This window comes from Erinaceus europaeus, chromosome 10, assembly GCF_950295315.1.
Source record: "Erinaceus europaeus chromosome 10, mEriEur2.1, whole genome shotgun sequence".
Lineage (NCBI taxonomy): Eukaryota > Metazoa > Chordata > Mammalia > Eulipotyphla > Erinaceidae > Erinaceus > Erinaceus europaeus.
Window position 1 is genome coordinate 121,938,093 of NC_080171.1, and position 144,179 is coordinate 122,082,271.

The window sequence follows — 144,179 nt, forward strand, 5'->3', positions numbered from 1 at the left end:
ACTTACTTTTTAATCCCTCAAATCTTAATTATAACCTAAATGGGTAGAGTAATTCCAGTTTGGAGGGATATATATCTATCGGAGCACAGTTTAGCTCTGTGGGGGATTTGAACCTGGGGTCTTGGAGCCTCAGTGAGAAGAGTCTCTGCATAACCGTTATATCCCCCACCCTCCACTGACATCTTTTATTTTTTCAGTATTTATTCCCTTTTGTTGCCCTTTTTATTGTTGTAGTTATTGATCTCGTCGTTGGATAGGACAGAGAGAAATGGAGAGAGGAGGGGAAGACAGGGAGGGGGAGAGAAAGACAGACACCTGCAGACCTGCTTCACCGCCTGTGAAGCGACTCCCCTGCAGGTGGGGAGCCGGGGGCTCGAACCGAGATCCTTTGGGCCATGTGCGCTTAACCAGCTGTGCTACGGCCAGTCTCCCCTTCCATTGACATCTTAACTTCAGTATCATTCAGACTGTTACCTGAGGTCCCCACCAGTTAGCTCCGTTGAATTTGCAATATTTTCCAGGTAGGGCAGGAATCAGCAGTTTTCTGTCACCTCTTTCTGTGTGATGCTGTCTGAGGGTCTGGCTTGGGGCTTTGTCTTGTGAGCCAACCTGTCTCTGCAGTTGCAAGTACTTGATAGACTGGGATGGACCTGAACAGTGGGTTGAGGTCGTGTGTCCGTCCAGCGCGTCTGTGTGCCATGACCCAGCAGACCCTGGCATGAGCAGCGGCCTCTGGCTGTGCGGGACTGGGTCTTTCTCTCATACAACTGGGTCTTTCTCTCTCATACAACAAATAAACTATAAACTGTCGTAACACTAAGCAATATAAATCAAACTATGCTTGATGTATTGCAACCAAACCCTGGTTTTCACCTCATGTAAGGTCATTATCAGACGTTAATGATGCATGGGAAAGAAATGTAAATGTTCCCTTTTTATTTTTTTTTTAAATTTATTTCCTCCAGGGTTATCACTGGAGCTCAGTGCCTGCACTATGAATCTACAGCTCCTAGAGGCCATTTCCCCCATTTTTATTGCCCTTGTTGTTGTTATTGCTGTTGTTGGATAGGACAGAGAAATAGAGGGGAAGACAGAGAGGGGGAAAGATAGACACCTGCAGACCTGCTTCATGGCTTGTGAAGTGACTCCTCTGCAGGTGGGGAGCCGGGGGCTCCAACAGGGAGCCTTATGCCAGTATTTTGTGCTACGTGCGCTTAACCTGCTGCGCCTCCACCCGGCCCCCCTTTTGTTCTGTTTATTTCAGTAGATACCACAGCACCAAAGCTATCCTTATACCTAGGCACTCCTTTTGTTGTCACTTCTAGTTCTTTTCTTAGAACTTAATTTCTGGCACAATAAGGTGACTCCATCAAGAATCAGCCTGGGGCAGGGTAGATAACATAATGATTATGGAAACAGACTCTCATGCCTGAGGCTCCAAAAACCCAGGTTCAGCCATCTGCCCATTCCTCTCCCCCCAACCCCATAGTAAACCAGAGGTGAGCAGTGCTCTGGTTAAAAAAAAAAAGTCACCTTGTATTTGCTTTCTTCTCCACACCTAGAGTCAGTCCTTCTCCAAAACAAAGATTCTGATGGCTTTTACTGAGAATGCTTTCAGATATCAAGACTTACACAGTGGGAGTCTGTTAGCATTTTCTCCTAACCAACACGTCTCCCCTCTGGCTTATTGTAGTGCTGGGGATTGAAGCTTGAAGACAATAAATACTAGGTTAGGTTCTCTGTAGGGACTGGGGGCAGGGAATTCTGGTGGCGGTATGGTGTGGAACTAGATCCTGTAATTTTATTCTCTAGCTCTTCTCTATCTTTATTTACTGGATAGAGACAGCCAGAAACCGAGAGGTGAGGGGGAGATAGACAGTGAGAAAGAGAGACACCTGCAGCCCTGCTTCACCACTTGCGAAGCTTTCCCCCTGCAGGTGGGGACCGGGGGCTTGAACCTGGGTCCTTGCATATTGCAACCTGTGCGCTCAACCAGGTGCGCCTCCACCCGGCCCTTACCCTGTAGTTGTATCATCTTGTAAACCAGTAGTAAACTCAAGATAAATAAATAAATGAAAATTTGCTGAGTCACTGCATCTGGAGAAAGGAAACTCAGTTTCTTAGGGCTGTACACCCATTGTGCAGTGACAGTGTAGTTGGCTCACAGTGCCTTACATTTGAATACTGTGGCAGCACACATGGCCGGCTACTATCAATGTGCTAGTTATAAATTATTTCAACACTATGGTAAATCCCCAAATACCTGGTCACTAAGTAAAGAGTGACATGATTTATTTACAGTGGTCTGGGAGGTGACACAGTGGATAAAGCATTGGCTTGTCAACCATGAGGTCCTGAGTTCAATCCCCGGCAGCACATGTACCAGAGTGATGTCTGGTTCTTTCTCCCTCTACACCTGTCTTTCTCAGGAATAAATAAGTAAATAAATCTTTTTTTTTTTAATTTTATTTGTTGATTCATGAGAAATGATTTTTTTTGAGGGAAAATTAAATCCTAGACTCATAAGTAATGTACTAGCAAAAAAAAAATTTTTTTCCTTGGTGGCACTTGGGTTGCTGTGACAGGGGAGGGGAGAGACTGTTACGCCCAGAAGTTCGGGTCCCCATCACACCCAAGGAAGCCCAGAGTCACATGCAAGTACAAGAGCCTCTTAGCAAGCTTAAGCTGGGGTCTCACGAGCCTCCACGCAGAGGAAGTCTTGGGACCCCGAACGTTTTTCATCTCAGCTTTTTATAGTTAGCACAGGGTGGGGACAGGTGGGACGTTTATGCGGAACAAGGAACAGCTGGTTCTGGGTCGAAGGCTTTTCTCCTTTGCAACACCTGGGGACTTTGCTTCTTGTCTGACTGGTTGGATCCAGGGTGGGACTTTTTCCAGTAACCTGGGATGAGGCTGAGGTCAGACCTAACATGGCGGGAGCATCCAAAATGGAGTCACTCTGGGTTTTTCTCTGCCCTTCTCAAAGATATGCTGGCACCAAACTGCTTTCTCAGCGGAAGTGCCTTCTAGGTGGTGTTGTAACTGGAGCCCAGGTTGCAAACCTGACAATTCAGGCTCCCTCCCCAGTGAACTCCCCGCCCCCCAAGTCTTCCCACTGTTTTTAGTCGTCATTATCTTGCTACTGATTGGTATGGCCAGGAATGTGCGCTTAAGGTTTGGTTTCTTTTTAATATTTATTTTCCCTTTTGTTGCCCTTTTTTTTTATTGTTGTAGTTATTATTGTTGTTGTTACTGATGTCATTGTTGTTGGACAGGACAGAGAGAAATGGAGAGAGAAGGGGAAGACAGAGAGGGGGAGAGAAAGACAGACACCTGCAAACCTGCTTCACCGCCTGTGAAGCGACTCCCCTGCAGGTGGGGAGCCGGGGGGCTCGAACCGGGATCTTCATGGTGGTCCTTGCGCTTTGCGCCACGTGCGCTTAACCCGCTGCGCTACCTACCGCCTGACCCCCACGCTTAAGTTCTTAAGCCACTTCACATTATTAAGTTATTTATTTTAAAAAGAATTTTCTTGCCATGCAGGCTTAAAAAATTTATCTTTACTTATTGGATAGAGACAGCCAGAAATCAAGAAGGAAGGGGATGATAGAGAGGACGAGAAACAGAGAGACGCCTGCAGCCCTGCGTCACCACTTGTGAAGCTTTCCCCCTGCAGGTGGGGACCGGGGGCTTGAACCTGGGCCTTAGTGTCCTGTAACAATGCTCTTAGCCAGCTGTACCACCATCCGCCCCCCATGTGGATTTTATTATTATTATTTTTACCAATCCCAACTCTATTTTTAGGTTTCTAATAGTTGAATTGATTGCTATTAAAATGAAGTGGTATTTAGTGCTTAACTGTATGTAGTTTGCAGATTTTGGCAGAGAAATGTATATATTTAAATTAAAAAAATTATCTTTATTTATTGGATAGAGACATCCAGAAATCAGGAGAGAAGAGGGAGAGATAGAGGAGAGAGACACTGCAGCACTGCTTCACCACTCGTGAAGATTTCCCCCTCTGGGTGGGGCCTGGGGTCTTGAACCCGGACCCTTTTGCATTGTAATTTGTGCACCCAACCAGGTGCACCACCACCCAGCCCCACAAAGAGATATTTAACTCAACATTTGACTTGAGAAGCAGGGTCCCAGTAGGTAGTCTCCCCATAGTATTGTCTGGAAGGCATTATGTAAACTACCATCTTACTGACTGACTGGTCTGTCTGTTTGCTTTTAGATGGAGACAGGAAGGCAGAAAGGGAGAGAGCACAGCACTGAGCTTCCTCGGATGCAGTGGTGCTGGGCCCAACTCAGGCAGAGCAGCCCACTATGCAAGGAAGCTGTTCCTGACCCATAAACTAGTATTTTCAAATCTGTATTAGTTTACTAGATCATCTGTTTAAAAACTACATTAAAAGTGGACATTACTTTGTGGGAAGGCCATCATTTAACCAGTACAGACCATCATTCAAAGTACAGACCCTTTTCCATTACAATCAACTATTTTTTAAATGTTTTATTTTTTAAAAAAATATTTATTTACTCCCTTTTGTTGCCCTTGTTGTTTTATTGTTGGAGTTATTACTGATGTTGTGATTGATGTCGTTGTTGTTGGATAGGACAGAGAGAAATGGATAGGAGAGAGGAGGGGAAGACAGAGAGGGGGAGAGAAAGACAGACACCTGCAGACCTGCTTCACCGCCTGTGAAGCGACCCCCCCTGCAGGTGGGGATCCGGGAGCTCAAACCAGGATTTTTAAACGGGTCCTTGCGCTTTGCACCACCTGCGCTTAACCCGCTGCGCTACCGCCTGACTCCCTTTTTTTTTTTTTTTTTAAAGATTTTATTTATTTATTAATGAGAAAGATAGGAGGAGAAAGAAAGAACCAGACATCACTCTGGCATATGTGCTGCCGGGGTGGTGGTGGTGGTGGTGGTGGTGGTGGTGGGAGGGGATCGAACTCAGGACCTCATGCTTGAGAGTCCAAAGCTTTACCACTGCACCATCTCCCGGACCACTCTGTTTTATTAGTGAGAAAGAGAGGAGAGAGAAACAGACATCACTCTGGTACCTGTGCTGCTGAGGGCTGAACTCAGGACCTCATGCTTGAGAGTCCCGTGCTCTATCCCCTTTGCAACTTCCCACACCACTCAACTATTTGCTCTTCTTTTTAGAACTTTAATCAGTGACGAGCAATGAAATTCTGACAAGCTTTTACAAGTCATTTACATCCTCATATTCATGAATCACAACAGCATCAATAACTTATAAAAGATACATTATTGATTTTAAATATTCCATTAGTCATGCTTCATATATTTTTTGAACTTTTTTTTTTTGCTTGTCTCATTGTTGAGTTTGCTTTAACTTCAAAGGTTCGTGAATGCGTTCATCACAAATTGCAACAGACTTTTTGGTTTCATTCTTCTTTCTTTCACCACCATGTGCAGTGGAAGATAATATGCTCAGGATCTGAAACCAGCCGTTCCCCATAGAATGTCCAGTGCTCATTTCTCTGTGAGACTGCTGTGCTTTCAGAATAGAGAAGTGTACACAGGAAAAAACTGCCTCCCGGTGGAGAAATGTTAGAACCCCACCCCTGGGCAGCTTCCTTTCCGGCTGAGCTCCGTCAGCGTCCACCAGGATGTGGTGGACTCTGGGCTTCCTGGCAGTCTGCACGGAGGGCAGATGGCAGGGGGGTGGGTTGGTTGGTCAATGCCATTTTTTTAATTAATTTTTTAAAATTTCCCTTTTGTTGCCCTTGTTGTTTTCCATGTCGTTGTTGTTGGATAGGACACAGAGAAATGGAGAGAGGAGGGGAAGACAGAGAGGGGGAGAGAAAGACAGACACCTGCAGACCTGCTTCACCGCTTATGAAGCGACTCTTTCTGCAGGCGGGGAGCCAGGGGCTCGAACCTGGGTCAATGCCATTTCTACTAATTGTTGGGCTCAGTGCGAAAGCATTGGCGTTGGCATGGAGAGGCAGCAATGCCAGGTAGGGCTTGCTGCCCAGCAGAGAGGAGCCGGAAGGCTCAGGGGATCAAAGCCCAGCGGGATCCATTCTAGGGATCAGAGCCCAGTGGGATCCAGTCTGGGGATCACAGCCCAGCGGGATACAATCTGAGGGTCAGAGCCCAGGGGGATCCAGTCTGGGGATCAGAGCCCAGGGGAATCCAGTCTGGGGATCAGTACCCAGGGGGATGCAGTCTGGGGATCAAAGCTGAGTGGAGTCCACCCTGTGGGAAGTGCCGTATCTCCAAGCTCTCTCCTGATGAGGGATCCCAGTCAGATCCTCTGGTCTTTAGGCAGGTTAGGATTCTCCTTCTCCATACAGGGCACCAGCTTGCTTCTCAGAGGCTCCAGCAAAGCAGGTGATAAAAAGGCCTCCTTTCGGGCTGGGTGGTGATGCACCTGCTACAATGCACAAGGACCCAGGTTCGAGCATCCAGTCCCCACCTGCAGGGTGGAAAGCTTCACAAGGAGTGAAGCAGTGCTGCAGCTGTCTCTCTCCCTTTGTACTTCCTCTTTCCTTCTTGATTTCTGGCTACCTCTATCCAGGTTTTCAAAAAAATCAGTAACAAATAAAGTAAAAAGGCCATGTTTTGCCGGGGGCCAGCCCCAGCAGGTCATTAGGGTAGCCTGGAGGAGGAGGGGCGTCCGCGGAGGATGAATGAGAGACGAGTGAGTTTGAGGCTGAGTCAAGCTCCAGCAGACGCCTCTGTCAGACTTAAGCAGAACTTGATTTTTATAGTCTACGCCTTAGATCATTAAAACAAAAATCACCAAGGCTTTGATTATTAATACAAAAATCACCAAGTAAGAACAGCACAGGTAGGGAACACCTGCTTTGTGAACAGTCACATTCCAGGGGCACCTTCCTCTCTAGAGATCACATCCAGTTTCTGTGTCTTTTGTTATTCCTGCACCTGTGTGCTGGGCAGAGGTCCTGCGGATTAAGATGAATATTCTACCTGTATGTTTATGCCATCCTCTTGCCCCTGTGCATCAGAAGCCAATGCTTCCTACAAAGTTCAAGCTTGTGGTCCGGGAGGTGGTGCAGTGGATAAAGCATTGGACTCTCAACCATGAGGTCCTGAGTTCGGTCCCTGGCAGCACATATACCAGAATGATGTCTGGTTCTTTCTCTTCTTTCTCATGAATAAATAAATTCTTTAAAAAAAAGGAAGTTCAAGCTTGTTATGTTTCTAGGGGTCTTACACAAACTGAGCAGCCCATTTTTCATAAAATCTGTTCCAGTGTCTGATCAAGGAGATTTTTAAAAAAATATTTATTCCCTTTTGTTACCCTTACTTTATTGTTGTAGTTTTTTTTTTTAATTGTCTGCTGAGGCTTTTTTTTTTTAATGGGGAATTAATGTTGTACATTCGACAGTAAATACAACAGTTTGTACATGCATAACATTTCCCAGTTTCCCGTATAACAACGCAACCCCCACTAGGTTCTCTGCCATCCTTCTTGGATCTGTATTCTCCCCACCCACCCACCCCAGAGTCTTTTACTTTGGTGCAATATGCCATGTTGTAGTTCTTATTGTTGTAGTTCTTATTGTTGTTGTTGTTGGACAGGACAGAGAGAAATGGAGAGAGGAGGGAAGACAGAGAGGGGGAGAGAAAGACAGACACCTGCAGACCTGCTTCACCGCCTGTGAAGCGACTCCCCTGCAGGTGGGGAGCCGGGGGACACCGGGATCAAGGAGTTTGTTTTGTTCCTTACTGAGAAGGCACTGAGGTGGTGCTGAGCTGGCCAGCCCTTCTAGCAGGAACCTATGTTCCTCGTGTGCTGTTCCTGCATGAGGAAGTGGGAGCACAGTGGTGGGTGGCAGAGTAAAGGTCCTTGTCTCTAGGCGGGTACCAGAACTTTCCATTCACAGATTATGCTATGGAGGGAGTCGGGCGGTAGGGCAGCAGGTTAAGTGCACGGGCACAAAGCACAGGGACCCGCGGAAGGATCCCGGTTCAAGCCCCCAGCTCCCCACCTGCAGGGGAGTCGCTTCCCAGGCGGTGAAGCAGGTCTGCAGGTGTCTGTCTTTCTCTCCCCCTCTCTGTCTTCCCCTCGTCTCTCCATTTCTCTCTGTCCTAGCCAATAACCACGACATCAATAACGACAATAATAACTACAACAATTAAAAAACAAACAAACAAACAAAAAACAAGAGCAACACAGATCATGCTATGGAAGGTGGCCTCTCCAACTGCGGGAAGCACCACCAATCTTTCTCTGTGTTTTCGGGGAAAATACTAAAGGGAGTGTTGTAGATAAAGGGGAAAACATTTTTTTTCCTATGGGGGGGGGGTTACTGAAAGATTCTGCATGACTGATGCTGCTTGTTCCATGATGACCGATCTCAAGGCGTGCAGGGCAGGTGCTGTCATTACTCGAGCGACCTGGCCACAGGTGAACATTAGAATCCCGAGCCCTGTAGGTGGCACATGGCGGGCGGGACGGTTCCAGCTTGGCCCGGGGAGTCACGGCAGCGGCCAGCTTCAGGGAGCTGTACCGGGTAAGTCGCTGGGAGCCGCCGGGCAGGTCGACTTTGCTCTTTTCCAGTATTATTATTATTATTGTTAGTATTCCCAGTATTATTATTATTGTTATTATTCCCATTATTGTTATTATTATTGTCATTATTGTTACTTTTATTATTGTCATTATTCCCAGTATTATTATTATTGTTATTATTCCCAGTATTATTATTATTCCCAGTATTACTATTATTGTTATTATTCCCAGTATTATTATTATTATTCCCAATATTATTATTATTGTTATTATTCCCAATATTATTATTATTATTCCCAGTATTATTGTTATTATTCCCAGTATTATTATTGTTATTATTCCCAGTATTATTATTATTGTTTTTATTCCCAGTATTATTATTATTCCCAGTATTATTATTATTATTCCCAGTATTATTATTATTATTGCTATTATTACTTTGCTTGCTCACCAGAGCCCTGCTCAGCTGTCGCTGATGGGGCGCTGGGGCTTGAACCTGGGGCCTCCCCGCCCCTCCCCGTGCGAGAGTGCGCTCGTCGAACCACTACGCCGCCTCCCGCGCCCGCCCGTTCTGCGCCGGAAGTTCCCCGCGACGGCCGCCTCACTGCCTGTCGCCCTCCGCCGGGCTGCGACCGCGTCACCGGAAGCGCGAATTGATTGACACGGGGCCGGGGAGGGGCCTGGTGGCAGCGGCGGGGCCGCTGAACCAGCCCTGCGAGTGCGTCCCCGGCCGCCGGGACGGACTGCGAGAGAAGACGGCGGCGCAGAAGAGGAGCGAAGGAATTTAGGAGCGGCGACGAAAGGTCATAGATTAAAGGAGCGGACGGAGCCGGAAGCTGATCCGAGGGCGAAGGAATACAGAGCCCGGCGAGGGCGCCTGACGTCATAGCCGGGCGCCTGACGCCATAGCCGGGCGCCTGACGTCATAGCCGGGCGCCGGCAGCACCGGGTCAGGCGGCCGCAGGTGCCGGGAAGGCCAGGAGGTCGCTTGCGTCGGTCGTTCCTCCTGTCGCTGGACTTCGTGGCTCGAACCCGCGTTCCTGCGCCATGGAGCGGGCGCTAATAATGACGATAGAAGCCCGGGCGCCTCCGCTGGGGTTTTCAGCCTGGCGGCGAAGGGCTGGCCCCGTGCTCCAGGCTCACTCACGCTGGTGCTGATGGCGGCGTTGTTGTTGTTGTTGTTGTTGTTGTTGTATTATCATCCCCCCAGGAGCACACGACTGTGCAGCGGGAGCAGGAGCGGCGGTCGAGTGTGCGGGGCAGAGAGCGTCACGGCTCTGAAGTCTCAGGTTCAACCCCCCGCACCCCCAGCGGCCCGTTTTATTAGCTTTCTGGTGAAACACGAGAAAAAAAAAAAAAAAAAAAAGGGGGGCTGCGGACACGGCGCTCGTGGTTTTGGAAAAGACTTTCCAGCGGGGCGGCGGGCGGGGGCGCAGCGGGCTCGGCGCACGTGGCGCAAAGCGCAGGGACCGGCGTGAGGATCCCGGTTCGAGCCCCCGGCTCCCCACCTGCAGGGGAGTCGCTTCCCAGGCGGGGAAGCAGGTCTGCAGGTGTCTGTCTGTCTCTCCCCCTCTCTCTCTGCCTTCCCCTCCTCTCTCCATGTCTCTCTGTCCTATCCAACAACAACATCAATAACAACAACAATAATAACTACAACAATAAAGCAACAAGGGCAACAAAAGGAAATAAATAAGTATTTAAAGTAAAAAGAATTTTTAAAAATAAAGTGGACAATAAACATAAAAAGGTGAATATAAATAGTCATCAGGGAAATATGCAGTGTGATCAGTCTGCTTTGCTTAAAGACTATTGATTGAACTGTTCATCATGATCTTAAAAAAAAAAAAAAATCGTCTTCTAGACTAATGTTTGTCCATAAATGGACTCCCATGTATGTGGGATACAAGCGGACACATACAATGAATCATCATAGTCTTCTGCTAGTCATCATAGCCACATACATATTTTTCTAAAGCATACATACTCTCAGATAAAGAGAATAGTAAGTTATACTTCTTCCTAACATATGACAAGTAATCTTGGTACAATTGAAAACACACTAACCTTTTCTCCAGAGGAGGATTCGAAGTCCCTGAGAGATACTTTTTTCTTCTTGATACTTAATAACTTTTAAAACTACCGTCAGGGAGTCGGGCTGTAGCGCAGCAGCTTAAGCGCACGTGGTGCAAAGCACAAGGACCGGCATAAGGATCCCAGTTCGAGCCCCCGGCTCCCCACCTGCAGGGGAGTCGCTTCACAGGCGGTGAAGCAGGTCTGCAGGTGTCTGTCTTTCTCTCCTCCTCTCTGTCTTCCCCTCCTCTCTCCATTTCTCTCTGTCCTATCCAACAACGACGACATCAATAATAATAACAACCACACCGAGGCTACAGTAACAAGGGCAACAAAAGGGGGGAAAATGGCCTCTAGGAGCAGTGGATTCATGGTGCAGGCCCTGAGCCCAGCAATAACCCTGGAGGCAAAAGAAAAAAGAAAACTTTGAAGCCTCAGCCTTTAAGGGCCCAGGCTCAGTCCTCAGCACCACCATAAGCCTTGCGATGGTCTCTGTGTGTCCCCCCCCCCCCCTTTCTGTCTCTCCCATGAAAGGAAGAAAGGAATCAAATATTATAAAATTAACTAGAAAAATAAATCATAATAAAAAAACAAGCCACCAAAGGGGTGGTGGGTGGGAGAGTGCCCGCCTCCTGAGGGCCCCGGGTCTTGGAAGATGCGTGAAAACTCCGGGTTCGTGGAAAGGCCGCGCCTGGATCCGGGCGGAGGGAGGACGGAGACCTGGAGGCGGCGCCCTCGCTCTGCTGCACCGAGCCTCCGACCCGACCACCCGCGACCCCTAGACAGGAGCTGGCCAAGCAGGCGTCCCCTGTGCCTCTGCCTCTGCAACATGTCCCCCTTGACTTGACTTTTTTCCTTTGCTACCAGGGCCATCGTTAGGGCAAGTACATTCTTATCCTATCCTATATCCTGTCCTATATCCTGTATCCTATCCTATATCCTGTATCCTATCCTATATCCTGTATCCTATCCTATATCCTGTATCCTATCCTATATCCTATCCTCTATCCTATATCCTGTATCCTATCCTATATCCTGTATCCTATACTATCGTGTATCCTATCCTATATCCTATCCTATATCCTGTATCCTATCCTATCCTGTATCCTATCCTATATCCTACCCTATCCTATCCATTTTTTTATTTTTTAAATTTTTATTTATAAAAAGGAAACACTGACAAAACCATAGGATAGGAGGGGTACAACTCCATACAATTCCCACCACCAGAACTCCATATCCCCTCCCCTCCCCTGATAGCTTTTTCACTCTCTATCCCTCTGGGAGTATGGACCCAGGGTCATTGTGGGATGCAGAAGGTGGAAGGTCTGGCTTCTGTAATTGCTTCCCTGCTGAACATGGGTGTTGACAGGTGGATCCATACTCCCAGCCTGTCTCTTTCCCTAGTGGGGCAGGGCTCTGGGGAAGTCTGATGACTATCTTTGGGAGTGGAAGGATGAGATACAGAACTTTGGTGATGGTGTGGTGTGGAACTATACATTGTCATCTTACACTCTTGTAGCATACTATTAATAACAACACACACACACACACACACACACACATATATGAAGAGAGGGGCCAGGTGGTGGCACACCTGGTTGAGTTCCTTGTGTTACAGTGCACAAATGCACAAGGACCTGGGTTCAAACCCCTGACCTCCACCTGCAGGGGGGAAACTTTATAAGCAGTGAAACAGGGCTGTAGGTGTTTCATGGTCTCCCCCTCTATTTCACCTTCCCCTCTCAATTTATTTTTTTGAATATTTATTAGTTTTCCCATTTTTGTTGCCCTTATTATATTGTTGTTGTTACTGATGTTGTCATTGTTGGATAGGAGAGAGAGAAATGGAGAGAGGAGGGGAAGACAGAGAGGGGGAGAGAAAGACAGACACCTGCAGACCTGCTTCACCGCCTGTGAAGCGACTCCCCTGCAGGTGGGGAGCCAGGGCTCAAACCGGGATCCTTACGCCGGTCCCTGCGCTTTGCGCCACCTGCTCTTAATAGTTGCGCTATTGCCCAACTCCCTAAAGTTTGTTCATTTTGTTGATTTCCCCCCCCCAAGAACATTTGCCTTTGCAGATTCTCCCCATTGTTATCTAATCTCTATTTTGTTTCTGCTCTTTATTTCTGTCTAGCTCTGTGATTTTTTTTTTTTTTTGGCCTGTTTGAGTTTCTTAGTGTTATAGACTGAGTTATATCTGTTACTTCCAAAATGTGAATGTAAGGCCTTTAGGGAGCTAATTAAAATTAAGAGAGTTTATAAAGGTGGTTTTGCTTCTCTGGTGAATGCTAATACACTTTTATTATATTCATTTCTAAATATTGTCTATAATAAAGTATATATTCATGGCTGCATTCCTATGGGAAATGATCTTTCAAATATCCCCCTACTCTTGCGAATTCTTAGAACAAATAGGAACTAGGACTGATTTTTCTTTTCTTTCTTTCTTTCTTTCTTTTTTTTTTTTTTTTTTACCAGAGCACTGCTCAGCTCTGGCTTATGATTTTGTGGGGGATTGAACCTGGGACTTTGGAGCCTCAGGCATGAGAGTCTCTTTGCATAACCATTATGCTATCTACTCCTACCCCTGATTTTTCTTTGTTGTGGTTCTATCATATTCTCAAAATATTTTTAAGGACTTGGGATAAATACATTGAAGTGGTCCGGGAGGAAGTGCAGTGGATAAGGCATTGGACTCTCAAGCACGAGGTCCTAAGTTCTGTCCCCAGCACCACATGTACCAGAGTAATATCTGGCTATTCCTCTTTCTCCTCCTGTCTTTCTCATAAGTAGATAAAAAAATAAACCTTAAAAAGGAAATCCATTTAATTACAGCACATTTTACTGGAGGACAAGGTTTTAGTAGAGGATGTTAAGTGTATTTAGCTTGTGGGAAAGTGAATGAGTCTTGCAGTTGTGGTTACTGACATGCTTGAACTCTGTGAAGTAGGCTGATGGACTGACGGACTGGAGGTTCAGACAGGAATTGCTGAAGTCCTGAGTTTGATGAAGGCTGAAAAATCTGACTTTTTTTTTTTTTTTATCTGCAACCTGGATGCCTAGTTCTTTCTTTGGGAAAATTCACTGTTTGTTCATAAAGACTTCAACTGACTAAGGCTTAGTCACATCTGGAGAATGATTTGTTCTAGTTAAAGTCAGTTGATTATAAATGTTAATCACATTTAAAAAATGCCTTCATATCAACATGTGAAGTATTTAACCATGTAATCATAAGTCTTGCCAAGTTGATGCACAAAATCCACTTTGTGGAGATAAATGATCTTCTAGCAGAAAACTCAAAGATATTCTTCAAGAATCGATTTGGCTGGGGTGGGTGGGTAGGGAGAATACAGGTCCATGAAGGATGATAAATGACATAGTGGGGGTTGTATTGTTAAATGGGAAACTGGGGAATGTTATGCATGTACAAACTATTGTATTTACTGTTGAATGTAAAACATTAATTCCCCAATAAAGAAATAAATTTAAAAAAAAAGAATCGATTTGGGAATGGGGGTAGATACCATAATGGTTATGCAGAGACTTTCACACATGAGGCTCCAAAGTCTCAGGTTCAATCCCCCACACAACCATAAGCCAGAGCTGAGCAATACTCTGGTAAAAAAATAGAATAGAGGGCCGCAGATCACATCAAATCGATGGGGTTTACAGTCAACAATATTTATACCCCTTCCCCGTATCGGAGAGCTACTCTCTTCCCTGATCCAGCTTTCTGGTCATTCTACCAGCCATGACATCACCTCTCCAGATAATAACTAGAATCCACCTGCATATCAGATTTCAGGCTCAGGCAAACAAACAAACAAACACTAGTATAGCCACAGGCCCTTTGGAATATAACTAAAATATGCCTACTAGCTATCTACAAAATGGAGGACCCCCCCAACTCTTAATCTGCACTGCTCCACCCTTTTGGTTCATGATTCATCACCAGTTTGTTTGGCTTTGTATGTTACTTCTCTTTTCAGCCACCAGATTCCAGATGCTACCATGATGCCGACCAGACTTCCCTGGACAGATGACCCCACCAATGTGTCCTGGAGCTCCGCTTCCCCAGAGCCCTTCCCCACTAGGGAAAGAGAGAGACAGGCTGGGAGTATGGATCAACCAGTCAACGCCCATGTTCAGCAGGGAAGCAGTTACAGAAGTCAGACCTTCCACCTTCTGCATCCCACAATGACCCTGGGTCCATATTCCCAGAGGGATAAAGAATAGGAAAGCTATCAGGGGAGGGGATGGGATACGGAGATTTGGTGGTGGGAACTGTGTGGAGTTGTACCCCTCTTATCCTATGGTTTTGTCAATGTTTCCTTTTTATAAATAATAAATAAAAATAGAATAGAATAGAATAAGAAAGGGCCTGTGTTCACTGCAATGTTCAGTGTTTGTCCTTCTTGGGGCTGGGTGGTGACACACCTGGTTGAAAGCACATGTTACAGTGTGCAAGGACAAGGGTTCAGCCCCTGGTCTCCACCTGCAGGGGGAAAATTTTGCAAGTGGTGAAGCAGGGATGCAGGTGACTCTCTCTTTCCCCCCTTTATCTCCCTCTCTACCTCCCCCTAACCTCTCAATTTCTGGTTGTCTCTATGCAATAAATATATTTTTTAAAAAAGTGGACATTAATGGAAACTCATTTGAATATTGTTTTGGACTGACTTCTTCTAGAAAACAAGTCAAAGGATGTAGTGTCTACTCAGCACATGGCTTTCTGTCATCCAGGATGTCTCCTTCATCACTTGCTGACTCTCTAGGGAAACTTTACTATGACTCAAATTGCAAGTCAGGAAGAAAGATGTCAAAAGATGGCACATTAAATCAACCATAAGACGTAGAAGCTATAGGAACTTGGCGAACGTATAACCCCGGGACTGAAATAACATTTTGACAATATTGTATTTGCTTATTATTTTAGTGAAATAGAGATACAGAGAGAAAGATACACAGAGAGACCACAGCACTGCTCAGCTCTGGTTTATGGTGGTGCTGGGGACTGAACCCAGAGCTTCAGGCATGGAAATCATTTATATAACTATTAGGCTGTTTCCCCAGTCCTGAAATGACATTTTTAAATGAGCATGCTTTTTTTGCAGGTATCCTTGGAGAATGGTTCTAGATCCTGGAATGGGCTTTATGTTGATGTGGACCCTCTATGAAGGTAAGGGTACTTTTTGATCATCTGCCAGCGTGTACTCAACAACCCTGTAGATTTGTGAGGGGCATCATATGAGTAATGCATGTGAAAGTGTCTTTGAAGGAATTAAAAAATAGGACAGTTGTGATGCAGGTAAGATACTATCTTTACCAAGGAGTCTATAAAATATTGTGTCAGGGTGGGACTGGGTGGTAGCACAGCGGGTTAAGTGCACATGGCACAAAGCGCAAGGACTGGCTCAAGGAACCTGGTTCCAGCCCTCGGCTCTCTACCTGCAAGGGGGTCACTTCACAGGCGGTGAAGCAGGTCTGCAGGTGTCTGTCTTTCTCTCCCCTTCTCTGTCTTCCCCTTCTCACTTCATCTCTCTCTGTCCTATCCAACAACAGCAACAGCACTAACAACAAAAAATAATAGCAACAACGATAAACTACAAGGACAACAAAAGGGAAAAATTGGCCTCCAGGAGCAGTGGATTTGTAGCCCCAGCAATAACCCTGGAGAAAAAAAATTGTGTCAGGGAATTTCATAAGAACTTATTTTAGAGCTTGTACAACATTTTAAGAATTTCAGCAATTTAGGCAGAAGGAATAGTTTTTTTTTAAAAAAAATTTATTATCTTTATTTATTGGATAGAGACAGCCAGGAATTGATAAGATGGAAGAGAGAGAGAGAGAGAGATAAAGAGACAGAGATACATCCGCAGCCCTGTTTCACCACTTGTGAAGATTTCCTTCTGTAAGTGGGGACTGGGAGCTTGAACCTGGGTCCTTTAGCATTGTAACATGTGCACTCAACCAGGTGCGCCACCACCTGACCTTAGGATATTTTTATTTACTTTTAATTTTTAAAATACTTTATTTTTATTTACTTTTTATATGTTTTTATTTTTTATATTTTATTTGTTTTCCCTTTTGTTGTCCTTGTTTTTTTATTGTTGTAGTTATTATTGCTGTTTGCTGGGAAATTGTGCAGATGTAGTTACATCTGGCATGTTGTACCCTCAGGGCACTGTTGATTCCCCGAGATAGTTGGAGTGCTGTGGTTACTCCTCCCCCTTCCCATTCTCACGAGAGCTACTCCCATAAAAGCCCTCCTTCTTCCGCACCTTGCTCTCTTGCCCGCCCTTCACTTTGGTGATTAGACGCAGGGAAGGTTGCTGTGCGAGGTGGCCATTTTTGCTACCTCCACGTGGCCCAAGCTGCTTCTCTCTCACCCAACTCTGAGGTGCCAGCGCAAATAAAGGATTCAGTTCCCTTTCTGCTCCAAACCTCCTTTTTCTGCTTCCTGCAGCAGCAAGTGACACATGTTGTTGTTATGGAGAGAGGAGGGGAAGACAGAGAGGGAGAGAGAAAGACAGACACCTGCAGACCTGCTTCACTACCTGTGAAGTGACCCCCCTGCAGGTGGGGAGCCGGGGGCTGGAACCGGGATCCTCACACCGGTCCTTGGGCTTTGTGCCATGTGCACTTAACCTGCTGCGTTACCACCCATCCCCCAAAATATTTTATTTATTAATGATAGGGATAGGAAGAGAGAGAGAGAGAGAATGAACCAGACATCACTCTAGTACATGTGCTGCCAGGGATCAAACTCAGGACCTCATGCTTAAGAGTCCAATACTTTATCCACTATACTACTCTCAGACCACAATAGTTGTTGGTATGCATGAGACCCCTTCTGTTTCATTTGGTTTAAATCCCCCCTGCTTAACACTATTCTATTTACATAACCACTGCATTCTATTTACATAACCGCTGTTAATAAGCACCACCCTCCCTCCAGGGCATTGGTGGTTCAGTGATAGAATTCTCACCTGCTCCACCCCCTCTCCTTGTCACACCCTGATCCTCTCCTTGTCACACTCTGATTTTCACCAGTCACTTTTCTCTCCACCCTCTCTATGTCACATCCTGTTTCCACCCTACTTGGCAAGTACATATAAAGACAGCATTGTGAGTTTTAGGGTACCTTGAGTTTAGCTTAGCTCGGTTTAGATTGTGCTGCGTCCTGCATGAATAAAGAGATACTGCCTACAGCTCAACCATGAGTCCCTGGTCGTCTGTTACCCGCCCGTGAAGCCAGCCCGGCGAAAACAACATAACCCGTTGAAAACAACAAATAGTTTTATTTATTTATTTTTTATTTGTAAAATGGAAATATTGACAAGACCGTAGGATAAGAGGGGTACAAGTCTACACAATTCCCACCACCAGAACTCAGCATCCCATCCCCTCCCTTGATAGCTTCCCTATTTTTTTAATTTTAACCAGAGCTGCTCAGCTCTGGCTTATGGTGCAGGGGATCGAACCTGGGACTTCAGAGCCTCAGGTATGGGAGTCTCTTTGCATAACCATTATGCTATCTACCTCTGCCTGCTTCCCTATTCTTTATCTCTCTGGGAGCATGGACCCAGGATCATTATGGGATCATTATGGGTGGAAGGTCTGGCTTCTGTAATTGCTTCCCCGCTGAACATGGGCGTTGGCAGGTTGATCCATACCCCCAGCCTGTCTCTCTCTCTTTCCCTTGTGGGGCAGGGCTCTGGGGAGGTGAGGTTCCAGGACATATAGGTGGGGTTGTATGCCCAGGGAGGTCAGGTTGGCATCATATTAGCATCTGGAGCCTGGTGGCTGAACACGAGTTAAGATAGAAAGCCCAACACAAGCTCAGACCTTACATGGGCTCCTGTGTTGACTATGGGCCCCAGATCAAATCGGTGGGGTTTACCGTTAACAGTATTTATACACTTTTTCCATATTTGGGAGCCATTCTCTCCCCTGATCCAGTTTTCTAGCCCTTTTTCCAACTCTGACACCATCTCCCCAAACGATACCTTGGGTCCACCAGCATGTTAGATGTCAGGCTCAGGTAAAAACTAGTAAAGTCATGGGCCCCTTGGAATCTACCTAAAATAGACCTACTAGCTTTATCCAAAACGGAGACCCCAAATCTCCTCTGCTGTATTCTTGCCTTTAGGTTCCTGATTAGTCAGCAGTTTGTTCTGCTTTACATCTTAATGCTTTCTCAGCCACCGGGTTCCAGATAGTTTCATTTTTTAAGGATATATATATATATATATATTATTTGTTACATATGAGAGAGAGCTTCACATGAAGCTGAGGAAACCAGAGCATCTCCGGCACCCGTAGTGTTGGGAGTCCTACAGGGACAGTCGGGCCGGCAGGGCTCGCCAGCGAGTGCCGTATCAATCAAGCCATCTGCCCGACTCAGGTCTGATCACGTCTTAGAGACATTTCAGCGTGGAAAGCAAAACAGTTCAACCTTTGTTGTTGCAGTTGTTGTTGCCTGGGGTTTACCGCTCTAGGTTGGCATTTTCAGATAGAGAGAGGGAGACAAAGTAGATGCACAGAGCTGGGGAGAGAGATACCACAGTGCTGACATCCCTCAGCCCCAGGGCAGTGTTCCTGGGGCTTCGAAAGTAGGTCGCGCACATGGCAAAACAGGCTTCTTCCTAGGTGATCTGTCTCCCTGACCCCTGAGTCTGATGCATCTGTGTGCTCAAGTAGAGCAGGAGCAGTAAGATGACTTACAGACTATCTAGGCTAAGCAATCCTTTAAAAGATGGGATTTTTGAATGACTTGTTTCATTTGATTGTGAAAAATACTAACCATGAAACCACTAGGCAGTGTTTTCTTCTGGTCTCCCTCTTTTTCTCTAAAATTCTATTCCATCCTCTGTTCCCTTCCATATACCTCTCTATGTATTCTTCTTCTTCTTCTTCTTCTTTTTTTTTTCCCCTTCAGGGTTATTGCTGGGGCTTGGTGCCTGTGCTACGAATCCACTGCTCCTAGAGGCTATTTTTTCCATCGTTGTTGGAAAGGACAGAGAGAAACTAAGAGAGGAAGGGAATATAGAGAGGGGTAGAGAAAGACACCTGCAGACCTGCTTCACTGCTTGTGAAGCGACCCCCTCTCTCCCCTGAATCAGGATCCTCGCGTGGGTCCTTGTGCTTCATACTATGTGCGCTTAACCCGCTACGCTACTGATCGGTCTCCCTGTTTTATTTTTAAAATGTTTGAAGATTTTTATTTTTGAGGAGGGGGAGGGGGGCGGTGAGAGAGAGGAGAGTGAGACCAGAGTTTGCTCAGCTTTGGAACATGGTGGTGTGGAGGGTCCTCTGTGCTATTTCAGTAAGGACCAAGTATTTAGTCACTTGTATTCCAAAGACAACTAAATATTTGTCTGATCAGATTAAGTGGTATAGTTGTCCAAAAAAATTAATTGATAAGTAATTGAAAGTATAGGTCTGGGTGGAACTATCTAGGGAAAAAAAAATCCATCGAATGAAAAACAGAACAGGATATAGTAAGAGTCCTTAAGTTCCCTCAGTTAAAAAGAATTCTTTATTGTGGGATTAATGGATTACAGTCAACAGTAAAATACAAGTTTGTACAAGCATAACATTAAGTTCTCTAACTTTTTAAAAAGATTTACTTATTTATCTGAGATAGATATATATGTAGAGAGACAGGAGACAGGAAACCAGAGCATCATTCTTGCACATGTGATGCAGGGGACTGAACTCAGGATCTTATGCTTGAGGATCCAGCACCTTATCCATTGTGCTGAGCTCCAGACATCACTCTGATACATGTGCTGTCAGGGACTGAACTTGGGTCCTCATGCTCGAGAGTCCAGTGCTTTATCCACTGCACCACCTCTGGGGCCCTCATGCTTGAGAGTCCCCAGCAGCACATGTATCAGAGTGATGTCTGGTTCTTTCTCTCCTAGCTTTCTCATGAATAAATGAAATATTTAACAAATAAACAAAAAACTCTGTTAGGTATCTTGGAAGTAAATAAACAACTTAATCATGGACCCTTTGTTAAAGTAATTGGGGTAAAAGCAATATTGATGAAATAGTGGGACGAGAAATGAGGACATGACAGCAAATTATGTTTTGGTTGTAAATATAAGAGAAATTGGGCAAATTCTGGATTACCCATTTAGCAGACTATGTGCCAAGACAAAAAGTTGTTAGCAAAGCAAGAGAGAGCATCAAAACAGTTTTGGAAAGAATTTAGTACTTGACAATGTTACAACAAGAAAATAAGTCACCATCAAAAATTCTTGATTTGGTATTTATTTATTTATTTATTTATTTATTTATTTACAGACCACTGCTTAGCTCTGGTTTATGGTGGTATTAGGGATTGAACCTGGGACTTTTGGTGTCTCAGGCATGAGAGTCTGTTTGGATAGCCGTTATGTACTCTCCCCAGCCCCAGCCAATCATATATATGGTTTTAATTAGTAATTTAATATTGATTTACAAAATTATGAGGCAGCCAGGTACGATTCCATACCATTCCTACTACCAGAGTTCGGAAACTGCAGTGGTTCTCCCAAGGTCACAGACATGGGTTGAATATTATTTCTATAACTGTCATCTATATTTATATGTATTGGCCCATTTCTTCCATGGCCCTGCCCTCTCGCCCCTCCAAGTCAAACCTACACCCACTGCCACTTCCCAATGTCCTGCTCTTTTTCAGCCATTTTTTCCTCCTCCAGGGTTATTGCTGGGGCTCGGTGCCTGCACTACGAATCCACTGCTCCTGGAGGCCATTTTTTCCATTTTTGTTGCCCTTGTTGTTGTTATTATTATTGCTATTGTTGTTGGATAGGACAGAGAGAAATCGAGAGGAGGGGAAGATAGAAAAGGGGAGAGAAAGACACCTTTCCATTTCTGTCTCTATCCAATAATAAGTAATAAATAGAATATGTCTATGTAAAAGTGTGTTGACTTTGTTATGAAAAAAATGAATTCCTCTGATTAAAATACATACAAACAAGACCTGGATTATATACCTGGGAGTATATTGTTCTGACTAGGTAACAGTGTTGTGTTGGGTAGAGGAAGTAAAAGGTGACACAGGACAAAAGAGAGTAGAGAAGAACTGTGGGTTTTTCTGTCTTTGCCATGATGCATTTTTAAAATGCTCATTTGTTTAGCAAGGAGAGAGAGATCAGAATGGCTCTCTGGTACATGTGGTGTCAGAGATGATTCTGAGGTACCAGCCTACAAGTATTGCACTCTGTTGGCTGAGCTATCTTCCAGTGGCTGTTGGCATTAGTTTATATTGGGTTTTATTATACCCACAGGAGACTTATCCAAAAAAAATTCTAGAACCATTTTCAGGCATTCCTTCCAGACTCTTGGAAACAGAGCTGGCAGTCAGCTGAGGTGAAGAACAAACACCTCATCACAGACCCCTGCGAGCGTCAACCCGGCTTTGACCTAGCACGTTATGATCGGGCCCTCCTCAATCGCTATGGAACAGGCCATGGCCGGTTTGCCGCTATGTTCCACCGCTGGGGAGCCAGAGACGACCCGAACTGCCCCTGCGGCTCCAGACAGACTATGACCCACAGAGTCAACGACTGCCACCTCTCCAGATTCAAAGGAGGTCTCGAAACTTGACATCAGGCTCAACCTGACGCTGCTGACTGGCTACGGAAGAAGGGCAAACGCTAGAAGAAGGGGGTGTTCCTTCTTCTTTCTATTACCATTTTGGTCTCCTGTCTAGCTTAGAGTCTATGAGAATCCATCTGGTTGCTTTCCTTATTTAACATTTGGAAAGGTATGCTCTAGGTCTGGTCAAGCGGTGAGTAGGTTCTTCCCCTTTAAACACAGGAACGTCTGATGCTTCACTACTGGACATTTGTTCTAAGGAGCAGCCCTCACAGCACCAGCTGGTTGGTTAGAAATGCAAAGTCCCAGGCCCTATCTTGATCTACTGAATCATAATTCGAATTGCAACGAGACCATGGTGAGATTCTTATGCATATGACTATTTGAGAGTTACTGATCTAATATATGTAGATTGCAGTCTTTTTGTATTATTTTATTTATTATTCGTTAGACAGAGAAATCCAGGGGGAGGGGTCGATAGTGGGGAAGACAGACAGACAGACACTTGCAGCAGCACTGCTTTATCTCTTGCAGTGCTTTCCCCCTGCAGGTGGGGGCTGGGGGTTTGAACCCAGGTCCTTGTGCATTGTAACGTGTGCACTTGACCAGGTGCGCCACTACTCGGCTCTCACTCTCCCCTTTTAAAATTTTTATGTAAGAAAGGAGGAAGCCGCAGGAGTACATACAACAACTGGAGCCATTCACTGAACTGGGAACTCTTAGTAGACAGCATTTTGATGTGCTTGAGTCCTACTTCTGAAATCAGGAATCATTTCTAAAATGTCCCTTAGTTATGTAACTAGCTTCCTCAAACCTTTCTTTCTTTCTTTTAAATATTTATTTATTCCCTTTTTGTTGCCCTTGTTGTTTTATTGTTGTAGTTATTAGTGTTGTCTGTCTTCATTGTTGGACAGGACAGAGAGAAATGGAGAGAGGAGGGGAAGACAGAGAGGGGGAGAGAAAGACAGACACCTGCAGACCTGCTTCACCACCTGTGAAGCGACTTCCCTGCAGGTGGGGAGCCGGGGGCTCGAACCGGGATCCTCCCGCCAGTCCTTGTGCTTCACGCCACGTGCACGTAGATTGCATTCTTACATGGTTTCATGTATTCCCAGAGTGTCAGGGATGTTCTGGAATGAGCTTTATTGGGACTGTGAGCTCTCTTGTTTAATCTATTACGGTATTTAATCCTCACAGCAAATCTTTGAGATACCTTGGTCCTTACATGGTGGGTGAAGTAATTCCATAACTCACCCAGAATCACACAACTACTGAATGGTGAAGGCATTCAACCTGGGTCTGACCAGTTTCAAAGTGTTTTTCTAGATTCATTACCACGCTGCTCTCCCCACAACATTCTTTGTAATCGCTTATGCACTAGGGGAATTAAAGCTCACTAAAAATAGTCCTTGTAAAAAGGAAGCCTTTTGAGCTTGTTAAAAGCAAATGGTCTGTGGGTCATTTGCATGTTATTTCCAACAGCGTTTCACACTCCTGGTGATGGAGCAGAGAGGAGTCTCACTGCTGGGACTTGTACTCTCGCTGGGGAAGTGAGAGCCTCACACCCCACCTGGCACACATTCCACTCTGCCCATCAGCTGACTTCCACGTTGTTGTTGTCCAGCAGGCCCATCTGCTCCTGCCTCTGGTGAGCCAGGTGCTAAGAGAAGGACTGACTGTGTTTTGTGAGGCTGCCCTGATGCTTTGTTCAAGAGCTCTGAAGCTCTCTGCATTTTCAGTCTATCAGATGGCACCGAACAAAGTCGGCGCCAACAAGACTTTTTGAATCATTTATATCTGCCAAAAAAGCAGGGAACTTATGGCCACCAGTCAGTTTACCAGGAGATACTGTGTTTTTAGGAGAACTAACATTTCTAGGCAGAGGTGCAAGTGAAAACCACTGGAAATGGACCTTTGTTCTTGGAAAACTTCATTCTGCAGGGAGGGTGGGAGAGGATAAAAGTCAAAGCTCTTGACATTTGCCTTGAGAAAGAGGACCTGTGTTGCTTAAGATCTAGGTTTCTAATCTAAGTCGGCCTGTTTCCGTCTGGTGTGGGCTGTCCTCACTGTCCCATTTCACAAACCTTCCTAAGGAACTAGATGACAACAAATGAGCCGTGTGCAGTGAGGAGGGGCAGGTGTCTACTCAGGACCGAACAGGCTTTCCTGAGGAGTGGGAGCTGGGGTGGGGTCACAGTGGTCGTTTGTATAGAGGAAACAGTAAAGTGATGAGTGTTTTCATATTTGTGGAGGACTGCCTGACTGAGATCTCTGTCCTCTGTGCTTGTCTTTCTCTAAATGATGCCCTTGATGGCCCTCAAACCTAGCTTTCCCAGTCAGTGAGGGCTGCTTGCTAAGCTCTCCTCACTTACCTGGCCTCACTCTTCTTTCTTTTTTTTAAAGGGAGGGGCTTCATTGCTCATCTGAGAATCACCAATTTATTTTAGTACTATTCTTATTTTAAATGATAACTTCTTAATTTTTTAAAAATTTATTTATTGGATAGAGACAGTCAAGAAATGGAGAGGGAAGGGGGAGGTAGATAGGAAGAGAGACAGAGAGACACCTGCAGCCCTGCTTTGTCACCCCTTGGGTAGGGACCGGGGGCTCTAACTGGATCCTTGTGCTTTGTTAACATGTGTGCTCAACCAGGTGTGCCACGCCCTGGCTTTATTTATTTATCTATTTATTTATCTTTTCCTACCACAGCACTGCAGCTCTGGTTTATTGGGGGAGGGGGGCTGCTGAACCTGGGACTTAAGAGCCTCAGGTACAAAAGGTTTTTTTGCATAACCATTAAGCTATCTACCCCTGCCCCACAATCACTTTCTTCTTCCCACCCACTTTCTTCCTAAGGTTAGCAGAAGTCTAGGAGTGGTGACAAAAAAAAAAAAAAAGACATACATTCCATTCCAAAGCCCCGTTAGCTTGAAGACCTCACCCTTTGGTTCAGAGCCAGGAGCCAGTCCAACTTGGCAACAAGAGTCAAGCTCTTTGAGGCGGGGAGCGGCAAACCTATCCTAAATGTCAGCTCAATATCCACCGGGGGAGTGACAGCAGGTAATTAGAAGCAATTAGCTGTCCCCCTGCCGGGCAGCCCAGCAATTACCTTTCCCTTTCTTCCCCTTCTGTCTTTCCTCCTCCCGTGGAAGTGGTCAAAGTCTTGTCTTCCCGGGCTCCACGCACGCTCCCTGGCGGGGGAAGGAGGGATGAGCTGAGCCGGGGCTCGGCCTCCTCCGCCCGGTGCAGGGGAGCTTTGCGCCCGGCAGCCCCTGGAGCGCGGGACCCGGGGCCACGGAGCTGTCCGGGGTGCTGAAGACGCGCGGCCCCTGCGCCCCGAGCTCCGGCGGCACCGCACCCCTCCACGCCCGGCGTTCCTCCCACCCGCCATCCTTCTGCCTCCTCTTACCCGGGAGCTTCGCGACTGGAGGAGACCATGGTGTTCGCCCCAGGTACACCTGCACTTTGCTTTTTTTTTTTTTTTCAAACCAGGTGTTGTGGCAGGGAGCGGGGAAGAGAAGGGAGAGGATGCAGAGAGATGGTGTTTATCTCAGGGGAACTTGTGCACCTTACAAAGTTACTGCCGGTGAGCTCTGGATGGGGAGGCAGTGCCTGTGCGCGAACCTGCACCCCGTGCCCACCCTTGCCCAGCTCCCCTCTAGCAACCTGCAGTCCTGGTCCGTCTGCCCGGCTACATCTGTCTCCCGCTAGAACCCCTGCTTCTCGGGACTGGCTCCTCCACCAGCAGCTCCGGTGCCAGCAGGGCGGGAGGGCGAAGAGGTTTTGCAGAGCCCCGGGCTTCGGGCTTCGGGCTTCGGGTGACTTTGGTGGGAGCCCTCTTCACCGACGCTTTGCTGCCTGGAGAAGTGGCCAAGGGTTCTAGGTCCCCCTGAATGTCCTAAGGAGAAAAGTGGTCGGAGACCAGGGGAGTGTACGAAGGGCAGAAAGAAGCACTCATCCCTTAAGGAATTAGCTCGGAAACTCTGGCTACTTTGGGCTGCAGTTGACAGCCGGCTACTGCGGCTGCGGGGTGCTGGCTGTTGTCTTTTTGGGGAGCCGGCCGGCGGTGAAGGACTTTGCTTCCTGTGCTGCTGACAGTGCTTACAAGTTGGCGAAGAGTCAGGTTTGTCTGCAGCCGATTCACCAGCTTGTGCGTGCTTTAGTGAAAATCTCCACCTCCAGCCCCTCCAAGGAGCTGATGTGTGCTTCGGGTGAGGCCAAGTGTGCTCTAGATAGCAGCGGGGAGAGTCTGGCCCGTCTTTGGTAGGGAAGGGGGTGGGGCGGACAGACATACAAAATCTCTGTTTTTCTTCTTCCTTCCAGTCTCGGCTGTGTCAGAGAGAGAGCGAAAGTATAGAGGGCCTAGAGCACACTAACGTGCTGTGTTACCATCTTTAACTCTAATGGTTTATTGGCATTTCCCGTGGCCATGAACCTCAGTGGGGGGGGGGAGGCACAGTCCCCCCTACCCCCCCACCCTTCCTGTCTGCACAGCACCGACAGACTTATTTTCTGCAGATAGAAGGTGAATGACAGAGAGGTTGGGGGGAGGGGCACAGCCCTATCGAATATTAAAAATGGAAGTATTGAATATGGGTTTCAAAAAAATTCAGCTACCAAAACAGAAGACCCCGCCCCCAAGGATGTAAGCTGGAAGGCAGGAGTGGACTTGTTTTGGGTTTTAAAAATCAATCCTGGGGAGTTGGGCCGTGGCACAGCGGGTTAAGTGCATGTGGCACAAAGCGCAAGGACCAGTGTCAGGATCCTTCTCAGTAAGGAACAAAACAAACTCCTTGATCCCAGTGTCCCCCGGCTCCCCACCTGCAGGGGGGTCGCTTCACAGGCGGTGAAGCAGGTCTGCAGGTGTCTGTCTTTCTCTCCCCCTCTCTGTCTTCCCTCCTCTCTCCATTTCTCTCTGTCCTATCCAACAACAACGACATCAGTAACAACAACAATAATAACTACAATGACAATAAAAAGACAACAAAGGCAACAAAAGGAAAAATGAATAAATAAAATTACAAAAAAAAAAAATCAATCCTGACAGGTAGTCTGTCAGAGGAATGCCTTAGAGGAGAGTCCAGGGGGCCTGGTTTTGGCGTTCCTGGTTGAGCGCACACGTTACAATGCTCAGTGACCTGTGTTCAAGCCCCCAGTCCCCACCTGCAGGGGGAAAGCTTTGCCTGTGGTGAAGCAGTGTTGCAGGCGTCTGTCTCTCTCCTCTGTCACCCTCATTCCCTCTTGATTTCTGCCTGTCTCTATCCAAGAAAGAAAGACAATTAAAAAGAAAAAAAAAATAAGAGAAAGTTCAGGAGTCCTTCTGCTTATCCTAGATAACTCAGAGGCAGAAATTGTTTTGTACAGGAGGTGTGAAGTTGGAAACAGCATCTCTTTATTCATTTACAAGCCGCTGAACACTTGCTAAAGCACTTTTATTCGATCTTTAAATTACAGTGGGAAGTAAGCACTGTCATTCCTGTGTTACCACTCCCCATGGAGGCTCGGAGGCTGATTCCAGATAGTCTTGTCAGTCTTTGCTGGAGTTTTCTGACTAGATTGTCTTCTTCCTGTACCCCAAGAACCTGCCTTTTTGACAAAATACTGTGAGAGTCTCAGGGGGGCGTAGTTGCCTTTTGGTTCAAGACTAGATGTAACTCAAGGGCTGTGTCTGTCCACTGCTAAGGTGGAGAATGAACAGACTTATGAGCAGAGAGTAGCAGACTGTTCACCAGACATAGGGTTGTTGAGTTATGTCAACTCGAGTTTCAAAAGCATGGTTGTGGAAGGACTGTGTCAAGGGCGGCTGTGAATTTCTGGTATGTACTGACTTTGTTTAAATGGGCCACTACTTGGATAGTAATGTGCTTTAACATTTTCTTACATGTTTTTGTTTGTTTGGTTTTTGCATGTTTTATTTATTTATTAACTTATTGGGCAGAGACAGGGAGACATAGAAGGGAATGGATAGAGAGAGAAAGAGAGGTAGAGACAGAGACACCTGCAGCACCGTTTCATTGTTTGGGTAGCCTACCCCTTCAAGTGGGGACCTGGGGCTTGAACCTGGGTCCTTGCCATGGAACTGTGTACGTTCTACCAGGTGCACCACTGCCAGACCCCCAAATTCTGCTTTTATTATGATTTTTTTCCCTGTAGGGAATATTCAAGCTATTCGTGACAGTTAGAAATGCCATAAATTGACCTGTATTGGATACACACCTATAGCAAAACACTTTTTGGATTATTTCTTCAATTTTGAGGTTGTTTTAAAAATCATAAGCATTTTGGATCAGCCCCAAAGTCATTTTGGGTGCTAAAATATGTGAGTTTGCTTTCTCTGCTGACCATGTGTTTTCTGACTCACGGAATGATTTTCTGAAAGAAAACCAGAATAATGAATTGTTTTTGAGAATTGCTGGATTTCAGGATTACAGTCTAATTTATAGGACCATTGCTCTTCTAAATCCTTTTAATCTGGAGATCCAGACATCATCTACAGTTTAAAGGAAATACTCTCCTGCCCATTTTTTACATGCTGACTGAGCTCTCAGGGTGCACAGAATCAGAGGAACGTGATGTAGTCGTCCCTGTATTAATAAATACGTCAGATAACCCAAGGGAAATACAGCACTGAATAAACATGAACTACTCACATAATTGTGTCAATGGGTATTGTGTTCTTAAAAATTCATAGTTTGGAATTTCGTGCAATGAAATGAGAAGCCTGAAGTTCTGAAAGCCCCAGACTTTCCTCTGTGGATCGACCTGCTTTTGTATTATCGTTACTTATTGATTGGATAGAGACAGTCAGAAATTGAGAGGGAAGGCGTGATAGAGAGGGAGAGAGACAGAGAGACACCTGCAGCCCTGCTTCACCACTTGCAAAGCTTTCCCCCTGCAGGTGGGGACCAGGGTCTCAAGCCTGGGTCCTTGCACACTGTAACGTGCGCTCCACCAGGTGCACCACCACCTGGCCCTGTGATTGGCTTGTCTTGCCTTTGAATGTTTCTGCTACTTCTTCCTTTACCTTAGAGCCAAAAGTGGAAAGTGAATCCCAGAGATGAACAATCCAATCAGTGATCTCTTTTCCGTTGAGAAAGGCCTCTAAATGAGGACAGAAATCTCCTTAGCCCTGGGTCGCCCCCCTGCACCCCAGAAACTAATATATACCCCAGGAACTAATGCACCTCTCTGTGCGTAGATCTAATCAGCACTGGACTTGTCTTGTTTGTCTTCAAACCAAACATATTATCAACAAAGAGATTTCCTTCTTTTTCACTGGAATTAAGTGAGGTGAGATAACGAGGGCTTCATGAAGGAATGAAAAGACCTTAATTGTTAGCAATTAGTCACACCAGGCCTTATAATGAGAATCGTAACAAGTAGTCTAGCAGTCGGGGCTGGGACACTTGGGTGTGGGACTTGCAAGCTGATATCCCAGGTTCAGTTCCTGACACTGTATATGCCAGAGTGATACTTTTTTTCATCCTTTTTCTCTTGTGTGTATAAGTTCATCTTTAAAACAAACAGTGTAGTAATGGTAGCCATAACTGTCAACATAGTTAATTTTTCACTAGAAAATTATGGTGTTTTTTTTTTTTTTGGGCCATCTTGGAGCTTCACTGCTCCAATGTGACTTTTACAGAGAGACAGAGACAGTGACAGAGACAGAGAAAGGAACCTCAGCACCAAAGCTTCCTTCAGTATAAAGGGGGCCAGGCTAGGCCGGGGGCTGCAAACATAGCCCAGCAATACACTATCCAGTGAGCTGGTTTGCTGGTCTGATGGTTATAACATTTATTTATTTATTTGTATAAATGTATTGTTAATTTCTGAGTGATCAGTAAATAAACAAGAGCAGACTGTCTTAAAAAATTTATAATCTCCCACACCTGTGGGCATCTAATCTTTGACAAAGGGGCTCAGACTATTAAATGGGGAAAGCAGAGTCTCTTCAACAAATGGTGCTGGAAAGAATGGGTTGAAACATGCAGAAGAATGAAACTGAACCACTGTATTTCACCAAATACAAAAGTAAATTCCAAGTGGATCAGGGACTTGGGTGTTAGACCACAAACAATCAGGTACTTAGAGGAAAATATTGGCAGAACTCTTTTCCACATAAATTTTAAAGACATCTTCAATGAAATGAATCCAGTTATAAAGAAGACTAAGGCAAGCATAAACCTATGGGATTATATCAAAATAAAAAGCTTCTGCACAGCAAAAGAAACCACTACCCAAACCAAGAGACCCGTCACAGAATGGGAGAAGATCTTTACATGCCATACATCAGATAAGAGTTTAATAACCAACATATATAAAGAGCTTGCCAAACTCAACAACAAGATAACAAGTAACCCCATCCAAAAATGGGGGGAGGACATGGACAGAATATTCACCACAGAAGAGATCCAAAAGGCCGAGAAACACATGAAAAAATGCTCCAAGTCTCTGATTGTCAGAGAAATACAAATAAAGACAACAACGAGATACCACTTCACTCCTGTGAGAATGTCATACATCAGAAAAGGTAACAGCAGCAGATGCTGGAGAGGGTGTGGGGTCAAAGGAACCCTCCTGCACTGCTGGTGGGAATGTCAATTGGTCCAACCTCTGTGGAGAACAGTCTGGAGAACTCTCAGAAGGCTAGAAATGGACCTACCCTATGACCCTGCAATTCCTCTCCTGGGGATAGATCCTAAGGAACCCAACATATCCATCCAAAAAGATCTGTGTACACATATGTTCTTGGCAGCACAATTTGTAATAGCCAAAACCTGGAAGCAACCCAGGTGTCCAACAACAGATGAGTGGCTGAGCAAGTTGTGCTATATATACACACAATAGAATACTACTCAGCAGTAAAAAATGGTGACTTCACCATTTTCAGCCGATCTTGGATGGACCTTGAAAAATTCATTTTAAGTGAAATAAGTCAGAAACAGAAGGATGAATATGGGATGATCTCGCTCTCAGGCAGAAGTTGAAAAACAAGATCGGGAAAAGAAACAAAAAAAAAAACAAAAAAAAACCAAAACACAAGTAGAACCTGAGCTGGAATTGGTGTATTGCACCAAAGGAACAGACTCTGGGGTGGGTGGGTGGGTGGGGAGAATACAGGTCCAAGAAGGATTCAGAGGACCTAGTGGGAGTTGTATTGTTATATGGGAAACTGGGGAATGTTATGCATGTACAAACTATTGTATTTACTGTTGAATGTAACACATTAATTCCCCAATAAAGAATTAAAAAAAAATTATAATCTGTCGTCCGGGAGGTGGCGCAGTGGTAAAGCTTTGGACTCTCGAGCATGAGGTCCCGAGTTCGAGCCCCGGCAGCACATGTGCCAGAATTGATGTCTGATTCTTTCTCTCTCCTCCTATTTTTCTCATAAATAAATAAAATCTAAAAAAAAAAAAAAGGGAGTCGGGCGGTAGCACAGTGGGATAAGCACATGTGGCGCAAAGCACAAGGACCGATATAAGGATCGTGGTTTGAGCCCTCTGCTCTCCACCTGCAGGGGAGTCGCTTCACAAGCAGTGAAGCAGGTCTGCAGGTGTCTGTCTTTCTCACCTCCTCTCTGTCTTCCCCTCCTCTCTCCGTTTCTCTCTGTCCTATCCAACAATGAAGACAGACAACAATAATAACTACAAAAATAAAACAACAAGGGCAACAAAAAGGAAATAAATCAATAAATAAATATTTAAAAAATCTTTAAAAATTTATAATCTAGTGGTCCGGGAGGTAGCACAGTGGATACAGCATTGGACTCTGATGTATGAGGTCCTGAGTTCAATGCCAGGCAGCACAGCATATGTACTAGAGTGAGGTCTGGTTCTTTCTCTCCTCCTTTCTCATTAGTAAGTAAAATATTAAAAAAATTATGATCTGCCAACTCAATAATACTCTTGTATTGATGTAGAGATGAAAAATAATTTTATTGATTTATTATTTAAAATTTTACATACAGCTGACTTTTTGGTGTACAAGTGTATGTATACTAACACATGTACAGAGGTATTTAATGACCACAGAACAGTTTGATTATATCAAAAAGTCTTTGCCATCATTTGTGGTCAAATACTTCTTGTGACGCCCTACCCTTAGTGTTTATTAACTGGTTTTCTAACACTATAGATTTTCCATAATGCCATATTAAGGGAACATTATAGCATGCGACTTTTAGAAATTGTCTTATTTTTTTAAAAATATTTTATTTATTTATTAATGAGAATGATAAGAGGAGCGAAAGAAAGAACCAGACATCACACTGGTACGTTGTTGCTGGGGACTGGACTTAGGATCTTATGCTTTTTAGTCCAGTCCACTGTGCCACCTCCTGGACCACTAGAAATGGACTTCTTTTACTTAGCATCATACCACGGAGACTATTCCTGTTATTACTGATACCAATAATTCATTCCATTTTATTCTACCTTAGTAGGTCACTGTATGAATGCACTGTTTATCTCTTTTTCCACTGAAGGAAATTTGAGTTGTCTTCATTTTGTGTTGACTGTGCATAAAGTTGTAATACACATTTCTTTTTAAAAAAATTTTATTTATAAAATGGAAATACTGACAAGACCATAGGATAACAGGGCTACATTTCCACACAATTCCCACCATCAGAACTCTGTATCCCATCCCCTCCTTTGAAAGTTTTCCCATTCTCTATCCCTCTGGGAGCATGGACCCAGGGTCATTATGGGGTATAGAAGGTGGAAGGTCTGGCTTCTGTAATTGCTTCCCTGCTGAACATGGGCGTTGGCAGGTTGATCCATACTCCCAGCCTGTCTCTCTCTTTCCCTCATGGGGCAGGGACCTGGGGAGGTGAGGTTCTAGGACACATTGGTGGGGTTGTCTGCCCAGGGAAGTCAGGTTGGCATCATATTCGCATCTGGAGCCTGGTGGCTGAAAAAGAATTAAGATATAATGCAGAACAAATTGTTGACTAATCATGAACCTAAAGGCAAGAATATTGCAGATGAAGATTTGGGGTCTCCATTTTGGAAAAAGCTAGTGGGTTTATTTTAGGTATATTCCAAGCGACCCATGACTTACCAGTTTTTGCCTGAGCCTGACATCTAATATGCAGGTGGTCCCAAGTTATTGAATGAGGAGATGGTGTCATAGTTGGAAGAAGGACTAGAAAGCAGGATCAGGGAAGAGAGTATCTCACAAATATGGGGAAAGTGTATAAACACTGTTGACTGTAAACCCCAGTGATCTGATCTGGGGCCCATAGTCAGCACAGGAGCCTGTGTAACCTCTACATCCCTGTAGGTCTGAGCTCATATTCTGTGGTCACCAATAGGAACACTCCAGGCTGCACTCATTTCAGGACCCATCTTCCTCGAGTGGTAGAGTATGTTGCCCAACCTCCCCTCAGAGAATGGAACAGTCCCTACCAATGCTGATCCACATTGAGGGCAAGGTCCTGTAGGGGCCCACAAAAGGGTCCATTATGTTGTTCCTGATGGAGATGGCCAGTGACAGTGTAAAACACACTTCTATACAGATGTATGTGAACACAGATTTTCTTTTGTCTAGGGTAAATCCATAGGTTTAGGATTACTGGGTCTTATTATTACTATATGCATCAGTGTTCCCCAGGACTGTTGCATTTTGTAGTACTGCCACTAAAGTCTGAGATTCTAGTTGTTCTTTATCCCTATGCTCTGACAGGCCTGTATTGGTATTCCAGGCCTGGCATTTCCCTAATGGTAAAGGACCTGGATAATTCCTTTTGCAAGTTTATTTACCTAGCATATATTCTTTGCTGTTTTTTTTTCCCTATTGTCTGCCCATTTTTGCTTTCTTATTGTTGAGTTATTAGATTCCTTTATATATATGGACATATGCTGTTGTTGACCAGTGATTTGCAAATATGGCCTCCTAGTTTGTGGTTTGACTTTTCATTCTTTTTTAAAAATTTATTTAAGAAAGGAAACATTAACAAAATCATAGGATGGGGGGTACAACTCCACACAATTCCCGCCACCCAATCTCCATATCCCACCCCCTCCCCAATAGCTTTCCCATTCTCTATCCCTCTGGGAGCATGGACCCAGGGTCCTTGTGGGTTGGAGAAGGTGGAAGGTCTGGCTTCTGTCTTTTCATTCTTTTAACACTACTTTTTTCCCCCCCTAGAGCAAGTTTTAAAGTACTGATATATTATTTATCAATTTTCCTTCTGTAGATTTTGCTGTCCATTTTTGTAGATGTTGTCTTTAAAAACTCCTTACATAACTTACACATTTTCTTTTTCTTTTTATTCCCTTTTTGTTGCCCTTGTTTTATTGTGGTAGTTATTATTGTTGTCTGTCTTTGTGGTTGGATAGGACAGAGAGAAATGGAGAGAGATGGGGAAGACAGAGAGGAGGAGAGAAAGATAGACACCTGCAGACCTGCTTCACTGAAGCAACTCCCCTGCAGGTGGGGAGCCAGGGGCTTGAACCGGGATCCTTATGCCGGTCCTTTTGCTTTGCGCCACCTACACTTAACCTGCTGTGCTACCGCCCGACTCCCCAACTTACACATTTTCTTCTATAGTTTATTCTAAAAGATTTGGGTTTTTACATGGAAATCTAGTCATGGTCCCCCCCGCCCCATGTTTACACTCATGATTTCACCCAAACCTGATTGTCTCCTAAAGACTCTCCCCCCTTATTTATTTATTTTTTATTTAAGAAAGGAGACATTAACAAAACCATAGGGTAGGAGGGGTACAACTCCACACAATTCCCACCACCAGAGCTCCATATCCCATCCCCTCCCCAATAGCTTTCCCATTCTCTATCCCTCTGGGAGCATGGACCCAGGGTCATTGTAGGTTGCAGAAGGTGGAAGGTCTGGCTTCTGTAATTGCTTCCCCGCTGAACATGGGCGTTGACTGGTCGGTCCATACTCCCAGTCTGCCTCTCTCTTCCCCTAGTAGGGTGGGTCTCTGGGGAAGCGGAGCTCCAGGACACATTGGTGGGGGTCTTCAGTCTAGGGAAGCCTGGCTGGCATCCTGATGGCATCTGGAACCTGGTCCATAAACTAGTGTAAAATATATACCTGAAAGTAGAAGTACACTAGAGTTTGCAGTGAGTAACCCCCCAACACTTCCTCTACATTATCTCCCCCTTTCTTATACCATAAAACTGAATTCTAGAACTTCTGGATAAGAATGTTGGAGGAATGGAAATATTCAGTACATAATTGATTTTTTGACTGAGGTAAAAATTGATAAATTTTTACATATGAACCCCCAATTGTTCTAATACCACTGTATTGGAAATGCAGTATATCACCACTGAATTATCTTTGTAGTGTGTTAAAATTAATCAATTAATTTTGCCTTCAGGGCCATCACTGAGGTTCAGTGACTGCACTGTGACTCCACTGCTTCTGGAGGCCATTTTCTTCCCTTTTGTTGCCCTTGTTGTTTATCATTGTTGTTGTTATTGCTGTCATTGCTGTTCATAGGACAGAGAGAAATAGAGAGAGGAGGGGAAGATAGAGAGGAGGAAAGACAGACACCTGCAGACCTGCTTCACCGCTTGTGAAGCAACTCCCCCCCCCCCCCGCAGATGGGGAGCCGGGGGCTCGAACCAGGATCCTTATGCGGGTCCTTGTGCTTTATGCCATGTGCGCTTAACCCATTGCACTATCGCTCGGCTCCCAGATTAATTTATTTTCTTTGTGTGGATCTGTTTTTTGCACTCTATTCTCTCTCATTCATTTATATGTTTATCTTCCCACTAAAAGCATATCATCTTTATTACTTTGACTTTATAGTAAATCTCAAAAAATCAAGTGGTGGGAGCTCTTCAATTTTGTTCTTTCCAGATTTGTTTTGCCTTTTGTAGTTCCTCTGCCATACCTTATGCATTTTAGAATCTGCTTATGTGTCTGCATATGAACTCACACTGGGAGTCTTTTTGGGGAGAAGGGCAACTATCATACGATCTCACTCATAGATGACACCTAAGAAATGAAGGGGGGCCTGCAGCAGGTGTACTCTGTTAAGCACAGGTGCTGCCGTGCTCTAGGACCCCAGGCTCAAGCTCCTGGTCATCATCTGCTGGGGAGAAGCTTCAGGAGCCGTGAAGCAGGCCTACAGGTGTCTCCCTTTCTCTCTCCCTCTCTCTCCTCCCCTCCCCTCTTAGTCTCTCTGTCCTATCAAATAAAACGGGGGAGAAAAGGGAAAAATGGACACTGGGAGTGGTGGATTTGCAGGTGTCAAATCCCAGCATTAGCTCTGGCAGCAATAAAACAAACAAACAAAAACCGTTAAAAGGCGAATCTACAGTGAACGATAGTCTATTGCAGCAGATTTGGGGATTTAAAGAAGGGAAGGAAAGACCACTATGGGGAGGTTGGAAAATCTACATCCCTCTGGTGAAATGGGAACTTGACTTGGTGGAGGGTGAGATGTACTGACACCTGTCTCCTGGGGACATGCAGATGTGTTGTTTCATGACGACAGTAATCATGTAAGTAGATATTTCCTCAGTGAAATGATACTGAAGTTAGAAATGATAATAGTCAAAAACAGATGGCTTTGGGAGTAGGTGTTTTGTAGATGTTCTCTTTTACGTCGAAGAAGTTCCTTGCTAGTCTCAGTTTGCTGTAATATTCAATCATCAAGAGATGCTGAGTGTTGCCATTTCCTCCCACTTGTAATGATGTGATCAGGTGGGGTTTCTTCTGTAAACGGTTATATGGTGACTTTTATGGACTGATTTTTCAAGTCTCAAACCATCCTTATAGTCCCGTGATAGCACTCACTTGTTCATCCTACCCTTTTCATCTGCCAAAGAATCCAGCTCACTATTATTTTTGTGACGGTAACGGTGATCATCGTTCATAAGCGATATTGGTCTATAGTTTGCTTTTCATGTACTCTTTCTAATCTTGGTATAATGTAAATGTGCTCATGTTGAGTTGAATAATACTCCTTTAGCTTTGATTTTTTGGGATACAATGGTGTCCTTTCTTATTTAGATGTTCGTAGACTTAATCAGTGAAATCATTCGGCCTTAATGTCTCTGTCGGAAGGTTTTAAACTATGAATTCCATTTTTATCTCTTTTTTTTTTTTGCCTCCAGGGTTATTGCTGGGGCTCGGTGCCTGCACCAGGAATCCACTGCTCCTGGAGGCTACTCCCCCCCTCCCGTTACCCTTGTTTTATCTTTGTTGTGGCTATTAGTATTATTGTTATTGATGTCGTTGTTGTTTGGATAGGACAGAGAGAAATGGAGAGAGGAAGGGAAGACAGAGAGGGGGAGAGAAAGACAGACACCTGCAGACCTGCTTCACCACCTTTGAAGTGACCCCCCTGCAGGTGGGGAGCCGGGGGCTCGAACAGGGATCCTCACTCAGGCCCTTGTGCTTTGCCGTCGTGTACTTAACCCGCTGCGCTACAGCCCGACCCCCCTTTTAAAATTTGTTTTATGTTATCTTTGGTTATTGGATAGAGACAGGCAGAAATCAAGCGGGAAGGGGGAGCTAGAGATGGAGAGAGAAAGAGAGACCCCTGCAGCCCTGCTTTACCACTTGCAAAGCTTTCCCCTTTCAGGTGGGGGCTGAGGGCTTGAATCTGGGACCTTGCACATTGTAACATGTGCACTTAACTAGGTGCACCACCGCCTAGCCCCTGAATTTCATTTTTCTTTTTTTTAATCTTTATTTATTTATTAGATAGAGACAGCCAGAAATCAAGAGGGAAGGGAGTGATAAGAGAGGGAGAGAGATAGACACCTGCAGCACTGCTTCACCACTTGCAAAGCTTTCCCCCTGTAGGTGGGGTCATTTTTTTTTTTCTAATGTATGTAAGCCATAAATGAGCTTTGGTAGTTCTTTTTAAAGAACTGATCCATTTAATCTATTTTAATTTTATTTTTATGAGAGCATTGCTCAGCTCTGGCTGATGGTGGTGCAGGGGATTGAACCTGGGACTTTGTAGCCTTAGGCATGAGTCTCTTTACATAACCATTATGCTGTCTATCCTCCACCCTTCTTCTTCTTCTTCCTCTTCCTCTTCCTCTTCCTCTTCCTCTTCTTCCCCTTCCCCTTCCCCTCCCCCTCCCCCTCCTCCTCCTCCTCCTCCTTCTTCTAGCGTTTGCCCTTCTTCCGTAGCCAGTCAGCAGCGTCAGGTTGAGCCTGATGTAAAGTTTCGAGACCTCCTTTGAATCTGGAGAGGTGGCAGTCGTTGACTCTGTGGGTCATAGTCTGTCTGGAGCCACGGGGGCAGTTCGGGTCGTCTCTGGCTCCCCAGCGATGGAACATAGCGGCGCACCGGCCATGGCCTGTTCGATAGCGATGGAGGAGGGCCCGATCATAACGTGCTAGGTCAAAGCTGGGTTGACGCTTGCAGGGGTCTGTGATGAGGTGTTTGTTCTTTACCTCAGCTGACTGCCAACTCTGTTTCCAAGAGTCTGGAACAGAGAAGTTCAGTGTAGGCGTAGGGGACCAGATTGGGTGACGAGACGTCAAGCGTTGGACAGGGTGGGCGAAGATATCCGCGTAGATTGGCAGGTCCGGTCGAGCGTAGACGTGGAACGCCAAGATAGACTGGCTGGGCTTCATGCCGGATTCTCGTATCGTCAAGCTGCACATTAAGCTCACGCGAGGCAGAGGCATGGTGTAGATGGAAAACAGATGATACCGTTTTTGCAGTGCTAGGGATTAGTCGCCATTTTTTACAGTAATCAGATATCAGAGACATGTCTTTCATGAGTGTTTCCTTGAGGATTTCGAACTTGGATGCCTGAGTTGCACAGCAGATGTCATCGGCATAGATGAACTTCCTCCACCCTCATCTAATTTATCAAATTCATATGAATAAGTATGGTTTTTTTTTTTTTTTTTGCCTCCAGGGTCATCACTGGGGCCAGCACTGCAAATCCACTGCTCCTGGAGGCTATTTTTTCCCTCTTTGTTGCCCTTGTTGTTGTTGTTGTTGGGTAGGACAGAGAGAAATGGAGAGAGGAGGGAAAGGCAGAGAGGGAGAAAAAAGACAGACACCTGTAGACCTGCTTTACCACTTATAAAGCGACCCCCCCTGCAGGTGGGGAGTTGGGGGCTCGAACCAGGGTCCTTATGCCGGTCCTTGCCCTTCCAACCATGTGCACTTAACCTTCTGCACTACCTCCCAGCCCCCCAATAAGTATGGTTTTTATGTTAAAAATTTTTAGGATCTATAGCGACTTAAAAAACATTTCTGAGTGGCCAGGTGGTGGCACACTTGGTTAAGCACACACACTACAGTGTTCAAGGACCCAGGTTCAAACCCCTGGTCCCCACCTACAGGAGGAAAGCTTCATGAGTGGTGACACAGGGCTGCAGGTGTCTCTCTGTCTCTCTCCCTCTATCTCCCTCTCCCTTTCTCAATTTATCTCTGTCTCTATGCAATAATAAATAAGATAAAAAATTCCTGTTAATGACAATTTGTGTTTTTCATTTATTATAAGTTTAAGTAACCTTTCTTTTTTCCAAAGAAACAATTGTTCGTTTAGTAGGTTTCCTTTGTTGTTGTCATTGGAAAGTACAGCTCTGAGCCAATTTTTTTTCAGATAGGGAAGAGAGAGAGAGAGAGAAATACTAGAGGGCTAGGTGGTGGCACACTGCACCCTGGTAAGTGCACATAGTACAAAGTGCAAGGACGTGAGTTTGAACCTCCTGCTCCCAAGTTGCATGGGGGGGATGCTTGTCAATGAAGCAGGTCTGAAAGTGTCTATCTTTTTCTCTCCCTATCTCCTCCCCTCTCAATTTCTCTGTCATATCTAAGAGAGAGAGAGAGAGAGAGAAACACTACAGCACTGAAGCGTTCTCTAGTGCAGTTGGAGCTGGGCTCGTAGTTGGATCACATTCATGACAAATCAAGTGCCCTGTCCACAGAGTTTCCTTTACTTATTAGTGAGCAAGGGAGGTGGGGGCAGAGCATTACTTTGACACATGCAGTGCCTTGTCTGGGATTGAATTCAGAACTTCTGCATCAGGATCCCACATTTTATCTACTTCCTGGACTACAAAAGATTTTCTTCGTTTTGAAACATGTTTTCAATGCTATTGATTTTAGCTACTTATTATTTCTTCCTTTTGACTTAAATTAACCTTTGACCTTTTATCAATTTGAATGTAACTTAGGTGATATATTGAGTTGTTTTTGTACTGTAAGCATTTAATGCTAGATTTTCTTTTCTTTTTTAGAAATAGTTTTATTTATTTGTTTTGGATAGACAGAGAACTCTAGAGGAAAAGTGTAGAGAGGGCAGAGGAAGACAGAGAGTGGTGACCAGGGGCTTGAATCCAGGTCCTTGCACATCAGAATGTGTGCATTCAACCAGGTGTACCCAACCCCCAATGCTATATTTTCTTTTTGTTATTATTATTATTTTATTTTTTAAAATTTATTTATTGGGGAATTAATGTTTTACATTCAACAGTAAATACAATAAATGCTGTATTTTCTAACTATATTGCTTTCTTGTATCTTAATTTTTTAAAATAATTTATTTCTTTATTGGGGAATTAATGCTTTACATTCAACAGTAAATACAATAGTTTGTACATACATAACATTCCCCAGATTCCCATTTAACAATACAACCCCCAGTATGTCATTCATCATCTTTCATGGACCTGTATTCTCCCCAGCCACCCACCCACCCCAGAGTCTTTTACTTTGGTGTAATACTCCAATTTTTTTATTTGTGTTAAAAATTTTTAATTTACATTTGAACTATATTTTCAATTAATTTACTTTAAAATACTACCCAAGTTCCTTTGTTATTGTTTCTTTGTCCCATGGATTTTTTTGAACCATATAAATATATTAGTTTTGACTATTCTGATATATATCCTGATTTTGAGTTTAATTCCATGATAGGCAGGAAATAAGCTTTCTATGATTCCAGTTGTCGACAATTAGGTCAAGTTTGGTGCTGAGGTACAGTGTGGTTTACCTTGGTGGATGTTTCATCTACTTCTCTTTTCTAATGTAGTACTGTACAAGTTAGTCCCCTTTCTTTCCCTTCCCTCCCCTCCCCTCCCCTTCCCTTCTTTCTCTTCTTTCTCTTTGCCAGAGCACTGGCTCAGCTCTGGTTTATGGTGGTGGGGGGCCTGAACCTGGAACTTCAGAGCGTCAGGCATGAGAGAGAGTCTCTTTGCATAACCAATATGCTGCCTACTCCTGGCAGTCATTTTGTTTTCAATCAATCATTTTTATTTTTAAACTGGAAAAGGTGAGATGGGAGCCGAGTGTGTGGCTTCCGACTCTGGCCTTCATGAATGTTGAAGCAGGTCTGCAGGGTCACTCTTTATCTCTCCCTCTCTGTCCCCTGGGCAGTCAGTGCTCTGCAGTCTGCAGCCTTGTTTTCTTTTTTTTTTTTCTTGATTATTTTATTTATTTATTTTTTTAACAAAACCATAGGGTAGGAGGGGTACAACTCCACACAATTCCCACCGCTCAATCTCCATATCCCACCCCCTCCCCTGATAGCTTTCCTATTCTCTATCCCTCTGGGAGCATGGAACCAGGGTCATTGAGGGTTGCAGAAGGTGGAAGGTCTGGCTTCTGTAATTGCTTCCCCGCTGAACATGGGCGTTGACTGGTCGGTCCATACTCCCAGTCTGCCTCTCTCTTTCCCTAGTAGGGTGGGGCTCTGGGGAATGTGTCCTGAGCTCCAGGACACATTGGTGGGGTCTTCAATCCAGGGAAGTCTGGCCGGCATCCTGATGGCATCTGGAACCTGGTGACTGAAAAGAGAGTTAACATACAAAGCCAAACAAATTGTTGAAAAAAGCAAAGCCTTGTTTTCACGGTGAGTGTCTGTCTCCTGAATGAGTATGTTTGGAGGAGTCCACTAAGGCCTGCTCTGGGCTCTAGCCCAGCATTCACCCTGCAGTTGCTGGATCCTAGGAAGCTGGGATCCCTGGAGAAATGTGGGTGGAGTGACATGGCCTTTAGGATGTGGAACTGAGGTGGACTTTGCCTGTGAGTGACTCCAGGTGCATCCAGGTTGGAGGGAGGCAGCCTTGCCAAGAACAGATCACATGGCATGAACTTCAAGACAGGAGACCACTTCTGTTTTTCACCTCCAATAAAAGAAGTGGTATCTCATTGTTGTCCTCATTTGCATTTCTCTAATAATCAGTGACTTGGAACATTTTTTCATGTTGTTGGCCTTTTGTAGCTCTTCTGTGGTGAATATTCTGTTCATATCCTCTATTTTTTTTAATATTTATTTATTCCCTTTGGTTGCCCTTGTTGTTTTATTGTTGTTGTTATTGATGTTGTTGTTGTTGGATAGGACAGAGAGAAATGGAGAGAGGAGGGGAAGACAGAGAGAGGGAGAGAAAGAAAGACACCTGCAGACCTGCTTCACCGCCTGTGAAGGGAAGCCCCTGCAGGTGGGGAGCTGGGGGCTTGAACTGGGATCCTTACACCAGTCCTTGCGCTTTGCGCCAAGTGCGCTTAACCTGCTGATCTACAGCCCGACTCCCCATATCCTCTATTTCTGTATGGGGTCATTTGTATTTTTGTTGCTAAGAATGGTGAGATCTTTATAAATTTGGTTATTATCCTTCTGTCTAATGTATGCCATGTAAAGATCCTCTCCAATTCTATAAGGTAGCTCTTTGTTTGAGTGATGATTTATTTTCCTTTTAAATACTTTTTTATTTGTTATTAATAGTTTGCTGCAAAATTATAAGATTACACACCACATTGGTGGTGGTTTCTTTTCTGAAGAAGCTTTTTTTTTTTTGTGTAGTCCCATAATCAAATTAAGAAGCTTTTGCATGTCCAAAGAAAATTCCATAAGGATAAACAGGAAACCCATCAAGTGGGAAAAGATATTTGCACACTACAATTCAGACAAGCATTTAATATCAGACATGTATAAAGAACTAATGCAGCTCAACAAAAAGAACGACCCAGCTAAAAAGTGGGCAGATGAATAGACAGTTCTCTAAAGAGGAGATACACACGGCCCACAGACATATGTGGAAATGCTGTGATTCGCTTATCATTAGAGACATGCAAATTAAAACCACATGGAGATTCCACCTCACACCAGGGAGAATGGGCTCCATGAGTAAACAAGAGAAGGTCCATGTTGGAGAGGATGTGGAGAGAGAAGAGCTCTACTACACTGCTGGTGGGAGTGCGAACTGGTACAACCACTATGGAGAACTGTCTAGAGAATCCTAAACAGAGACAGATGGGAATGCCTCAGGACCCAGGAATTCCACTACTAGGCATAGACCTCAAAGATCTGATACTGGTTTGAAGGGGCAGATGCTCCTCCCATGTTTATAGTGGCTATATTTATTTATTTTTAAAATATGTATTTATTTATTAATGAGAGGGATAACCAATCTGTATCCCTTTAATTCCTTGCCTTTGCCTAATTGCTATGGCAAGAATTTCCAACACAGTGTTGAATAGTAGTAGTGACAGCGGGCTGCCCTGACTATACCTGATCTGAGTGAGAAGGCTTCCAGTTTCTCACCACTGATGTTGGCTGTAGGTTTGTTGTATATGGATTCCATGAGGTTAAGAAATTTTTCATCTATTCCCATTTTTTGTAGTGTTTTGATCATGAAGAGATGTTGGATTTTGTCAGAGGCTTTCTTTGCATCTATTGCAATAATCATATGGTTTTTGTCTTTTATTGATGTGGAAGATCAGATTTATTCATTTTATTGATTATACTGCTTATTTTATGGATTATATTGAACCTGCCTTGTACCCCTGGGATAAATCCTACCTCGTCAAGATGACAATCTTTTTAATATACTGCTTTATACAGTTGGCTAGAATTTTGTTTAATACCTTAGCATCTGTGTTCATCAGAGATATTGGTCTGTAGTTTTTTTTTGTTGTGTCCCTATCTGATTTTTTTTTAAATTTCTTTATTGGGGAATTAATGTTTTACATTCAACAGTAAATACAATAGTTTGTACATGCATAACATTTCCCAATTTTCCATATAACAATACAACCCCCACGAGGTCCTCTGTCATCCTTCTTGGATCTGTATTCTCCCCACCCCCCACCCCAGAGTCTTTTACTTTGGTGCAATATGCCATCCTATCTGCTTTTAGTATCAGGGTGATGTTGGCTCTATAGATGGTAGAAGATATTCCTGTGTCTTCAATATTCCGGAAGAGCTTAAACAGTATAGACATTAAGTGTTCCTTGAAGGTTTTGTAGAATTCATTTGTAAAATCATCTAGTCTAAGGGTTTTATTTTTTGTAAGGTTCTTGATAACCGTTTCAGTCTCTGAGGGGCTGTGGTTGGTCTGTCCGTGTTTTCTAGTTGCTCTTGGCTTGGTTTTGGAAGTTTACATGTTTCTAGGAGCTTCTTCATTTCTTCCAGATTCTTGGCTTGGTGGCATGTAGTTGTTCACAGAAGCCTCACATAATACTTTGGATTTCTTTGCTGTCTGTTGTGATATCTCCTCTTTCATTATTTGAAAACTTTTATTGTTATTGTTTTTAGAGATTTATATTAATTAATTTCACCAGAGCACAACTCAGCTCTGGTTTATGGTGGTGCTGAGGATTGAACCTGTGACCTTGGGTGCCTCAGGCATGAAAGACTCTTTGCATAACCATTGTGCTATCTCTGCAGCCCTTGTTTTAGAAATTTTAATAAGTATAGATAATGAAGAAGAAAGCAATCACTAATTATCCAGCACTGTTCTCATTTTGTTGTTTTATTTTTTTGCGCATATCGCTTGACAGTTATTGAAAGGGGCCGACTGTTGCTGTACATGGTTGAATGCTCATGTGAGGATCTGGGTTCAAGCCTCAGGTCCTTGCCTATAGGGGGAAAGTTATAGGTGCTGCAGATCTCGCTCCCTCTCTACCGCTCCCTTCTCGCTTGATTTCTCTGTTTCTAGCCATTAAATAAATTTAAACAATAGCCCCCCCCCCATTATTGAATTTCTAGGCCTGATTCACATAACTTAAGAACCTTTGTAGTTTATGTTGTCTTTTTTTTTTTTTTTTTTTTTTAAGTAGGGCACTGTTGAGCTCTGGCTTATAGTAGTACGCGGGAGTTTATGTTGTCTTGACCTGAAGTATGCTGCAAACAGTCTGGAACACAATGGGAAATAATGTCTTTCTAATACAGGCTTATAACGTTTTTCTTTCTTGCTGAGACTTTTACCACTCTAAGATGACTATTTCAGATAGGGAGAGAGAGATCGAGAAATCATTATCTTTGAAGCTTCAACCTGCAGGGGGAAAGCTTTGCAAGTGGTGAAGCTTCGATCACCCCCTTCCCTCTAGATTTCTGGATGTCTCTATCCAATAAATAAATAAAGATAATATAAAAATTAAAAAAAGAAAAAAAATTTAAATAATAATGATAAATTTTTGAACAAGAAAGTTTCCCAGACATGCATATTTTGGCATGCTTATTTACATACTACATTATTATCTTTTCTTGTCGTTCAGTTGTCTTTTACATGCCACTTAAAAAAATAACAAAAAGAGGGCAGGGGTAGATAGCATAATGGTTATGCAAACACTCTCATGCCTGAAGCTCCGGAAGTCCCAGGTTCAATCCCCCGCACCACCATAAGCCAGAGCTGAACAGTGCTCTGGTAGAAAAAAAAAAAAAAAAAGTGTGTTGTTATTTCCATTTTTTTCAGGCGGGGATGAGGGCTCAGTCCTTCTTGGCCACCGCCTTCCGCATGGTGGCCAGCATGTTGCTTGTTAGAAGCAGTAGTTTTAAGGAATGTTAGAAGTAGTTTTAAAAGTTCTCTTTCATGCAGTTATTCATTAAGTGCTTTTAGTATAAGTTGTATACTTAGCAACATCGCTCCGCCAGATATTCGTTGGGATGCAGCATCATCTAAGTTCATTTCCCACGTCTACGCTCAACCGGACCTGCCAATATACGCGGATATCTTCGCCCACCCTGTCCAACGCTTGACGTCTCGTCACCCAATCTGGTCCCCTATGCCTACACTGAACTTCTCTGTTCCAGTCTCTTGGAAACAGAGCTGGCAGTCAGCTGAGGTAAAGAACAAACACCTCATCACAGACCCCTGCAAGCGTCAACCCGGCTTTGACCTAGCACGTTATGATCGGGCCCTCCTCAATCGCTATGGAATAGGCCATGGCCGGTGCGCCGCTATGTTCCATCGCTGGGGAGCCAGAGACGACCCGAACTGCCCCTGCGGCTCCAGACAGACTATGACCCACATAGTCAACGACTGCCACCTCTCCAGATTCAAAGGAGGTCTCGAAACTTGACATCAGGCTCAACCTGACGCTGTTGACTGGCTACGGAAGAAGGGCAAACGCTAGAAGAAGAAGTATAAGTTGGTGGTGAGAGATAGAAAATTCCTTTCCCTTTGTCCCTTAAGGAACAGGACTTAATTAGTAAGCCACCAGTTGAAAGGAACAGGACCTAATTAGTAAGCCACCGGTTGTTTACCCAGAATCAGTAAGCCACCGGATGTTTACCGAGACCCTGCAAACAGACAAAGCTTATCAGGGCCTTTGCACTAGGAAATTATTTTCTAGGAAGGGGCCGCTGATGGCGGGGGGGGGGGGGGGGGGGGGGGATGTGGTGACCCTACCTGGCTAGATTCTATTGGTTTTGTGACTTTGCAATGTTTGAAATTAGCCCGCGCTTTGCTTTGAATGGATCATGCTTTTGCTAAGTTTGAAATGATTGGATTTTGTGTTTGCTATAGCCTGTTATTGGATATTGGTTGATAAGGTGATGTGTTCCCCCTCCCTGAGTGTAGTCTGAATTCCTATAAATTGTGTGGTGTGAGCCTTGTTCAGGGTCGAGCTTGGTGGACTGCCGCCGGTCACCATCTTGGCCCGGATTGCAATTCGTGAATAAACATCTTTTGCTTCCTCTTAGTGGATGGTGGTTTGATTTCGCGCTGTAACATTGCTCAGCTCCTTCTTGGCGCGGATGTGGGTCCCCACCTGCTTCTTGATGAGCTTGAGCGCACTTGTCCTTGGAGAGACCTTGAACAGCTCCATGTGGGGCCCTCCTGGCCGGGGAGGCCGCACACCTTGGGATGAGGGCCCGCACGAACTTGGTGTGCTTGGTGCCTTAGGCTGGCTCATATTCTCGGTCACCTTGCCATCCTTGTGGAGGCTGACCGCCATCGGGTAGCCCACAGCGGTGGCTGATGCTCTGCTTGGGCTGCCAGGGCCGAAGGGCCATCATTTTCATTTTTATAGGTGATAAAAATAAGGCCCAGAGTGCCTGGTGAGTTTTAGATTACAGAACCAACATTTGACATTGGAACCATTTTTGTTGTTGTTTTTTGCTATACACACATACCCATACGGTTTTAAAATAATTCATAGCAACAAATAATTCACACATTAGAACTAGAGATAAAGAAAAAGAGAAAAACAAACCCATCTCTCTATTGAGTACTTCTTCTAAGTTAGAGTATATGAGTATCCTTTTTTTCTTTTAAAAATATCTTCATTTATTGGATAGACACAGCCAACAATAGAGAGGGAAGGGGATGATAGAGAGGGAGAGAGACAGAGAGACATCTACAGCCCTGCTTCACCACTCACACAACTTTCCCCCTGCAGATGGGGGCCAGGGTGTGAACCCAGGTGCTTGTGCATTGTAATATGTGCACTCAACCAGGTGCGCCACTACCTGGCCCCTGAGCATAATGGTATTTCTTTTTTTTTTTTTTTTTGAGGTTTTTTTTTTTTTAATATTTATTTTATTTATTCCCTTTTTGTTGCCCTTGTTGTTTTATTGTTGTAGTTATTATTGTTGTTGTCGTTGTTGGACAGGACAGAGAGAAATGGAGAGAGGAGGGGAAGACAGAGAGGAGGAGAGAAAGACAGACACCTGCAGACCTGATTCACCGCCTGTGAAGCGACTTCCCTGCAGGTGGGGAGCCGGGGTTCGAACCGGGATCCCTATGCCGGTCCTTGTGCTCTGCACCACCTGCGCTTAACCCGCTGCGCTGCAGCCCGACTCCTGAGCATAATGGTATTTCTAAACCACCCTACAGACATGGACTCTGCTCTCTCACATTTTTGATATGCTTCATCTTCTTGAGACAATTGCTCTCAGTAGGAGGTGGTGAAAGAAGAGACAGCCAAACTGCCAAAAGTTAGTCATGCAACTAAAAAGATCCGATATGGGGCACCTGCTTGAGAGCACATGTTACAGTGTGCAAGGACCTGGGTTTGATCCTCTGGTCCCCATGTGCAGGGGGAAAGCTTTGCAAGTGGTGAAGCAGTGCTGCAGGTGTCTCTCTGTCTCTCTTCCCATCTTCCACTTTCCTCTCAATTTCTGGCTGTCTCTATCCAATAAATAAATAAAGATAATGAAAATTTTTTTAAAAAGATCCCATATGATCTCACTGATAGAAGCTGATAAAAAGATCAGAAGAGAAAACACACAGCAGAACTTGGACTGGAGTTGGTGTATTGCACCAAAGTAAAAGACTCTGGGGTGGGGGGTGGGGAGAGTTCAGGTCCTGGAACATGATGGCAGAAGAGGACATAGTGGGGGTTGTATTGTTATATGGAAAATTGGGAAATGTTATAAATGTAAAAATTATTGTATTTTACTGCTGACTGTAAAACTATCTCCCAATAAAGAAATAAACACAGAGACACAGATCCAACAAATTTACATAACACTTTATATTTTTCAAAACATTTATATTAACTCACTCGTTGCCACATGTAGGCTTTATCTTACGTTGGCAATAAATAGTTTTATGCTATATAGTCTCTCCTCCAGAGTTGTTGACAATTATGAGGCATTGTTGTTTGTTGCTGAAGTTTGGGTTTGGAGACAAATAGATCTGGTTTCAAATAGTTGCCCTCTGCCATGTTCACTTTTAGTGGTGTTGGGTTATGTTGTCTTGCTCAATTAGTAAAATAAGTTCTTATTAGTCATTTTCTAGAGAGATATTAAAAGTTGAAAGATGAAATGTTTGGGCATTAATAGGCTCAATGATAGCTACTACCAATACTGTTTTTTTTTTTTTTTTTAAAGAGACTAGTAATGTGTTTTTATGTGTCTATGTACAGAACCAGTCTGGGGGATCTAGACAGTATATTCTTCTATTGAAGAAGACTGACTTGCGACCACTGTTACTGGATAGAGATTATGAAACCTTAAAAAAAAAATGCAGTGATAAGCTGAACTAGTGATAAAACAGATGTCTGAGTATGTCCTGGGATGAATAAGTTATGAATCATGAAAGTTGCTGTTTAAAAGCTAGCAGCTGCAGCTTGAAGGCAGATGGCTATCTTGCTGATCTGAATAATTTTGATCTTGTCTAAATCTAGAAGCTCAGTGGTAACTTTTCTGGTGTGGATAATACATACTGTTTTTGTTATCTAACTGCTCATTCAGGGTGACTTTGTATTTGGGGACTGATACATTGTTTCACAACTCTATACCTCTGTTATTCTTTGAGACCAAATCCCTGTCCTGTAGTCTAATGTCATAGCTTGTTTGTGATTACGACAAAGATAGCATTATTTGAATGTTGACTTTGGGCCTACCTACCTGAATCTTCTTTAGAAAAAAACTTTTTAATATGAAGAAACTGTGTTAATGAGACAACCAGTTGCCAACAAAAGATGAGGAGTGGGCCGGGAGATCACTGGTGCAGAGCAGGGCACTCAGGACACAGGTGCTATCTCTGGTGTCACCAAGAACTGACCAGTGCTCAGTCTCTCTCACTAAAACAAATGCGTACATGTGTACTAGGGGATTTAAGATGCTGTTTGCATTCTCCCGTGTGAATCTTTATTATCAGTACATAATCTTAGATTTCAGCTTATTGGGCAGAGGAGATGGTTATAAGCACAGGCTAGGGAGTTACATTCACAGAATACTGACTGGGTTTAATGTGTCATGTGCATTTTTTTTAAATCAGGAATTAACTTTATAAAGTAAACACCAAACTGTTTTTCTTTTCTTTTTCTATTAGTGATTTCATATTGATTTACAAAGTCACATTCAACAGGGGTATAATTCCAGACCCTTCCCACCACCAGCGTTCTGAATCCCCAGCCCCTCTATTGGAAGCTACAGCAGTTTTCCTAAGGCTGCAGAAATGGTTAAGTATTATTTCTACAGCTACCTGTCTACATCTGTATGTAATTGTCCCACTCCTTTTAAAGGTGTCGTCTTCTTTTCCGTTCCAAGCTACACATCACTCTATTACTACATCCAAATGTCCCTCTCTTTTTCCTCTTCTCATTCTCTTCCTCCTATCACTTCTCCCCCTCTGGGAGTATGGATCAAAATTATTGTTGGGGAGCAGAAGGTAGGCTTCTGTAATTACATGTTTGTTCCTGTACTGTCAATGTGCTTTTGATAATCTCTAACAAGGGAATTTAGAACGAAGTTCTCTATAATCTTACTTGTAATCTAGCTCTTTCTTCAGAGTAGAGTATTTCACCAAATTATTAGAACTTGTGGGGAATTGGACAGTAGTGCAGCAGGTTAAGCGCACATGGCGCGAAGCACGAGGATCATGGTTCCAGCCCCCGGCTCCCCACCTCTCTGTCCTATCTAACAATGACATCAATAACAGCAACAATAATAACTACAACAACAATAAAAAACAACAAGGGCAACAAAAGGGAAAATAAATATAAAAAAATAAAAAAGAACTTGTGATACAAGATAATAAATAATAGGGGCTTTTTTCCCTCTAAAATAATGTATATTAAGAATACTAAACTTTAAATCTTCATTTGTCTTACTATCTCTCTTGTGCCAATGTTAGTTGACCAGAGCTGTTGGTCATGAGAATGGAAGTCAGTAAAATGAACTAGTGTGAGAACTCCACCTAACCCTGAGACCAGTGGGGATCTTTAGTGAAGGCCAGGTGTAGTCTGTGAAAAGTGGCAGTTATAGAATCCTTGGTAGGAATGGAACTTGGCTATCCAGGGAGACCATAAATGGGGGAGGGGGTAGATACAGATACTTTAGGTCTTTTTACTTAACCAACTTTCACTCTTTCCTTGCTGTATCAGGTGCTCTGATAACTAGGTGATGGGCATGCGGACTTTATAAAAGTACAATAAATGGGGCTAGGCGGTGGCACCCCAGGTTAAGTGCACAGAGTATGAAGCACAAGGACCTGCACAGCGATCCTGGTTCAAGCCCTTGCTCCCATCTGCAGGGGAGTCACTTCACACGCGGTGAAGCAGGTCTACAGGTGTCTGTCTTTCTCTCTCCCTCTCTGTCTTCCCCTCCCCTCTTGGTTTCTCTCTGTCTTATCCAAGAAAAAAAAAATTGAGGAAAGGGCCACAGGAGCAGTGGATTTATAGTGTGGGCATCGAACCCCAGCGATCACCCTGGAGGCAAAAATAAATACAATAAAAAGCACAATAAAGAGGTTAGAATTTTTTGAACGGTGAGTAAAGAGAGTAAAGCAGGATGATGAGGAGGGACAGGTTCATTCTAACTGAGGAGGGAGTGACTGGCTTGTCTGGGTCACGTTCTGCCTGGAATAGCTGTCCAGGGGGAATGTTTCAACCTCACCCCAGTAGAGAACCACTTTTCTACTGCTACTTTAGTGAGGGGGGGGGTCATATATAGGGAGTCCTGACTGTGAGTGGCCCAGCGTGGGAGCAGAGAGCTCACCAAGGAGAAAGAAGCCCCTCTTGTCTTCAGGTAGACAGATGGACCTTTATAAAAGAAATGGTTCGCAGGGCCAGGTGGTGATACAGCCTCCTTGCTTTATGCGGGCGGGTAGTTTGTTTAGTACTCTTTGCTGTCAGAGTGGTGGTGAAACCAGACAAGGTCCCTAAGCTGGACACTGTTCCTACATATAGTTTATAGTTTGTAGACTTAGAGCCCCTGCTGGCAATAGCCTTTAAGAGGAAATCCTCACAGAGTTCTGGTGGTGGGAATTGTGTGGCGTTGTACCCCTTTTATCCTATGGTTTTTATCAGTGTTTCCTTTTTATAAATAAAAATTAAAAAAAAAAAAAGAAAGAAAGATTCCAGTGGAGGGGATGGGATGTGGAAAAAACAAGAAAGGAAATTCCTGTGAGTTCTGCCTCTCCCAGATGCTTGAGCGGGCAGATACCAAATTCCTGGGCCTTTTCTGCAGCGGTTCACATGTGGTCCGGTTTGCCTGGGCCGTCTTTAATGCTAGAGTCCTTAGTGCCGTGACAACTTGCTTGGATGTCTGATAGTTAAAAGATAGGAAGGAGAGAGGGAGGAAAGGAGGAGAAAAATAGTTGTCCTTGTAGGTCATGTGCTCTGCTAGATGTGCGACCTAGGTTCAAGGTTCGGAAACTAACTGGAGTGCTGGAGTAGCTCTCTCTCTGCCTCCTATTTGAGTGGGGAAAAAAAAGACCTGGAAGTAGTGAAATCATGCCAGAGCAGGATCTGACTCTGGGAAAAAATAGTTGATGGGAGAAACACTAGCTTAGGCAGCCAGGAAACCTACAAGGACCCAACCGCAAAGAGACTGAACATGGGGGTGGGAGGGGTGGGGCATCTGAGCATTTTCCTCAGATTTTGGTTCCTACATTAGGAAGCACTCTGGGGGCATCTGAGCTGAGACTTAGTTCCCAGCCCCTTTTCTGGATATTCCATTTCCACGTCTCTACCTATGCATGGCAGATGACAGTTGGCAGTTGGCAGAGGGCTAGCTCATAGCAAGGGGCAGAGAGGCCGCAGATAGGAAGGCGCCCTCACCAGCATCTGCACAGACACCTGGTCAGTGATTACCACTCCCACCAGGTTGCGGTACTCAAGGCTATTCTTGAGCCTTGTCTCTGAATTCCTAGGTTCATGCTAATTATTATTATATTAGATAAACATTCTATGTCAGACCTGGGCCAGTTTTCAACAGTTGTGAAGTGTTGAGGGGTCCTAGCACATTTAGTAACAGAACCCAGGAAAATGCCCACTCGTTGTCTTGAGTATATCTTATCCTCCAAAAGAAATCCCATGGTTTTTGGCTGAGTGACGACTGCATTACAGATGTTTGAAAAAGAGGTCATGTCACTTTTTTTTAATTTGTAAAAAGGAAACGCTGACAAAGCCATAGGATAAGAGGGGTACAACTCCACACAATTCCCACCATCAGAACTCCACATCCCACCTCCTCCCCTGGTAGCTTTCCTATTTTTTAACCCTCTATGGAGGCCATCACCAATGCTTAGAGAAGTTTAAGGGAAAGGAAGACTATCTCTTGATGAAAGATGGCAAAGTTCTAATGAGCCTAGGGAAATAGAAATATTTCTGTGGCCACTGTTGAAATACACAATCTTTTTTTTTTAATTTCTTTATTGGAGAATTAATGTTTTACATTCAACAGTAAATACAATAGTTTGTACATGTATAACATTTCCCAGTTTTCCATATAACAACACAACCTCCACTAGGTCCTCTGTCATCCTTCTTGGATCTGTATTCTCCCCACCCACCCATCTCAGAGTCTTTTACTTTGGTGCAATACGCCAATTCAAGTTCAAGTACTTGGAAATACACAATCTTCTACATATATAAGGTGATACTTTTTATGTGTTTGTGTGTAGGAATCAGTCAGTCAATCAATTTATATAAAAATGTCTAGCACATATTGAAAAAAACAAATGCAAGGGTTATTTTAAGTATGTGAAAGTACTAGGGGGCTGTCCAAAGTATTATGGTGGGAATGCAAATGCTGTGGCCCTAATGGAAACAGTATGAAGGGGGCTGGGTGGGGGCAGCCGGCGGTAAAGCAGTGGGAAAACAATATGAAGAGGCCTCAAACAAATAAAAGCGGAAATGCCTTATGATTCAGCAGTGCCACTCCCAGGCACATACCCAGAGCATATGAAGGCATGCATACGCCCCTGTGTTCATGGCTACATTACTCACTGTAGCCAGCGCCTGGAATGATTTATCTTTATTTCATTTATTTAATTTCATAGGACAAAGAGAAATTGAGAGAGAGAGACCAGCAGCCAAATTCTCTCCGCAGAAAAAGGGCTGGTGAGACACGAGGTCTGGATCTGTTCTACCTGTTAGACATTTCTTTGACATCATGAGACAGTTTTAAAAAAAATTTATTATTTCTTCAACAATTTTTTTGGCTTTGTATGTTAACTCTCTTTTCAGCCACCAGGTTCCAGATGCCATCAGGATGCCGGCCAGGCTTCCCTGGACTGAAGACCCCATCAATGTGCCCTGGAGCTCCACTTCCCCAGAGACCCACCCCACTAGGGAAAGAGAGAGGCAGGCTGGGAGTGTGGATCCACCTGTCAACACCCATGTTCAGCGGGGAAGCAATTACAGAAGCCAGACCTTCCACCTTCTGCATCCCACAATGACCCTGGGTCCATACTCCCAGAGGGATAGAGAATGGGAAAGCTATTGGGGAGGGGATGAGATATGGAGATTGGATGGCAGGAATTGTGTAGAGTTGTACCCCCCCCCCATCCTATGATTTTGTTAATCTCTCTTTTCTTAAAGAAAAAAGAAAAAAAGAAAATTGTTAGATACAAAAAAAATTTATTTATTTTCCCCTTTGTTGCCTTTTTTTATTGTTGTTGTAATTGATGTCTTCATTGTTGGATAGGACAGAAAGAAATGGAGAGAGGAGGGGAAGACAGAGGGGGAGAGAGACAGACACCTGCAGACCTGTGAAGTGCCTCCCCTGCAGGCGGGGAGCCCAGAGCTTGAATAGGGATCCTTACTCAGGTCCTTGCTTCGCACCACCTGCACTTAACCTGCTGTGCTACTGCCTGACTCCTTTATGAGACAGTTTTTAGATGTTCTTAGCGTATCTGTGAAGAATTCCACTTAGGAACCCAGGCAAGGGCACCCCTAGTTGAGTCCACAGTGTTACCAAGCATAAGGACTAGGTAGGGTTCAGGACCCTGGTTTGAAGTTCCTATGAGACAGGCATGGGCTTCAAGAGCAGCAAAACAATATTGCATGTAGCTCTTTTCTCTAACCTTCTATCTCTCAGCCCCTTCAATTTCTCTGTGTCTTATCAAATAAAACAAAAACATCAGCCAGAAGAAGCAATGGACTCACTGTGCAGGCACCAAGTCCAGCAGTAACCCAAGGTGGGCCATGAAAAGTAAAGAATTCCACTTATGGCATACTGGGGGAGTGTGTAAAACACCATTTTGCTGGATTCAAGAGAAAACCATAAAGCAGAACAGTGCTGGGATGGAATCCTTAGTATCTTGTCTTTAAAGATTCCCATCCCTCCTGTTCTGAGGACAGGGTCGGGTCTCGTCCCGCACCTGTTGTCAGCGTGATGCTGGAGTTTATGTTTATGTTCTGCTGAGTATCCACAGAGCAGAGAGTGAAATGCCAATTTATTGCAGCTACTTCTTCTTGAACCTGACTCATCTTTCCTAAGCCATGCTAGGCAGCCTGGCCACTCTCCAGGTCAGCTGGACATGGAGTAGAGCCAGCAACTGAAGGACCATTTGATTTGCTTTCATTAGGCAGGCACACATCTTGAAATATTTTCTTTCTTTTTTTTTTAATTTATTTATAAAAAGGAAACGCTGACAAAACCGCAGGATAAGAGGGGTACAACTACACAATTCCCACCACCAAAACTCCATATCCCATCCCTTCCCCTGATAGCTTTCCTATTCTTTTAATTTAATTTTATTTATTTTCCCTTTTGTTGCCCTTGTCTTTTTTAAAATTGTTTTTGTAGTTATTATGGTTGTTGATGTTGTCATTGTTACATAGGACAGAGAGAAATGGAGCAAGGAGGGGAAGACAGAGAGAGGGAGAGAAAGACAGACACCTGCAGACCTGCTTCACCACCTGTGAAGTGACTCCCCTGCTGGTGGGGAGCCAGGGGTTCGAACCGGGATCCTTATGCTGGTCCTTGCACTTTGTGCCATGTGTGCTTAACCCTCTGTGCTACCGCCTGACTCCCAGCTTTCCCATTCTTTATCGCTCTAGGAGTATGGACCCAGGGTCATTATGAGGTGCAGAAGGTGGAAGGTCTGGCTTCTGTAACTGCTTCCCCACTGAACATGGGCGTTGGCAGGTGGATCCATACTCCCAGCCTGTCTCTCTCTTTCCTAGTGTGGCAAGGCTCTGGGGAATCAGAGCTCCAGGACACATTGGTGGGGTCATCTGCTCAGGGAGGTACCATTGGCATCATGGTAGCATCTGGAACCTGGTGGCTGAAAGAAGAGTTAACATATAAAGCCAAACAAATTGTTGACTAATCATGAACCTAAAGACTGGAATATTACAGATGAAGATTCGGGGTCTCTGTCTTGACGATAGTTAGTAGGCCTATTTTAGTTATATTCCAAAGGGCCTATGACTATACTAGTTTTTTTTTTTTTCCCTGAGCCTGACATTGATAATGCAGGTGGATCCAAATTATTGCCTGGGGAGATGATGTCATGGCTGGAAAAAGGACTCGAAAGTTGGACCAGGGAAGAAAGTAGCTTCAAATATTGGAAAGGTGTATAAAGAAATATTTCAATAGTGTATTTTTGCTCATCAGATGATTACAACTGCAACCCCTCCTCCAGTTTTATAAAAAGGCTTAATTGTTGCGCTGTTGGGTTTTTAAAATAAACTGCCCAGTACATGATGTGATTGTCATATGCATACCAGATGGAGTCAGAAGATATTGAGCCATAATATTCAACCTTCTGAATATTCACACTGAGGACATTATCTGCCAACATTTCCTTTTGATCATTTGCAAATGTTTATCATTACCTGCTAATGCCTCGTGAGATTTCGAAGTATGACTTCAAGTTGTATTTTGTTTATATTTGATAGGACACATAGACATTAAGAGGAGAGGGGGACATAGAGAGGGACAGAGAAATAGAGACACCCAAAGCCTGTCTCACTGCTTGTGAAGCTCCCCCGCTGCAAGTTGAAACTGGGAGGTCGAACCAGATGGTTGTGTGAGGTAACTTGTGCACTCCCCTGGTGCACCACCTCCCTGCCCTTAATGTGCTTACTTTTTGGAAGTTGTTTTATTCACACCTGCTAACTCCAATCATGTGTAGGAATAATTTGAAGGCTTCCAAGAAGACATCACCTTAACTTAGTACAGAGACTCCAAAGTTTGTTTGAAAATATCAGTTGAAAGCATCAATTTTCCATAGATGAAAGCTTCTAATTTGAAGATATTCCTGGTCAATAATGTGCTTGATGTCACAGCAAAGCAGATTGTACTGTTGTCTATTTGATTTATTTTCAACTCTCAATGATTCAAAAATTTCTATGAGCCTTTCCATTTCTCCTTTAAAAAATGGTGTTTTATGTTGTACATGAACCTAAGTGTACTTTGAAAAATCTAGCTATGATTAAAGAGGAAGACTTGCAAATGGTACAATTTCCACAACTCTGGTTTGAGAACCAGAATGGAAGTAGATGATATAATTATGAACAGTTAGAATTTTGAAATTAATGGCTAGAGCCCTATTGTTTGACAAAGTCCAGTCCAAATTCAGCAGTTAGCTAATTCAGTAAAAGGAAAAGTTACACCTTGAGTTCTCTACTGAAATAGACTGAAGTGACCATTTACATACTGAATTTCCTCATGGTCTGTGGATGTAGACTGAGACTGAGGATCAAGTGACAATGACCCATTTGAAATGTCATCAAAATTGCCTACAGTTAGACATATATGAGCTTGTTAGCGTATCCTATAATGTCTTCATGAAAGCTATGCACCCTAGCTAAGTTCCGTGATGCCAGATTTTGAGATTCACACGCCAAGTAGAAGCTCACTGACCTGTCTGACTCCTAGAGCAGACCATGGGATTTACTATTCCTCCTTTTGTGCTTTGCCTCCACTATTTGTATTTTGGCTACGGAAGGCGAGCCGCTTCCTTGTCATGCTCCTTGCTGTGCTGATCTTACGTCTTTCTGAAGAGAAATTTATACAAAATAGGAATTTTGAATTCATAGCAGAATTTGAAAGAAGCCCATCAGCTACAATGTGGTCATGAAACTAACCTTAAAGGGTTGTGTACATTTGTGTGCCTATGTATGTTTGCATTCATGCGTGCATGTATGCATATATCTGTCTCTCTGTATACACAGATAACATGAAAAAGAGATAGAGATAGAGATAGATAGATAGACAGATAGGGCATTGCTATCGTCTATGGTGTTTCAGATCAAACCCAGAGTCTCCTGAATGCAAGCCCTGTACTTCACCCCCTCGTCTTGATACCTTGTTTTGTAAATGAGTTCCTAGCATTTCTTTTGAGTGTGAAGAGTCCAGGATTTAATATCTTACTGGTCATAACATTTTTTTGAGGGTCTGTCATGAAAGCCCCTCCTAGGCCTCTCCAGACTTTGAAGAATTATATCACTTAGTACTGTTTCCTTCTTTACCATGGAACTGTGCTTCTCCTTAATTATTTATTATAATTGGGATCTCATGCCCATGCAACCATCAGTACTGTGTGGGCAGTCTTCTCAGCACGCCTCATCTATTTTATGGTGTGCCTTTTGAATTTCTAGCTATTGTCATTCTTTTTTTTATTTTTTTTTATTTTTCTGCAGTGTCTGTTGTGATATCTCCTCTTTCATTTACTATCCGATTTATTTGGGTCTTCTCCCTTTTTTGTTTTGTGAGTCTGGCTAAAGGTTTGTTGATTTTGTTTACTCTTTCGAAGAACCAACATTTACTTTCATTGATCTTTTGTATGGTTTTCCTATTCTCAATGTTATTTATTTCTGCCCTAACTTTAGTAATTTCTGTCCTTCTGGTTGCTTTAGGGTTCCTTTGTTGTTCTTCTTCTAGGTCTTTAAGATGTGCAATCAGGCTGTTTATTTGTGCCTTTTCTTGTTTCCTAATGTGTGCTTGTATAGCTATGAACTTCCCTCTTAGGACTGCTTTAGCTGTGTCCCAAATATTTTGATAGCTTGTGTCTTCATTTTCATTGAACTCTCGAAACATTTTGATTTCTTCCTTGATTTCCTCTTTGACCCAGAAGTTGTTAAGAAGTGTACTGTTTAGCTTCCACATTTTGGCACTGTTACTAATCTTTTGTTGATTGTTAAGTGTTAGTTTAATTCCACTGTGGTCTGAGAAGATGCTTGGGATGATTTCAGTGCTCTTGAATAGGCTGATGCTGTCTTTGTGGCCTAACATATGGTCTATCCTTGAGAATGATCCATGTGGATTTGAGTAAAATGTGTATTCCAGTTTCTTGGGATGAATGACTCTGAAAATGTCCAATAGTTCTGGTTTATCTATCTCTTCATTTAGCTCCCTTATGTCTTTACTGATTTTCTTCCTGGATGATCTGTCAAGTTGAGATAGTGGGGTGTTGAAGTCCCCTACTATGATTGTGTTACTGTTAATATATTGCTGTAGCTCTTTCAGTAGAAGTTTGATGTATTTAGATGGCTTCTCATTGGGTGCATAGATATTAATAATTGTTAAGTCCTCTTGATTGACTGATCCTCTGAGCATTAAGTAGTGTCCATTCCTATCTTTTTTAATCTTATGTATTTTAAAGTCTATCATGTCAGATATGAGAATAGCTGTTCCTGCCCTTTTTTGTGGGCCATTGGCTTGTATGATAGTTTTCCATCCTTTCACTTTAAGTCTGTGTTTGTCTTGTTGCGTTAGGTGAGTTTCCTGTAGACAACATATTGTTGGGTTGTGTTTTCTGATCCATCTTCCTACTCTGTGTCTTTTAATAGGTGAATTCAGGCCATTCACATTTATTGATATCAAAGATTGAAGATATTTTAACGCCATTCTTGTAGAGTTTTAGAGTGTTTTGATATATGTTCTATTTGTGGTGGTCTGGTTGTTTATAGGAAACCTTTCAGAACTTCTTTCAAGGCAGGCTTGGTGATGGTTGCTTCCTTCAACTGTTGCTTGTCTGAGAAGGTTTTGATGCTTCCATCTAGTCTGAATGACAATCTAGCAGGATATAGTATTCTTGGCTGAAAGCCTTTCTCATTGAGCACTCGATAGATATCTTGCCATTCTCTTCTGGCCTGTAGTGTTTGTATGGAGAAGTCTGCTGCTAATCTTATGGGTTTTCCTTTGTAGGTGACTCTTTGTTTTTCTCTTGCAGCCTTGAGGATCCTTTCTTTATCCTTATTCCTTTCCAATCTAAGTATGACATGTCTTGGTGTCTTTAGGTCTGGGTTAATTCTGTTTGGGACCCTCTGGGCTTCTTGAATCTTTATGTCTTTGGTGTTGTCTAGACTAGAGAAATTTTCAGCTATTATGGCCTGGAGAACGCTTTCTTCCTCCCCTTCTCTTTCTTCCTCTGGTAAGCCAATAATGCGTATATTGTTTCTTTTGAAGTCATCCCATAGGACTCTGTTGTTGTTTTCAGCATCTCTTAATCTCTTTTTGAGGTCTCTTACTTCTTCTTTAGTTGTCTCTAATTCATCCTCAATCTTGCTAATTCTGTCTTTAGCCTCATTGATTCTATTCTCTCTGCCCTCTACTGCTTTCTGGAGTTCATCTATTTTGTTGCCCTGCTCTGATACTGTTTTAGCTTGTTCAGCTAGTTGCCTTCTTAGCTCAGCAATTTCAGCTTTCAGCTCTCTAATAACCATGAGATTATTAGAATTTTCTTCCATATTCTCATTTGTTGTTCCTGCAGTTCTGATTACAATTTTTTCAAATTCTTTACTCACTCCTGTTATTATTTCCTTAGCTAATGTTTGGATGTTGAACTCGTTGTTTTGTGCTTCGCCCTCTGGAGGACTTTTAGCTGGACTCTTGTCCTGGTTCGAGTCTCCATTATTTTTTCTTGTTGTTTTAACCATTTTATATAAGTTAACAGTTTTTTCAATCCCTGAGTTGGAGTTCAGTGGTGTAAAAGCCTTTTTTTTTTTTCCCCTGTAGGCTATGGTAGCCTGAGGGCTTTTAAACTATCAATAGGCTTCTTGGCTTAATCAATGACTCCTGACCAAGAGATAAATCAGGGTGTGGCAGAGATAATCCAGTGGTTATGCAGAGACTTTCACAGCCCTTCAGCTATGCCACCGAGGTATAGGTCTTCTCCTGAGTTTCCCGGTTAGATCTCTGTGCCCTCCTTGTTGCTGCTCCAGATTCTGAGGGTAGTAGCAATGGAGACTCAGAGTTGTACTTGGTGAGTCTCTGGGGAGTCCTTTCCTCCCTTCAGCTGTCCCCTTGTTGGTGGAGCAGACTGGAGGTGGTGTCTCCACTGACAAACTGTCGAACTGTTAGCAGTCACTTAATCTCTCCTTAGGCTCCTCTCTCCTCTCTGTCACCAGCCACGCGTGTTTGTACTCACGGGTGATTTACTGGGTTTCTGTGGTCATTCTAGTCCTGTCTTGTTTCGGTCCGGGTGGTCTCCTTTGGTATTCCTAGTTGATCCGGGAGAGGAGAGGAGAGGAGAGAAAGCGATCTGCTGCTCGTAGCCTATTTTTATTTATTTAAAATTTAAAAACTACTGAGGACAGTTTCAAGATTTTTAAAAAACTAGTTCATTAATTTTTATGGTATCTTATTATTAATTTATTTATAAAATAAAAAATATCAACAAGACAGTAGGATAAGAGGGGTACAATTCCACACAGTTCCCACCACCAGAACTCCCTATCCCCTCCCCTCCCCTGATAGCTTTCCTATTCTTTATCCCTCTGGGAGTATGGACCCAGGATTATTGTGGGATGCAGAAGGTGGAAGGTCTGGCTTCTGTAATTGCTTCTCCGCTGAACATGGGCGTTGGCAGGTGGATCCATACTCCCAGCCTGTCTCTCTCTTTCCCTAGTGGGGCAGGGCTCTGGGGAGGTGGGGCTCCAGGACACATTGGTGGGGTTGTCTGCCCAGGGAAGTAGGTTGGCATCATGGTAGCATCTGGAACTTGGTGGCTAAAAAAGCATTAAAATAAAAAGGAGGACAAACTGTTTAATAGGAACCTAAAGGCAAGAATATAGCAGATGAGTTTTGGGGTCTCCATTTTGAAAAAAGCTAGTAGGTCTGTTGTAGGTATATTCCAAGGGGTCCATGACAACTAATTTTTTAAAAGTATTTATTTATTCCCTTTAGTTGCCCTTGTTTTATTGTTGTAATTATTATTGTTGTTGTTATTGATGTCATGGTTGTTGGATAGGACAGAGAGAAATGGAGAGAGGAGGGGAAGCAGAGGGGGAGAGAAAGACAGACACCTGCAGACCTGCTTCACTGCCTGTGAAGCGACTCCGCTGCAGGTGGGGAGCTGGGGACTTGAACTGGGATCCTTTCACCGGTCCTTGAACTTTGCGCCACGCACACTTAATCAGCTGCACTACCGCCTGACTCCCACTTTACTCATTTTTGCCTGAGCATAACAACTAACATGCAGGTGGACCCAAGGTATTGCCAGGGAAGATGGTTTCAGAGTTGGAAATAGGACTAGAATGCTGGACCAAGTCAGAGAGTAGCTCCCAAACATGGAAAAAGCATACAAGTATCATTTTATGGGTTTTTTTTTTGGGGGGGTCTTTATAATTTTTGGGTCCCTTTGGGTCCCTTTGCTGTTTTGGGTCACTGCAAACTATTGTTCACTTTTTCTCTGAGGTATATATTTTCCCCTAACTTATAGGCATGTGTGCACATGTGTTCTGTCTCATGGGCCCTGATCTATATCTAGGTTCTGTGGCTTTGTTAGGAGGTGCACCACCCAACATGGAATTGAGGAGTCCTGAGCTAGGAATGGCCTCACCAGAGTGCTGGAGCTGAAGGGTTGACATTGCACGCCTGGTGTCTCTGGATGCAGTCTGAAGTGAACGTGTCGAGGTGGTACTGGTTATACTGATTTGGTTGAGCTCAGCAGATGCAGGATCAAATGGTCTGGATCAAGAGAAGCCTGCAGCAGGACAAGCCAGGCCCTCAAGTTTGCAGGACTGGGAGAAACATGGGTTTATAGAGAAAGGGGAGGGTTCCTGCTGTATCGGGGTTGAAGAAGGCAACAGATAGATACTATTGTAACCAAGTTATTTGGAACTTGGTTTACTCTGAGAATCCCACAGTTAGGATTTGCACTGTCATACAAGACCTTACCATGATTTATGCCATTTAATGTTATTTACATAGAACTGTATCTTATCTAGTGACACAAGCAGTTGCTTCTGGTCTCCCAGGTCTAAGACTATATGTGATTCATTATTTTTTAATGAGACAGATGCAGAGAGGAAGGTACACCGAGGCAGACCAGAGCCCTGCTCATCTGTGGTGCTGGGGATGGAAACCTGGGACCTTTGGTGCCTCAAGCAGGGAAGTCTTTTTGCAGAACCATGATGCCATTTCCCCAGCCCAAGCGTACTTCTCAATAAATCCTTTGAGAATTGGTGAGACCTACAGTGCATGACAATATTTTGGCCAGTGATGAATTCCTGTGTGGTGCTGGTCACTAAGCTTAGCCTCCTGTGTAGTGGACTCCACCACTTAGATTAGATTTGTGTAAGAACACTGTATGGTTGTCACAGAAAACCAAAATCACCTAGTGTGTATGTGTCAGAACTAGCCAGCCCCTGCCTAAGCTCTGCACGTCAGTATATGCCACTGTATGCAGAGGCCAGCAGGTTCAGAAACAGGGAGAGTGTCTTCATGGCAAAGAGTTGCCCCATAGGAGAAAACGGCCTAGGAATATCTCTGGACCCAACTGCAAGAAGGTTATTTCACACTTTGACGTTTGGAGAAGGACTTGGAATCCATCTGAGTTGAGAACTGGTCCTTGGAGGGAGTTATGGGAGTGCATAAGAAGGAAATAGAAAAAACCAGAAGATAGGAAATGAGAGTTCTGAACTTCCATTTAACATCTCAAAACTGGTCATTAGCACAGTTATTTGTGGCATGGAAACTGGAACAGCCTTTTGATAATCTTACTCCAGGGTGCTTTCCACACTATTGTTGGTGCAGAGGGCTTGAACTAGTGCCAGAGGGCCATCCTTTCAGCTGTCTCCTGTGCTTGAACTCTAACTGCAGTGAAGTGGCAAAGCGTAACAGCAAAGGAGGCCAAGAGCAGGAAATTAATAGCTACACAGAGAGGGGAGAAGAAAAATAAAACAGATTGGGAAATGAAAACTAGAAAACCAGTTCAAGAATCAAGCATTCCTTCTACATGTGGAGAGTTGCTTCTGGGAGCCAGTGCTGTGCTAGGCCCTGGGAGAGCAGACCAGATAGGATTCCTGCTCTCAGGTGTCTACGCTCTAGCAAAGAGAGATGGGCCGTGCACGCAGGCTGTGTGCTGATTAGTAGGTGAGGTGTGTCAGGTTCATTTCTGACAGCTGTGTATCCAGTTCTGTTGTAAAGGTAGGCTAGTGATCTCAACCTTTTCCAGAAAGGACTATTTAATTAAAAAAATTTTATTTACTTATTACTGGTTAGAGACAGAGTGCAATTGAGAAGGGAGGAGGGATAAAGAGGTAAAGAGACAGAGAGACACCTGCATCCCAGCTTCACTACCTGGGAAGCTTTCCCCTCTACAGGTGGTGGGGACCAGGGCTTTGAACCTGGGTCCTTGCACACTATGTGTGCATTTAACCAGGTGTTCTACCACCTGCCCCCCCCCCCAAATTCATCTTTAGAATTTCTGACAACTTCGACATTTTTTTTTTTTAAACCAGAGCAGTACTCATTGCTGGCTTATGGTGGTGTCAAGGATTGAACCTGGGACTTCAGAGCCTCAGGCATGAGAGTCTCTGCATAAACATTATGCTACCTCCCTGCCCTGCCTCTATTCCCTGTCAATGAGATGATTTCAAGGAGGTGTTGGAGTATTGCCTATATGGCTGTACTTCTCAGTATTCATGTCAGAAAACCTGAAGTGATTCCCCCATAGTCACCAGCATTATCACTGGGGCTTGGTGCCTGTACAATGAAGCCACTGCTCTTGGTGGCCATTTTTTTCTTTCTCCCATCCCCCCCCCCCTTTTTAAATTTTTATTTATAAAAAGGAAACACTGACAGAAACCATAGGGATACAACTCCACACAATTCCCACCACCAGAACTCCGTATCCCACCCCCTCCCCTGGGAGCTTTCCTATGCTTTGTCCCTCTGGGAATATGGAGAAGGTGGAAGGTCTGGCTTCTGTCATTGCTTCCCCGCTGAACATGGGCGTTGGCAGGTGGATCCACACTCCCAGCCTGTCTCTCTCTTTCCCTGGTGGGGCAGGGCTCTGGGGAAGCGGGGCTCCAGGACACACTGGTGGGGTCGTCTGCCCAGGGAAGTCTGGTCGGCATCATGGCAGCATCTGGAGCCTGGTGGCTTTTCCCCCTTCCCCTCTGTTCCCCTCTCCTTCCTTCCTTTCTTCTTTCCTGCTTGGGCTTCACTGTTTCAAGCTGTTTTTTTTTGTTTGTTTGTTTTTCTTTTTTTTTTTTTTGAGAGAGAGAGAGAGAGAGAGAGAGAGAGAGAAAAACACTGAAGGAGTGGAGGAAAGACACCATACATTATAGCACTGAAGTTTCTTCTAGTGTAGGGGCTGGGCTTGAACCTGGGCTGCGTGCATGACCAAGCATGAGTCCTACTCAGGTGAGCTATTTTGACAGCCTGTCTGCTAGTATCATGTTTGTACTGTGCACTGTCTGTAGTTGGAATTCCATTTAAAAAATAAATTAATAACAGTGATGAAAACATTAAAAAGGAAAAAAAATCCTTCAATTTTTAAAATGCTTATGGAGACTGTTGGGTACTTGAATGTTAACACTAAATGATGTAGAAGCAATAGTGATTTCTTTTTTCTTCTTTTATCATTGTATATGAGGAGACAGGTGAAATATTTTGACATTAGAAAGGAACAGTCTTCAGAAGGTGGGGAGCTGCCCTATCACAGAGTGCAGAAAGATGTGTTTTTCTTTATGCCAGAGCATGATCTTCCTGTGGACAGCTTCTAGAGTTTTGAGCTATATCATTACAATTATGGATGAACACTTAGTCTTGAGATATTATTCAAGTTTAATTCTAAACCTTCACTCTCACTCAGACCTTTACTTTCTAATGGCTTATCACAGCTGGGAATTTGACTTCTTTAACAGAAAATTGATTGTGGAAATTGTGCTATTTTAAGGGAAGACAGTAGAAGAGGCTTTTGTTTGTTTGTTTGTTTTTAGATCTGTTTGTCATGTCAGGGTACCTTTAAAATGACTTGGAGTTAATACCAGATCGACCCTCGCTCCCTTCCTTTTAAAATATTTATTTATTTAATATTGGATAGAGACTGAGAGAAATTGAGAGGGAAGGGGAGATAGAGAGAGAGAGAGAGAGAGACACCTGTAGCCCTGCTTTCCTACTCATGAAGCTGTGGAGGTGGACACCAGGGGCTCTTCTTTCTTTGCTTCCTGTCCTCTCTTCCCCTCTTCCTGTGCCGAGAAGGAGGGAAGAGCATGAATCTAATTTTACCTAGGAGCCTGGAATCCTTCATTAAATATTCAAGAGGTCTGGCGATTCTGTCAAGCACGTTTAATCTGAATAAGGACAAGGGACCTCTGAATTGTCTTCAGTTCCCTCAGAATTCTTGGAGGATGAACTTATTAATACCTACACAAGAGACTGATCAGAAAATACCATCAGTTTGCTAGTTGTTCTAAGTATGCCTGGTAAAATAAAAGGGAAGCTTAGTTCATGAGTCTCAGACTCATTTTTACAGATAGTCTCACATACATTTAATATCTCTCTCTGTCTGTCTCCTAGTCTTCTGTAAAGTGACACATCTGTCCTATTTTCCAGAAAAATTCTTGATTTAATTTTTCTCCAGATTATTCCTAAATTCTTCTTTCAAAGAAATTCTAGTCCTGTTATTGACTATAATACACTAGGAATTTGTGAGAAAATTGAATGTCTTTGGGGATGAAAAGAGGAAAAATATGGAACTAAATTTACAGAAATACATGTGGTGTTCAAAATAATCTTTTAGGTCTTTTGGAACTCACTATGCAGTCTTGATTATTAGCTAAATTTTCAGAAAATTTAGAAATTAAAAAAATTGAGATGTAGTAGTCACAATCTCTTTCCATGCCTCAACTTAAGTGAAAAACCTCTTTCCATGTGTTCCCAGGACAAAGACTGAGTTTATGATTTCATTCAAATTAAAAATTTTATTTATTTTAGAAAGAGAGAAGTGGGAGAAGAGCAGCACATCTCTCTGGTATATGCAGTGCCAGGGCTCAAACCTGGGACCCTGTGATTTGCATTCTGGTAGTTAGCCACTGCACTACCTCCCAGGCTGCTCCAGACCACTTAGTTGAATAGAGCATGACCTACCATTTTGGGCTGTCCTTTATGGTTCTTGCTTCTTGTGTTCTATTAAATAAGACTTTTCCTACTTTCTTGTCATAGAGGTATTCTTCTATGCTTCTAAAGTTTTGATTTCTTTTTTTTACTACTCAGACGTGGTGTTTAAGAAACGAAATGGGGGCGGGGTGTTCAGGCGGTAGCTGCTGCGGTTTAAGCGCACGTGGCACAAAGCCCAACGACTGGAGTTAGGATCCCAGTTTGAGCCCCCGGCTCCCCACCTGCAGGGTGTCGCTTCACAGGCGGTGAAGCAGGTCTACAAGTATCTTTCTCATCTTTCTCTCCCCTTCTCTGTCTTCCCCTCCTCTCTCCACTTCTTTTTGTTTTTATTTCCTCTTGTTGCCCTTGTTGTTTTATTGTTGTAGTTATTATTGATTTTGTTGTTATTGTTGGATAGAACAGAGAGAAATGGAGAAAGAGAGAGAGAAAGGAAGAGAGAGAGAGAGAGAGAAACACTAGAGCATTTCTCGCCTCTGGTATAAGGTGTTGCTTGGAATTGAACCTGTGACCTCAGAGCCTTCAGTCATATAAATTGGTGCTCTAACAGACTGAGCTATCTCCTTGGCCAAGAGCATTTTCCATAGAGCAATTTTAGTTTCACAGCAAAGTTTTAGGGAAAGGTCCAGGCATTACCCAGATCGCCCGTTTCCAGACACATGAGCTCCCCGTAACACCCCCGCCAGAGCTGTGCACCAGTTCCTGATAAGCCTCCCCTGACACAGATGCATGTTCATTCCTCCTAAGCCTACAGTCTCCACTAGGGCTCATTTTAGACGCTGTACATTCTGTAGTTTTAGACACAGCGTAATGGATCCATAATTATAATATCTTATAGAATAGTTTCATTGTCCTAAAAATTCGTGTTCCTTGTTGTATTGCTTTTTAAATTTAGGTATGAGACCTACCTCCAATTTAACATTTTTTACATAAAGGTAGTCATAGTCCATTATTCTTTCCATGTGAAGAGAGAACTACTTGACTTGATTCCATAATTTGAAAATGTTGGCCTTTTGCCATTGCTGTAAAGCTGTCATGCTTGTCACGTGACTACGTGAATACAAGGCCATTTCTGAACTCATCATATTTTAGTGATAATTTTTATATTCCTATATCGGCACTACATTTTATTTTTTATTGATTAATTTTAATTTATTCATTTAAAATTTTATTAGTGATTTAATACTGATTAATAAGATTATGGGATAAGATACTAGCATTGTAGAATCTCTATATTCCATTGACTATTAAAGCTACTGTTATACATTATATATTATTTTACAAAAATTTCAAATTAATTCACATCCTACTTTTATGTTTTTATAGTTATGTCATTCTGTGATTTCTAAGTAGAATATAAAAAGGCTTATTGAATTCAAATTTAATGAAATTAACATGATAAAGAGATGAGCTGAGGAAGTCCATTGAACTCTGAAAATCACTTGGTTTGGTTAACTGAAAAAAAAAAAAAAGATGTGGCCCGGGAGGTGGCACAGTGGATAAAGCACTGGATTCTCAACCATGAGGTCCTGAGTTTGATCCCCGGAAGCACATGTACCAGAGTGATGTCTGGTTCTTTCTCTCCTCCCATCTTTCTCATGAATAAATAAATTCTAAAAAAAAAAAAAAAAAGATGTGTGTTAGAAGAACCATCCAGTTGAGATGTAGTAAATAAGGAAGAGATTTTTTTATATTCTAGAACAAAGCTGGAAGAATTACAGAAATATGCATTTAAATTTGTATTGTGTAATTTAAAATTCAAATATGATTAAATTTCAAAGTTTCTGATTTTCACTTTGTCAGAACTCAAAGGTAACTACAAGGTACCTGTTCTTTTCATTTTTTTCTTTATTGAGGGGATTAATGGTTTATAGTCGACAGTAAAATATAGTAGGTTGTACATGTGTAACGTCTCTCAGTTTTCCACACAACTCTCTAACCACCTAGGTCCTCCTCCGCCATCCTGTTCCAGGACCTGAACCCTCCTCCCCCCACCCCAGAGTCTTTTACTGTGGTGCAATACACCAACTCCAGTCCAAGTTCTGCTCTGTGTTTTCCCTTCTGGTCTTATTTTTCAACTTCTGTCTTTGAGTGAGATCATCCCATATTCATCCTTCTCTTTCTGGCTCAATTCACTCAACATGCTGAGCTGCTTGTGAAGTTGCTCTCCTGCAGATAGGGACTGGGAACTTGAACCAGGGTCCTTGTGCATGGTAATGTGTGTGCTTAGCCAGGTACTCCACTGGCCAGCCTCCCTAGTCACTACATTTTTAAAAATTTATTTAAGAAAGGAGACATTAACAAAACCGTAGGATAAGAGGGGTACAGTTCCACACAATTCCCACCACCTGATCTCCATATCCCCTCCCCTCCCCTGATAGCTTTCCCATTCTCTATCCCTCTGGAAGTATGGACCCAGGGTCATTGTGGGATGCAGAAGGTGGAAGGTCTGGCTTCTGTAACTGTTTCCCCGCTGAACATGGGCGTTGGCAGGTGGATCCATACTCCCAGCCTGTCTCTCTCTTTCCCTAGTGGGGAAGGGCTCTGGGGAAGCTGGGCTCCAGGACACATTGGTGAGGTCGTCTGTCCAGGGAAGTCTGGCTGGCATCCTGCTGGCATCCGGGACCTGGTGGCTGAAAAGAGAGTTAACATACAAAGCCAAACAAATTGTTGAACAATCATGGACCTAAAGGCTGGAATTTGAGAAAGAAGAACAGAAAGGGAAACTAAAACAGGATCTGATTAAATTGCAATTGGTGGCTGGTAAATTAAGCCTTTCCTGTTTGCTACTCTTTGCCAGAATTACTTCTGTTCTTCTTGACCAACATATCCTACTTTGATTTCTAGATTGAAGTGTTTCTCTCCCTCTCTCTCTTTTTGCCTCCAAGGGTTATTGCTGGGGCTCGGTGCCTGTACCATGAATCCCCTGTTCCTGGAGGCCATCGTTCCCATTTTGTTGCCCTTATTGTTGTTATTATTGTTATTGTTGCCATTGCAACAATAACAATAACTAAGAAAATAACTAAGAAAAATTAAGAAAAAAGAAAAAGAAAAAGAAAAAAAATACATCATGCCTTTCCCACCCATCCAACAGATCATTTTCTTTGGTTATGGACTATTTGTGCCTAGGTCATGGAACATGTCAGGTTATTAACGTGCTCAGTTATCAAAAAGTATAAACCTGGCTCTTCCAATAGATTGTGAATTTCAAAAAAAACAAAAACAAAACAAAAAAAAAAAGATTGTGAATTTCAACAAGACAGGAGCCATGACTATTTTGTTCAGTTTTTAAATATCTAACACCTGAATGAGTGTTTGTCATATAGGAAGTCCTCTCATAAAGTTGTGAGAGGGTATGTGCATGAAACCCTTGAATCTAGCGGCCTATGCTCGTCTTCTCAGCAGCCGACATGCAGATGCTCACACAGCTTTGCCATTCATCTCTCCTTCTTGTAAAGTTTTTTAAATGTTTATTTATTTCCCCTTTTGTTGCTGTGTTTTATTGTTGTAGTTATTATTGCTGTTGTTATTGATGTTGTCATTGTTGGATAGGACAGAGAGAAATGGAGAGAGGAGGGGAAGACAGAGGGGGAGAGAAAGACAGACACCTGCAGACCTGCTTCACCGCCTGTGAAGTGACTCCCCTGCAGGTGGGGAGCCGGGGGCTCAAACTGGGATCCTTAACCCGGTCCTTGTGCTTCCTGTCGCGTGTGCTTAACCCGCTGTGCTACTGCCCCACTCCCTCATCTCACCTTCTTTTTTTTTTTTTGTCCTCCAGGATTGTTGCTGGGCTTGGTGCTTGCACCATGAATCCACCGCTCCTGGAGGCCATTTTTTCCCCCTTTTGTTGCCCTTGTTGTTGTAGCCTCGTTGTGATTACTATTATTGCCATTGTTGATGTTGTTCGTTGTTGGCTAGGACAGAGAGAAATGGAGAGAGGAGGGGAAGACAGAGAGGGGGAGAGAAAGACAGACGCCTGCAGACCTGTTTCACTGCCTGTGAAGTGACTCCCCTGCAGGTGGGGAGCCAGGGGCTTGAACCGGGATCCTTTACGCTGGTCCTTGCGCTTTGCGCCACATGCGCTTAACCCACTGCGCCACTGCCCGACCCCCCTTCTTTTTTTAATATTTATTTTCCTTTTTGTTGTCCTTGTTTTTTTTTTTATTATTGTTGTAGTTATTGTTGTTGTTATTGATGATGTCATTGTTGGATAGGACAGAGAGAAATTGAGAGAGGAGGGGAAGACAAAGAGGGGGAGAGAAAGACACCTGCAGACCTGCTTCACCGCCTGTGAAGCGATTCTCCTGCAGGTGGGGAGCCAGGGGGCTCGAACCGGGATCCTTAGTAGGTCCACGCGCTTAGTACCACCTACACTTAACCCACTGCGCTACCGCCCGACTCCTATCCCACCTTCTTCTAATGGAACTTTTCATCAATAACTTATAACTTATGAGAGTAACTGGCCACATTCTGAAGTGATGTACTGATCCATGGTTGAGTCAGGGTGATTATTATGCTCTTCTGATCTGACATGGTGGTGGGTATCACTCTAATATCACACACACACACACACACACACACACACACACACACACACCTGACAATACCCATATGACATTTTACATTTTCTATGTTTTAAAGATATTTATTTCCTTATCATAAGAGAGGAATGAGAGGGAAGGAAAGGGAGAGAAGCTCTGCCAGGCATATGATAATATGGGGGATTGAACCTGTAGCCTCTGGGACCACAGGCATGTGAGCTGGGACTTTAGTAGACTGAGATATCTGTCTGCTCCTGATATATATATATATATTCAATCCTAAATACTATTTCTGATTTGACTATGGTACCTGGGTTTGTGAGCTGAACAGTAAGCTGGACACTCAGTGGCTATGACTGTCTGTCTGTCACTAGAAGGTCACTTTACTTACCCAGGGACAAAGCTGCACAGGCAGAATGAATTTGTTAGCAGTTGACATAGATGAGTGAAATCTAACAGCTGGTCCTTCATGGAAAATTCCTCTAGTTACAGAACTAGAAAATAGACTCTGTGCCATTAAAGGGACCGGAATTAGAGTTCTTCTCTGTTTCACATGCTTGTCATTGATGAATGATAATACTGACCTGACAGCCTCAAGCACTCAGGGGAGAAGATGACAATTATGCTTTCTGGTTGCCATCCACAGTTCTGTGTCCTGAGATGGCGGGCAGGAGCCTTAACCCACCCCATGGAGCTTTCTATGATTTGCTTACTTAGTGACCCCGTGGGGAGTGACGGAAAATAAAGACACAGGTATGATATAAACTCTGCCACATTGTCTGCAGTTGGAGGAAAAATCACTAATTGGATTCTGCTTCTGAAAGGAACACTGACCTTTTCTAAAACCTACCTCACTGGACCATAACAGAGTTAATGCAACAGAGGCAGATGCCACTTAGCATCTTAGGGGAGAAAACAGCGCCTGCCTTCATGGGGGGGGGGGGGATCGTCCTGTCGCCATTAGAAACATGGTTTTAATAGCTACCAGGGAGGAGTCAAGGCCGATCATCAACCATAATGAAACTGCGTTCCTCAGACACCATCCACTGGGGCAGTGAGAACGAAGTGGAGCAGCAAACTCTGAGGTAGTGTGGGGGGACCATCGTGTATCTGCAGAAAGCTGACCCGGGGGGCACGCGGGATGTTGCTAAGACACACGGCCACAGCGAAGCCTGAGAGCGTCTGTGCAGGAGACAACTAACAATTGGAGTGGTGACAGTGCTGAAGACAGATTCGGTTACATCACATTCTCAACTTCAGTGTCGAGAATATAGTGGGCATTTAGACTTTAAAGCTAATTAAATCGATTCATCATCTATAGCGAAATACCAGGATGATTTTGTAAATGCTAATTAGACCCGAGGACATTTGCACCATTTAAAACTAGGCAATTGGCTACCTCCACTGGATAGGTGATTCATTCATTTCAAGTGAATCTTACACATATACGTAAAGGACAAGACCGAGGGTGTTGGTGGCTGGCTGTGCCTTCTGTCAGGTTGTGATACGTTTCTCCACACTGCACTTGTATTAGAGGTCTCCACCAAGATGTTCTGACATGCCTTATCGTTTCAGATGAATGCCAGAAAAGTTGGATAGGGTGCTGGATGAAGCCAGTCCTGCTAACACCTGCTCTGTTCACATGCTTTCTCCAGACAAGGGCATCTGAAAGGTGACTCCCTCCTCCTCTGTATTTCCACCTCTTGATTTAATCTCTTCAGCTACAACTGATGGAGTCAAAATGAGTCATAAGCATTCAGTTTATGGCTAGTATTAAGAGGTGACCTAGCAAAGAAAAGCTGCTTTTCAGGGGTGATACGCTCTCAGGTTCTGTCTCAAAAATTTCCACTAGAGATAATGGCAGTTGTAAACAACACCTTAATCAAAATGTCCTCAAACTAAAGCGATATTTAAAAATCATGAGCCACTGCATGTCATAGAGGGGCAGAAGTAAGAGTAAGTAAATACCAAGAAGTCAGGAAGACTCTGGAAGCAAGGAAGAGTTTGCAAAGAGCAGTGTGGAAGCCCAAGACTCCCTAAAAGCCAAGATAATCCGAAATAATTCAATTGCTAGAGCTGTTTTAAATGCTTTCATTTTCTTTTTTTTTTTTAATAATTTATTTCTTTATTGGGGAATTAATGCTTTACATTCAACAGTAAATACAATAGTTTGTACATGCATAACATTCCCCAGATTCCCATTTAACAATACAACCCCCACTATGTCCTTCATCATCTTTCATGGACCTGTATTCTCCCCACCCACCCACCCACCCACCCACCCCAGAGTCTTTTACTTTGGTGTAATACTCCAATTCCATTTCAGGTTCGACTTGTGTTTTCTTTTCTAATCTTGTTTTTCAACTTCGGCCTGAGAGTGAGATCATCCCACATTCATCCTTCTGTTTCTGACTTATTTCACTCAACATTTTTTCAAGGTCCATCCAAGATCGGCTGAAAACGGTGAAGTCACCATTTTTTACAGCTGAGTACTATTCCATTGTGTATATAGACCACAACTTGCTCAGCCACTCATCTGTTGTTGGACACCTCGGTTGCTTCCAGGTTTTGGCTATTACAAATTGTGCTGCCAAGAACATATGTGTACACAGATCTTTTTCGATAGATGTGTTGGGTTCCTTAGGATATATCCCCAGGAGGGGAATTGCAGGGTCATAGGGTAGGTCCATTTCTAGCCTTCTGAGAGTTCTGCAGACTGTTCTCCACAGAGGTTGGACCAATTTACGTTCCCACCAGCAGTGCAGGAGGGTTCCTTTGACCCCACACCCTCTCCAGCATTTGCTGCTGTTACCTTTTCTGATGTCTGACATTCTCACAGGAGTGAAGTGATATCTCATTGTTGTCTTGATTTGCATTTCTCTGACAATCAGAGACTTGGAGCATTTTTTCATGTGTTTCTCGGCCTTTTGGATCTCTTCTGTGGTGAATATTCTGTCCAAGTCCTCCCCCCATTTTTGGATGGGGTTACTTGTCTTGTGGTTGAGTCTGGCAAGCTCTTTATATATGTTGGTTATTAAACTCTTATCTGCTGTATGGCATGTAAAGATCTTCTCCCATTCTGTGAGGGGTCTCTTGGTTTGGGTAGTGGTTTCTTTTGCTGTGAAGAAGCTTTTTAATTTGATGTAGTCCCATAGGTTTATACTTGCCTTAGTCTTCCTTGTAATTGGATTTGTTTCATTGAAAATGTCTTTAAAATTTATGCAGAAAAAAGTTCTGCCAATATTTTCCTCTAAGTATCTGATAGTTTCTGGTCTAACATCCAAGTCCTTGATCCACTTGGAATTTACTTTTGTATTCGGTGAAATAGAGTGATTCAGTTTCATTCTTCTGCATGTTTCCACCCATTTTTTCCAACACCATTTGTTGAAGAGACTCTGCTTTCCCCATGTAATTGTCTGGGCCCCTTTGTCAAAGATTAGATGTCCATAGGTGTGGGGCCTCATTTCTGGGCTCTCATTTCTATTCCACTGGTCAGTGTGTCTGTTCATGTTCCAGTACCAAGGAGTTTTGATGACAGCGGCCCTATAATACAGTTTGAGATCTGGGAGTGTGATGCCTCCGGTTCTGTTCTTTTTTCTCAAGATTATTTTGGCAATTCTAGGTCTTTTCTGGTTCCAGATAAACATTGGTAGCATTTGTTCTATTCTCCTAAAAAATGTGCTTGGGATCTTGATGGGGATAGCTAAATGCTTTCATTTTCTATTGTAATGTGAAACTCAACTAAATATTCCCATGATGTTTGACGCTGACAAATGAATGCATCTGGTAACTGCTCTCAGACCCACATAACCTAACATAACACAACAGGACAGAGTATGGTTCCTTAAACGCCAGAGTCCAACTCACAAGCATTGTGGGTTCTCATGACTTTGCTTCTGCTGTTCCTGTGTGTTAAGTGATGCAGGTGGTTTTGCCCTCACCTTCATTCTCTCTTCCTCTGCTGCGGCCTGCTGCCGCTCTCCGTGTCTTACACAGTCTGCTCTAAGTAAATGTCCATGACACAGAACAAAGTCTTCATGGTAGTGAGAGTGAAAGCAGCTTTGTTAAAGCAACGATAAGCCAAGAGTATTTCGGGACAGCCTCTCACAAACAACCTTTCTCTTTTTAAAAAATTAATTTAATAATGATTGACAAGACTGTAGAAGAAGAGGGGTACTGTTCCACACAATCCCACCGTCAGAGTCCCACATCCCAACTCCTCTCTCTTCATAAAGGACAGACGAGGACCTGACAGTTAATGGCTAAATTTACATGAGGTGCTCTCTCTCATTAAGGAATGAGGGCTTGCTTGGTTCCTTATAGTTCATTCCCTTGGTTCTTCCTTCTAGCCAAGAAGATGAATAGCAGGGGTGCTTTAGAGTGATATATATATAAGACTATTTCCAGGTATAAGGATAGACTTGACCTTTTTGTTTGTCCGCACACTCCTGTTGGATAAGGGTAGTAGAAAGAGCTCCTTTATTTATTTTTTTTTTAGTTTTTTACTTTATTTTATTTATTCCCTTTTGTTGCCCTTGTTGTTTTATTGTTGTAGTTATTATTGTTGTTGTTGTCGTTGTTGGATAGGACAGAGAGAAATGGAGAGAGGAGGGGAAGACAGAGAGGGGGAGAGAAAGACAGACACCTGCAGACCTGCTTCACCACCTGTGAAGCGACTCCCCTGCAGGTGGGGAGCCGGGGCTCGAACCAGGATCCTTATGCTAGTCCTTGTGCTTTGCGCCACCTGCGCTTAACCCGCTGCGCTACAGCCCGACTCCCGAAAGAGCTCCTTTAGCATCATATTTGACCTGCTAAACGTATAGACTCTTCCTTTGTTCTACTGCATTAAAAAAAAATGGTTAGACTTTAATTTTTTAAATTTACTTTAGCACTAAAACTTAGCTGATTTTTGAGTATGGGAAATTATTCCTTCGCTCACTACTGTATCTCTCAGTGTCCCATAGGGCTAAGCATGGTCATGTTACTCAGTTTCCCCTGAGAATATGGGGAGCAGAGCGATGCTGGCATCTTCTGGGACTCTGTGTTCGTGTCTTGAGTGCTTGTGTGCTGCTTTGTCATTTAGATAGGAAGGGAAGATGCCATAACCCTCAGAGGTTTCTTTGGTTTTATAGTGCTTTTCATACGGTATCAGGGCCAGGACGCGGACTGCTTGCATAGCAAGGCATGTACCCTGCCGGTGCACATCTGGCTGAGCCCAGGGGGCCAACTCTGGTGCTCCATTTTCTCTTTGTTGCCAACTGCAGACAGACAAACTTAGACTTCCAGGTAAAAAATCTTTATTAAATTCTCAAATCAAGAACTTGGACCCAGGAAATAGCTGCCATGTAGTTTTGAAAAGATGCTCCAGGGGCTGGGTGGTGGCACACCTGGTTGTGCGCACATGTAACGATGTGCAAGGACACAGGTTCGAGTCCCCGGTCCCCACCTACGAGGGGAAAGCTTTGCAAGTGTTGAAGCAAGGCTGCAGGTGTCTCTCTGTCTCTCTGTCTTCCCTTTTCCCTCTCAGTTTCTGGCTGTCTCTATGCAAGAAATAAATAAAGATAATAAAAAAATAAATAGAAAAGATGCTCAGATGGGTTCTGAGGTGGATCCTTTTTGCATTGTGTATGCACGAGGGGAGATTACAATTAATATCCATGGAGTTCTAATATGTAGCAACAATTAGATACTATTTCTCACGAATCATTATTATTGCCTCCAGGGTTATCACTGGGGCTTAGTACTGGGACTGCAAATCCACTATCCTGGCGGCCATTTTTTCTCCTCCCCCATGTTATTTGACAGGACAGAGAGAAATTGAGAGAGGAGGGGTGATAGAAAAATAGAAAGATAAACACCTGCAGACCTGCCTGTGAAGTGTCCCCTCTGCAGGTGGGGACCAGGGGTTTGAACCCAGATCCATGTGCGGGCCATTGCGCTTAGTACTATGTGCACATAACCAGGCGTGCCACAGCCCAGCACCCATGACTCAGTGGAGGAAACTCAATTTATTTTTCTTCCCCCTAACCTGCTCCTTTCACCCATTTATCTGGGAGTTTGTTTTTGTTTTTATTGGCAGGGTTCAGTTACTACTCCACTGCCTTGAAGATAACCTTGGTCCTATAGTCTCATACCAAAAACAGGAGAGTCCAGATGCAGCCTTCTCAGAAGACCAGTCCAACTGTGTCCTGACTCTTGGCACATATATATATATATATATATATATATATATAATTTTATTTATTTTCCCTTTTGTTGCCCTTGTTGTCTTTTTATTGTTGTTGTAGTTGTTATTGATACCATTGTTGGATAGGACAGAGAGAAATGGAGAGAGGAGAGGAAGACAGAGAGGGGGAGAGAAAGACAGACACCTGCAGACCTGCTTCACCGCCTGTGAAGCGACTCCCCTGCAGGTGGGGAGCCGGGGGCTCGAACTGGGATCCTTACACCGGTCCTTGTGCTTTGCACCACGTGCACTTAACCCTCTGCGCTACCGCCCGACTCCCCCACATTTATATTTTTTATTGAAGATCTATTACAGAAGACTGGTGGTTGTGTATTTGCTGGAGCACTGCTCAGCTCTGACTAAAGATGGTGTTAAGGATTGTATCTTGGACTCAGGACCTCAGGCTGAAAGGTTATTTGCATAGCCATTATCCTGTCTGCCTAGCCCAAATGAGTTTATTAACAGGTGCCTTTGTGCCTGATTGTTGTTGCACTGCCTTTCAGCTCCAGGTGTGATAGAAGTTAATAGTCAACCAGACTCACTGTTGGGGTAATATAATAAGAAATCACAGAGCAGTAAAATGGAAGCAAAGCCCTCTGCCTTATTAAGCAAAGTCACCTGCATAATTGGAGTAGCTCTAGGCTCTTACACAAGTGAGCAATAAATACCTTTTTCTGTTTGAACTGTTCTATTTCTTAATTTTCTATGTGAGTGGGGGAAATAGCATAATGGTTATGCAAACAAACTCATGATTGAGACTCCAAAGTCCCAGGTTCAATCCCCTGTACCACCATAAACCAGAGCTGAGCAGTGCTCTGGTTTTGAAAAAAAAATTACAGATTAAGTTTCTATGTTATTACAATTTAAGTAACACTGCAACCAGTATACAATGGTGGAGTTTTTAAAATTTAAATTAAATTAAATTTTATTATTATTCATATATATATAATCTTTTTAAAAAATATTTATTTTATTTATTTATTCCCTTTTGTTGCCCTTGTTGTTTTATTGTTGTAGTTATTATTGTTGTTGTCATTGTTGGATAGGACAGAGAGAAATGGAGAGAGGAGGGGAAGACAGAGAGGAGGGGAGAAAGATAGACACCTGCAGACCTGCTTCACCGCCTGTGTGTTGTTTTTGACGGGCTATGTTGTTTTCGACGGGTTATGTTGTTTTTGCCGGGCTGGCTTCACGGGCGGGTAACAGACGACCAGGCACTCATGGTTGAGCTGTAGGCAGTATCTCTTTATTCATGCAGGACACAGCACAATCTAAGACGAGCTAAGTTAAACTCAAAGTACAGTACTCTAAAACTCACAATGCTGTCTTTATATATACTTGCCAAGTAAGGTGGAAACAGGATGTGACATAGAGAGGGTGGAGAGAAAAGTGACTGGTGAAAATCAGAGTGTGACAAAGAGGGGGCAGATTAGGCGAGAATCCTATCACTGAACCACAAATGCCCTGGAGGGAGGGTGGAACTTGTTAACAGTGGTTATGTAAATAGAATGAAGTGGTTATGTAAATAGAATAGTGTTAAGCAGGGGGGATTTAAACCAAATGAAACAGAAGGGGTCTCATGCATACCAACACCTGTGAAGCGACTCCCCTGCAGGTGGGGAGCCGGGGTTCGAACCAGGATCCTTATGCTGGTCCTTGTGCTTTGCACCACCTGCGCTTAACCCGCTGCGCTACAGCCCATATATAATCTTTATTATCTTTACTTACTGGGTAGAGACAAACAGAAATCGAGAGGGCAGGGGATGGGATGATAGGGTGATAGAGAGGGAGAGAGACAGAGAGACACCTGCAGCGCTGCTTCACCACTTGCAAAGCTTCCCTCTGCAGGTGGGGGCCAGGGGCTCGGACCCCCATCCTTACACATTGTAACATGTGTGCTCAACCAGGTGCGCCACAAAGATGAACGCTTACCAAAATTCCATGTACCAGAAACTATCCGTACTTCTGACTAGATTCTCTGTCAATTATTTATTTTGTTTTATTTTTCTGTAATCATCCTAAAATGGGTGCAGATGTCTGAAAAAGGAGAGAGACGTGAGGCGACTTAACTGAGGTCACATGGCCATAGATCTCAGAAGGACTTTGTGCTTAGCCTCGGCATGCTTTAAAGCACAGGCTCCTCATTGTTGTGCCCTCCTGTCTTCTAAGATCACTGTTGATTTTTTTTTTCCGTAGAAAATATTCAAAGTATTTTTCTCTCTTGCTTTGAAGTTTCACGCTACTACACAGATAACTCTAGACTCTGCTTGGTGTCTTGGAGACTGCTCATACCACCCTGCTGGTGGTCCTGTTCTCTTAGTTTTGAATACGTTCATCTTGCCTTGTTTTGTCAATCCCTCAGGAGACAGGCTAGTGACAGAGGCTAATGACAATTATATGTCTACAAGGACAGCAGCTGTCTCGTCCAGAATGACTCAGTCTTCTCTTTCTTTTTCTTCCTTCCTCCCTCCCTCCCTCCCTTCCTTCCTTCCTTCCTTCCTTCCTTCCTTCCTTCCTTTCTTTCTTTTTCCCTCCATCTCCATCCCTGACAATGTGAGACTCAATCTTCTCTTATACTATACTTTCCTCATGGCTATATAAATTCTGTTAAGGAGTCAATTATGGCAAAGCCCCCACTCTATTTAAATATACTTTATGCAATCATATTTACACATAAGAAACATCTGAAAAGATCATTTTAACTAAGGTGTCCATTTTGTGGTAGGGACGGTCCCACTCTCTGAAGGGAGGCTGGGTCAGCCTACCTCTGGCCCTCGAGGAAGATGTGTCCTGACATGAGAGCAGCCTAGAATGTTCCCAGCTGTGGCCATGGATTGCGAGCTCACACTGACAGGCATTCTTGTTAAATATGAATAGATCTAGGCCCCAGGTCAGAATGTGATAAACAGTTAATTGTATTTATATATTTTATTCAAGTTTGGGAGCTACTCTCTGCCCTAATCCAGCTTTGTAGCCCTACTCTCAACTTTGACTGCATCTTCCTAGATAATATTTTTAGCCCACCTCCATGTTGACTGTCAAGCTCGGGCAAAAGTCACTGGAGTCACTGGTCCCTAGAAACATACATAAAGTATAATTCCTAGCTTCTTACTACCCTAGAATCCCAGTTCTCACCTGTTCTATTCTTCCTTTCTGGTTCCTATTAAACATTTTGTCCTGCCTCATAACTTACTCCCTTTCAGACACCAAGTTGCAAATCCTACTATGATTCCATCCTGAGCTTCATGGGCAGACGATCTCACCAACGTGTCCTAGAACCTCAACTTCCTAGAGCCCTACTGCACTGTAGAAAGGTAGAAACAGGCTGGGGGTAAGGACTGACCTGCCACTGCCCATGCTCCTCAGAGAGACAATTACAGAAGCCAGAACTCCTACTTACTGTTCCCCAAAAAGAATTGTGGTCCTTTACGATGTCTTTTTTTATTTCATTTTTTTAAGTTTATAAATGGAGATATTGACAAGACCATAGGATAAGAGGGGTATAATTCCACACAGTTCCCACCACCAGAACTCCCTATTCCATTTACCCCTCTCTCCTTGAAAGCGCTCCTATTCCTTAACCTTCTGGGAGTGGACCCAGGATCATTATGGTGATCAGTAAGGTAGAAGGTCTAGCTTCTTTTTTTTTTTTAAATTTTATTTTTAATTGTTTATTTAAGAAAGGATTAATGAACAAAAACATAAGGTAGGAGGGGTACAACTCCACACAATTCCCACCACCCAATCTCCATAACCCACCCCCTCCCATGATAGCTTTCCCATTCTCAAGCCCTCTGGGAGCATGGACCCAGGGTCGTTGAGGGTTGCAGAAGGTAGAAGGTCTGGCTTCTGTAATTGCGTCCCCGCTGAACATGGGCGTTGACTGGTCGGTCCATACTCCCAGTCTGCCTCTCTCTTTCCCTAGTAAGGTGTGTCTCTGGGGAAGCTGAGCTCCAGGACACATTGGTGGGGTCTTCAATCCAGGGAAGCCTGGCCAGCATCCTGGTGGCATCAGGAACCTGGTGATTGAAAAGAGAGTTAACATACGAAGCCAAACAATTTGTTGAGCAATCATGGATCCCAAGCTTGGAATAGTGGAGAGGAAGTGTTAGGGAGGTACTCACTGCAAACTCTAGTGTACTTCTGCTTTCAGGTATATATTTTGCAGTAGTTTATGGATACGTGTGAACATAAGCTCTCTCTCACAGAAACTGGTGTATATCTAGGTTATGGGACTTTGTTAGAAAGTGAACTACCTGAGATGAAATTAGAGTGTACTATAAAAGGAAAGGTTTCACCCGAGTAATGAAGCTGAAGGGTTGTCATTCCACACGTGAAGTCTCTGGACAGTCTGAGGTGAAGCATGTTGAGGTGGCAATCGTTGCGTTGGTTAGGTTGTGATCGGCGGATGCAATATTATTTGGTTTGGATTGGGAGACGCATACGGGAAAGTGGGCCCTATCCAAGGGTTCCAGGACTGGGGGAAGTAGGGGCTCTATAGTGGAGATGTGTGGTTCCTGCTGTCTTAGGGTTCAAAAAGACAATCGATAGTTATCATCACATTATTTGGTAGTTGGGTTAACTTTGAAAAGTCCTTTTGTTATGGTTTGCTGTACAGTATCCAGTATCTTGTATATAGCTGTGCTTTTGGATGCTTCTAATCTACTTGGTCTAGACTTTTGAGAGAGTCCGCATATCAAATACACAGCCTATATATTAAAAAGATTCAGTTTGTGTTTTTTTTATATATTTATTTTATTTATTTATTCCCTTTTGTTGCCCTTGTTGTTTTATTGTTGTAGTTATTATTGTTGTTGTCGTTGTTGTATAGGACAGAGAGAAATGGAGAGAGGAGGGGAAGACAGAGAGGAGGAAAGAAAGACAGACACCTGCAGACCTGCTTCACCACCTGTGAAGCGACTCCCCTGCAGGTGGGGAGCCGGGGTTCGAACCGGGATCCTTATGCCGGTCCTTGTGCTTTGCGCCACCTGCGCTTAACCCGCTGCGCTACCGCCCGCCTCCCTCAGTTTGTGTTTTGAGAAACTTTGAGACATACAACTGATTTTCCCCCTCTCATATTAATTAACTACTGATTTATATGTTTACATTTTGCTAGGAGTGTACATAAACACCATTCCCACCACCAAAAGACAGTGACCCATCCCTCCCACCCACTCCCACCCCCCACTGGCCCAGGAAGCTGCATGTCTACCCCTCACCACAGGCTTTTTACTTTGGTGCTCTACTTACAATTTGATCAGGTCCTGCTTTTAGTTTCCCTTTCAGATCTTCTTAGTCAACTTCTGTTGATGAGTGGGATCATCCCATACTCATCTTTATCTTTCTGACTTAGTTCACTTAACATAATTCCTTTTAGCTCTGTCCAAGATGGGTCATAGAAGGTGGGTTCTTTGTTCTTGATAGCTGCATAGTATTCCATTGTGTATATATACCACAGCTTTCTCAGCCACTCATCTGTTGTTGGGCACCTGGGTTGCTTCCAGGTTTTAGCTATTATGAATTGTGCTGCTATGAACATAGGAGTACATACCTCTTTTTGGTTGGGTGTTATGGAGTCCTTGGGGTATAACCCCAGGAGAGGAATTACTGGATCATATGGAAGGTCCATGTCTAGCCTTCTGAGAGTTTTCCAGACTGCTCTCCACAGAGGCTGTACCAATTTACATTCCCACCAGCAATGTAAAAGGGTTCCTCTGTCCCCACATCCTCTCCAGCATTTGTTGCTGCTGTCCTTTTTGATGTATGCCATTCTTACAGGAGTGAGGTGGTATCTTAGTGTTGTCTTAATTTGCATTTCTCTGACAATCAGTGACCTAGAGCAGTTTTTCATATGTTTGTTAGCCTTTTGGATCTCCTCTGAGGTGAATGTTTTGTTCATATCCTCTGCCCATTTTTGGATTGGGTCATTTGCTTTTTTGGTGCTAAGTTTGCTGAGCTCTTTATATATTTTGGTGATTAGTTTCTTGTCTGATGTCTGGCATGTGAAGATCTTCTCCCATTCCGTGAGGGGTCTCTCTGTTTGTTTAATAGTTTCTTTGGATGTGCAGAAGCTTTTCAATTTGATGTAGTCCCATTGGTTTGTTTCTGCTTTAGTCTTCCTTACAATTGGGTTTGATTCATCAAAGATGTCCTTGAGGTGTAGGTGGGAAAGTGTTTTACCAATGTTTTCCTCTAAGTATTTGATTGTTTCTGGTCTGACATCTAGGTCTTTGATCCATTTGGAGTTGATTTTTGTTTCTGGTGAGATAAAGTGGTTCAATTTCATTCTTCTGCATGTTACAACCCAGTTTTCCCAGCACCATTTATTGAAGAGAGCCTCCTTTTTCCATTTAATCCTTTGGGCCCCCTTATCAAAGATTAGATGTCCATAGGTGTGGGGATTTATTTCTGGGCTTTCAATTCTGTTCCACTGGTCTGTGTGCCTATTTTTGTTCCAGTACCATGCTGTTTTGATGATGATGGCTTTATAATATAGTTCAAGGTCTGGGAGTGTGATGCCTCCATTTCTGTTTCTTTTCCTCAAGATGGTTTTGGCAATTCTAGGTGTTTTCAGGTTCCAGATAAATGATTGTAGTGTTTGTTCTATTCTCTTAAAGAAGCTTGGTGGAACTTTGATGGGTATTGCATTAAATTTGTATATGGCTCTGGGGAGAATATTCATTTTGATGATATTTATTCTTCCAATCCATGAGCATGGGATATCTTTCCATTTCTTGGTATCAGTTTCTATTTCCTTGAGTAATGACTCATAGTTTTCAGCATACAAGTCTTTCACTTCTTTGGTCAACTTTATTCCTAGGTATTTTATTGATTTTGCTGCAACAGTGAATGGAATTGATTTCTGAATGTCTTCTTCTTCAGATTTAGTGTTTGCATAAAGAAATGCCACTGATTTTTGTACATTGATTTTGTAGCCTGACACTTTGCTATATTGCCTAATAACTTCCTAATAATTTAGGAATTCCTAGTAATTTTCTACTGGATTCTTTAGGTCTTTCTATGTATACTATCATATCATCTGAAAATAGTGAGAGCTTGACTTCTTCCCTTCCAATCTGTATTCCTTTGATTTCTTTCTCTTGCCTGATTGCTATGGCAAGAACTTCCAATACTATGTTGAAGAGTAACGGTGACAGTGGACAGCCCTGTCTAGTCCCCGATCTGAGGGGGAATGCTTTCAGCTTCTGTCCATTGAGTATGATATTGGCTGTAGGTTTGCTATATATAGACTCCACTATCTTGAGGAATTTCCCATCTATTCCCATTTTTTGTAGAGTTTTGAGCATGAATGGGTGTTGGATTTTGTCAAAGGCTTTCTCTGCATCTATTGAGATAATCATGTGGTTTTTGGCTTTGCTTTTATTGATGTGAATGACATTGATTGACTTACGGATGTTGAACCAAGCTTGCATTCCTGGGATGAATCCCACTTGGTCATGATGAACAATCTTTTTGATGTGTTGCTGTATTCGGTTGGCCAAGATCTTGTTTAATATTTTGGCATCTATGTTCATCAGAGATATTGGTCTGTAGTTTTCCTTTTTTGTTCTGTCCCTATCAGCTTTTGGTATCAGGGTGATGTTGGCTTCATAAAAGGTGGAAGGGAGTATTCCTGTTTCTTCAATCTTATGGAATAGCTTAAGAAGTATGGGTATTAACTGTTTCCTGAAAGTTTTGTAGAGGACTTTTGTTGTTGGGGAGAGTCTTAATAACGGTTTCAATTTCTTTGTCTGTGATTGGTGCATTTAGATTTTTTAGTTCTTCTTGGTTCAGTTTTGGAAGTCCATAGGTTTCTAGGAATTGCTCCATTTCTTCCAGATTCTCTAGCTTGGTGGCATATAGTTCTTTATAGAAGTTTCACAGGATTCTCTGGATTTCTGTGGTAAGGTCTAGCTTCTGTAATCGGTTCCCCGCTGAATGGATATTGGCAGGTCTATAGTGTCTTTTTTTTTTTTTCTTAGTGTGAATTTTTTCTTCTCTCTTTTACTTATTTATTTATTTTGAAAAGGAGACATTAACAAAACCATAGGATAAGAGGGGTACAACTCTACACAATTCTCACCACCAGAATTCCGTATCCCATCCCCTCCCCTGATAGCTTTCCTATTCTTTATCCCTCTGGGAGCATGGACCCAGGATCATTGTGGGTTGCAGAAGGTGGAAGGTCTGGCTTCTGTAATTGCTTCCCTGCTGAACATGGGCATTGACTGGTCGGTCCATACTCCCAGTCTGCCTCTCTCTTTCCCTAGTGGGGCAGGGCTCTGGGGAAGCTGAGCTCCAGGACACATTGGTGGGGTCTGTCCAGGGAAGACTTGTCGGCATCATGCTGGCATCTGGAACCTGGTGTCTTTGTTAAGTCTTGCTACTTGTTTGCTGAATTTATTGACTCATTGCGCACTATTGTGCACTGTGTACTTTCGCTTTAAGGTGAATATTTTCCCCTAACTTATGAATACATGTACCTATGCCCTATCTCATGGGCTCTGGTCTATATCTAGGAAGTGCACTGACTAAAATGGAATCAAGGTGTCCTATAAGCTAGGAAAGGTCTCACCAGACAGTGGAACTGGAGGACTGACATCCCACACCTGACGTCTCTTGACACAGTCCGAAGTGAAACATACCGAGGTGGTACTGGTTGCACTGAGTAGGTTGAGATCAACAGGTCAGTTGGTATGAATTGAGAGAAACATGCAAAAAGGTGAGCTCTACCCTAGTGGTTCCATGACTGGGAGAAATAAGAGTTTTATTTTATTTTATTTATTTATTGTTTTACCAGAGCCCTGTTCAGCTCTGGCTTATGGTGGTGTGGGGGGATTGAACCTGGAACTTTGGAGCCTCAGGCATGAGAGTCTGTTTGCATAACCATTATGCTATCTGACCCCCATCTGAGAAATATGGTTTTTTAAAAAATATATTTATTTATTTAGTACCTTTTGTTGCTCTTGTTGTTTTAATGTTGTAGTTATTATTGTTGTTGTCATTGTTGGATAGGACAGAGAGAAAGGGAGAGAGGAGGGGAAGACAGAGAAGGGGAGAGAAAGATAGACACCTGAAGACCTGCTTCACCGCCTGTGAAGTGACCCCTCTGCAGGTGAGGAGCTAGAGGCTTGAAATGGGATCTTTACACCGGTCCTTGCACTTTGTGCCATCTGTTCTTAACCAGCTGTGCTACTGCCCGACTCTGAAATGTGAGTTTTATAGAGAGTGGGGAAGGTTCCTGCTGTCTTAGGGGTTAAGAAGGCAATAGATAGTTATTGTTATAACCAAATTATTTGGCAATTTGGTTAACTATGAAAATCCCATTGTTAGGATTTGTTGTATAAGACCTCACCATAATGTATGCCCTTTAATGCTATTTGCATATGACTGTATCTTATAAAGTGATGCCACCAGTTGTTTCTGTTCTCCCTGATCTAAGCTTATGGGTGATTTAATATTTCAAAGAAAAAGTCATTATTAGAGATGTATTAACAATTTGAGCCCACTGTTAGAATTCAATCAGATTACTATTTTGAAGTCTTAATTGCTTAGATTGAAGGATAATAAATACTTAAAATTATGGTCTATGCATCGGAATTTTTGAGACATTTAATCCATTTCCTGCCTCTCATGATTAAACAGTGATTTGTGAGACTATAAGTTAATAGAAAGGTATATTAGCACCGTTCCCGCCACCAAAGGTCTGTGTTCCTGTTGGACTCTTTGTGGGGAGGCCTCTTCCCAGGCACAAATCCTGGCTCACCGCTCTGTTGTGCACCAGATGCGGGGGCCCAGAAAGAATGTTCCACGGCAGTAAGAGTGAGCCAACTGGATGTCTCCCTGTGTTCGTAGCTAGTGACACAACCAGAGATCACCAGGGGAATATTTCATGCACAATCCATTTATTGAACAGCAAAGTAGGATTTATAAGTGGTTGTAGGAGGAAGCAAGTTATCCATTCCATATATGGTTTGGGAGAAGAAGGACAAAGAGAAATAGGGGGTTGGGAAAAGGTCAGAGCATCCCTAGTAAATGTTGAACAAAGGGTTTAGTTGATCAAAGGAATGAAGGAAGTAGGGTTATCAATAACCAGCATACAGAGAGGAGAGGAGATAGATTGTGTAAGATTAAAAGGACCAGTGGGGGTGGAGGAGTAAGGAGAATGTCCCTGGTTATAGTCCGACAGAGCAGAACAATGAAGTTTGAGCCATATACGATCAGAGAAGAGGGACTTCTATTAACCTCTGAGTAAACCAACCCCCTGGTTTGAGAACAAGGACATGCAGAGTCTTTGTGAGGCAGGGAGGCTGACAGAGGAGACTTTTCCCTGGTGGTCGTTTCCCTCCATGCTTGATCTCAAATAGAGAGACTGACAGAAAGGTTGTGCCATCCAGGCTCCCACTTTTCAATAGGAGGTCCCACACCATGCTCAACCATGCCTCGCCATTTCCCCACATTACCCCCCCCCCCCCCCACACACACACAGTGAAGGTAAACATCTACCCTCACCCTCTCCCCAGAGATGTTTACTTTGTGCCCTACTCCAAACTCAGATACTGCTTTCAGTTCCCCTTTGTTCTTCTTTCTTGACTTCTACCTAATCAAGCAGTTCCTACTTAGACCTAGATACCATCCTCACCTACTGCCTATTTCACTTCCCTCAGTCACTCCAAGGCTAACCTTGTCAGACAAAGTAAGGACTACAAAATCTGGATAAGGGAAAGAGACCTGCATACTTCAGTGATGGCTCTTTTGGTCAACTACCAGGCCACCCCACAGACATGATGGGCCTAGACCTCTAACAGATCCTTCTTTTCACTGTCACTGGTCATCTCCATCAGGAACAACATAATGGACCCCTTTGTGGGCCCCTATAGGACCTTGCCCTCAGTGTGCTATAGAAATACTAGGCTAGTAATCTACCCATAGCTGTGGATCAACATTAGAAGAGACAGCTGCATTCTCCAAAGAGAGATTGGGCAACATTCTCTACCACTCAAGGAAGATGGGTCCTGAAATTAGAGCAGCATAGAATGTCCCTGGCTGTGACCGCAGGAATGTGAGCTCAGACCTACAGGCATGCAGAGGTCACACAGGCTCCTGCGATGAATATGGGCCCCAGATCATATGGATGGGGTTTACAGTCAACAGTATTTATATACTTTCCCATACTTAGGAGATACTCTCTTTCCTGATTCTTCTTTCTAGTCCTTTTTCAACTATGACACCATCTCCTCATTCAATACCTTGGGTCCACCTGCATATTAAATGTCAGGCTCAGGCAAAAACTAGTAAAGTCATGGGCCTCTTGGAATATACCTAAAGTAGACCTACTAGCTTTTTATAAAATAGAGACCCCAAAAAATCTCATCTGCAATATTCTTGCCTTTAGATTCCAGATTATTTAACACTTTTTTTCCTGCTTTATATCTTAACACTTTTTCTACCACCAGGTTTCAGATGCTACCATGATGACAATCTGACTTCCCTGGACAGAGGACCTCACCAATGTTTCCTGGAGCCCCACCTCCCCAGATCCCTTCCCCACTAGGGAAAGAGAGAGGCAGGCTGGGAATATGGATCCACCTGTCAATGCCCATGTTCAGCAGGGTAGCAATTACAGAAGCCAGACCTTCCACCTTCTGTACCCCATAATGATCCTGGGCCCATGCTTCCAGAGGGATAAAGAATAGGAAAGCTATCAGAGGTTGGGATGGGATACGGAGTTCTGGTGGTGGGAATTGTGTGTAACTGTACCCCTCTTATCCCATGGCCTTGTCAGTATTTCCATTTTACATGTAAATAAATAAAAAAATTGTGGCCCATACTCCATGAGGGGGAGAAATGTTATGGGAAGATGACCAGAGGGTTCTGAACTCCAATTTTATCAGGACCTGGAGAGAGAAGAGGAAAAAAGGAAGGACACTCATAAGGAGTAATAGGCATAGGTGTGACCTGAAATGGAAGAGAAGACAGGACCATAGGAAAAAAAAAGGACAAATATATATATGGAGAGAGAGAGAGAGAGAGAGAGAGAGAGAGAGAGATAGCTATAGAAATACTAGGCTAATAATCTACCCATAGCTGTGACCCTTGGCAAAACACTGCCAAGTTTTCAGTGGACAGAATATGGTCACAGTACTCTGGTGGTGTGAACAGTGTGGAACTGTGCCCCTTTTATTTTGTAATTTTTTAAATCACTAATAAAAAATGCCCTTATGAATTGTGCTGCTATGAACATAGGTGTACACATATCTTTTTGATTGGGCATTATGGAATCCTTGGGGTAGATCCCCAGTGGAGGAATTGCAGGATCATAGGGTAGGTCCATGTCTAGCCTTGTGAGAGTTCTCCAGACTGCTCTCCACAGAGGCTGGACCAATTTACACTCCCACCAGCAGTGCAGGAGGGTTCCTCTGTCCCTACAGCCTCTCCAGCATTTGTGCTGCTGTCCTTTTTGATGTATGCCATTCTCACAGGGGCGAGGTGGTATCTCAGTGCTGTCTTTATTTGCATTTCTCTGACAATCAGTGACCTGGAACAGTTTTTCATATGTTTGTTAGCATTTTGGATCTCCTCTGAAGTGAATGTCTTGTTCATATCCTCTGCCCATTTTTGAATGGGGTCTTTTGGTTTTCTGTTGCTAAGTTTGCCTAGCTCTTTGTATATTTTGGTGATTAGTCTCTTGTCTTATGTATGGCATAAGACCCCACCAATGTGTCCTGGAGCTCCACTTCCCCAGAGACCCACCTTACTAGGGAAAAAGAGAGGCAGACTGGGAGTATGGATTGACCAATAACGCCCATGTTCAGCGGGGAAGCAATTACAGAAGCCAGACCTCCCACCCTCTGCAACCCACAACGACCCTGGATCCATGTTCCCAGAGAGATAGAGAATGGGAAAGTTATCAGGGGAGGGAATGGGATATGGAGGTTGAGTTGTGGGAATTGTGTGGAGCTGTACCCCTCTTATCCTACGGTTTTGTTAATGTCTCTTTTCTTAAATAAAAAAAGAAAGAAAGAAAAAGAAAAAGATGCCCATTCTATTTGCCACTGTAAATAACAGATAGATTAAAAAAAAATTCACAGTTCCACTTTAGTCAAATAATCACTCTACTATGTATGAACTAATGATGAATTTAATGTATAATGCAAGAATTATTTTTCCCACTAGAGTGAAAAAGACATGAAGGCAGACGGCTAAGGTTTTGTATGCGGCTTCTAGGTCACTTGAATACCAGGGGCCTTCTCTTTCCATAGAAATCCCTAAGAATAGCTTTCATTCTAAAGTTTCTCTGGAGGTTAACTAGTGCTCCTGCAATCACTGTTGTTTTTGACTTGCAAGAATTAGGGTAATGAGAGTCTAAAGGGATTTTGTGCAGATTCTATTAGCTTTTTTTAATTTTTAATTTCTTTATTGGGGAATTGATTAATGTTTTACATTCAACAGTAAATGCAATAGTTTGTACATGCATAAAATTTCCCAGTTTTCCATATAATAATACAAACCCCACTAAGTTCTGTCATCCTCTTTGGACCTGTATTCTCCCACCAGCCACCCCAGAGTCTTTTACTTTGGTGCAATACGCCAATTCCATTTCAGGTTCTACTTGTGTTTGCTCTTCTGATCTTGTTTTTCAACTTCTGCCTGAGAGTGAGATCATCCCATATTCATCCTTCTGTTTTTCACTTATTTCACTTAACATGAATTTTTCAAGATCCATCCAAGATCGGCTGAAAACGGTGAAGTCACCTTTTTTATAGCTGAGTAGTATTCCACTGTGTGTGTGTATATATATATATATATATACACATATATATATACCACAACTTGCTCAACCACTCATCTATTGTTGGACACCTGAGTTGCTTCCAGGTTTTGGCTATTACAAATTGTGCTGCCAAGAACATATGTGTACACAGATCTTTTTGGATGGATGTGTTGGGTTCCTTAGGATCTATCCCCAGGAGAGGAATTGCAGGATCAGAGGGTAGGTCCATTTCTAGCCTCTGAGAGCTCTCCAGACTGTTCTCCTGTGTTTCTATATTTTAATATGTGCAGTTAACATGTGAATATAGAAAACTGAATCTTGGAGATTTTAAGCAACTCCAAAATATACAAGAAATATCTCACAGAGATTAAATTGAATATGGCTCTGTCTGATTTAGGAACCCAAATCTACCATGCTACATACTTCAAGCAGTCCTTAAAGATCTAATACTTTCTCTCTTTCTTTTTTCTATTAGCTTTTAATGATCTTTTCTATTTTCACTAAACAAAGCTCCACTTCCACCTTACTGGCCAGAACTTACCTAGACCTAGTGATATGGTTGCCTGAATGATACCAAGGAGATAAGAGAGGAATGGATAGATTGTCTTGCTTTTTAATTTCTTACCAGTGTAGAGAAACGGTTGGCAAACTCTGGCCCACGGGTGAAATATGGGCTGCAACCTGTTTGTTTGTAAATAAAAGCATTGGAATATTGTTCTATGCATTTCTTTCTCTCTTACATGTAGGTGAGTCTATATTATGACAGTAGAGTTGCGGAGCTATTACAGAGATTATAAGGTCCATAAACAAAATATTTCCTACTTGGTCTTTGGGGGAAAAGTTTACCAATGTCTGTTGTAGATATTGGAGGAGTGAATGGTTTCACCCCTTGAGGGAGAATTTATAGTTGCAGACTGATCTTGATATGGACTCAGTCATAACCTGCTCTTACTCAGGGCCAGTGACATTCTATCTCCTTGGCATTTGTTTGTCCGTAAGCAACGTAGAAGTCTGGCTAATGGGGAGTCTGGTGGTAGTGCAGTGGGTTAAGCGCAGGTGGCACGAAGCGCAAGGACCAGCATAGGATCCTGGTTCGAAACCCTGTCTCCCCACCTGTAGGGGAGTCGTTTCACAGGCGGTGAAGCAGGTCTGCAGGTGTCTGTCTTTCTCTCCCCCTCTCTGTCTTCCCCTCCTCTCTCCATTTCTCTCTGTCCTAGCCAACAACAATGACATCAACAACAACAACAATAATAACTACAGCAACAATAAAAAAATAAGGGCAACAAAAGGGAAATAAATAAATTAAAAAAAGAAGTCTGGCTAATGGTGAATCACAGTATTTTTCCCCCTGACATAACAAAGTAGTCTAGAAGTACATTGTACAGATAGATACTCAATGATGCCTTAAAACTGGCCTTTTTATACCACAACCAAGCCCAGAATTTTGATTTTCATTTCTAAGCTTCTTGCTAACTATCTATGGTACTCAAGAGATTGGTCTGCATGCTATTTAGGAAGAAGAGGAAAGTGCCAAAGGTCAGTGAGGCATGAGGCTTTCTCTTCCCAAAAACTCCTTCAGCGTCTTCACTGGAGTGTACATCAGGACAGCCAGTCACAGCAGAGGATTCTGGGATGGTGAGAGTCTACGTGGGGCACAAACGGAGGCAGAAATGAAGCTTCTGTAGAGAAGGAGACCACACGGCAGTAGGCGTCGTGTAAGGCTCAAGCCTCTGGCTTGTTCGAGGGTGCCCTTGCCGTCTCACCTTCTCTACCTGCTGCCTTCCTGCCATGGTTCTTGAAACTAATTTTGTTCTTTTTACCCCTCTTTCATATTTTTGGCTAGGTGAGAAACCCGGAAATGAGCCAGAAGAAGTGAAGCTGCTGAATGCCAGCAAGCAGATTGTGCAGAATGCCATCCTACAAGCGGTACGGCAAGTCTCCCAGGAGAGTCGGCAGAGGAAGGAGAGAGCCAGTGACAGCAGGGGCACTATCCAGCTCGGTGGAGGGGAATTAACCAAGAGACACGAAAAGAAGTGACGTGGTGGATCGGACGCCCGGCAAATGCTTGGTTTCTGGCCTTTCTCTTAGAATAGGTTGCATTGCCACGATGTTGCAGTACACAAGTCAGAGTGTCACTGGCACCTAGCAATAGAATGAATTAGCCCCAGCCAGCGGCTGCAAAGCACTGTTTTGAAAAAGCACGCTAGGTGACCCTGCTTATGTCAGTGCAGTGCCTCTGAAACCTAGTAGGGCCAAGTAAGAGGAGCTTTGCTGCACAGTTTAGTTTTAAGCTTCTTTTAAAAGATGATTCTGTCTTCTTTATTTACTTTGGCCTTTCGAGTACTTTTTTTCCTGTGAGTTTAACCCCTAGCTCTTTTGCTGTTGTTGTTGTTGCTGCTGAAATAGAGTGTCCTACTGCATTTTTTTATGATGCATTTAATTTTTTTTTCAAGATTGTATTTATTTATTTTTGGATAGAGACACAGAGAGAGATTGAGAAGGAAGGGGAGGTAGAGAGGGTTGAGAGAGAGTCACCTACAGCCCTGCTTCACTGCTCATGAAGCCTTCCCCTTGAAGGGGGGGCTGGGGCTTGAACCTGGACCCATGTGCATGGTAACGTGTGCTTATCAAGTGTGCCACTGGCCATCCCCTCTATGATATTTTTAAAAGACTTAATAGAAAGATGAAGGAGTGGAGCTTCAGTTATCTTTAGATGCAATCTGGGGCTTTTATAAAGTACTTTAATGTCTAAAGTAAAGGTAAGCAAAGGCAAGTGATATATATGGCTGTCCCGCAGATCTTACTAAGACGTACTGCTTTTTTTTTTTTTTTTTAAAGAAGCTGCTTGACTTTTCAAGAACTCAACCTTTCGGTCTCAGTTCTTTTAATTGTTTGATAATTGGTATTTTCTCTCTGCATAAATTCTTTGGAAATAATGTCTATTTCTTTTTCTATGTCAAGATTAAAATAATATCAGCCCATTTATATGCATTCGTTGGCAGTGACTTAGCTCTTCAGTAGTTGTGCTAGTACTGGCGCTGATACTGTGGAAACAGACTACGGTCTAATGAGGGTGTTCCGGGTACTTGGGAAGTGCTCTGGGGCTTATTGATGCTGGTTGTCACCAGGCTCTGCATTTGCTTGAGGATCTTATGTTAGAAACCCTTTTTTTTTAAAAAAATTATTTATTTATTCCCTTTTGTTGCCCTTGTTTTTTATTGTTATAGTTATTGATGTCATCGTTGTTGAATAGGACAGAGAGAAATGGAGAGGAGGGCAAGACAGAGAGGAGGAGAGAAAGATAGACACCTGCAGACCTGCTTCACCGCCTGTGAAGTGACTCCTCTACAGGTGGGGAGCTGGGGCTCGAACCGGGATCCGTAAGCCGGTCCTTGTGCTTGGCGCCACCTGCACTTAACCGGCTGCGCTACTGTCCGACTCCCAGAAACCCTTTTCTTCCCCACTCAAATAACAACCACTTTATAAGATGATAAAAAGCTACATACAGCAGCAATGAGTACCATTTAACATTGGAAAGCCATTTTTCAACTTTCTGAAGCGTGAAAATACAGTGGGGACAGTAAAGAGTCAGAACTGTGGATGCAGTGACGGAAATATATCTTCCTGGATGTGAATAAAGCCTCCCTATTGCAGAAGCCTGGCTTCTGTTCTGGTCCATTTCCATGTGGATGACACACAGTTTTCTGCTTGTCCAGACTCACGGGTTTCAGATCAGTTGCTGAGTTGTCACTGTCCGGGACAGAGAAATGATTTGGCCTTTGTGGAAAAAAGGAAAAAAAAACTTTTTGGCTTCAGAGTATCTATGTGTATATTTGATAAAAGTAAAAACAAAGTATCAACATAGAAAATGACTGATAGTAAAGATACACTTCTAAAGTTCTGATGTATCACACTTTCCAGAATTGACACTGTTGATAGCAAATGATGAATGAAAATGAGTTCTTATTGCCTCTGTATTCCACATGATACACAAATCCAGTAAATTCCTAGGGTGTAGAGGGATTAAATTTCAAATATAGTTTATACATAAATTCCTCTTAGTAGAACTGACGCAGTGAGGAACGGGTTTACGGTGACCTACAGTCATGCCATTGATGTGATATAGTGGCACAGTATAGATGGCAGGAGCGAAGGCAGTAAGGGAAATTACTAGGGGTGGCTACAAATGATTTAAAAACACCCAATGCTTGTCGTTTGCACATGATATGGCACTACATCTACTCAAAAATCTGGATGCTACTAGCCTTGGATTTTGCTATTATATGGCAGAAACACATCACTACACAGTTTTCCCCTAGTGTGTCTATACCAATGCACTTGGGATCTTTGGAAACATCTGATTCACTGCTTGTCTAAATGTTAGTTATAAATAAAATAGACCCAGCTTTGAAATATGTTGTTATTTTAACAGAGTTTTTAAATGTCCTACTGTTTGGTTCGTTTTGCATGTGGACCTTTCAACTACGTGGCAACAAGAGACTCCCCAGGGCTGTTTTTCCAACTATTTGAAATAACATCTCAGGAAAGACTTTGTTAGTGGGCTTCCGTTCTAGCCATCAGGAAGCTGTGGGATGATGTGGTTCCCAAGGCTTGAACAGACAAGGATGTCTATTAAGAATGACTATTTGATCTCAGGGAGCAAGGTACATGTTCAGCAGGGAAGCAATTACAGAAGCCAGACCTTCCACCTTCTGCATCCCACAATGGCCTTGGATCCATACTCCCAGAGGGATAAAGAATAGGAAAGCTATCAGGGGAGGGGATGGGATACGGAGAGCTGGTGGTAGGAATTGTATGGAGTTGTACACCTCTTATCCTATGGTTTAGTCAGTGTTTCCTTTTTATAAATAAAAATTAAATAAAAAAAAAGTGACTTTTTGATCTCAGGGAGCAAGGTACATCTGCCATGTGTGCTTAACCTGCTGCACTACTGCCCAACCCCCTAACAAGCTACTTCTGGAACTTTACATTCATAATCATTCAGAGATGGAAGTCTGCAGATGTGACTGGATATATTGGTAAGTTCTTGGAATGAGAAAGGAAGCTAATCAATCATGGTAACCAAGAGATAAGTAGCATATTGGAAAAACCTTAAGAGAGTGGCTGTAAAAATGAATACAGCTAATAAATGCTTACAACTCTCACTATCAAGGCTCATTATAACGCTTTAAAAGGTTATAAAGAACTTCATCTGGCGTAAGACTAAAATGGGTTGGGTGTTATCAGAGATCATAGCTTTTGACTTCGAGAACTACTTCTTTAGCATTCTTAATTATTCTGCTTTCATGATGAATGCGTCTCCACCTTCCAGTGTTTCACTATTCATCTTACTTTGTTTGTCTCTGATGTAGAACCAAAGAGAGAAATCCTTTCATGTTACTTTATTTTTCTGTAATCACCTATCTAGTATGGACATTTTAGATAAAAGAAAAAAATTCTTCCCTGAGTTTCGTTCCCCCTCTTTCTTTCAGAGCTTATAGTGTGGTCTCAGGTTATGAACAGATGAATTAACCACTAAAAAAGTAATAATTGAGTTTATACCTTTCAGGAATGGATTGATAACTATACTAAAGATCTTAATATCTCTATGTAAACAAGAATAAAAGGTAAATATTTTCAATTTCTCCACTGTAGCAGCTGCTCTAGTAAAACAGAGAATAGAATCTCTGAAGATGTTTTGTACATATTGTAACCAAACACGTGAAAAGTAAGTTAATAGAGAATAGAATCTCTGAAGATGTTTTGTACATATTGTAACCAAACACGTGAAAAGTAAGTTAATAGAGAATAGAATCTCTGAAGATGTTTTGTACATATTGTAACCAAACACGTGAAAAGTAAGTTAATAGAGAATAGAATCTCTGAAGATGTTTTGTACATATTGTAACCAAACACGTGAAAAGTAAGTTATTGAACAAATTCTTTTTTTAGTTCATATAAGGAAAAACTGAAAACCAAAATGATAACATGTCAGGGGTGATAAAGTTTTTTGAAACAGAACACTACTGCGACCTCACTTGTCTCATTGTCATGACAATAAGACAATAAGGTGCAACTAGAAAAATTTTCTTCTCCTTTTTGTGGACAAATTAGTCTCAGAAACACTAAGTAGATCCCAGGTGATCAAAAGTCAGTACTGTTTAGGACATCAGTGTATCAATTAGGAGTCTTAAATGTTATGTACTTAAAACTTAGCTAGGGACCTTAAGAATATACATCCAAGGGGCCAGGCAGTGGCACACCCAGTAGAGTGCACACATTACGATGTGCAAGGACCAGGGTTCAAGCAATCAGCCATCTTCAGCTCTGCATTTCCCAGCCCACCCCCATCTCCTCTAAGTATCCGGAAGAAGAGTTCAGCCCAGTATGCATAGAGCCATGTAGAGCAGCGATTCTGTTTCCTCTTCTGTCAACTGGATCAAATGGCCACGTAGTCAGTAGGACTTTCTTGATTCTATGGTAAGTTTCACATTTGGATACTAGCAGGTGTATATGGTGATGTGTGTGTGTGCCCTACTGGCTGCCCAGCCCTTATCCTTTTTTTATTGTTCAGTTTTCCCCTCCCTTTTTATTAGTGCTTTGACAGAATTTTATAAACTTAGAAGACTTCAGGAGTCTAAGTTTACATTACCTGGACAGTGTAAGTCACTCTATCCTCTACCAAAGTTCTGTGTTTGCGTCCCGACCACCATAGTTCTCACAAAGTCCAAGGGACAGAGTTTGCTTACCAGTGTTTAGTTTCTCAATGTTTAAAGCAAGTTACTACTCTACAACAGATCCTTTCCTAGCTGATTTCTATTTAGCCAATTAAAAAAATCTCTACAAGCCTGACACTCCTATCTAACAATTGAGTACCTCACATACCCTTGCACTAATTACTAATTAAGTCGTGTGTAGGCCACATTGTTGGTAATCACCCATGTGCTCTCAGCATGCCCCAACTCCCTTTGAATTTTTTTTTTCTTTTTTGCCATGGAGCTCTTTCTAGCTAGAACTGTCCCCTTGGTCCTCACAGGGAACAGGTTGGAGACACCAGGATGCTATGAACCAAGAGCAGCCCTCCAAAGGATGATGGATGGGAGCTGGTGCACAAATATCCCAGCCTCCTCACCTCAAAGGTGGGCTCCTTTTTAAAAAAATATTTATTAATATTTATTCCCTTTTGTTGCCCTTGTTGTTTTATTGTTGTAGTTATTGTTGTTATTGATGTCGTCGTTGTTGGATAGGACAGAGAGAAATGGAGAGAGGAGAGGAAGACAGAGAAGGGGAGAGAAAGATAGACACCTGGAGACCTGCTTCATGGCTTGTGAAGCGACTCCCCTGCAGGTGGGGAACTGGGGGCTCGAACCGGGATCCTTAGGCCGATCCTTGCGCTTTGCGCCACGTGCGCTTAATCTGCTGTGCTACCACTGGACTCCCGAAGGTAGGCTACTTCTGGGGGTGGGATCCCCCCTGTGACCCATGCTAATCTCCCAGGGGCTATCAGTCTGATGAGTCTCAGGTGTATAAGGCCTGCCGCAAGCACTGTCTGCCCTTTTGCCAAGGATCTTGCCTAGGGTGAGTACTCAAACTGACTACATGCGTTTACATCTCAGGAAGTCAAGCTTTAGATGGTGATGTTAAGATACATTTTGAGCAGCCAGGTGGTGAGGTGCCTGGTTGAGCACACATGTTACAGTGTGAAAGGACCAGCGTTTGAGCCTCTGGTCCCCATCTTCTTTTCTTCTTTTCTCTCTTTCTTTTTTTCCTCTTCTTTTTTTTTTTTGGTCTTTTACCAGAGTATTGATCAACTCTAGCTTATGATGGTGCAGGGGATTGAACCTGGGACTTTGGAGCCTCAGGCATGAGAGTCTCTTTGCATAACCAGTATGCTACCCCTGCCCTGATCCCCACTTAGAGGGGGGAAAAGCCTTGTGATGAAGCAGGGCTGTAGGTGTCTCCTGTCTCTCTCCCTCACTATCTTCCCTTATCCTCTTGATTTCTGGCTCTCTCTAAATAAAGATAATAAAAATTCTTTTAAAAAAATTTTCTTTAAAAAAGGTAAATTTTGAGTAAAAAAAAAAGAAAGTTACTAATAAGTATATTTGGTTGCAGGAAAATTGGACCTGTCTTTCTGCAGAGGAGATCTGTTCCAGCCAGATAGAGAGGAGTAAGTAGGTAACATCTTCCAAAACTCCCTCTCCCCGAAACATTACACAAGTCAGTCCAGGCAAGTGTGATCAATGGATTGAAAAGTAGGAAAGAAGGGGCCCTTCAGGACTGTGCACTCAGCACACAAAGGCATCATCTGGCTGCTCCAGTCATCCACTTCTCTCTTCAGTTTGAACACAAGAGACCCTACCTCCCATATTCCAAAAGCAGCTGCATCAACATTGGACTAACAGCTCCACCCATTTTTTAAAAAATATTTATTTATTCCTGTTTGTTGCCCTTGTTTTATTGTTGTTGTTGTCTTTGTTGGATAGGACAGAGAGAAATGGAGAGAGGAGGGGAAGACAGTGAGGGGGAGAGAAAGATAGACACCTGCAGACCTGCTTCACCACCTGTGAAGCGACCCCCCTGCAGGTGGGGAGCTGGGAAATCTCAAACCAGGATCCTTACGCAGGTCCTTGTGCTTTGCACCATGTAAGCTTAACCCACTGCGCTACCATTGGACTCCCAGCTCCACCCATTTCTGACACACACCAAAGGCCAAAGGTCAGCTTCAGGGGTCCAAGAACCAACTGACCAGAAGCCATCTCATACCATATACAAACAGCAACAGCCAGGACACAAATTTCAAAGGATACCAAATACAGTGGTCAAACCAAAACTAAATATTTCAGAAATGAAGGCAAATGAGAGCGAGGACAACAACCAAATACCAATCACTGCAATAATCACAAGAGTGAGGAAAACTTTTGAAGGCAATATTCTCAAAAATGGGGGAACAACAAATGAGAATGAAAGAAAACATTATCTTGAGATAATTAGAGAGCTGAAAGCTGGAATAACTGAGTTCAGAGCACAATTAGCTGAAGAAGCTAATGCAGTATCAGGACAGAGTAACAAAATAGCTGAACTCCAGAAAACAGCTAAGAGGGGGTGAGAACAGAATAACTGAGCAAGGTTGAGGATGAATTAGAAAAAGTTAAGAAAGAAGTAAGAGAACTGAAAAAAGAGACTAAGAGACTGAAAACAGCAATAGAGACATCTGGAATGACCTCAAAAGAATATGCACAGTCTTGGCTTGCCAGAGGAAGAGAGGAAGGGGAAGAAAGCATTGCACAGGAGATAATAGAACAAATCTTCCCCACTCTAAATAACATAAAGGACATAAAGGCTCAAGAATCCCAGAGAGTCCCAAATAGAATTGACCTAGACCCAAAAACACCAAGACACATTCATATTTAGAATGAAAAGGAATAAGGATAAAGAAAGGATCCTGAAGGCTGCCAGAGAAAAAACAAAGAGTCACATTCAGAGTGAAACCCATAGGTTAGCAGCAGACTTCTCCACACAAACTCTAAAAGCCAGAAGAGAATGACAAGATATATATCAAATGATCAATGAGAAAGACTTTTTTAAAAAAGTTTTTATTTATACAATGGAAACAGTGACAAGACCATAGGATAAGAGGGGTATAGTTCCATACAGTTCCTACCACTGGAACTCCATATCCCATCCCCTCCCTGCTCCAGCCTGCGGAGTTATCGACAGAAACCTAGGGTAGGGGGCGTGAGAATGGAGGGGACAAGAGACACGAAGAATGAGAGCAAGTCATGAGATCTGATCAAGCTCTGAAAATTTTATTTTTCAACCGCCATATATGCACAAACAAGGAGGAAGTTCTGCTAAGGTAGTGGGGGAGGGAGGTGGGTGAGTGACTTTCCAAACAGCTAGATGGTAATCTCAGTTCCAATGATCCGAATGTCCTCTCACCGGCTATATGAGAGTCTTAGCTAAGGCCTTGGCTCCCGGCACCTCCCCTGATAGCTTTCCTATTCTTTATCCCTCTGGGCTTATGGACCCAAGGATCATTGTGGGATGCAGAAGGTGGAAGGTCTGGCTTCTGTAATTGCTTCCCCGCTGAAAATGGGTGTTGACAGATCTATCCATATTCCCAGCTTGGAGAAAGACTTTTAACCAAGACTGTTGTCTCCTGCTAGACTGTCATTCAGACTAGATGGAAGCATAAAAACCTTCTCAGACAATCAGTTTAAGGAGACAATTATCACCAAGCCTGCTTGAAAGAAGTTCTAAAAAGTATCCTATAAACAATAACAATATCACTAAAAGCATGCCATGTATCAGAACACTAAAGGTTTATAATAATGGCATTAAATTACTTTAAATCTATAATATCAGTAAATACCAGTGGCCTGAATCCACCCATTAAAAGGCACAGAGTAATAGGATGGTTCAGAAAACACACCTTTCAGTTGGAGGTATTGTGACCCAGAGAGCTGGGAATGTTTCTCTACAATCACATAGTCCTGATGTCTAGCATCCAGGCCTCTAACTGCTTATCAGTATCACAGTTGTTTTACCAGGTCTCCATGAATATTAAGATGCTTACATATATGTAACTTCATGATTACCTAGTACAGTGGAAAATATTGTGTGCTGAGAAAAATAAAAAATGGTATAACTGAAAAGAAAAAAAAAAGAAAGAAACCACCACCCACCTTACATAATGGGAGATGATCTGTACATACCATACATCAAACAAGAGGCTAGTAACCAAAATATATATAATGAGCTCACCAAAATAAACAAAGTATAAAAACCAAATGACCCCTTCCAAAAATGGGGAGAAGATATGAACAGAACATTCACCAAAGAAGAGATCCAAAAGGCCAACAGACATACGGAAAAAATGGTCCAAGTCATTGATCAAATACCACTTCAGTCCTGTGAGAATGTCATACATCAGGTTGGATAGTAACAACAAATGATGGAGAGGTTATGGGGACAAAGGAACCCTCCTGCACTGATGGTGGGAATGTCAGTTGGTCCAACCTCTGTGGAGAGCAATCTGGAAAACTCTCAGAAGGCTAGAAGTGGACCTGCCCTGTGACCCTGCAATTCCTCTCCTGGGGATATATCCTCAGGAACCCAACACACCCACCCCAAAAGATCTGTGTATAGCTATGTTCATAGCGGCACAATTTGTAATAGCCAAAACCTGGAAGCTACCCAGGTGTCCAACAACAGATGAGTAGCTGAGTAAGTTGTGGTACATATACACAATTAAATATTATTCAGCTAAAAAAAATATATTACTTAGCTATTAAACATAGTGAATTCAGCTTCACCTCATCTTGAATGGAGCTTGAGGGAATCATGTTAAGTGAGACAAGTCAGAAACAAAAGGATGAATATGGGATGATTCCACTCATGGACAGAAGTTAAAAAATAAGATCAGTAGGGAAAACACAAAGCATAATTTCAACTGGAGTTGTTGTATTGTACCAAAGTAAAGAACTCTGGGGTTAGGGGTGGGGGAGTGATTGTTCAGTTCCTAGAACTTGATGGCAGAGGAGGACCTAGGTCAGATGTTGGATTGTTATATGGAAAACTGAGAAATGTTACATATGTACTAACTACTATATTTTATTGTTGACTGTAATCCATTAACCCACCAATAGAAAACATAAAAATGGTGTGTTGTTTGTTTTGACTGTATTCCTGATGTCCTGAGATTGTTATCTAAGTTGACTAATTTATAATTATTGGATACATGTGTATATCAGAGACATCCATATTTGAACCTCCCTGCTAAGGGAAAGATGGTTAGGATCTGTTGCCAGGCCATACAGCTTATGCACCTAAAGAATTAAGGTTTAATACTAAGGAAATATATGTCAAAGTCAAATATTTTCCTGCTGTAATTGAGTCTTTTTTTTTTTTTTTTTTTTGGTAAATGTCTTGGGAAAAGGCCATTACTTTATATTTATCTGTTATGTGTCTAATATACAATTAAAGATTGACCTTGGAAATCTGGAGAGATAATCCACGTGGTGTTAAAAATTAGCTTCAGTTTTTAAAAGTTCAAAGGAAAGAAGGATGTGAGGCAGCAGTGTGAGCAGCCATCTGTCAAGCAGGTGAGCTGCATTTTGAATTTTAACCCCGAAGCATTACTCAAACACCCTCTGCCAGTCCCTTATAACATCTGTCATGATATACAATTAGAGATTCATGTTATATTTCTTTAATTTATGTTCGTGTCGCTAAGCTGTACTCTTCATGATAGTAGCTGTTGTGTTTGTCTTGTTTTACTTGTGTTTCAATACTTTCTTAGCAGAAGTAAGCTCTCAGTAGTTATCTGATGAACAAATGAATACATTGCTTAAATGACATTAACAGACTTCCTCATGTTTTCAAACCTTTGTTTCCTCATCTATAAAATAGAAGTTGATCAATGTGATCACTAAGCATTTTTAGTTCTAAGATTAAAGAGTTTTGTCTTTAGAAACTTGTTATTGAGACACACATAAATCTATAGCTTGATGAATTTTTATTATTTATTTTATTATTTATTTTTATTCTTTTTTTCCTCCAGGGTCATCACTGAGGCTTGGTGCCTGCACTGTAAGTCCTCTGCTCCTGGTGACCATTTTTTCCATTTTATTGGATAAGACAGAGAGAAATTGAGAGAGAAGGGGGAGAAAGAGAAGGACAGACACCTGCAGTCCTGCTTTACCGCTTGTGAAGTGACCGATCCCCCCATAGGAGGGGAGCTGGGGGTTTGAACCTGATTCTTGCATGGATCCTTGTGCTTTGTACTATGTGTGCTTAACCAGGTGTGCTAATGCCCATGAATTTTTATATTTGTATGTCCCCAGTTGAGAACCACTAGACTGATCTGTAATGTTCCAGATTAGGGAAGGGGGGATAAAGAAGGAGAGAGACAGTGTAGCTGCTTTGGTGCTAGTGAGGCTTCACCCCTGCAGGTGGGGAGTGGGGATTTGAACCTGGGTCCTTTTGCTTTGTAATCTGTGAGCTCAGCTGGGTGCACCACTGCCCACCCCCCCATCGTTTTCTATACCCCTGCCTATTTCTGCCTCTCTAAAATTAATCACTGTTCTGTCCTGTATAATTAATAAGTAATTAAAAATAGAAAAATGGACATGGAGCTATGCTGATGGTGAGTAAATACCAAACACACCCAGGAGACAGTTAAGTTCAAGGCCTCAGCAGTTCCAGACGACCCCAGATCATGCAACATATAACATTCTTCAGGATGCGTGTGTCTCCAGGGTCAGTGATGCTGGGCTAGCTTCACAGGCAGGAGACAGACGACTAGGGATTCATGGCTGAGCTGGGACGCAGTGCAAGCTTTATTGATGAGCGGGGATGCAGCGTAATCAATCAATCTCCTTTCATTAGAAAATCCTGTCCTTTATATATCTCCTGAGGTGGAAGTGTCAGGAAGAGGAAGTATGTAGGATAGGGGGTGGGGAGAAGGAAAAAGTGCACAAACTAGTGGGGGAATTAAACCAGTGGGGATTAAACCAGTGCGGGTCTCAAACAAAACAATGATTATGTAAATAGACCACAGCGTTAAGCAATGCAAGCGAACCTCACGTGATGATCGAAACAGAAGGGGTCTTAGAAGCAGAATTAGAAGCAGACCAGCAAGTGGAGGGCCTCAGACATTTGAAGTGTGTGCTTTGGCTCTGAGCCATCAGTGAGTACAGTTTGACTTATTTGTAATTTCTCTTGGAGTTCCCCTTCCTTCTGGTTCTTACAAAGTAAAGTTGCTATAAATCTAATTGTAAATGAAGTTTATTAGCTATGACTTATCCCTTGGGTAAATATGAGGGGTTGAATTCTTTTTTTTTTTTTTACATAAAATATTTTATTTATTTGATAGAGTCAGAGAAATTGAGAGGGAAGGGAAAGATAGGGAAAAAGAAAGACACTTATAACACTGCTTCACTGTTTGTGAAGCTTTACCCTCTCCTGCAGGTGGGGGCGGGGGCTTGAACCTGGGACCTTGTGCATGGTAACATGTGCGCTCAGTCAGGTGCTTCACCACCAGCTCCCTTGAGGAGTATTATTTGTGAATCATAAGATGTGTGTTTGCTGTATTTTGCCAAAGAGGTTCCTTATATATACTATTAATTTATCCATCTACTTGTAATATATGAGAGTTCTAGTTGCTTCATATGTTTGAAGTAGACTTTATCCTTCTTTTAAAAGAAATTTTATTTATTTATTTACTTTAGAGATTGAGAGGAAGTGGTGGGATGGGGAGAGAAACACCACAGCACAGGGACTTGGCTTCAGTGCGGAGGGAGTGGGGCCTCAACCTGGGCTGAGCACATGGCGCAGCAGTGCGCTCTCCAGGTGGACTCTCTCCAGCCTGGCTGGATCTTTCTCTAGGGCTTTTGTTTCCTAAACATTAGGAGACTGTGGGAACTTCACTCTGTGTTCCAGGCCTTGTTGTGGTTGTTGTTGAAAAAGAGTGAAAAGCTTTATTGACATTTGAACCAACAGTTGGAGGCCAGGCCAGTGATGTTATTCCAGTCAACATCCCCACACTCAAGAGAGTTGACGTTATACAGGCTGACTTGACAGAAAACAAGTGAATTTAGGAAGGAGACTCAGAGGCCTGGGAGTTAAGCCTCTACTTGACCTTAACGTTAATTATTGTGAAGATGTGAAGTGAGTGGCACCTGGGAAGAGAGTGTCTGAGTGTCCAGTTATTGTCTTTGTTTCCCAAACCACAGGCCTTTTGACCTTTTATCAGCAGTGTCAGAATGTTGCTAGTGTCCTTTAGGAGAAGTTAATTTGGAATTAGATATGTCAGACACCCACTCAGTCCATCTGAAGGCCCAAATCCTTGCTGATTTCATGTCCCTCCAGATTGTAATCTGAATGAGACAAGACTCTCGTTTCTCCCATCTCCTGAGACAAGCAGCTGTGGGCAGCTTGCTCTCAAGAGACTTCCCTCAGCCTGGAATTCCAGCTCACTTGGTTCCCATGGCACACAGGTCACTGTGCCTTATTTAAAATGTATACTTTGTAATTTTCCCACTCTTTTTAGTTCCTGCAGTAGAATCATTAGGATATATCTTTCTGAAGCAATCATTGAGACCTGTTAGTATCATTGTTATACCAATTAGCTATAACTTAATCTGGAACTAAATTGTAAGACTGAAACCCAGTTGTTTTAGAATCACAACTTTAAAAAAATATGTTTTTTATATATGTGTATATTTATTTATTTTCCCTTTTGTTGCCCTTGTTTTTTATTGTAGTTGTAGTTATTATTGTTGTTGTTATAGATGTCATTGTTGTTAGACAGGACAGAGAGAAATGGAGAGAGGAGGGGAAGACAGAAAGGGGGAGAGAAAAACACCTGCAGACTTACTTTACTGCCTGTGAAGTGACTCCCTGCAAGTGGAGAGCCGGGGGCTGGAACCTGCTTACACTGGTCCTTGCGCTTTGCACCATGTGCGCTTAACCGGCTGCGCTACCGCCTGACTCCCAAGAATCAAGGCTTGGGGAACCACCACTTACTTTATGTGTTTTCTGTGGCTTGTCGAGAGCACAGTCTGTTAGCATAACCACTATGCTATCTCCCCCGCCTGTAGAGAGGAAATCTTACTGGGTTCACAGCCACTTCCAGTGATGTTTGAGGTGGACAACAAGGGAGTTCAGTGCTACTCAGTAACCCTTCTCACCTCTTGTCTCTGCTGTCCATCTTCCTATAAGCTCTCTTGTGCCTCTACAATGATCTCTTTTACCTCCTGCAAACTTTTGCTTCCTCATCATCATCCTCTAACAAGTTTGAATCTATGATAGAATAGAAGGGGGGATAAATAATACTAAGGCAAGTTTAGAAAGGAGTGAGACTTATGCTCAATGTATAAATGAGTATACCTTTGTGAACCTATGTGCTTTTGTCTATTAGGATGTATTTGAAGTGACTCCCCTGCTGGTGGGGAGCCGGGGGCTAGAACTGGGATCCTTGCGCTTTGCAGCCACATGCGCTTGACCCACTACGCTACCGCCCGACTCCCGAGGATATATTTGAACCCTAAGTCTAAGTAAAAAAACAAAACAAACAAACAAAAAAAACCTTCCAAATTAAAAGTCAGCCTACTGGGAGTCAGGCTGTAGCGCAGCGGGTTAAGCGCACGTGGCGCAAAGCACAAGGACCGGCATAAGGGTCCCGGTTCGAACCCCGGCTCCCCACCTGCAGGGGAGTCGCTTCACAGGCGGTGAAGCAGGTCTGCAGGTGTCTATCTTTCTCTCCTCCTCTCTGTCTTCCCCTCCTCTCTCCATTTCTCTCTGTCCTATCCAACAACGACAACAACAACAATAACTACAACAATAAAACAACAAGGGCAACAAAAGGGAATAAATAAATAAAATAAATATTTTTAAAAAAAGTCAGCCTACTTTGTGGCAGTAATTCAGGGAAACTATTTATTTATTTATTTATTTTTAATGATTTAATAATGACCAACAAGGTTGTAAGATCACAGGGGTACAACTCCTCACAGTTCCCACCACCAGGGCCCTGTAGCCCATCCCCTCCATTGGAAGCTTCCCTATTCTTTATCCCTCTGGGAGTATGGACCCAGGGTCATTGTGGGATGCAGATTGTGGAAGGTCTGGCTTCTGTAATTGCTTCCCCACTGAACATGGGCGTTGACAGGTGGATCCACACTCCCAGCCTGCCTCTCTCTTTCCCTAGTGGGGCAGGGCTCTGGGGAAGCGGAGCTCCAGGACACACTGGTGGGGTTGTCTGTCCAGGGAGGTCAGGTTGGTGTCATAGTAGCATCTGCAACTTGGTGGTGGAAAAGCATTAAGATATAAAGCAGAAAAAACTGTTTAATAATCAGGAACCTAAAGGTAAGAATAGAGCAGAGGAGATTTGGGGTCTTCATGTTGGAAGAAGCTAGGAAGTCTATTTTAGGTATATTCCAAGGGCCCGTGACTTTACTAATTTTTGCCTGAGCCTGACAGCTAACATGCAGGTGGGCTAAAAGTATTCTCTGGGAAAATGGTTTCAGAATTGGAAATAGGACTGGAAAGCTGGATCAGGTCAGATAAACATTTATCACATAATTTATATAAAAAGTACTTAGACTTATTGTTGCCATCAGGTTTATTGCTAAGGCGCAGTGCTTGCACACAGCCAATGTGTCCCCCATCATCATCTCTGTGAAAATAGTTTTTCCTTTTGAACAGTCTTGCTAGCTTAATTTGTCTCAAATGACATACATTTTTGTTAAAGTTTTACTGAAAATTAGAGTTTATTTTCCCATCCAATTACTAACTGGTAGAATTCATTTTGAAATGATATCATTGTTAAACCACTATGTATCACTCTGATGCTCATTTGTATTCAGAACAGATTAGGTTTTTTGACCTTGAGCGAATGAATTTGCCTTCCTGGGGTTTGTCTTTATTATTTCAGAGAAAATGTTCTGAAATAATAACAGTTATAATAGCAGTTCTGTTTGTTATTAATGGTATTGTTGTGTGATAGATACGAGAGTGCTGATATTATTAAGTCCTGTGGTCTCAGGAAGTAAATGAATGTAGAATTTTAAGACTGATGACATCCTTAATACTAAGTAGGGCCAAAACCCTTCTGTGGCTTTTTAATCTGGGGAAACAAGCAGGGCACACTTTTTATCTGAACTAGTGGAAGCTGTAAGTAACCTTCTGGCCACCTGCTTTGTGTTTCATTCATTCTTGATTTCTAGGGGTAAGTCAGTTGGTTAGTCTTTGGCAAGGTCTGTCTATACAGTCACAGTATGTTTAAATCATCTCAGTGCAGGAGACTTCTAAAAAAAAGAAAAAAAATTTTTTTATCCAATCCAGTTCTATTCACACACGCGCGCGCGCGCACACACACACACACACACACACACACACACACACACCATATACCCACCATATCCAAACCCTTATAAGCTATATCCCATGGTTAGCAATCTAGTTATGTATCATGAGGATGTCCTTGACCCAGAAAAAAAAAAAGAAATCTTCAGATATGAAGTGAAAGTAAGTGCTTCAAACTCCCTCTAGAGGAAAAAATGTGCTATTATTGTTAGTGCTTCATGAGAATAATTATTTTCAGAGTTTAATTGTGAAGGATATACTTAGAAAGGTGCAAAGTCACACGTGGCTATGCTGAGCTGAGAACCTCTGATAATAGGCGCTCAGTAAACATCCTGACTTGTAAGAGTGTATGAAGTGTAGAAAAGGAAACTGAGGTAAAATATTATTTATGCAAATACTTGCAATCTAAGAAGCTGACAGGCTTATTCAGATAGCTGTGGCTGCTGAAAGAGAGCAGGGAGACTTTATGGGGGAGAGGATATTTCAGAGGAAGTCCTTAGCAAATAGAGAAATAAAGGCTAAAAAGAAATAAAGGCTATTTCTTTAAATATATTTTCTAAATGATTTTCATTTTTTAATTTGAAAATAGCATTGTACATTGTAAACAACGTCTACATCTTTTACTTAAACTGCTGCTACTTTCTGCCTAAAATTTTCTTTCACTTTCTTTCTCCTCCTCCTCTACTACTACTACTACTTCTTCTTCTTCTTCTTCTTCTTCTTCTTCTTCTTCTTCTTCTTCTTCTTCTTCTTCTTCTCCTTCTTCTTCTTCTTCTTCTTCTTTTTTTCCCTTCAGGGTTATTGCTGGGGCTCAGTGCCAGCACCACAAATCCACCACTCTTGGTAGCCAATTTTTCCCCCTTTTTCTATAGTGTATTCCATAGGACAAAGAGAATTTGAGTGGGAAGGGGTAGATAGAGAGGGAGAGAAAGACACCTGTATCCCTGCTTCTCAGCTGGTGAAGCGTGCCAGCTGCAGCTGGGAAGTGGGGAATCAAACCCGGGACCTCCTACAGGCATAGCACTGTGTGTGCTTGACTGGGCACACCCCCGCCCACCCACTAACATTTTCTGCTGGACTCATTCTAAGAGACTTCTAGTTTATGATTCCCACACTAGCATCTGACCAAGTAGAATTGTTAGCACAGAACATGTTCCTTCAACTGTTTTTTTCTTAGAGGGTTTCATTCATTTTTTTTCCTTTTTTTTGTTGATTTAATAATATTTCAGGAGTGTAGTTTCCCAGGCATGTATGTTGTGTATAAGTCACTCTATTTTTCACCATGCGTTCAATTTATGCATGTTATCTTCCTGAAAGTATTTATTTTTATTTTAGGTTTTTTAGTATGTCATTGATTTATTAGTGAGAAAGACAGAAGGGAGAGAGAGAGAGAGAGAGAGAGAGAGAGAACCAGACACTCCTCTGTGCTGCATTTATTGCCTGGGGTTGAACTTGGGACCTCATGTTTCAGTCCAGTGCTTTATCCACTGCGCCACCTCCCGGACCATGAAAGTATTTCTTAATATCTCTGCTTTCACTCATCTGGCTAATGGGATCCTGTAAGCGTGATCTTCACTGCTCACAGGTTGCAGGGATGTGTAAATACCTACCGTATATGCTTGCAGCTACCTGCTTGGGCATCTGTCTTGCTGGCTAGATCATAAACGCTGCTAGAATGAGGAGCAGCTTCTAGTCACCCTGGAGCTCACATGAACTCTTATGTTTCCCTCCATCTCATTAGATACTGCAACATTTTGAGCTATCATGACTTTTTAAACATTCTTTATTTACAAAAAGGAAACATTGACAAAACATAGGATAGGAGGAGTACAACTCCACACAATTCCCACCACCAGATCTCCATAACCCATCCCCTCCCCTGAAAGCTTTTGTATTATTTAACCCTCTGGGAGCATGGACCCAGGGTCATTGTGGGATGCAGAAGGTGGAAGGTCTGGCTTCTGTAATTGCTTCCCCACTGAACATGGGCGTTGACAGGTGGATCCATACTCCCAGCCTGTCTCTCTCTTTCCCTAGTGGGGAAGGGCTCTGGGGAAGCGGAGCTACTGGACACATACTAGTGGGGCTGTCTGTCCAGGGAAGTCTGGTGGGCATCATGCTAGCATCTGGAACCTGGTGGCTGAAAAGAGAGTCAACATACAAAGCCAAACAAATTATTGAACAACTATGGACCTAAAGGCTGGAATAGTGCAGATGAAGAGTTGGGGGGGCTGCTCCACTTTGTAGATAGCTAGTAGGCATATTTTAGTTATATTCCAAAGGGCCTGTGGCTATACTAGTGTTTTTTTTTTTTTTGCCTGAGCTTGAAATCTGATATGCAGGTGGATCCAAGTTATTGTCTGGGGATATGGTGTCATGGCTGGCAGAAGGACCAGAAAGCTGGATCAGGGAAGAGAGTAGCTCCCAGATATGGGGAAGGGGTATAAATATTGTTGACTGTAAAACCCATAGATTTGACGTGGTCTGGGGCCCATGTTCAGCTTAGGAGCCTGTGTGACCTCTGCATCCCTGTAGATCTGAGCTCACATTCTGTGGTCATGAGTAGGAACATTCCAGGCTGCTCCAATATCAGGACCCATCTTCCTCAGGTGTAGCATAGAGTATGTTGTCCAGCCTCCCTTTGGAGGATGGAACATTCTATACTGTTGTTGATCCAAGTTGAGGGCAAGGTTCTAGATTATTTTTTTTAAAGAACAGTTTGTAATTTAATCCATGTTCTTTTGAAGATGAATTTATGGCCTTTATAGTACTGATTTTTATCCACTTTTATAGTGGAGTTGCAAGTAGATATACCGTGTGTATTGTCTGGTAAGAGTCAAGTTTGGGGTCAGGTAGTGGTGCACCCAGTTATGTGTACATAGTACTGAGCATAAAGACCTGCACAAGGATCTGGGTTCGAGCCCCTGGCTCCCCAGCTGCAGTGGGGACACTTCACAAGCCATGAAGGAGGTTTGCAGGTGTGTCTCTTTCTCCATCTCTCTCTCTCTCACCTCATATCAATTCCTCTCTGTCATGTCCAACTGAAAACAGGAGCAGTGGATTCATAGTGCAGACACTGAGCCTCAGGGGTAACCCTGGAGGCCAAACAAATATAAAAGTTTCCCTCTGACTTTTTATGTTTTCAGTGATAGAGACTTGAACATTTCTGAGGGCGACTTCTTGTTAATGTTTCTGATGTGAAAGGAGTTAAAGAGGGTCCATTTTCATTAATCGTTTGGAGACTGATGGGAGACAGATGGACAGACCTGGTGAAGTCTGCACTTGAAAAAGAACTCACTTCTCTTGGTGGACACTAGGTGGCGCGCTAGGCGTTGAAACCGCATTCTCTGGCTATTCCCCAGAACAGGCTACTCAGAGTAGAGATCTGCCGCCTCTTTTCAGTGCTGTTTGCTTCCAGTCTCTTTACTTTTTAAAAACTTTTCCTTCTTTCTTTTTTTTTTTTTATGACCATGTTGCAGCAGTGTCACGAGGCTAATTTGCTCAAATAAGTACATTTCCGTCATCTTTTGTCATAAAAATAACAGAAACATCAGTTTTCCTGTCTCACTTTTTTTTGCTAGTCTGAATCAAGAAGCAAGTAAACAAACACAAACACAAAATAAACAAATACAAGTCAGCCCCCATAACCTGAAGTGAAAATGCTATGGGATTATACATTTAATGGGTCTCAATTTGGCTACAGCATCCAGCACACAGAAGTAAGCTTTCAGAGCCAGGGGGCGGAGCACCTGGCTAAGTGCACCCATTACAGGGCTCAGGGTCGTGGGTTCAAGCCCGGGGTCCCCACCTACAGGGCCAAAGCTTCACGAGTGGTGAGGCAGGCCTGCAGGTGTCTCTTTCTCTCTCTCTCTCTCTCCTTCTCCCCTCTCAATTTTTCTCTGTCTCTATCCAATAATAAATAAAAAGATGTTTAAAAAGAAAAAGATCTTTAAAAAAAGAAGTAAACTTTCCTTTAATTAATAGGCTTTTTAAAAAGTCTGCTTTGAATTATTTATGTGATAATGATTTGTGGGGTGGGCTTGAAACCAATTAGATTATTTTGTCATGCTAAGTTTCATAGCCTCTGGGTGTGTGTGTGTGTGTGTGTTCATTTGTAGAGTGACATTTTGCTTTAGGGGCTAGGCGGTGGCTCACTTTGTGGGGCACACATGTTACCTTGCCTGAGCTCCCAGATATAAACCCTTGATGCCTGTCTGTGTGGCTGGTGGGTGGTGAGTGGGGATAACTTCACAAGCTGTGAAGCAGAGCTATAGGGGTCTCTCCCCTCTGTCATATATATATATATATATATATATATATATATATCCATCCATCTATCCAGTGGAGTCGAGTCATTGTGCAGGCACCGGTGGCAAAAACAAAAAAAGAAAAAAGGAAGTTTGCCAGGGATCCATTAAGAAAGCATGTATACTGACACATAAGTCCCCTTCGATTGCTGCAAGCAATTAATTTCTTGGATTAAGGATTGCTAGAATGTTGAGTCTCTTATAAAAGTGCAGATGATTGGGGCATGACTGGGAGTTGACCTGGATATTAGTCACATTGTCCATGAATTGGTGTCTAAGTCCTTGCCTCTTGCTTGGTTCTCTTGTTTGAACCACTGTACTCATTCTGATTGTTTCGGGTAATAAGTATCTTCGTGCTGGAGGCTTTATTTTATTTTCACATTCAGTTTATTCTCTGAGAATAGGTTTCTACATATGAAATTACCCGTTTTAAATATAACCACATTAAAATATACATATCACTAAATTTATTTTGAAACAGACCAGCTGATTAACCTTTTCCTCTTCTCTTTCTTCCCTTCTCCTCACTCCTCATCTCCTCCTCTTCTCTTTCTCCTTTTTTCCAATACATCATTCAATTCTGGATTATTGTGGTTCTGGGGATTGAACCTGGGACCTGTGGTGCTCCAGTCATGAAAATCCGATGCACGTGTTGTCTCCCCAGCCCCGATTAGTTTATTCTTAATGTAGAGGGCTCGTCAATGTGCTCTATCACGATAGCTTCTTAACTTACTTGCATCTGAGCTATATGACCATGGTAGACTACATGCTAGTACAGATTTCTTCTTTAAAACAATTTTTTTTTTGTATTTATTTATGAGAAACATAGGAGGAGAGAGAAAGAACCAGACGTCACTCTGGCACATGTGCTGCCGGGGATTGAACTCCGGACCTCATGCTTGAGAGAGCTCTGCACCACCTCTCGGACTACAGTGCAGATTTATTCTATTCTCTAGTTTCTTCTGGAGGAAATCAGGTTGGCTTCTTTCTTTCTTTCTCTCTCTCTCTTTCTTTCTTTCTTTCTTTCACAACTTACAGTATCATATTCGATGTGTCTGTGGTAGGACCACAGGACGGTTTCCTTGCTACCTTGGGACTGGGGCTATCGGGACCTACTGAAATATTTTTTAAACATCTTTGTAGAAATATTATTTTACATTTCCCTTCCTGGGACCTTAATTCTATGAGATAAAAGAAAAAAAAGCAGACTTTAAGTATTAGTAAAGAGGAGACATGCTTGAATTAATTCAGTTTTTTTTTTCTCTTTCCTGATTTGTAACATTTGAGGCTGGCATTCTCTTTGACTTTCTGGTAACCTTTCAGGGTGAGCTTTTGGGTTGCAATCAATGAAAACTAAAAATATCCTGCCTCTTTGAAGTCCTGTGGGACCACCCTGAGCCAGGCGCTCCCATGGACTGAGTTATAGCAGGACTCACAGTCCAAGTGTGACTGTCCCCTGTCATCTTGGGAAAGCCTGGTCCTTTGATTCTTTTGAGGCAGAAACATCGGGTGTGGGTATAGCATAATGGTTATGCAAAGAGACTTTCATGCCTGAGGCTCTTAAGTCCCAGGTTCAATCCCCCACACTACCATAAACCAAAGCTGAACAGTGCTCTGGTTAAAATAAATAAATAAAGGACAGAAACAAATGCTACATGCTAGATGTAAAAACAAGAGATAGTAGATCAATTTGAACACTAGAGCTAGGATTGACTCTGTCTAATATTTCAGATGCACCTATACAATCATTTAAAAACAATATCTCATTGTTAAAACAACAGACTTGTAATAAAAATTTAGGAAGTTGAAAAAGACCAGAAAGATGTATGAATGAAGAATTTTCTGTTATTGGATAACTGAGACCCACCCACACTAGTATGAACAGGGGAACTTTATTGGTCACAGAAATAGACAGTCTAGAAATTTGGATCTGATGGCACTGTTAGATTTGACCTTTCTCTGTCAAATATAACAGTGTTGCAGCCTGAAAGGGCACTTTCTGAATTTGACTTCCCTAGCCATAGCATCCTCTGAAAATAATAAACCCGAAGCCCAGGGATTTAAAGAATTGCCCTCTAGCTGGTTCAGGGACAGGGAAGTTAAATCTCTGAATGAATGGAGGCTGTTGACTCCATTCCCTTGACCATACTTTGACCTTTGATCCCCTCCCCCCTTCTTAAAAGTGCAACAATCCTGATGGATGGGTTCAATTATTATTATTTTTTTACTCCTTCCCTGATCAATGGAACAAATCTCTGACTCTGTTCAGTTTTATGCTTTCCACTGTGCTTTGGCCTAAGCCCCCGTGTCATTAGTGTTTCAGACCTCTGGGTGTCTTAGACCCACTGACCCTTTAGAGTCTTAATCACTGTTCTTGTCCAGTCCCCAAGTCAGTTCCAGGATGGATGAGAGTTGACTTAAGACATTTCCGTGCACATTTTCTGGGCAAGCTCATTTATGTCTGAAGCAGTTTTGAAATAACCTATTGTCCTTTCCTTCCTACTGGTAGAATTAAGGAACAAAATGTCATTACCACCCCCCCCCCAACTCCCTGCAAAATGATTTTCAAACTTTCTTCTGTAGTTAAAAAGAAGTGACTCCTGAAATTAGCAGCCATGACCTTCATGATAATAAGATGCTGAACAGTGCGATCATACAATCACACGCAGTTCTTTTTACTCAGCCATGAGCATCATGAGACACACACACCACCCACCTTCTGTGCTCATCCACACTTCCTAGTTTTCACAGTCTTAGAGATAGTTTAGCTATTTTTATTCATTTTAATCGCATTAGTGACAATATTGATTTACAAAATGACAAGATAATGGCGACACAACTTCACACCCTTCCCACCGCCAGCGTTCTGGATCTTCAACCCCTCCAGTGCAAGCTTCAGCTGTTCTAGCAAGCTTCAGCGGTTCTAGTTAACCCAGTTATGGGTTAACTACTATTTCTACTATTTGTCTATATTTACATATATGTGTCCATTTTCCCCATGGTCCTGTTTTTCTCTTCCTTTCTAAGTCACACCTACATTTATTACTACTTGCGAGTGTCTTTCCTTTTTTTTTTTCCTCTTCTCTCTCCAGGTCCTGCTGGAGTTGGGAGTTCAGAGCCCTCCATCATCTTTCCCCTAACACTTCTCCCCCTGCAGGGAGTAAGGAGTGAAATTCTTATTGAGGTGCAGAAGGTGGGAGTTGTGGCTTTTCTAATTGACTCTCAGCTCAATGTAGGCGTTGGCTGGTGCATCCATACCTCCAGGCTGTTTGCATCTGAGTGGGGGAGGGCTCGCAGAGGTGGCCTTCAGGGAGCTTCCTGTGAGGTGAGGCGCACACACACCTCGGTGAGGTCGGCGGCCCAGGATGGAGGTAACTTGCTTCTGCAACTTGGTGGCTGAGGCTGTGGTGTTTCTGTGATGTCTCAGCTGTAGCTGGTGAGCCTGGTTAGGTTCCATAGTTGTTGTTTGGGGAGATCAGGTTTGTTCTATGACGGTTTTGTTTTATGGCCATGCTGTTACAGAGCGAGAATTAACCACCATCCACTGCAAGGAAGCAAAGATGTTTATTCACGAATTGCAATCCGGGCCGAGTGGTGACTGATGTTAGTCTACCAAGCTCGACTCTGAACAAGGCTCAAACCACACAATTTATAGGAATTCAGACTATACTCAGGGAAGGGGAACACATCACCTTATCAGCCTATATCCAATAACAGGCTATAGAAAACGCAAAATCCAATCATTTCAAACTTAGCAAAAGCATGATCCATTCAAAGCAAAGCGCGGGCTAGTTTCAAACATTGCAAAATCACACAACCAATAGAATCTAGCCAGGTAGGGCCATCACCCCCCCCCCCCCCCCCCCCCCCCCCGCCATCAGCTGCCCCTTCCTAGGAAATAATTTCCTAGTGCAAAGGCCCTGATAAGCTCTGCCTGTTTGCAGGGTCTTGGTAAACAACCGGTGGCTTACTGATTAGGTCCTGTTCTTCAAGGGGGAAAGGGCAAGGAATTTTCCATCTCACACTACAAGCAACTTATACTAAAAGGAACTTAAAAACTTCTGCATAAAAAGGGAACTTCAAGGCTACTGCCTTTTACACATGCCTCCTGGAAGTCCAATTGGGGGTGGTTTTTTAAAGATTTTTTTTTTTTAACAAAGTCATCTGTTTATATTGTACACATGAACAAAAGCATCCAGTAGCTGTCTTTCAGAGAAGGGCAGGTCATTTGGCAACAGGTTTAAACTAGCAATAAGAGTTCTTGAACACAGTAAACTAAAGAAGACTCCGTGACTTTACCTCTCTCCTCACCCCCTGCTTTTATTTATTTATGATATTTTTATATAGAGCCATGGGGTGGGAGGTAGCACCATCATTTTGCCAAAAACTTTCTCACCTGAGATACCTGGGTTGCAGTTGAAATATACAATCACACAGTCATGAGATCACACAGTCATGAGTCTCAGTTTCCTGGTCTGCGGTCTTGGGAGCAGGTCTTTTTTAATGATTTCTTTCTCTGTACCAGTAGCACTACTGAAAAGCAATTAAGCATAGTCTTTACCCGGATCTAAGGACAAGGCTCAGGACAGTGTCTGTGTTCCATAACGTTCTAGAACTTAAGCTTTGTGGACAGATAAGAGTACTAGTCTCTTCACTCTTGTCATCATACAGCGGAGTTAACTCTCTTTTGTTTAGAATTCATTTGGTGGGGAGGCTCAGTGGTGGTGCGTGTGCAAGGACCCATGTTTGAGCCCCCGGTCTCCACAGCAGGGGGAAAATTTGTGAGTGGTGAAGCATCGTTGCAGGTGTCTCTCTGTTCCTCCCCCTTTCTTTTCCCTTTCTGTCGATTTCTGGCTGTCTTTCATTTAAATTTTTAAATTATATTTTATTAATTGGAGACAGAAATCAAGAGAGGAGGGGGAGATATATAGACTCCTGCATCCCTGCTTTACCACTCACAAAGGTTTCTGCCTGCAGGTGGGGCCTGGGGGCTCGAACCTGGATTCTTGTGCATTGTAACATGTGCTCTCAACAAGGTGCACCACCACCCAGCCCCCAATTTCTGGCTATAAATAAATAAATAAATAAAGATAATAAAATAATTTAAAAATTAATTTAATTTTTGATCTAGATGCATTTCAATCTATCATCAAAAAAGCACACATTATTTTCAGTTCTCCTTATCTCTGTTGTATCTGTCACTCTGTGAGGATTCGCAGACCTATATAATTAAAAATTTTTACCAGTTGTGCTTCTGCTAATGTACCTTTCCTATTTTCAATACACTTGATCCTGTTTCAAAAAAAAAAAAACACCTTCTCTATAAGAAACAGTTTTTTTTTTTCAGTGTCTACGGGTATTAATAAATATCAACAAGAAAAATACATATAATAACACATGGTGCCTAGCTGTATAGTTTAAAACATTATTTTTATGAAGTGGATATGATAACCACTACACTACAGAAACCAGATTAAAACATACGATTTTGTGTATTAGACATCACCTCCTGTCATATAGAGTCACTTAATCTTTTCTTATCAGCCTAGCTGTAACTGATTGTTTTAAGTCAGATTTCTGTTTGCTTTGTACTTGGGTAGGAAGCTGGTCTTTGGAAATGGGGACACTGAGTTTTCTCTCCCTGCCACGTGCTGGGTGTCACACGGGCAGGATACTTCGTAGTTTAGAGGCTTTTTGCCGGATCTTAAACATGATAGATGGCAAGGCAGACTCTGAAGTTCTTGGTCTGATTCCCATCTCCTTCTGCAGGTGATTACTAATCCTTACAAGCATCTCATGACTTTTCCGTTTAAGCCAATATTTTGCCTTTTGGTAGATGTCTTGATTTTTCTTCTAAAGTAATTTTATCTATGCAGTTCAGCTGACTCACTCGCATTCCTCCCTGTAAAGCAGGCTGCCTGGCGCTTGAGTTTGGTCATTTTCACGTGCATGTTCCTAGCTCGGCCGCTGTGAAGCCCGTGATACTTGATTTGGCCCTTACACTCAGCTGAATGGGTCTCTGCCCTGATGGTCCTTCACTGCTGTCACAGCTGATTCAAATCAGCATTTCACCACCTACTTGAAGGCGTTCACCTGCTCACCAGTTTTTAATCGAATGCATCTGAGAACCTGGAAACCCGAGTTTCGTTTTCGATCTCTTTGTCTCTTGCCATCCTTCTGCAAGAACTCTGTTACTCCGAATTAGACTCGTTCCTTCTTTTCCTTTTTTTTTTTTTTTTTCCTCCAGGGTTATTGCTGGGGCTTGGTGCCTGCACTACAAATCCACTGCTCCTGGAGGCTGTTTCCCCCCATTGTTGTTGTTGGATAGGACAGAGAGAAATCTAGAGAGAAGGAGGTGAAGACAGAGAGAGGGAGAGAAAGATCCTGGAGACTTGCTTCACCGCTTGTGCACACAGGTGGGGAGCCGGGGGCTCGAACCTGGATCCTTGTGCTTTGTACTATGAGCACTTAACCCAGTGCACTACTGCTTGGGCCCCTCTTCCCTTTTTTTTAAAAAACAGTTTTTTGTAGACTTTATTTAATTTAATAGGACAGAGAAAAAAAATTAGATGGAAGGCAGGGTAGAGAGGGAGAGAGAGAGAGAAAAAGCCATGCTTCACTGCTCATGAAGGTGGGGGCGGGGGCTTGAATCTATGTCTTTGCACACTGTAACATGCACTGGATCTACATGGCTGATAAAACTCCTGACTTCACTAGGACATGTTTTCAGAGAACTGTGCTCCATACCCTTTTCCTTTCTCTCCACTCAAATATCTGTGATGGAGTTAATGATGACACTGCCTGGCCCAGATTCCCGCCTCACTCACTGCCTGGGCCTGGAGCCCTCTCCTTACTCCCCCACCTCTTGCTCTATGTCTGTCTTATCTGCTCACCTAGGACCTTTCTGTCAAACCATCCTGGGAACTACAGCTAAGCACATAAGCAACATCTTCACTGATTCTTTCTCTATTTTTTTCTTTTCCCATTTCCCCAGCAAAATTCAAATGCTCAGTGACTTTTCTTCACTAAAAGCCGCGCTGGGGCCCTGACGCTCCCAAGTGCTGTGAGAACCTGCAGAAAGTAACGTTTCACAGGGTGCAAGTCACAGGAGCAGCACAAGTGAGGAACTGACTTGGTCTTTTCTTCATAGAAACGGTTTTGTGGGGCCGGGTGGTGGCGCACCTGGTTGAGTGCATGTTACAATGCTCAAGGATCTGGGTTCGAGCCCCCAGTCCCCGCCTGCAGGGGGAAAGCTTTGTGAGTGGTGAAACAGTATTGCGGGTGTCTCTCTGTCTCTCTTCCTCTCTATCACACATTCCCTCTTGATTTCTGGCTGTCTCTATCCAATAAATAAAGATAATAATAGTAGTAATAATAATAAATTGTTTTATGTGCTTTGTATCTTCACTGATGAGTAAGGATTTTAAGGCCTGTCATTTGAACAAGGATGGTTGCCTGCTCATCTCCATAAACTGGCCAGTAGTTATTATTATTTTCTTTTAGATAGAGGCTGAGAGGCAGCAGCGAGGAGGAGGAGGTAAAGAGAGAGAGAGAGAAACCACAACACCAAAGCTTCCTTCAATGCACTGGGAGCCAGGACTGAAGATGTGAGACAGCAACACAGCTCACTAGCCAAGGAGCTGGTGCTTTGGGCCTGGTCTGTGATTCTTGAACTGAGACCTATAGTTTCAACACTGCTACTTCACTGGCAGGACTTTTTCCTTCTCACTGTACATTATTATAACTGTGGTGTTGAATGACCTACTTATTTGGGATGGAGGCCAGAGAGAGAGCCGTTTCTCCATCACTTAGGTTAAGCAGTGATAATACAGCAGTTTGTCATGGTTGCGTAGCTGACAGAATAGCTATGCATTGCTCTGTGATTCTATTTTCAGCATATGATATCATCAGGGGGCCAAAGGAACATCTTTTGTAGAATCTAGACATCCAAAAGAAAAAAATCTCTGATGTCCAGTACCTTTTTATGTATACGGCATTTCCTTTGGTATGAGCTGGTAAAGTCCTCTTAGACAGCCCCTGCTGTTTTGCTGTGTGGACCCAGTTGAAACAATTAAACCTACTTGTGTTGGTGAGAGGTGAGCACATTTGCAAAGGGTGGAAATGAAACAGAAGGCTTTCCTCACAAACCCTCCCACTTTCCATCACGCACACACACACGCACACGCACACAGACAGGCAGACAAGACTGGGAAATGATGGCCAAGTTATTTTTATTTATTACTTATTTAATATTTATGTATTCCCTTTTGTTGCCCTTGTTTTATTGTTGTGGTTATTTTTGATGTCGTTGTTGTTGGATAGGACAGAGAGAAGTGGGGAGAGGAAGGGAAGACAGAGAGGGGGAGAGAAAAACAGACACCTGCAGACCTGCTTCACCGCCTGTGAAGTGACTCCCCTGCAGGTGGGGAGCTGGGGGCTCGAACCAGAATCCTTAAGCCGGTCCTTGCGCTTTACGCCACGTGAGCTTAACGCGCTGCGCTACTGCCTGAAATGGTGCAGAAGATGGGTCAGGCCACTGTCTCCAGCCAGAAAGCCAGCTATGAGGCACATGTGGTACTAGAGGGCCCCACTTTGGAAGTGAACTGGCTTTGCTTGTGTTTAAGGTTTGGGAAGAAAGCCTCATCTGCCAGGGTGACAGCGTGCACGCACAGGACCCCAGAGACTGCAGACTTGATCCCGGGCAGCAGAGCAATTCTCTGGCCTCTCTCCTCCCCTCTCACTCTCATAATAAACAAAACTTGGAAAATAAATGAATAAAATTAAAGTTTACTTCGCATACTTTTATGGCAAGGTTGAAGGAAGCAGTGTGGAGATTTCTCCTAGACTTTCTCTGCCTCATGGGGGTCTGGGTCCCCCATCATCAACACCCCCATCAGGGTGACACATCTGGTACAGCCGGCGAACCTCACAGACAGGTCACCACCTCCCTTATTTTTAATGGCATCTCTTTACCAACTCTTTACAGACTTAGATTGTTTTAGTTTGGGGGAGTAAGGACTAAGTTTGGTTTTTTTTTCCTGCCTAGTTTATTCTTGTAACTTTCTTAAAACTTTATTTTCCTATCATGTTTGCTTATTTATTGGATAGAGACAGCCAGAAATTGAGAGAAAGGGGATGACAGAGAGGGTGAAAGAGAGACAACATTGCTTTATCACTCTTGAAGCTTCCCCCTGGCAGGTGGGGACTGGGGGTTTGAACCCAGGTCCTTATACATTGTAACATGTGTGCTCAACCTGGTTCACCACTGCCCAGCCTTGATGCTTGATAGGCTTTTTTACCCTTCCTTAAAAAAAAAAAATCAACCTTGGCCATTGCTGAGAGGACTCCAGTCTGACCACTCCCTTTGATTCTGATACCATATAACACACTTACTGCTTCATGTAGAGTGCTTGCTCCTGTTTTGTGTTTGTCTGTCATAGTTTTCAGACTGCATATGTGGTCTTTGAGGGCAGAGACCATTTTTTTATTGATTTAATAATGATCCACAAGACCATAGGATAAGGGGGGTTCAATTCCACACAATTCCCACCACCAGAGTTCTGTATCCCCTCCCCTCATTGGATGCCTTCCTATTCTTTATCCCTCCAAGATCATGGACCCAGCATCATTCTGGGGAGCAGAAGGTGGAAGGTCTGCCTTCTGTAATTGCTTCTCTGCTGGACATGGGTGTTGGCAGGTGGATCCATCCCCCCCAGCCTGTTTCTATCATTCCCTAGTGGGGCAGGGCTTTGGGGAGGTCAGGTTCCAGGATATATTGGTGAGGTTGTCTGTTCAGGGAAGTCAGGTTGGTGTCATGGTAGCATCTGCAACTTGGTGTTTGAAAAAAGCATTAAGATATAAAGCAGAACAAATTATTAAATAATCAGGAACCTAAAGATAAGACTATAGCAGATGAGATTTGGGGTCTCCGTTTTAGAAAAGGCTCATAGGTCTATTTTAGGTATATTCCAAGGGGCCTATGACTTTACTAATTTCTTCCTGAGCCTGACAAATAACAGGCAGATGGGTTGAAGTTACAATAGTTTGAGGAGACGGTTTTGGAGTTGAGAACAGGACTAGAAAGCTGGATCTGTGCAGAGAGTAGCTCTCAAATATGGGGAAAGTACATAAGTGCCAGTAAACTGTAAACCCCAGTGATGTGATCTGGGGCCCATGTTCAGCACAGGAGCCTGTGTAACCTCTGCATCCCTGTAGGTCTCAGCTCGCATTCTGTGTCCACAGCTAGGAACATTCCAGGCTGCAGTCATTGTAGGACTCATCTTCCTCCCTTCGGAGAGTGGGATGTGCCTACCTTTGTTGCTCGACACTGAGGGCAAGGTCCCATAGAAGCCCACAGGCGGGTCCATGCTGTTGTTCCTGATGGAGATGACCAGTGGTGGTGGAGACAGGGATCTGTTAGAGGTCTAGGCCCATCATATCTGTGTGGGAATCCCAGGACTACCTGACTAGGGCCTCAGATGATGGGGTGGCCTGATAGTGACTAAAGAGTCATCATTAAAGTGTGCCAGTCTCTTGCCCTTCTCCAGCTTTTGTGGTTCTTACTTTGTCTGACAAGGTTAGCCTTAGAGTGATTGAGGGAAGTGAACTAGGAAGTAGGTTAGGAGGGTGTCTAGGTCTAAGTAGAAACTATTTGATTAAGTACTTTATGGTACCTAATAAAACAATAAGAGTCTTTTTTAGGTCTTTCTACTTGCTTGCTACACTTAATGAGTCTCTGCAAACTATTTTGCACTTTCATATTAAGGTAGATACTTTCCCGTAACTTATGTGCATGTGTTCTCTCATGAGCCCTGGTCTACATGTAGGTTCTGTGGCTTTGTAAGGAAGTGCATCACTGATATGGAATTGAGGAGTCCTGTGAGGTAGAGATGGTCTCACCAGAGTGCTGGAGCTGAAGGGTTGGACACAGTCTGAAGTGAACGTGTCGAGGTGGTACTGGTTGCATTGATTTGGTTGAGCTCAGCAGATGCAGGATCAAATGGTATGGATCAAGAGAAGCCTGCAGCAGGACAAGCCAGGCCCTCAAGTCTGCAGGACTGGGAGAAACGGGTTTATAGAGAAAGGGGAGGGTTCCTGCTGTATCGGGGTTGAAGAAGGCAATAGATAGCTACTATTGTAACCAAGTAATTTCGGAACTTGGTTTACTTTGAAAATCCTGTGGTTTAGATTTGCTGTATCTTACAAAATCTTACCATGATTTATGCCATTTAATGCTATTTACATAGAGCTGTATCTTATATAGTGACACAAGTTGCTTCTGGTCTAAGACTATGATATTTCAAATAAATAGTCATTTTTAGAAATGTATAAATAATTTAAGTCTACTGTTATGTTTCAGTCAGGTTACCAATTTGAAACCTTAAGTGCTTCGATTGAAGGAATATATAGTAAGAACTGGGGTCTATGCATAAAAAAGTTTAAGAAGTCTATTTTCCCCCATCAATTTTCCCCCTATCTTATGTTGATTAAATAGTGATTTATAAGATTATAAGTTAATAGGAGTGTGTATTAACCCCGTTCCTGCCACCAAAGGTCTGTGTCTGCACCCCCATACTCCTATAGTGAAGCTGAGAATTTATCCTCACCACCCCCCCCAGAGTTTTTTACTTTGGTGAAATACTTTGCAGTGTTTCAAGTTTGGAGTCAAATTCTGCTTTGCTTTTCCCTGTCTGTTCTTCCTTCTCAACTTCTGTTTGTGAGTGGGATCATCCCATATTCATCTTTCTCTTTCTGACTTACCACACTTCACCTATTTTCTCTGAGCTCCATCCAAGATGGGTCAGAGAAGGTGGGTTGCTTAATCTTAATAGCTGAGTAGTATTCCATTGTGTATCTAGACCAAATCTTGCTCAGCCACTCATCTGTTGTTGAATACCTGGGTTGCTTCCAGGTTTTGGCTATTACAAATTGAACATATGTGTACACAGATCTTTTTGGATGGGTGTGTTGGGGTTTCTTAGGATCTATCCCCAGGAGAAGAATTGCAGGATCATAGGGTAGGTCCATTTCTAGTCTTCTGAGAGTTCTCTGGACTGTTCTCCATAGAGGTTGGACCAATTGACATTCCCACCAGCAGTGCAGGAGGGTTCCTTTGACCCCACACCCTCTCCAGCATTTGCTGCTGTTACCTTTTCTGATGTATGACATTCTCACAGGGGTGAGGTGGTATCTCATTGTTTTTATTTGCATTTCTCTGACAATCAGTGACCTGGAGCAAATTTTCATATGCCTGTTGGCCTTTTTTATTTCTTCTGTAGTGAATATTCTGTTTGTATCCTCTCCCCACTTTTGGGTGGGGCCATTTGCTTTTCTGGTGCTAGGTTTGGTGAGCTCTTCATATATTTTGGTGATTAACCTCTTGTCTGGTGTACAAGAGAAAAGAGTGTAAAGCAGAGACCATATGTGCTCTAACAATACAAGCTACGGTACATGGCATTTTCTGTATTTGGGTGGTAAATACCAGAGCTATCACTGCAAGAAATAGTTCTGAATATGACCATTCACTGGTTAGCAAACTGCTCTCAAATACAGGGGCAGACTGCTGGCGAACACAGACAGAAGCAAGGTGGTGGGGATGACGGGCTGTGTTCCTCTGGCCCTAGCTGCAGGATCCAGACAGTATGAGGGGGTTTGTAATAGACAGTATGAAAAATGTCCCTGTCAGAAGCTGTTTGAGGTTATGAAGATCTTATAAATTCCATGGAACAAAGGTCACTTACTCCAGAGCAAGACATATTCCAGGCGCACAGACAAGGGGCATTTGTAAGGAGAAATGTAGCTGCCATGAGCAGAGGAGACGATAGATCTTTTCATAGATCACTTCTGACAAGGAACGGGCATTGTCACCATGCTACTACACACCGATCAATAGAGGTCTCTAGAAAGATGACGCTTCCGTATTTTACAGCTTGAAAAACATGACAAATCTGACATCTGCATCTTAATTTTTGGCAAGAATTATGTTAAATGTATTGTGTTTATTGTATTGATTATTTAGAACATGATATGACTTTTAATTTAGATATAATCAGATAGTTGTAACTGATCCAAATTGATCACACTCAGTATATTCCTTAGTTGCATAGTTAAATATTAAAAAAAATTATTTACTTATTAGATAGAGATAGAGAAATTGAGGAGGGGAAATAGAGAGAGACACCTGCAGCAATGCTCCACCACTGGTAAAGGTTCCCCCTGCAGCTGGGGAATCATTGTAACCTGTGCACTCAACCAGGTGCACCCCTGCCCTGACCCTCATTCCTTAATTGATTTATACTAACTAAAAAAAAATCCCTCTCAAAGTGTACTTAACTTTTTAAAAAAAATGCCACAAGGGTTATTGAGGGGACCCAGAGCCTGCATGAGAAATTCACTGCTCCCAGTAGGCATTTCCCCCCCCCTCCATTTCTCCCCTTTTTCTTTTATTTGATAGGACAGAGAGAGATTGAGAGGCAGAGGAGGAGGAAGAGCACATCTGTCTAGGAGGACAAAGTGACGGGGCCTCTGGCTACCTCACAGGATCCTCCCTCCCTATCATGTGAGTCCCTCATTTTCTCCGTGACACCCCACAACTGGCATGCCTTAACTTTGGATTATACACCCCCCAGTTTGACCCACAGGTTTTAGAATGCACATCCATATAGATTCTCTATATAGATGCAATTAATTTTTTTTTCTCCTTTTGATTTTGCTGATGCCAATTTAATTGCTTGACTGTTGGTCATTATGCCAGGTCCCCTACATTGCTTGATGCTGTGGCCTTTTTACATAATCACTGTTTTGCCTGAGACCCGCCCTGCCTGCAGGATATTGGTTTAATCCCCACTGGTTAGAACCTTCGCAACAGCTGCTATGGAAGCTTGCTACCTTTGTCCTCTTCTTCTCTCCACCCCCTCTCCTAGCCATTTCCTTTTCTGACCTGCCACTTCCGTTTCAAAAGATATAAAGGTGTTTTCTCTGATCAATAAAGGCATTGCATTGCGTTCCCACTCAGCCACGAGTTCAGAGTCTTTCTCTCTCACAAGGCTAGTCCAGCACTTGACCAGTGAAAAGGCTTGGGGAAACGTCTTCCCCTACAGAAACCAGGTGCTTTCTTTGGTGATACTCACTAGGACCGATGTTTTTGGAAGCAAATTAATGTGCTGGCTTGAAATTACTATCATGGGCAGGTGGAAATATATATGATGTTTTCTCTTAAAGAGGGAGCACGATGTTGGCTGTTTTGAAAGCCTGACCATGAAGTAAGGATCCAACAGCAGTGTTATCATTCATCCAGGAAAATAGTACTAGAAAAGGGAACACAGCTGTACAGGTGTCTTGAAAATAAATCCTGTGGGTCATCTCAAGTCAGAGACACAGTCAAAGCCATCTGTGCTGGTCAGGGGAACTAGAGACAGTGTTCACCGCCTGCCCTTCTCAGTTCTGTGGAAGGTGGTCTGTAAACAGTTTTAAATCCAAGGAGCAGACCTCTGTTCTTTCCTTGTGGTAGATGAATATATGAAAAAAATCTGTTGTGGCTCCTGGGTGGTGGCGCACCTGGTTGAGCACATGTTTCAATGCGCAAGGACCCAGGTTCGAGGCCCCCGTCCCCACCTGCAGGGGGAAAGCCTTGCAAGTGGTGAAGCAGGGCTGCAGGTGTCTCTCTGTTTCTCTCTCTTCTCTCTCCCTCTATATTTCATCCTCTCTTCTTGATTTCTGACTGTATCCAAATAAATAAAGATAAAAAAAATTAGAAAATTCTTGTACGTTGTACATATTTTGAATTTTGAAAAAGAGCCTCAGAGATGTTAGAAATATGTGATTATCATTTGTGCTTTTAACAGCCATTTCTTCTTCTTTTTTAAAAACAGTTTTTTGTTTGTTTGTTTGTTTGTTTTTTACCAAAGCACTGTTTAGCTCTGGCTTATGGTGATGCAGGGGATTGAACCTGGGACTTTGGAGCCTCAGCCATAAGAGTCTGTTTGCATAACCATTATGCTATCTACCCTTGCCCACAGCCATTTCTTCTTTTAAATATATTTTTATTAATTTGTTATTTGATAGAGATAGCGAGAAATTGAGAGGGAGAGATGGGGAGAGAGACAGAGAGACACCAGCAGCCCTGCTTCACCACTCATGAAGCTTTTCCCCTGCAGGTGGGGACCAGGGGTTTGAACCTGGGTCCTTGCACACTGTCATGTGTGCACTTAACCAAGTGCGCCATCACCTGGCCCCACCATTTCTTCTTTTAAATAGACTTTTTTTTTTTTAAAATTATTGATTTAATGATTGACAAGACCATAGGACAAGAGGGGGACAATTCCACATAATTCCCACTGTCAGAGCTCTTTGTCCCATCCCCTCCACTGGAAGCTTCCCTGTTCTTTATTCCCCTGGGAGTCTGGACCAAAGGTCTTTATGGGGAGCAGAAGGTGGGAAGTCTGGCTTCTGTGATTGCTTCTCTGCTGGACGTGGGCACTGGCAGGTGGGTCCATCCCCCCCAGCCTGTTTCTACCTTTCCCCAATGTGGGAGGGTTCGGGAGAGGTGGCGTTCCAGGAATCTTTATCCTTTTTTTTTGTTTTGAGTTATGTTCTTTCTCCCTGGGGATTCTTCACTGAGATGGAAACCTGAGATTTGTGCAAGGTGAGACTTCATCTTCATGGCTCTTAGATGTGGAGTAAATGTTCTCATTGTTGAGTAATAGTTTCTGCACCTTTAGCTTTGGTTTGTGCTCACTTAAAACTTGGTAGTGAGAGAGAATAATTAATTTTTAAAAATATTTATTTATTTATTCATTCCATTTTGTTGCCCTTGTTTTATTGTTGTAGTTATTATTGTTGTTGTTATTGTTGTCGTCATTGTTGGATAGGATGGAGAGAAATGGAGAGAGGAGGGGAAGACAGAGAGAGGGAGAGAAAGACAGACACCTGCAGACCTGCTTCACTGCCTGTGAAGCGACTTCCCTGCAGGTGGCGAGCCGAGGCTCGAACCGGGATCCTTGTGCTTTGTGTCACCTGCACTTAACCCGCTGCACTACTGCCCGACTCCCAAGTATTCCCTCTTTTAAAAGAGGTTTGAAAATCTAGGTCAGGAATGAAGTGCTTTCATGATTTTGCCTGTATAAGACTGAGGAAGCACCACAGTTTGAAACAATAGGTCAATCATTTATATTAGAAAAGTGTTGTTCCTGAAAGAAGCACAGTGATTTCATAAATACAAAAAAGATGCCAAGGCGGGAGTCGGGCGGTAGTGCAGACATCATCAACAACAACAATAATAATTACAACAATAAAAAACAACTGCAACCAAAAGGGGAAATGAATAAATATTTTAAAAAGTCTTTTTTCAAAAAAAAAGATGCCAAGGCGCTGTTTGTGAGTCCTTTGATTGAGCTCAATAGCAAAGTCAAAGAACTGAGTTCTGCAGTAGTAAAAATAAAAATGCTGTACTCACCCCAGCTCAGCTCTTTAAGATGAAATCAACCTTAAATAAGATCAGTGGAAAAAAAGTCAAAGATTTGGTTTTCCCTCCTCCCCCAGATGATCATTCTCAAGTTTTCTTTTTGAATTTGAAATATCTGTTCAAACACAGTTGAGGAAGGGTTTGGTGTTTGTACTAATTTGCCAGAAATTCATCTATCTTATCTATCTATCTATCTATCTATCTATCTATCTATCTATCTATCTATCTATCTATCTATCTATCTATCTATCTATCTATCTATCTATCTATCTATCTATCTATCTACTCGCCCGCCCGTCCGCCCGTCCGCCCGTCCGCCCGTCCGTCCGTCCGTCCGCCCGTCCGTCCGTCCGTCCGCCCGTCCGCCCGTCCGTCTATCGGTGTTTTGGATAATCCTTTGGAAAACCATTCAGGGAAAAATATCTAGGAGTGGCCACAGTGGCAAAGTCTGTCCTTGGGAACTGTGTCAAGATGAAGTTCGATGCTGCCACCTGGTGCCCACATTCTGAAATCACAGCGCTAGCATTACTTTTGGGACCCAGGCCTTCTTCCTTTCCCCCTCCCACCCCCCACTTGCTAATATTAAGTGACCCCGTTGAAGTTTAAAACTGGACATGAGAACAAATACAGCCAACTGTTCAAGTTTACAGAGAGGGAGTGGAGACTTCAGGAAGCTAGGTGACGCCGCTAAAGGGTGGTCTTGAGGCCCCGGTAGTGATGGGTCAGAGGTAAAAGGAGGCCCTTTGTCCAGCTCCACTGCAGTTACAGGGCACCTCGGCACTAATTTCCGCAAAACATCAGGTGGCTGAACCTTGTGCGCAAAATAAAAATTTCATCAGAATAAGCTTTGTGCGATTATTGGGGAACTCAGACGACATGGGTCACTTGCCTGTGATTTGTAGATGTGATGGAAACTCGTTCAGCAGAAGAGAAAATATTGATAACGGATTTGGGTACGTTGAAAATGTACAGAACTGTACAAATTTAGAAGGGCATGAGGCATGGACAGTTGAAGACCAACGATGGAGACTAGAATAATAAGACCCTTCCCCATCTTCTTTCTCCTCTTGGGGAAGACGCCAAGTTGCTCCTGGTTCACTTCACTGCTACATTTCACCATCTCCTTGTGAAATGGGGAAGCTGTGCTTTGTAGAATGTACCTTGCAGACTCAACCCTGTACAGAAGCGAAGGCGTTTATCACTGTCTTCTAAATTGAACCCCCTGTGAATTATTCTGTTTTTGATTCTGCAGTGCCATGATAGTTAAGTCAGCAACTCTGGTTTTGGAAATTCACTCAGGCATGACAAGTCCAGCCAGGCATAGCTTGCCATCTGTTTTAAGTTTCCCCTTCATTTTACAAGTGTTTGCAGATATGGTGTGGAGAAGTCAGATATGCGGACTCTAACCTGACCAGGTCAGCCTGATGGGTGGTGAGTTTCTTTCCCTTTCCCAGTTGTTTCAGTGTCTGGCCCGGCAAATGACCTAGTGCATCTGATGTGTTTCCTACTTACCAAGTCACCCTGGAGTTTGCCAGGACTTACAGTTCTTAAAGAAAAAGAAAAAAAAAGTAGAAACGAAAGCCAAGACGCCTATGTTTTCTTTCATGGCTACTCCTCATGCCTGAAAATAAAAACTTTAAGAAAATGTTTTAATCTGGGAGTCGGGCGGTAGCACAGCATGTTAAGCACACGTGGCATGAAGCGCAAGGACCAGCTGAAGGATCCCGGTTCGAGTCCCTGGCTCTCTACAGTGGGCGTTGATCCTGGAGGCCAGGTGGCTTGATGGTCTCAAGGCTCACATCCACCCTGATTCCCATTTGTTTCTTGCCTACATGCCAAATAGTAACAAAAAAAGAGAAGATTAGGGGCCAGGTGGTGATGCACCTGGTTAAGCTCAAGCAGTTCCAAGTGCAGAGACCTGCACAAGGATCTGGATTCGAGCCCCCACCCCCCTACCTGCAGGGGGACGTGTCACAAGCAGTGAAGCAGGTCTGCAGGTGTCTATTTCTCTCTCTCCTTCTCTCTCTATCCCTCTCCCCTCTCAGTTTCTCTCTGTCCTATCCAATAAAATGGAAAAAAATGCCCTTCAGGAACAGTGGATTCGTAGTGCAGGCACTGAGCCCCAGAAATAACCCTGAGGGCAAAAATAGAAAGAAAGAAAGAAAAAAGAAAGAAAGAAAGAAAGGAAGAAAGAAAGAAGGAAAGAAAATTACATTATCAGGGGAAGGGAAGAGGCGCTATTGATTTGCAAGGCAACTGTTGTTTTGAGTCTCTCTGTGTGAACTGTCTGTCTGCTACTCTTACCACCACATGCAGCCTTGCTCCACCACTGTCGGTAGGTCCCCTTGCTTTTCTCTGTCCATAATGACCTCCTGAGTCTGCCATTGCGCGCGCGCGCGCGCGCACACACACACACACACACACACACACACACACACATATATGACAGATATATATGATCTAATACTTACAGAACTCACTTGGCATATGGAATACGGGAGGGACAGGATACAAGAAGTCAGGAACTCCTCTTAAAGAAGCCACAGGCTGCTAACTAGCAAAGGCCTACCTTGGCTGTACACGCTGTTTACCTGCTACACACACCCTCAATGGGATTTCAGTGCCTCTAGGAAAAGATGGCGTCTTATCTGGGTTTGGAGTGGCTTTCCTACTTGCTGTTTTTACTATTATTATCTTAAACCCTTTTCTCCACCTGGAATCAACCGGCTGCCCCTGGGTCGCCCTCACTCCTGCTGCGAGGAGGCTCTCTGACCGGCTAGATGTCCCTGCCTTCCAGTGCCCACAGTTTCAAACCTCTGGGGTGTCTGGACCTGAGAGAGAGGACCCAGTACTCCACGCCTCGTCTTCCTTCTTCCTTTAACACGCTTGGAAAGCCTTGTGTCTAAATTCAGGGTGACAGGAAAGCTGTTCTCCATATTTCTTTTTTAAAAAAATATTTTTTATTTATTATTGATCCCCTTTTGTTGCCCTAGTTTTACTGTTGTAATTATTATTGTTGTTGATGCTGTTGTTGTTGGCTAGGACAGAGAGAAATGGAGAGAGGAGGGGAAGACAGAGAGGGGGAGAGAAAGACAGACACCTGCAGACCTGCTTCACCGCCTGGGAAGCGACTCCCCTCTGCAGGTGGGGTCTTTTTCTTTTTTAAGACTTTCTTTTCTTTTATTTGTTTATTCATGAGAAATGATAGGAGGAGAGAGAGAAAGAACCATACACCACTCTGGTACATGTGCTGCCGGGGATTGAACTCAGGACCTCACTCTTGAGAGTCCGGCGCCCTACCCAGTGTGCCACCTCCCGGACCACTCTCCGTATTTTCTTTCCCACCCTAAAATGGAGGCTAGCACACAGTTCTGCTCCCAGTTCCCATCCATGATTGTGCTCTTACAATGTTTTTGTTTAATTAATTTTTATTTATTTATTCCCTTTTGTTGCCCTTGTTGTTTTATTGTTGTTGTAGTTATTGGTGTTGTTGTTGGCTAGGACAGAGAGAAATGGAGAGAGGAGGGGAAGACAGAGAGGAGGAGAGAAAGACAGACACCTGCAGACCTGCTTCACCGCCTGGGAAGCGACTCCCCTACAGGTGGGGAGCCGGGGCTCGAACCAGGATCCTTATGCGGGTCCTTGCGCTTAGCGCCACCTGCGCTTAACCCGCTGCGCTACAGCCCGACTCCCTCTTACAATGTTTTTAAGCGCCACCAGTTCACAGTTAAGTATTTCCCCCTTATGATAAAACTTCTAAGGCTAATATACTCTTAAGTGTCTTTCAGCTATATAGCACAATACTGTTAGCTATCCTCACCAAATTGCATATCGTTGTGTAAAAGTGGGAATTGTGAAGTCACAATGCCTAGGGGTGACTGGAAAATAGTTTTTATTTCTGGCGCGCCAAATCCGGAGTCGACTAATGTCAAAAAGCTTCTGGGCCCTGATGTTCAGTAAGATTTCTCTTTTATACAAAAAGGAAGGTTGACAATAAAAAAAGGGTTCACAATATGCATACAAGAAGTAAGGGATGGGCAGAGGTCGTAAAGGCCCAGGGCTACCAGGGCTGTTACAAACACCAGGAGGAGGAAGAGGGGTTGACGGATGGCTCGAAGGAGCCTGGCACAGCAGCTGCCATTCATTTCTATCCGCCCCTTCAGTTTTATAACTGGACACTGTGTCTGTTCCCTGCCTCCACCCCCACTGTCAGTTCCCTGCACTGCCTCGGATGGGCACCTTACTCACTGTGCCTTGTTTGTAGAGCCTCAGCTTCTAGAGTCTATGCAGAAGTGAGCTCATTTCATTGTTTTAGTTTATTATTATTTATGTTTTTTTTTTTTTTTTTTTTTTTTTTTACCAGAGCACTGCTCAATTCTGGTTTAGGATGGTGGCGAGTGGGGGTAGGGGGATTGAACCTGGGCCTTTGGAGCCTCAGGCATGAGAGTCTCTTTGCAACCATTATGCTATCTGCCCCTGCCCCTCCCTGACTTATTTTATATAGTGTAGTCTGTTCAAGAGTCAGGCTGTAGCGCAGTGGGTTAAGCGCACGTGGTGCCAAGCACAAGGACTGGGGTAAGGATCCCAGTTTGAGCCCCCAGTTCCCCACCTGCAGGGGAGTCGTTTCACAGGCGGTGAAGGAGGTCTGCAGGTGTTTGTCTTTCTCTCCCCCTCTCTGTCTTCCCCTCCTCTCTCCAGTTCTCTCTGTCCTATCTAATAACGATGACATCAGTAACAACAACAATAATAACTACAACAATAAAAAACAAGGACAACAAAAGGGAAAATCAATATTAAAAAATTAAAAAAAAACATAGTATAGTCTGCTCAAGTTCCATCTATCCTGTCAGGAATGGAAATATTTCCTTACATTTAATGACTGGGTAGCATTACACACACACACACACACACACACATGCACACGCACACGCACACACACAAACACACACATACATACACATGCACAAACATACATCTTTATCCAGTCATTCATCCACAATGACAGATTAGGTTCAGCTGAGGGGCCCCATAAAGCCATCAGCTTTATAGCTAATCCTCCTTGGCCACCAGTTGATCGTGAAGGACCAAGAACAAAATACACAGGAGGTCAAGTTATGCTCATGTAGTGTTCACTGAGCAGCAAGAAATGAAGAAACCCAAGTGCTTTTGTGTGCTGGTCTTGAGTCACCTAAACTGCCATTCATTACTCATACTGGCTGCTCATTTAACCCATCTTAATGCAACACGAGGGGGAGCGTTCATTGTAGGATTTTAGGCACACCGAAAGAATGCTTGCTATTTTGGTCACAGACTCGACACCAGGGAAAGCTTTGCTAGTTTCAAATACTTCTGTTTTATAAGTTGCTCTGTAGTAAGGGTCCTTCCAGAGGACTCAGCAGCTAGTGATTCAGCCTGACAGACCAGCTAGTTGTCCGGCTTCGTTTGGCCCACAGCAGGGCTCGTTCATTCGCATATGGTTCGGTGACTGCTTTCAGACTACAATGCAACTGTTCTCAAGCCAGTTGAATCATCCTAGCAGACACCCAAAAGAGTGACTGAGTTTTACGGGGGGGGGGGGGGGGGGAATATAACTTAACTTCTGTTCCAGAAAGAAGCCAAAGTTGCGTGCCAGCAGGCTTGATGAAAAGTGTTCTTTGATGTGGAGGTGTGGAGAGGTGTGGAGAACATAGGGGCTCAGGTTAACGATGCCCAGGAGTTTGCAACCCTGAAGAGGTCAAGGCAGACACAATGTTACTAGAGCTGGGAGAACAGCCCCTTAGGCAAGAGAGCCACTCCCTGACTAGAGCAGCCTTGAGGGAGGGAAGGAGAGAAAAAGACCAGACACACACACACACACACACACACACACACACACACACACTCACTCACTTAAACGAGTCTTTTACATTTTAAATTTATCTTTTTTTATTATTTTAAAATTATCTTTATTTACATGATAGAGACAGAAATTGAGAGGAAGGGGGATATAGAGAGGGAGAGACAAAGAGAGACACCTGCTTCACCACTCATAAAGCTTTCCCCCTGCAACTGGGGACTAGGGGCTTGAACACGGGGCCCTGGAGCATTGGAACATATGTGCTCAACCTGGTGCGCCACCACCTGACTGACTGATTTATTTATATTTACCAGAACACTGCTCAGCTCTGGCTTATAGTGGTGCTAGGGATTGGACCTGAGTCCTTGGCACCTCAGGCGTGAAAATATGTCTGTACGACCATCCTGTCATCTCTCCACCCCATGGGCTTCTTTTTGAGAGGCAGTGCAAAGCACAGCCCTGAGATCGGAGCAGCAGCACCTGCTCGCCTCAGTCGCCCGCACGTGGTGTCAGGATAAAGCCAGTGCTTCTTGCATGGAGGGCGGGACAGTTGCTGTAGTCATCTTCCCCGAGCTCCTTCCGAGCTCTTCTTCCTTATTGTGGGTAGAAATGGGCTCCACCAAACTCACAGGTTGAAGTCCTCACCCCTAGCACTTCAGAATGTCGTTACATTTGGATATTAGACCTTTAAAGCAATAGTGAAATTAAAATGAGTTTTAGCCCGTATCCAAGATTGCTGGACACAGGTCCACAGCAAGTGAAGACTCTTGGGAATTCCCGGAGAAGGTGGGTATCTCTTCTCAGTGGAGAAGCCTCAGAAAGAACCAAACCCACCACCTTAGTCTTAGACTTCTACCCTTTAGAATTATGAGAGATTAAATGTCTACTGTTTAACCACCTCATTTGTTTTACTCAGTTACAGCAATCCTAGAAAATTCATAACCTTCCATTTTTAATTTTTTTAAAAATTTATTTTAGTGAGAGAGAAATACAGAGAGAAAGGCATGGTGGAAGACCACAGCAGTGCTCAGCTCTAGTTTATGGTGGTGTTGGGGATTGAACTTGGGACCTTGGAACCTCAGGCATGAGAGTCTTTTGCAGAACCATTATGTTGTCTAGACCCCAGCCCCCAAACTCATGAACTCCTTATCTCCTAGAGCTGTTCCCCTTTCTTGCACACCCAACCCAACAGGAACCTGGCAAAGGGTAGGGATTCTCAAGGATTTTACCTGTGCACGTAGGCGTCCTGGCCACTGAGTGGCGACGGAGAGACGGAGAGACGCCCTGTGGTCTCGAGGAGGGGGGTGGGCAGGGAAACTGAACCGAACTGCAGGAAGTGTAACTGAAGAAGTAGAAACAATTGCCCGTGGAACATATGCTCACAGAGCAAACAAACAGTGCCCTTTGTTTTAGAACTTGTGAGGACTGATTCAGATCCTTGCGTAGTAGAAATATATTGAGACATTGTAAGCTTATAGTTCACATCAAACACAGATACCCAAATATAGCATTATGGAATCGAATCTATTGTTAGGCAAGAGTTGTGGCATTTTACTTAAGACAAATTGCCTTCCAGTTAATTATTGGTCCATAGTTTGAGCAGCTAGATTTGAATTTCTTCAGAACATTCACTAGGCGCTTATGAGAAATCATGGTGTTAAGGATTCAGCAGGATGGAGGGTTTTAAATTTTATTTATTATTATTATCTTTTAATTTATTTATTGGATAGAAACAACCAGAAATCGAGAGGTAGAGGAGTGATAGAGAAGGAGAGAGACAGACACCTGCAATGCTGCTTTACCACTTGCAAAGCTTCCCCCCTGCAGGTGGGGACCGGGGGCTTGAACCTGAGTCCATGTGCACTGTAACAAACATGTGCGCTCAACTAGATGCGCCACCACCCGGCCCCTGGATAGAGGGTTTTATGGAAGACGTTTTATGAGATTCATATCCACATGCATCTGACAGCTGTCCCATTAAACTGGGCCAACATATAAAGGCATTGTGCTTAATGGTAGCAATGTAAAGTCCCTTTAATTTCTTTTGTTTTCTCTATTAGGGGGGATTAATGGTTTATAGTTGACAATAAAATAGAGTAGTTTGTACATTTCTCCACATAACAGTCTAATCCTCACTAGGTCCTCATCTGCCATCATGATCCAGGACCTGAACCCTCCTCCCTACTGCCGAGTCTTTTAGTTTGGTTCAATACACCAACTCCAGCCCAAGTTCTGCTTAGTGTTTTCCCTTTTGTTCTTATTTTTCAACTTTTGTCCCTTTATTTTATTTTAAAAATTTCTTTATTGGGGCATTAATGGTTTACAGTAGACAGTAAAATACAATAGTTTGTACATGTGTATATGTAAATCAATCAACATGACCCACCACGTCAAAAAAAGCAAGACCAAAAATCACATGATTATATCAATAGATGCAGAGAAAGCTTTTGACAAAACCAACACTCCTATATGATCAAAGCACTACCCAAAAAAATGGGAAATGGTGGAAAATTCCTGAAGGTAGTGGAGTCTATATTTAGCAAACCTACAGCCAACATCATACTCAATGGTGAAAAACTGGAAGCATTTACTCTCAGATCAGGTACTAGATAGGGCTGCCCACTATCACCATTACTATTCAACATAGTGTTGGAAGCTCTTGCCATAGCAACCAGGCAGGAGCAAGGAATTAAAGAGATACATACTGGAAGAGAAATAGTCCAACTCCCTCTATTTGTAGATAGCATGATAGTATACACAGAAAAACCTAAGGAATCCAGCAAGAAGCTTTTGGAAATCATCAGGCAATACAGTAAGGAGTCAGGCTACAAAATTAACATTCAAAAGTCTGTGCATTCCTCTATGCAAACACTAAGTTAGAATAAGAAGAAATCTAGAAATCAATTCTTTTTACTATAGCAAGAAAAACAATAAAATATCTAGGAATAATCCTAATAGAAGTGAGAATTTTATACTGAAAATTATGAGTCACTATTTAAGGAAATTGAAAAAGACACAAAGAAGTGGAAAGATATTCCATGTTCATGGATTGAAAGACTTAACATAAAAATATACTACCCAGAGCTATATAAAAACTTAATACAATCCCTATCAAGACCCCAACCCAATTTTTTTTAGAAAAATAGAACAAAGGCTACAAAGACCTAGATTTGTCAAAACAATCTTGAGAAGAAAGAACAGAACTGGAGGCATCACACTCCCAGATCTCAAATTGTATTATAGGGCCATTGTCATCAAAACTGCTTGGTACTGGAACATGAATAGACACACTGACCAGTGGAATAGAATTGAGAGCCCAGAAGTGAACCCCCACATCTATGGACATCTAATCTTTGACAAAGGTGCACAGTCTATTATGTGGGGAAAGCAGAGTCTTTTCAACAAATGGTGTTGGAGACAATGGGGTGAAACATGCAGAAGAATTAAACTGAACCACTGTATTTCACCAAATACAAAAGTAAATTCCAAGTGTTGCGAAGACTTGGATGTTAGACCAGAAACCAGAAAGTAAATCAATTACTTAGAGGAAAATATTAACAAAACTCTTTTACATCTAAATTTTAAAGGCATCTTCCATCATACAAACTGAATTACAAAGAAGACTAAAACAAAAATAAACCTATGGGACTACATCAAATTAAAAAGCTTCTGCACAGCAAAAGAAAGCACTACCCAGACCAAGAGACCCCTCACAGAATCAGAGATCTCTACATGCCATACATCAGACAAGAGGCTCATAACCAAAATATATAAAGAGCTTGTCAAACTCAACAAGAAGAAAACAAATAACCCCCTCCAAAAATGGGGAGAGGATATGGACAGAATATTCACCACAGAAGAGATCCAAAAGGCCGAGAAACACATGAAAAAATGCTCCAAGTCTCTGATTGTCAGAGAAATGCAAATAAAGACAACAATGAGATACCACTTCACTCCCGTGAGAATGTCATACATCAGAAAAGGTAACAGCAGCAAATGCTGGAGAGGGTGTGGGGTCAAAGGAACCCTCCTGCACTGCTGGTGGGAATGTCAATTGGTCCAACCTCTGTGGAGAACAGTCTGGAGAACTCTCAAAAGGGCAGAAATGGACCTACCCCATGATCCTGCAATTCCTCTCCTGGGGATAGATCCTAAGGAACCCAAAAAGATCCAAAAAGATCTCTGTACAATTACATTCTTAGCAGTACAATTTGTAATAGCCAAAATCTGGAAGCAACCCAGGTGTCCAACAACAGATGAGTGGCCGAGCAAGTTGTGGTCTATATATACACAATGGAACACTACTCAGCTATTAAAAATGGTGATTTTACTTTTTTCAGCTGATCTTGGATGGAGCTTGAAGAAATCATATTAAGTAAGTCAGAAAGAGAAGGATGAATATGGGATGATCTCACTCTCAGGCAGAAGTTGAGAAACAAGACCAGAAGAGAAAACACTCAGCAGAACCCGGACTGGAGTTGGTGTCCTGCACCAAAGTCAAAGACTCTGGGGTGGGTAGCGGGGAGGGTTCAGTTCCTGGAACAGCATGGCAGAGAAGGATTGGCTAATTTAATTAATTTCTTTTTAAACCTACGTTAGAGTTCATCCATGGTGTAGTTACAAATTATGTCCACAAGATGGCAGGCATGACCAGGACAAGCCTGCACTTAGGTACAGAGGCTTGTCAGCCTCCTGGTTCTGCCTGCTGGCTTGCTTTCTTGTCTCTAGAGCGGTTCGAGGGTTCTGACTGGAATACTAGAGTTCCATAGAAACTCTTCCAGTGAATGGGCAAATGGGTCATCTCAGAGAACAATCATAAAGGGGTATTGGATTTTGTCAAAAGCTTTCTCTGCATCTGTTTATATAATTATGTAATTCTTTTTTCTTTTTACCTCCAGGGTTATGCACTATGAATCCACTGCTCCTGGAGGCTATTTTTTCCCTTTTGTTGCCCTTGTTGTTTATTTCCTGTTTTTATAACTATTGTTATTGCTGTGATTGTTGGATAGGACAGAGAGAAATCGAGTGAGGACAGGAAGACAGAGAGGGAAAGAGAAAGACAGATAGCCACAGACCTGCTTCACCGCTTGTGAAGCGACTCCCCTGCAAGTGGGGAGCCGGGGACTTGAACCGGGATCCTTACACCAGTCCTTGCGCTTTGCACCATGTTTACTTAACCTGCTGCGCTACTGCCCAATTCCCAATGGTGATTTTGAGTGAAGTCACTGGGAAGCAGTCATGGAGAGGGAGATAGTATTTCCTGGACAACTGCCTCCTTCAGGTCTAGGAACTGTACTGCCATTCACTGAGATGAAAAAAAAAATACTGAGCATTCTCAAGGTTCCCCAGATGACCTACCACATGGGAATCTTCTGCTGCCAGGTAGTGGGGGGAAGTGTGTGTGGTCAGATTTAAACACGAAGCCTGGCGAGGAGCCTTGCTTTAAGGCAGAGAGCTGAGTCCTGAGGACAAGCCACAGACTCAAGGAGGCAGGTTAGAGGAGTCAGAACACGGGGATAAAAGGGTGGGAAAGATCACCTAGGAAGACCAGCCAGTGTGGAGGAGGGAGAGAAGAGGGGAGGAGAAGTCGCAGCTAGTGAAGGAGTTGGGACCCTCGGCTCCTGTCGTCGGTGTCCTTCCAAGCTTGCAGGAGTGATGGCTGTGAGGATGGATCTGGGCTGCCATCTGGGGGCAAGTGCGAGGAGCAGGCTGGGTGAGAGAAACCCACATTCTCAGCTACTTCAGGGAGTGACAGTCTGTGAGGGGCAGGGGCAGAGACTTGTGGAGAGGAGCAGGGGAGGCTGAGAAATGGGTCAGGGGTTTTGCCAGTTCTGGGAGAATCTTGATTATTTTATAGATAAATGAAAAAAAAATTTAAAAAAGACATTTTGCACAATTTACATCCCAATCAATAAACATCAAAGCAGAGTATGATTAATTTTTCCCTTGGTTCATTTTTGTTTTCAAAGAGGACTCAGTCAAAATAGTTGCTAAAATCTAAAGGACAGCAAATATTCTTCACAGTCTCCTTACAACGATCGTTTTGTTCCCTGACTCCAGTTACCCAGTTCCAAAGCTGGGGCACTATGAATTGTCCATTAAAAGGACATCTTGGGGCTGCCAAGTAGTTTAGATGGGTGGTTTGTCTGCTTGGCCGTGCATGTGACCTAAATTCATGCCCAGCTCCCCCGCAGTGGAGGGAGATTTTGTGTTACGGTTTCTCTCCTCCCCCCACTGTCTCTGTCTCCGTTTTCCTACTTGGAAAAAAAAGAAGTCAGTCTGGAGTGGTGAAACCATGGAGGTGACCAAAACAAACAAACTACTAGACACCCAAATCTAGATGGTTATTGTTAACTCAGCATAGAATGTGGTGTTGGAAATCCAACATTTTATTTTGAAAAATATTTATAATATACAAATTAGGAAATTCTAGTATATTCTCTCTCTTTTAAAAATATTTTATTTATTCATTTATTTGGTAGCGACAGAAATTGAGAGGGAAGAAGGAGACAGAGAGACACCTGCAGCCCTGCTTCACCATTTGTGAAACTTTCCCCCTGCAGGTGGGGACCAGGGGCTTGCACACTGTAATGTGAGCACTTAACCAGGTGTGTCACTGGCCCCGAAATTCTAGTATATTCTAGTATAAAGTTATTTTTTCTTCAGCAACCAAAATAAGATTTTATTGTGGTGTTTGTAAGTCTAGCATATGCTATGTTTCTTAAGGCATTAAATATGAAAACATGTTTTCTGAATGTTAATTACTAAATTACAGTTTTACTTTAAATCTAAATTGAGGTAAATAGGCTTTGTCTCTTCAACGCTTAAATCCACAAAGTTAGATTTTTTAAAAAAAATTTATTTATGTATTCCCTTTTGTTGCTCTTGTTTTTTTTTATTGTTGCAGTTACTATTGCTGTTATTGTTGTCGTTGTTGTTGGATAGGACAGAGAGAAATGGAGAGAGGAGGGGAAGACAGAGAGGGGGAGAGAAAGACAGACACCTGCAGACCTGCTTCACCGCTTGTGAAGCGACTCCCCTGCAGGTGGGGAGTCAGGGCTCAAACTGGAATCCTTATGCAGGTCCTTTTGCTTGGCGCCACCTGTGCCTAACGCGCTGTGCTACCTCCTGACTCCCCCAAAGTTAGATTTAAAAAAAATTATTAGGGATTTAATAATGATTAACAAGATGTAAGATCACAGGGGTACAGTTCCACACAGTTCCCACCACTGGAGTTCCGTGTCCCACCCTGTTCACTGGAAACTGCCTATTTATCCCTCTAGGAGTATGGACCCAAATTCTTTTGGGATGTGGAAGGTGATTTCTGTAATTCCTGCCCTGCTGGACATGCACGATGAAAGCCTGAGGAAATCTGTTTTTTGTTTTTTTTTAAATAAACTCATTGTTTTTGTAATCTTTATTTCTTGGATAGAGTCAGAAATTGAGAGGGAAGGGGGAGATAGAGACAGGGGGAGACAGAGAGAGAGACACCTGTAGCCCTGCTTCACCACCCCAGCCTGCTTTTTTCTAAGAGCAGGAGGCAGAGAGACAGAGAGCAAGACACCCCAGGCCCAAATATCCCTTCAGGGTGGTGGGGGCCGGGTTTGAACCTGGCTCCTGTCCATAGCAAAGCAGTGTGCCCTCGGGATGAAAAATTTTTTTCATCTTTATTTATTGTATAGAGACAGAAATTGAGAGGGTAGAGGATGACATAGAGGGAGAGAGACAGAGACACCTG

At 43.1% G+C, this 144,179-nt stretch overlaps 1 protein-coding gene across 2 annotated transcripts; it reads left to right on the top strand.

Annotated features, from left to right (window-relative positions):
* The first annotated feature begins 15,022 nt into the window (after window positions 1-15,022).
* On the top strand, window positions 15,023-94,946 carry AKAIN1 (A-kinase anchor inhibitor 1). 2 transcript variants are annotated; one of them, XM_060200712.1, is made up of 2 exons: window positions 15,023-15,769; window positions 93,809-94,946. In XM_060200712.1, the coding sequence occupies exons 1-2, from the start codon at window positions 15,718-15,720 to the stop codon at window positions 94,000-94,002; spliced, it is 246 nt and encodes an 81-aa protein (XP_060056695.1). In that variant the 5' UTR covers window positions 15,023-15,717; the 3' UTR covers window positions 94,003-94,946. The 2 variants fall into 2 exon arrangements, with proteins under 2 accessions (XP_060056695.1, XP_060056696.1); XM_060200713.1 differs by lacking the exon at window positions 15,023-15,769 and adding an exon at window positions 24,969-25,655.
* The last annotated feature ends 49,233 nt before the right edge of the window (window positions 94,947-144,179 follow it).

Coding starts and splice junctions, on each gene's coding strand:
- AKAIN1 (XM_060200712.1), top strand. CDS start 15,718: ATGGTTCTAGATCCTGGAATGGGCTTTATGTTGATGTGGACCCTCTAT. Junction 15,770..93,808: donor GATGTGGACCCTCTATGAAG/GTAAGGGTACTT, acceptor ATTTTTGGCTAG/GTGAGAAACCCGGAAATGAG.